Below are 140,996 nucleotides of genomic sequence, written 5' to 3' on the forward strand. Positions count from 1 at the left end.
TTTTTTTTTTTCCCCTTTTTTTTGTGAAATAATTAGGACGTTTTCATGAGTCCTGGGTAAATACTGCTTCTCCTTTGTTTGCTTCCTGGGTACTGTCCATCATGCGTGTTAGGTTTGAGCAAAGCTGTGCTCTTTAAAGAGATTTACTGCTGCCTCTGGCTTAGCTGAGTCTTGCTGATGCAATACTTGAGAAAGTTGGCTTATTCATGGCAGTCTACAAAACTTTAACTCAAAAGTACCCACAGTGAAGCTGTGTAATCGTAGCAGCTTAACTTGTTGAATTCTGTATTTGTTGTATTTTGTTCTTGAAATCGTGGTTTCTAGTGACTGTTTTAAAAAGGCTTAAACTTGAACTAAATTCTCACTGTTCGTTGTACTGGACTCTGCGCTGGGCTGTGGATATTTTCTTGAGCTCACTTTGGTGAATATCTTACCTCTACTCAAGTTACCTCACAGGCTGCTTCTGGTAGTCGTGGCTCTCAGTTGTCAGCTAAGACTTGGATTGCATCACACTTCTCTGAAACCCTTTGGAGTTTTCTAAGGGAGTGTTTAAAATGTTTAAATCGGTTGGGTCACTTGTGATTAATTGTTCCTCTTGTCCTGACAGCACATTTGAAGGAGGAAGATGCCAATTGTCAAAACCGTGAGCAGAGCTGTCAGCCAGCTGCTCCAGAGCTCTGGTTGTGGATGTGGGATTTCCATCGTGCCTGTTCGCTGCATCGGAGTCTCGCCCCGCCAGGTGGCCTCTGATGCCAGCTTCCACTCGGTTTCTTTTTCCGAGTCTGATCACCCTCGGGTGCTAATTACAGGTCAGCATTCCTCATAACTGTATTCCCAATCCAGCTTCTTGGTTGAGTCTCCCACTTCCTTCCTCTCTCCCTGGTGAGCAGAATACAGGAAACAAAAATACTCAAAATACTACGGAATTGTGATGATCTTTCCCATATGGTGATAAGATCAAAGTCCCATCTGAACTTCCCTACTATTTTTATTCTAGACAACTATTAAAACCAGTTCATTGGGTTTTCCTTGAGAAAAATAGACAGCTTTCTGACTGGCTGAGAAAAATAGTGGTCATTTCTGATGTGATGCATATGATAATGGAAGTCTGTATTTTGATATCGCTTTTTCTCTGATTTTTGTCTCTTGTGCGTTGCCTTTTAGGTGGTCTTGGCCAGCTTGGAGTGGGACTTGCTAAGCTTCTGAGGTATGTCATGATTCTCTGACTTGCTGTTAGTGAGGAATTCAAGCTTTAGCCATCATTTCTAGAAGCAATAAGTTTCTGGAAAGTTTTTTGTAGAAGGATCCTAGTGACGACTGCAAATTCTTTTTTGTCTCTTAGTTTTGGAAATATCTTTAAATTTTCACCATCTTTTTATTTTTTACTCCTGTGCTTGGTTTGGGTTCACTGACGTACTTTCTGTGTGTACATTGGTCACGATTCCCAAAATAGCATAATTTTATGTAAGAGACTAGCAGCTGAGTTCAGTTTGCTTCCAGTTAAATGAAAGTCTTCAGAATCTGAATCCACAGAGGGTGGGCAGTTTTCCTTTTATCTTTTTTTTCTAGCCAAGTAAGTCTGGATTTGAGTGCTGGATTAGAGAGACAAAGGCTGTGATTTTATGCAGGTACTACAGGAGAGAAAAAGTACAAACATCCACTTGAAAAAGTACATAGTCCTTTGCTAACTAGCCAGCTGTTGGGCTTTGCAACTGCTGACTTTTATCTCTCAGGATATAACTTCAGGAATAAGGTGCCCTATTTAGTAAAGTACGAACAAAAATGAAGATTAGGATACAAGATCTTAAAGTTTTTATGATTTGATGAAAGATGATCTGATGTGGCAGAAGGAGTAACTGAAAATAGACTTCTTCTGGCTCCTTCTGTTCCCCTGCCTCACATACGCAGTTACCTTATTTTTCCCATGGTATCTTTTCAAGAAATGTAAAATGCTCTGAGAGCTCTCCCTGGTCCATATCATTGTCCATTTCCACGCCTGCTCAGCTCCAGAGTATCGTTTGCCCATAGACAGTGTTTGTTGCAGAGGATTTGCACTATGACCAAAATTGAGCAAACTCACTGCATTCAACACTGTACTGCAGTTTGAATGTTTTCTACCATTTCTATGATGTATTTAAAAATCATCCAAATAATGGAAGGCTGAAATGTACTCCAATGCCGTCAGACTTGTTCTCTGCGATAGCTTTGTGCAGATTATAAAAGCACAAGGCAGAGATTACTCAGTTGTATTTACTTTGTTGATATAAAAGTAGCTGCAGTTACAGCATGCCCAGTGGCTTTTTGTTGTCTGCAGGGGAGTAGATTATCTCTGGGTAAAATTTTCAGAACAAAGAGGGTAGGAAGGTCTTTCTTCTCAACATAATTTCATTTTCTAAAAGATTTCTCTGTCGTTATGCAGTCTTTCACTGCTACTAGAAGTAGTTTACTAATTCTCTAAGATGCTATATTGACATTTAAAGGCTTGGTGGGGTTTTTTTAGTGCAATAACTGGTTTCATTGTGGAAATTATTGTCCTTCTAATATTGCTGCAGCAAAATAAAATAGCAGCATAGCAATTTATGAATTATCTCAAAGGCTGTTGACTCACTGTACCATGTGGGTATTTTTACACAGGAAACGCTTTGGAAAGAACAATGTGATCTTGTCTGACATTAGAAAGCCTGCGGATAATGTTTTTTATAGTGGTAAGTGACTGGGGAAGCATATGGAAAAAAAATCTTGACTTTACCTCTGATGTTGATAGACTAATTACCAAAGTCTAAATGATAAGTGGATTAAACTGAACAAACCACTGTTCAAAACTTCTGGATAATGCCTTCCTGCTTTGAAATCTTGCCAAGACATTGATTTCTTCTGCCTATTATTCCCTTTTTCTAAACATTTTTCTTTGCGTTTTTTCACTGTTGCTTTGCCACTTTGTTGACCAGAATAACTGCTTGAGTCAAGTTGAGCTTGGCTGTTGTTCCCTCCAAAAGAACAAATGCATCTATTTTTTACAGCAGGAGCACAAGTTGGAAATTAAATTTGTGCTTTGTTTTTCCATGCTCAGGCAATTTTTATGACGAGAGAGATGTAGAGTAGGATTTTTGGATTCTTTTGTTTTCATTGGAAACTTGCATAAGTTTTTCCTTGTCATCACTGTTTGGGGATGTATTTAGGTATTTGAGTAGTGTACACTAGATGTTCCTTGTTTTTATGCTGTTGACTGGATAAAACAGGAGTTCTTGCATCAGTCTGTTGAGGTAAAGGTAGAAGTTTCCCTTAATTTCTCCTGCTCATTTACTAACTTATTTAGCACTGCTGTTAGGTGTGCATTCTGTGGTGCAGTCAAATCCTGGATAGAGGTATGATCAAGAAGCAGCAACTGGAGTTTCATGTAGAACTTTTCTTTACATCCATTCTTCTTGGCATTCAATTTCCTGCTGGTTCCATTTCTTCCAGGTCCTTTTATCTACGCGGATATCTTGGACTACAAGAATTTACGTGAGATAGTGGTGAATAATCGGATAACTTGGCTGTTCCACTATAGTGCTTTGCTCAGTGCTGTTGGAGAAGCAAACGTGCCTTTGGCCAGAGCTGTAAATATTACCGGTATGTGACGAGGGTTTCAGGTTCATGACTCCTGCAGAAGCTTGAGAAAGTGCAGTGTATGTTCTGATAAATCCTGTTGTTTGTTCCAGGTTTACACAACGTTCTGGATATTGCAGCTGAGCATAATTTGAGACTCTTTGTTCCAAGCACTATCGGAGCCTTTGGACCCACCTCTCCTCGAGATCCAACTCCTGATCTCTGCATTCAGAGACCAAGGACGATCTATGGAGTCTCCAAGGTCCACGCTGAGCTCATGGGAGAAGTGAGAATTTTTTATTTTATTTATTTCATGAAAGTTCTGGGAGGACTTCATTGCTTTTGTAAGATCCTTCATTGCAGTGTTCTTTTCCCCATTCTTTCCTTCCTGCAGGCTTTAGTACTCGGTAGTAGTCTGAGGCCGCTCTTAAGGACAAATATCTTTTGACTTTTGTTGGAAAAAGTACAAAAAACTGGAAGCTGGCAAACATCTAACTTTCAGTATCGTTTCTTTCCCTGCTTCTTTTGACTTTGGCCTCTCTACCTCATCTGCCAATATAAGTGGCATTGCATAAATGACAGTGTACAAAGCCTTGCGAAGCATGCTAGACAAGGATGATTTTTGCCCCTTCCCCCCCGAAAAAGAGACTCTAAAGTCAAAGTCGTGGGAGTATGTACACGCACAACTTCTCTTTTGGCTTTGTACTTCTTTATAAACCTATCAGTTAAAACACATATTTTTACATACAGTTACTTCACACCTGAAATTTATGACAGACAGTGCCAGGTCTGAAGACTATTAACTTGAAACATCTCACAAACTTAGGAATCATAAGTTTCTGAACACAAGATCGAGACCCTACATTAGAAGCCAATCCATATCACATATCCGTATCTACTGATGTGGATGTAAACTAGAAAAGGACAAGCAGGGAGATCAGCTGCCTGGCAGGGAACAGAGACTGTTCAGTAGTTCCTTTGCTTTCATCCCTGTCATGGGATGGCTACAGAATGAAGGTTCATCCTGTGGCAGATTTTTCCTGTGAAATCAGGGAGTTGTGTGGCGTAGTCTTGATGTTTAAAGCTATGTTTCTCTCCTCCCTCTGTAGTACTACCATTACCGGTATGGCCTGGACTTCCGCTGCCTGAGGTATCCAGGAATTATATCTGCTGACTCTCAGCCTGGTGGGGGAACAACTGGTAAGTGATTTGTGCATAGTATTGCAGGCAAGAACAGCAAAAACATGAGCCAATACAGTCATTTTTAATGTTCTTGTAGAAATTTAATCTCTGGCAGTATAGACCATCAGTGTAGAGATGTTTCAACAGTGTTAGAACAATGGTTTTGTCCACTCCAGCCTAGGGCATAATTTCTTTGCCTTTGCCTTTAAACAGCATCTGAGAGATTGTGGATTAATTAAACTCATTGAGACCATTTCCTTTAAAAATGTTTTGTAATGTTTTTGTTATTTCTGTCTTGCTGCAATGTGCAAGTGCTAGAATAGCATCAGAATAGTTCAGAATGACTTACACTCCTGCCGTACAGCGTAAATAATACACAGTTCTGCTGCTAGATTTTAGATAGGAGACTTCAGGGGTGGTCTGAGGGTTGTTGACTGTCATGAAGGGAATGGATTGAAGCAGACGAGTACACACATCCGTTGTTCTTTTCTGCAGATTACGCTGTCCAGATTTTCCATGATGCCATAAAGACTGGCAAATTTCAGTGCAACCTAAAGCCAGACACTCGTCTCCCTATGATGTATATTGATGACTGTCTGAAAGCGACTCTGGAGGTGATGGAAGCCCCTGCAGAGTCACTGAGCATGAGGACATACAACATCAGTGCCATGAGCTTCACTCCCGAAGAGCTGGCGCAAGAGGTGCAGAAGCACGTTCCTGAGCTCCTGGTGACCTACAACGTGGATGAAGTCAGGCAGGCCATAGGTTAGTATTGGCTTCGTTGGCAGCGAGTAAGAAAAAAACGTTCGGTCGTTGTACGTTAAGGGCAAAACAAAGTTTCTTTTCTTTTCAGGCACTTGCAAATTGCTCCTGTGCAATTCTAGTCTTACAGTTTGAAACTCAGCTTTAGTAGTTCAAATGGCCAGTGATGATACGTCTTGAAGTTTAAAGAAGTTTTTCTTAAACCTCGTTCTCCTTGTTTCTTCTCTCTTTTCGCTGCAGCTGACAGCTGGCCGATGAACTTTGATGACAGGAACGCCCGGAGGGACTGGGGCTGGAAACATGATTATGATCTGCCTGAGTTGGTGACTACGATGTTTAGCTTCCTTGGGTCTGACTCCAGGATTGCTCAAGCTAACTGAAATACTTTATAAGATGTTTCCAGATTTCCACAGAGGACCAGGAAGAAATGGCTAAATTACTTTATAATTTTCTGAGTCTTAGAGCATGTCAATTATTAATTTTCATAAGTAGCAATAGAGTTGGGCAGAAACATACTGTAGCTGGAATGTACTATTAGATAAACAACATCATCTGGTACTGTCTCCAAGCACAGCACCGATGTCAAACACAGAATTCTTGAACTTTCACACTTAAACAGCTAGAAAAAAAAAGAAAGGAAAAAAAAAAAAAAAGGCACTTACTCCTGGCTGATGACTCTCCAATCATTCCTGCTGCCTGCCTCTTCTTTGGCAAACAACATGGGACAACATTGTCAAACCTGCTGTTTCGGGCATATCCTGCAAGGTTAACGATAGGTTTTTCATTTTCCTGGTGGAGGATGTTAGATAGTAGTAAGATATGATCCTTTCTACTCTTTGCTTACAAAAGAGAGATCAGAAGAGCTCCTTCATGTTTCCAAATTGCAGGGGTTGTTGCAATTCTAGTTTGAAATCAAACTTTGGTTGATAGTTCCTATTTATATATATATATATATATAGCTGTATAAACATACACTTTTCTATATGTATGGCATACAAAGTAGCATTATTCTTATAATGCTTATAAATGTGAAGGGGAATAGGACTTGAATTCTCATTATGCTTTAAAAAAACAGGGTTTACAAGCTAAGCTTTGTCCTGTTCTTTGAAAGTGCTGCTGCCTTCAGTTGAACCTCGGAGGCAGATCTGAAATCCGACGAGCTTGTTACGTGTATGTGAATCTGGGGCGTATTTCAAGAAGGCAATGCCCAGGTATGGGTTTATTGCTAATTAGCACTACTTTTGGTGTGATCCCAGTTGTTTGCCGTGCTAGCACGATGACATACTGCCTGGAGCAAGTGTTAAAGGTGGGCTGATGATGGAGCCTTACGGTAGAGTCGGGTCAGCCTTTGAAATCTGTTCATGTTCACTACATTTTCCACGTGCACTGTAAGTGCATTTGTAGATGCTATTTATGTGTAACTGTCATATGCTTTTAATCTTTAGAGAGGGATCCAGAAGCTGAAACCATCTTCTAGCTGCAGTTAAGGGCTGTTCTGCTCGTTGAGTTTCACGCACAGGAGATTCTGGGATTAACAAGGGAGTCTTAATAGATGCACACAAGGAATGTCTGTCTGTTCGGAAGCTACTTAGGAGGCTTTGAGAAATGACAAACTGGAGAGACAGGAAAGCAGTTTTAGGTAAAATATCAGTTTCCGTGGATGTGAATCTGAGCCATCAGCTACTATAGCCGTAGCCTGCCTTGAGAAACAGCATCTGGGAACTTTGGATTTTATTTTTTTTCAAAGAAAAAATATCTTTCATTTTCAAAATGACTGAAAATTCCCTATATGAAGCTCTTCCTCTTTCTAGTCTTGTATACTCCAATAGCGTGTGTAGGTAAACACGTTCAAGTATGATTTTTTTTTTTTTTATTTTATTTTTTTTTACCTACAACTTGTTTGCTATGTTTTCTGTGGCGATGCTTTGGTAGTTGTGAGTCTGTTACGCTCTTTGTAACCCTGCGGTGTTTCCTCAGTAAGTGGATAACTGACATGACCAGATTTCTGTCTCTTTGTGAAGGAGTCTACATGCTGCAGGGAATATGTTTTCTCATGAAAGTAACCTTCAAATGAAGATTCTGTGGTGAAACCCAGTTATTTTAAACATTTGTTAAACTTGTATCTCTTGGTTTTGTGTGTATCTTACTGTTTCATCTCTTGGCAAAACATGTGTTTCCCAAGTATTTAAGCTCAAAAACCTCTAAGGTTGTGGCCTCTTATGGAAACTTTTTTTTTTTTATATTGTTTCTGTTTCTGAAAAAACAAGTTTTTAAACTTGGGCCGCTGTTGTAACTATCACATTGTTCAAGTGTAATATTTGGCCCAATGGGCCAGCAAAGTTGGCCCTCCATTCATACTCGACAAGGAAAGACTGGCTCAGGTTTTGTCCTCTGCCCTGCCAGAACAGGATTATCTCCTAGTAAACTGTTACACTGAGTTGTCAGATGAAGGGCTTTGATATGAGCGGAAATGTCTTGTCCATTCCAGTCTTTCATAATCCAATTCCTGGGGACTCCTCATTGCCTCCGTTCCACGAGACATGTAAAATAGAGCTGGTGACGTGTCTCACTCCATTTCTTTACTTCACTCAAAGTCAAGGTGGGGTCTACTCCCCTCACCCTTCATGAGAGCTCCACTTAACACTAACAAGAGTGAAGAGCAAGAATGTTCTTTCTTCTGAAACACGCTGTCCTTGCTTGTGGCATTGCACAAGAGCTTTGGATAAGGTGTTACAGTGAAGGTGAAATTCAAACCTTTGGCATTGTGTTCAAAAGTTTTGTTTTTTTTTTTTTCTTCCCTGACAAAAGTTGCTGACTTCATTTAGGAGCAGCCATTTAAGAAACTTCTATTTTGCAAAATCTGAAATAAACCATATTGCAATAGAGAGTCGTTTGGAGGTAACAATGGGGTGATAATCAGGGACTGATTAGATGTGTCGACAAGGTCTGAGTCCTGTTTGAAATTCTGGTTTTCAACCTGTGACCAATGATGCATGTATTTTTTTTCCATATCTTCCCCATTAATTTCTGTTGTAACTGTGTTACAGTATTTTCTGTATTAAACCAATTTGATATGGTACAAAGTGTCTACCTTTTGCTACCAGTTTGAAGTTTGACTTCTGGGCAGAGACTTCTCTCATGACATTTGAGCATTTTCGCTGTTGCGTTACCTATTCAGGAAAAACAAAAGTTGTTAAGAATATTTTTTCAACTATTGTAAGTTGTGGATGATACCACCTCTAATAAAATCCTATGCAGATGTGTCCTTGTTTTGTCATCCTTATGTAGAGGTGTAAGAGCAGTGATGAAGGATGCTGGTTAGTGCTGAAGCCCTTTCTTCAGCCGCAGAAGTGAGGCATGACTTGAGGCACAGAGAAAGATACAGCCCCCGCAGTGACTCTCAAACACTCGTAGGTATGTTTAACTTTCTGCTGACTGTTCCAGAGCCGCTAGGCAGGTGTAGGGGCTGTGCTTCTAGATGGCAGCTGTCCAAAAAGTGCAGGGTTTCAAATATTCCTCTGTCCCTCCTAGCTTGCTTAGCCCTTTCTGATGTTGAGAAGCCGGTTGGTCTCTCTTCAGCTGTTTCTGTCTCTCTTTACACCTGTGCAGCTTTGAAAGGGCAAGAAAAGAGCAATGGTTTGCTGAGGGAGGAGCTTTAAAAAAACACATGCCAAGAATTTAAGATTATAGGGCCCTTGTCTCTGCTTCTGTACAGACACAGACCTTGACACCAGCTGTTGTTGGAATAATGTTGGTCCGCAGGAGAAGTTGGTGCAGACATGAGTGAGGATGAGTGTGCTCCTCACAACTTACCGTGGGCCCGCCCTGCCTCGTTAGTCAATGAATAAACACTCCCTTCAGGTTAAACGAGGCCTTGCCCTCCTCCTCCTACGCCCCAACTTTCTAATGATGAGAACTTCTTGTGGAGGAAGCATTCACCTTGACCACAATTTCATGACTAATGCAGGCATTCTGTTCCTTGCAGAACAGGTGAGGCTGGTACAGCACTGCGCTCTTTCCAGTTACTTCACTTTGATAATTAGTTACACACGCTCAGTCTGGTGTCTGTAAGTGCTGCAGGTGACAGTGCTTCATCCAAAGCTGCTGTAGCTGAGGAGAGGATTGCCATGACCCTTCAGAGCCTACAGGCCCTGCAGAAACAGCTATTACATTTTTCTTCTTTTCCCTCCACGCACTTCAAAGATTTTAGCCCTGTAACAGAATCACAGACTGGTTTGGGTTGGAAGGGACCTCAAAGATCATCCAGTTCCAACTCCCCTGCCACAGGCAGGGACACCTTCCACTAGCCCAGGTTGCCCAAAGCCCCGTCCAACCTGGCCTTGAACCCTTCCAGGGAGGGGGCAGCCACAGCTTCTCTGGGCAACCTGTGCCAGTGTCTCACCATCCTCACAGGGAAGAATTTCTTCCTTAGATCTAATCTAAATCTACCTTCTTTCAGTATAAAGCTGTTAACCCTTGTCCAATCCCTACCCCCCGATCAAGAGTCCCTCCCCCCTTTCCTGTAGCCCCTTTCAGTCCTGGGAGGCCACTAAGGTCTCCCCGGAGCCTTCTCTTCTCCAGCTGAACCCCCCCCCCCAACTCTCTCAGCCTGTCCTCACAGGGGAGGTGCTCCAGCCCCCCGAGCATCTTCGTGGCCTCCTCTGGACCCGCTTGAGCAGGTCCATGTCCTTCTGATGTTGGTGCCCCCAGAGCTGGACCCAGCACTGCAGGGGGGTCTCACCAGAGCAGAGTAGAGGGGGAGAATCCCCTCCCTCGACCTGCTGCCCACACTGCTCTTGATGCAGCCCAGGACACGGTTGGCTTTCTGGGCTGCGAGTGCACATTGCTGGCTCACAGTCAGTTTTTCATGCACTAACACCCCCAAGTCCTTCTCCTCAAGGCTGCTCTCAATCCACTCCTCACCCAGCCTGTATTTGTGCTTGGGATTGCCCCGACCCATGGGCAGGACCTTGCACTTGGCCTTGTTGAACTTCACGAGGTTCACATGGTTCCATCTCTCCAGCCTGTCCAGGTCCCTCTGGATGGCACATCCCTTCCCTCCAGTGTGTCAACCACACCACTCAGCTTGGGGTCACCCACAAACCTGCTGAGGGTGCCTCGATCCCACTGTCCATGTCGCTGACAAAGATGTTAAACATCGCCGGTCCCAACATCCACCCCTGAGGAATGCCACTCATGTAGCAAACCCAAAAGCCTCCTAATGTTTTTGCTTTTATTTCTCAGATTTACTACTTCTCCTTGCTGCTTCGCCTTGGAGTCAGCACTTGGCTTCCCTGTCCTCACTTCGCTGGTCCCATGTGAGAGGGAACGCACAGAGCTGAAGCGATGCTGACACCGTAGTTATCGGTAGGTGTATGCTAAAAAGCTTTAAAGGAAGGAGCTCTGCTCCTTCTCAAGGTGTGAGTGCTGATGGAGTGTGCTTGTTCAGCTTCGCCTAGGTTTTGAAGTCAGTCCTGAGCTATGTGCCTCTGTAGTAATGCTCTATTAATATCCAGGCTGATGAATTTGAAACAGGGCCAGGGAAAAGGGTCTTTCAGTCATGCTGAAAGTCACCGCCCAAGCCTGGGATAGAAATGTGAATCCTGTCTGCATCTGGGTCCTATTGCAGTGATTAATTCCTAAGATGTTAATTCCTTTGTTTAAGCCTGTACAGATGCAGCTGCTTTCTGCTCTTGGCTGCTTAAGACATCAGAGAGATGTGCAGAAGAGGAGGAACCTTCTTCCCTCAGTGAAACAGCAGGAGGGCTGTGGGGGATTAACCTTTGTGCTTTTGGAAAACCCCTCCTTTTGCTCCTCAGGAGGCAGACAGGCTCTAACACACCCTTTGTGGGGAGCTCTGTGTGCCTCCAGGGAAGAGAAGTCAAGCCAGGGGAGAGGAGAGCACCAGGGTTAGCCAGAGGGCAGGAGCTGGGGGCTCTGGGGGCTGAGATGCCCGCCTTGCAGCCCCCACTCACGACACCCCATGTTTCAGGCAGGGTTGAGGGCTTCCCTGACATCCTCGAGGCAGGTTGTTTCTATTTTAGGCGAACATTAGCTGGCATTGCAAAACCTTTGCCCTTCTCCCGGAGGCTCGGGCCAGGCGAGTGCTCTTCAGGCTATTTTCAGCTTCATACCATAATTGTACGTGATCCGAAATCTGCCGCAGGGCTGAGTGCCTGTGGCACGCTGGGGCTGAGGGGGTCTGCGGGGGGGTGGGCTCGCGTATACCTGCTGGGTAGAAATGTCACAAGAACTGTTGCTGTCCTTCCTGGGTGCTTCATTTATATCCCACAGGGATGGCTGTGATGATGCCTACCTCTTCAAGCCAGGGCCAGCTTTGGGAATGAAACTGGGTGTTTAAAGATGACCATAACTTCCATACAGCAGCTAAGAGAGTTGGCACACATGCTGGCTTTTGCCAGCAGAGACAGGATTCAAAAGACATTTGTGCCAGAGAAGGGCAATGGAGCTGGTGCAGGGTCTGGAGCACATGTCGTACAAGGAGCGGCTGAGGGAACTGGGGTTGTTTAGTCTGGAGAAGAGGAGGCTGAGGGGAGACCTCATGTCCCTCTACAACTACCTGACAGGAGGGTGCAGAGAGGGGATTGAGTCTCCTGAACCAAGGAAGCAGTGCCAGGACAGGAGGGAATGGCCTCAAGCTGCACCAGGGCAGGGTCAGACTGGCTCTTAGGAAGGATTTCTTTGCAGAAGGGGTTGTTGGGCGTTGGAATGGGCTGCCCAGGGCAGCGGGGGAGTCCCCATCCCTGGAGGGGCTGAAGAGTCGGGTTGACCCAGCGCTAAGGGATCTGGTGGAGTTGAGGACGGTCAGTGTGAGCTTCATGGTTGGACTGGAGGATCTTCAAGGGCTTTTCCAACCAAGGTGATTCTGGGATTCTGTGCTTCACCAGCAGCACTGTGGAACTCAAATTTGAAGTAGACATTGCTCAGCCAGAAAGGAAATTTGCTTCCTGCACCTGATACTGCAGTTGGGAGCAGTTTAGGATGTTTTCCTTCAAGCTGGCAGTGATTATCTGTGTATTTTTGAGGAATCAAGCCAACAGTTTGATAAAATTGAGATCCAGTTCAGTGCTGGAGTGGTTGTCCAGTACAACCATCATCCACCCTGACCCAGGGTTAGCTTCTATGCATTTAATATGTTCCAGTATATGTATTTCCTAAAGTCCTCTGAGGAGCAAACTGAAAGTCCTAAGAAGGTGCAGTGTAAGTCAGCATTCAGCTTTGAGGGGATTTAATCATCTTGTCAAAAAATCTGAATGGCTGAGTGCAATCTACAGACTGTACTGCCCTCTCCCCCTCTCTGATGGGTCCCCACAGCAGAAAAGATCTAAAGTGCAGGATATTTCCTCTTGACCCTGTGAAGCCAAGTCCTACAAACCATTCAATATTGCCAGTCTACTACCCTCTCCCTCTGGCCATCCTGTAAAACGTGGTCCCACCTCATTTATCGCTCATCCTTCTGATGGAGGTGTGAGATACTCCAGCCAGTCTGGGGCCCACAAAGATCTTCCTGGTTGCTGCTGCAGGCGCTCACTGCTAAGTGTTTTTCTAGCTGAAAGTGCCAACCTTACAAAAAAAAAGGAAAAGTGCTTGTTTCAATGACATTTCATGTGGAAAATATGTAGATCTCCTATAAATGGCATTTTTTTGAGTGAAGTCAGAAACTTCCTGTATAGAAGTAGAACAGGACATTTAGTTTTATTTTTGCAGCCCAGCCTTTTATCTTGACATGTGTTTCACCTCAGAGGATTTCAGACAGTGAGAAATTCCACTCTTTTCCTGATCCAGAAGGCATTTCCCCAGCACAGAAATGCTAATTCGTCTAGCTGCCACGTCTTCCCAGGCTGCTTGGGCAGACCTCGTCTGAGCACCAGGAAAAGCAGAAACCCCTCACGGATGTCAATGTTTGAAGGTCTTATTTCTTTGTATTATCGTAGTCACTTTGTTCTTTAAATACAGAGCAATCCCCACACCACTGTGCAGACACAGGCTGGAAAGATCTTTCTGGCCCTAGATTTTTAAATTCTTACTTTATGATGGGAGGTGGATATGGGCAGATGGAAGAGGAAAGGAAAACAGGCTTGGAGTCATGGTTGGAGGCAGATAGACCTGGATGGTTTGAAGACGTATGTGTATGTCTCCTCAGCTCTTCTGAAGGTTTATGTAAAGCTGAATGGAAAACCGCTGCGGGGGGGGGGTATTTCTTAGCACAGATGTAACCTCAGGTTTCTCAGCCAAACTTTCTCAGGGGAGCAAATGGGACCCTTCACATGAGTTGGCTCCCAGCCCGCGTGCTGGTTGTGGATGTCCTTGGATCCATGGCTTTGACTGACAAGATCTGCCACTGTCCTGAGGCAGAGAGCAGCTGAGGGTCCAAATCCCTGTCAGTCTGGGCATGAAGTTTGGGGTGGGAAGGGATTTGGGGCTGGGGGACACAGCACAGCTTTACCCAAATTACAGCTGATGCCTGCTCTCCTTATGTTACCTGCCCACCTTGTCCCTGGAAATAGGTCAGCGATTAGCCCAGAGCAAGAACCATACCCAGCAGGCAATTTTAATGCAGTGACCCTGTTTTGGAGGACAAACAAATCCAATATATGGCTGCAGCAAAACTGTGCCAACCAGAGAGGGCCCAGGCTCTGCTCAGGTTAGTCACGCAGTCCCTCGTATGGGTGTCTCAGTGACTGGTGTGGGGAACCAAGAAGCAGGAGAAAGGCGATGTGGCACAGCAGTGTGGATTAGGATGTGTCCCTCCTCAGGGCCCCACCCCAACAGGCTTGGCCAGCTTCAGCCTACCCTTTCCACCACGGTCCTGGGACTTTGCCATCCAGCCATGCTTGGGAAGAAGCATGAGGAGGCTCTTGAATATCTTCCCATAATTAAATCATACATCCCCTGGCCCTCTTAAGTTCAACAGATGCGTCCTCCACCTTGCTGCTGGTTGCTCAGCACATCCCTGTCTTTGTTCCCAGCCCTGTGGGCCTCCTCAGCACCCTCCTTGTCCAGGGGAAAAGACTGGGCCCATGCTCCTGGCAGCATAAATGCATCCCCAGGAATTTCCCTCCTCCAGTGAGGTCACAGCATGTTGCTGGATGGGAGGGATGACATTTAGACCAATTCTCAATAGAGGAGGTTCTTGGCAGGGGACATCAGAGTGCAACTCCAAGGACACCAGCGAGCCGATCATTTTTTGGCAAGAAAGGAACATTGTTGCAAGGATGATCTCTCCTTACCCGTCTGGTGCAATAGGTCCTTCATCTCTCCAGCCTTTCCGTAATGCCAGGATAAAGACCCGTCATCAGCAGAGCTGTTGTGAAAGCAGTGTGTCAGAGGAGGGAAAGCAAAGTCCAGAGTTCATCTACTGACCATCCGCTTCCCCTTCAACCAACGCTGCTGGTTCTTTGCATCTGAAGCCCAAGATTAATGAGATTTGGTGCATTTTTTAAAGCCCTACCTCCTGGAGTGTTGTGATTCTGAGAGACTCTCATATGAGGTTTAGAAATGATCCCTACCTTTCTAATCCTTACAATTTTAAGGAAAAAATAATCTGAAAATGAATATGAACTGCATGAGCTCAAAAATCTGCAATTAATTTTAAAAAGTGCAGGGTTTTAGTATTTTATTAGTATTTTATTTATGATCATTGTTTATATTTTTATTATCTTGCTTAATTTAGTGGACTCACAGTTTTTCACTATATGCAGCAATATTCATACATTCCTTTGGTAAATACAAGAATTACACTGTTACTGCTCAGATACGGCTTGTCAACATTTCCTAAATTGTGATAAACTGCTAAAATGACATTTTCTGTAGAGTGTCTTATAGGGAGCTCATCACAGAGTGTCTGAGTGTGTTTTGTTACACAGAAACACCACCCCAAGGATGCTGTTTCATGGTATAAGTGGTTTATTGAGCTCCAGCACTAGGGAAGCTTGGTTTGGTATGGATTTGTGTCTTGCAGCTGATTGATGTGGGTGTCTAATAATGAAATAAGAAATGTTCCTTTTGCAAATAGATGCCCCCTCCTTCTGCCTCAGTCCAGCCCCCTCATGGCGAGACACACGTGTCCCTCCATGCTCTTCCCCATTGCATTTGCCTTTGGGGAATGCAAAGGGAGGAAAGGTCAATAAATGAGTAATTTCCCTTTCTTCGTATTACTCCTTTTTTATGTCATCTTTCCTCCTTCCACAGCTGCTTGTTTTTTTCCATGGTTATGTGGGGGTTAAGGAGGTTTGAAGTTGCGCCAGGGTCCAATAGGTGTCACAGCTGGCCCTGTTGAAGCCAAATGTGCTTTGGAAACTGGGAATAACCCCAGTTCCTCCTACAATCTCTTCCTCACTTGAAGGCAATATGAAAGCTGACATATATAACAAAACAAAAAAAAATCCCCAATCATCCCCAATGGTAACAGCCACCTTTACCAGTACTGAGAGCAGCAGGAGGAGTCAACAAGGTGCAGATCCTGCTCATCCAAGCCCAGTACAGCTGATCTTCTGGTTTCCCCACCAGACCATGCAGCAGCCTCCCTGGAGGACCTGCTACTGCTTCAGTGTGCAGATGGGGACCGGAGGGGTTAGTATCCAGCATGGGGGTAGAAAGTGGACTCTGGCAAAATCTGAGCTCTTGCTGGGAGCAACTGGAGCCCAGTGCTCACTAGGGACTCAGCATGGCCCCATCACTCCACTGCACTGCATGCCCAAACTTCCCTGCAGACATCAGCTCTTTACGCCCAATGGCCAAGGTTCAGTTCTTGCTTTGCACTGTGGCACCACTTCTTTCAGCCCTTGTCCATGAATGTCTCCTCCTCTTTAATGGCAGAGGACTTGCAAAGCCTCGTGATGACACCAAGCAGAGGACAGGATCTACCCAGAGGTTTGCTCAGCTGCTTTTTCTGTGGGCTGGCTGATGAGCTGTCAAGAAAACTGCAACACCTTTATTTCTTCATCCGGCTGACCCCTCAGTCTTGTGGTCTTCTTGCTGGATGGAAAAACTTCCCCATCCATTGCACAAGAGCAGCAGGGTCTCACCCGAGACATGCCGTAGATGATAGAGCAGATGTTTGAGCTGCCGATGACCCATGGCTGCCCAGCGATATTTGCTCTGTTGGCAGCGTGTCCCGGGATCAGTGCCAGGAGCAGATTTTCCACCTCCAGTCTCCCCGCCTGGCAACAGCGCTCGGCTGTTTGCCCAGGGTAACGCTGAACCTTTGGGAGAGAGGGGGGACATGTTTCCCACCTGTCGCCAGGCACGTATGCCTGCCAGTGACCCCTGTGGGTCCTCACCTGGCAGGAGACTGGAGCCAGCAAGATCTGCATTACATGGGAATGTTTGTACCTCAGTCCCTGGTGACAAAGCATGGCCCCGTCCAGACAGTGTGTCTGTGCAAGGGCAGTTTGGAGGGGTTTTGACTCTCCAGAGACTGCAACAGAGCTACAGCTACCGTAGTGAAGGGGGTTGTGATGGGGAAGAACAGTTGCACTGTGCAAAGGAGGAAAAAGGTGTCACTGGGCTGGGAATCCAAGGAGGATGAGGGATCCCAGTCCACAATCTCTCCAATGGGGAGACTTTGGCAGAAACACAGGAGCCAAAGTCTCCCCATTGCTTGTCCCTAGAGGGTCTTCTTCCATCTCTCCTCTGTCTCTGTGAACCATTCAATACTCAGTGGACCACCTAAAAGAGGCCAAATGGAGAAGGTGTGAAGGCCCCATGTAGCCTGGACACTGGGAAGTCCTGGAGTTGGCCACAGCTGAGATGTTGTGCAATGGGGAGTCCAAAGGTGAAGGCAAAGAGGTGGGAGGAGGCATGAAACCTGGCTGTTGGCCCCTGCCCTGGCCTTTTGGATTTCCCTAGAAATGCTGTCTAGACAGAACACGAGGATTTGAGACCCTCTCAGGTGGTTTCTGGGACTTGGGGTGACCAGTGGGACAGTGTGATCAGAGCTCTCTGACAGATACCTTCCCCAAAAAACCCAACCACATGCAGTGTCCCAGCTCCACCACATGTACCTGTTGGGGCACTGGTGCTGCCCTCCACCATCTCTCCTTTGCAGGGAGTGCAAAGCAAAGTCACCATGGTTGGATTCAGCTTTAGCCGGGAAGAGTTTTCCAAATTTCTTCCCACTCCCAGCACTTTCCATCATCAAAAAAGGGGAAAAAAAAATGTTTGTGACATTGATGTTGGCTTGCTTCTTTTTTCTCTTCAATTTTCTGGTTTTATGTATTTATTTTAAAAAAATTAATTTAAATTTAAAAAAAAGTCCTTTTTTATTTACCAAAATGTAGGGGTTTAAAAAGTAAAAAAATTCAGGGATCATTTTCTTTCTTAAAAGAACTCCCTCTCAATTCAGCACCAGGCAGCATTTTTGAAAGAATGGCCCTATTTAAAAATTTTGAATGCAGTTATAGAAACATAGCAAGAGGAGAGCCAGTCACACTGGTGGTGATGCTGCCAACAGCTCCACTTGGGGAACTCAAAGCCCGGATGCTCTTCCAACACCTTGCAGTTATTGCCAAGAAGTTTCTGCTCATTGCTTTGGCTGACGTTTCTTCACAGCGGCTTTTTTTTCCCAGGGATGGTGATTAGATATTCGCTGAGCTCGAGGCATGAGCTGCTTGCATGCTAGTTTCCAAATCCCTTCCCATCACAGCCACCTGCCATACCACAAGAAGCAGCGGCTCCATCTCTTCCGAGACACGTGGAGCCTGTTGCAGATTTATTTGTCGTCTGGCCAGAGTAGGGGTCTCCATCCCTGCTGAGATGCCTGTTGAAGTGGAAAGTTTAATTTAAGGCTTGACTTGTCCTCTCCTAGGAAACCATTAATTAATTAGCACTGCTTTTGGCCAGGAGGCAGCAATGGAGGTGGTGAGTGATGCTGCTCCTCTGGGTGTAGAAAACACTTGGGTGTGCAGTGATTGTCCCAATTTGGGGTGTGTGTCGGGCAAGCAACACTGCTGGAGCAGAAGTCTTTGGAGAGGGCTTTTTCATGGCCAAGGTTGGTGTCAGAAGTACATCTGGCCCAGGTTTCTTCTGTGACTTCAGAGAAATTGCTCAAGGAGTGATTTCAGACAACTGGGGAGGTGGGGGATTCTCCATCCTCAGACAGCAAGATCGGGCCTAAAAAGCTGCTTTGCATTACCACACCCTCTCCCCTCACCACCCTGGATTTTAAAGGCCTTGTGCGTGATGCATTGCAGGGGCTGCTGATGCAAAACTTCCCAAATACTGGATTTTCTTTGCTTTTTTCTTTTGTTTTTTTTTAAGGGAAACTGATGGTTGTGCACAACTGGGATACACATGGTTATGTGAAATCAGCTCTCCCATTCTCATCAACTTTTTTAAGCAAACTTTATCACTATTTTCCCTTCATTTTTTTCCCCATCCAGCTGTGGATTGGCATTGCTGGGTGAATCCACCTTTACTCTATAACATGAGCAGTGCAGTTACTCTGCAACAGGATGCATTTTGCTTTAAACTTTCTTTTTCCCCTGTATCTCTTCCGCGTGTCGGAGAGGTTAAACCTGGGTGTCTGATAAGGTCCACGTGCATGGTGATAACTCGGGGAGCCCAGGTCACGCTGTGACTCTTGCAGCCCCCAAAGTGACTCCAAGCACTGTTAGGGGATAGCAAGTGCCACGCTGCTGCTGAGCCTGTGCCAGCAGCTGGGAATGGTTATCAGCATGGTCCCCAGCCCCAGGGAGAGATTTCCTGCCCTAAGCTGTGCACGACGCCTCGGAAACCCACGTGGCCCCATAAGCAGGAGGCCAGGATGGGAAGCTTATGGAGAGAGAGGAAAGTGGTTCCTGGGCTAAATCCCAAAGGTATTAAAAATGAGAACTGTGGGTGTGTGAACCAAATCTCTCCTGAGAAGGCCAGATTCAGGCAGGGAATGCAGCCAGGTGACCTGCAAGGGCATTTGCACAGGGCCAGCATTGCTTTTTTTGGTTATTTTCTAAAGGACTTAAAAGCTAGTTGTTCCCCCTTGCTCCTCACCAAGCTCCAGTGCCATAGGCATTTTTTAGTCGACTTCCTAAGGAAATGAAGCATTATATGCCTGACTCTGTCTGTCTGTCTGCTCGTCAGCGCTCCCCCAGCAACAACTGCATGCCATGAGTGATTTCAGCCAGGCTGCACCGCGAGTTACAGATACAAAAAATGCCAAGCCTGTAAAAATTTTGGGGCAGAGGCAGCTGGCAGGAGCAAGAGAGAGATGCCACCAGGTAAGCTGAACCCCATATTAGACATCAGAGAAGCGGCTCCCTGGCACAGGTCTCTCTCCCTGGGTCTCATAGCTGCTCTCACCCCAAAATGTGGGCTTGTCTTGCCATCTACTGGTGGAAGCCCGTCAGAGGAGTAGAAGCAGGGGCAGAGGACAGCCAGGAGAAGGAGACTGGGAAGCTGAGCCCCACACCAAGTCCCTGTGCTGCTGCTGGCACCCCCATGGGGGACCAGCCTGATCAGGAGGGAACCGAGCACAGCCCTGCAAGTTGATGTCTTCCTTTCCAGAAGGCTTTCCTTGCTCCTGTGGTCTACTAATATCTGCTTAAACATGTTCATCCTTGTCATCCCTCTCCTAAAACCTCCCTTAGGGGCACCACCCCGCTTGGTCCCCTGGGTTTGGCTCAGGGATGCTCCGTTCTCTGGTTTGTCTCTGCTGCTGCTCTCCTGGTTTCACCATCCTCAACGCAGAGGTCTCAAGGATGAGCTGCAGGTGGCTTGGCCCACAGGGCCCATGGTGTGGATTTTGATGGGGTTAGGGAGCTGTAAAACCCACCCTGGGAGAGACCTCTGGCCCATGGGGCTTAGAGAAGCAAGAGGGCCTCTCTCGTGCAAACCCCAATGCACTGGCAAGAGATGGACGTGGGGAAAGCTCACTGTAGGTCTGGGGGAAAGCTGTGCATCTGATACTCATGGCTGTGATTGGCATGGTGCTGGGGGTGCTCTGATTTATAGTTCACTATGCTTAATATGGTTTTCTGGAAGAAGCTTTGCTGAAGCACATTGCACCCGATTGTTCCTTCAAAGGTTTCTGTGGGTCAACCATCACCAAAACTGGATTTTGAGGGACATCTGAGCCACTCAGTGGTTTTGTTCATGCCTGTGGCCCAGACCTGATAGTCTATAAGCAACCCCAGTGCCTTCCCCATCAGTTTTTGGGAGGATGGTTGGACCAGTAAAAGAAGTCAGGAGAGGGAGCCAGAGCCTCAGCTGAGAGCTGCGAGAACTGCCAGGAAGGCCTGAGAGAGCTGCTATAGGGGCACCCCACACTACACCCACCCCCACCTCCCTCTTTGGAGCTGGTCCCAGCCACATTTGAAGATGCTCAGAGCAAGTCCAGCAAGTCAGGTCCTTCAGGGACCTAATTTTTGGGGACACATCCTGGTGTAGTCAGCACAACGGACCAGTGCTCTGCAGGACAGCAGTTTTAAGCCCTGTGGGAGTTTTGCCTTGAATTTTAATTGCATTGAGGGCGGCTAGTGCTATGTGCTTTGGGTGGGATTTCTCCTTGCCCTCTCTTCTGTGGTGTTAGGAACCTGAATTCAGCTGCCTCTAAATACTTTTTGCATATTTGAACACGTTGGCGTGCTCCTGTGTGTGTCAGCACATGGTGGTGTGTCCGTGAGGCCAGGCTGTGCGTGCACTGGTACACGTGTGTGGCCGTGGGGCTGGATGTAGGCATGCACTAACCTGGGCGTGTTTGAGAGCTTAGCCAGGTGTGTGTCTGCATGAGACAGGCAGGAGACACTTGGACTGTGTTTTCAGGGTGTGCTGACATCAAAATTGCTTGGATTTGTCTACCTTAGCAAATGCAATCCCTCTGTTTTGCTGAAGCTATGGGCACGTGTCCTGCCCGAAGCTCAGCTGATGAGAAATGCCTCCAAGGCTGAGTTGAATCCCCAGTTTAGCAAGAGATGCTCCCTGTGCTGTTGTGTTAACTTCAGCTTCAGCCTTTTACTGTCCAGTTTTCCTTCTCCCCGCTCTCTCTGAATTTAAGGAGTGCTCAGAAAGATGTGACAGCCTTACTCCATCGTCTGAAGGATGGTAAGAGTGGAGCATTTCTACAGTGCCAGAAAATGCACAGTGTTGTACGGCTACACTAACCCCAACCTTACAAATAAAATCCTGTTCCAGCAAGCTCAAAACCTTACTCAAAGTAGAGAAAAGCACAGAGCTGAGTGTGGAAAGAGATGATAAATAAGACTTGTGACTTTCTTGGGAAGGAGAGCCTAGTCGCAAGCTGAAGCCTGGTGGCTTGAAGCCTGGAGAGAAGCAGAATCCTACCACCTTCATTTGTCAGAGAAGCAGGAGAAAGGATGGGGAGCCCGAATTTGGTATCTGCCTCTTGAAATGCGTGAGTGATAGGACTGCATCCCATGTGTTCACCCACGGCTTGGCCACCCTGACCCCAGGGCCAGAGCAGCGTTGGGTGCTTCAGCAGCTGAGCAAGCACCATCCTGCATCTCATCGCCAGCTCAGTTTCAGAACTTCCTGAATTATTGATAGCTCTGATGCATTAGTCTATAATTAGCTCCCCAGACCTTTTCCCCATGGGCTGGAGCTGGGAATAAGTTTTCTTTCTCTTTCTGTGTGTTTGCTCTGACTTGACTGGATTGGGGAGGGAGGAGGGGAGCATGGGATGGCTGGAGACCTTGGAGAACAACAAGGGAGGACTAGGATGGCTTCAAATGCGTGGGGTGGTTTAATAGAGTGCCCACCCTCATTACAGTCCATCAGGGAAAGGGGCCTGAGGAGAGCCTGGGCTGCCTGAGGGGTCTTCACCCCAGCTTTGGAGCCCGTTCCAGGAGCCAGAAGGTGAAGGGTCTTCTTGATGTCACCTTTTGGGGCCTCCTCAGCCACAGTGCTGGTGGATCTGCAGGTCAGAGGGAGAAAAACACTGAGCACTGGCTGTTAAGAGAAAACCCAACTTCATCTCAAGGGGACAAAGGGCTGTGTTTGTACATGCGTGGATGTAGAAAATGATGGGTTAGCAGCACAGATTGGCAGCAAAGGGCCTCTCCTACTAACAGAAAGCAGTCTGGTGTCAGAGTGAGCTCTGCTTTAAGAGCTATTCATGGTCTAAAAATGGCTTCTGTGATTTCCAGGAGGTCTGGGTGCAATAAATGCTCATTCCTTGAAACTGCAAGTCCCAATCAAAATAGGAGCACAAAATACTCTATGGTTTTGAGGTCAGAGGCAGTAGCCCTGAAGTATAACTCCATGTACTGCTTTCTGAAAAACAGGCAGTTTGAGCTGCAGCAGACAGTGGTACCTGCAAACGGTCTTGGCTCCCTCAGCCCTAATTCAGGGGGTCCATAGTTATGTTGGAGATGTTTTGTTTAAAAGGAGAGGCAGGACAGGGGGGAGGACAGCCCTGCTGCTCTCCCCTGCTTTGCTCTCCCCTCATGTGAGTGCCATGGACCCAGTGCCCGGTGCCACCAGCTGGGTGGGCAGGAGATGTGAGTCTCTGCATGAAGGGCAAGTGGACCCCCACCATGGGATGTAAATCAGAAGTTAAGGTGCTGTTAAATAATCCATTTCACATGTTCAGGTCACGGCTGGGTTTATGGGAAGGGATTGCTGCAGTAGCTTGGCTAGGGACTGCTTGAGGCCAAAGGACCTTTCCAGCCTGAGGTCCCCCTTTTTTCAGCTGATGGAAAAACCACTCCATGGTGTCAATGGGAAGGACCGGCAGGTAATTGAGGGCAGGGTATTACTGGTTGCAAGATGAACTGTGAGATTGAGTCCAAAGACACTAACCCCCCCCCTTCCAGTGCCGGAGCCTGTGATCACTGCAGCTGAGCATGGCGCAGACCTTCCTGCAAAAACCTCCTGCAGGGGGCAGAGATTAAGGCCAAGTTCAGCAGCAGGAAGGACTCGCAGTAAGATTTGTGCCATTGCTGTCAGTGCTGTTTTGAGTCTGGGGATGATCACAGGGTCAAAGAGTTGGCCGGAGAGCTCCCATTCCTGTGCCTTTGTTCCAAGGTAGGATCATGCCATCTAAACTCATCCTTGGCAAGTATTTCCCTGGGCTACTTTAAAAGATGGATGGAGATTAAGGATCTTCCCTTCTTGAATGAGCCCTCTGGTGAGAAATCCTTTTCCAATCTCTAATCCTGTTTCAAGGGACTTGCCATTTCAACAGGACTCATCTCCCAGGGAGATGCAGCAGGTCAAAGGGAGGAATGTCAAGGAACTGGCTCATCAACAAGGAGGAGGTGAGTTGTCTTCAACCCCAGAAAGTCTTGGCATCCACTTCCCAGGCCACAGCACGGTGACAGGGGCTCTGCCTTGGAGAAAATCTGATTCTGGGGTCAGCCTGGGCGCTGGCATGGAGAGGACCACTCTTGTTTGCAACAGCAGATCCTCCACTTCCCTTGGCTTCATGGGGACTTCAGCACAAAGACGTGGCTCAGGCCCTTAAAACAGCAAAAAACACGCTCCAGCAGGAAACTGCATCTATTTATAGTGTACTTGCATAGATTATGGCAGGGCCCAACCCATGGCTGTCCCCTGTATGCCTTTCATGGGGCAAGCTGAGCAAGGGGCAGATCACCTTCCCCCCAGCACCACCAAAGACCCACCCTGCCCTGGTCCCATCCCTTCAGAAGTCCCTTTTTTTACGCTGGGAGGTCTTGTTGTCTCCACCAGGCAGCCTGCCTTACTGTAAGTGCTTGCTTCAGGATGTACATTAAACATATACTTAAGAGCATTCCCTAGAAAATTGTCCCTTTTTTGAGAAACATGACATAATTAAAGAGTTGACTTAGTTTCAGCTGCATGGGAAGGGCAGTATCAGGGCCAGTATGAAGCTGCAGACCAGCTCAGAGCTGTACTCCTGCTCTGCAACCACTTACCCGTTTGGCCGTGGGCATAGATTTGGCCAGGATGAGTCCCACTGACCCAAACATCCACTGTACATGTGCATGTGGGAGTGGTGGACTTTCTGGAGAAAGGAGGATTTTTCAGAAGACACCACCAGGACTGGGATGGAGATGATCCTCCCTACATCATGAGCATCATCCCGGGGCAAAAAGGCAAAGCTATGGGATGGAGCAGGGTCACTGGGGTATCCAGAGCCATGGAACCACGCAGGGGATCATTCAGTCTATAGTAGAGAAAACCCAGGACAGGTGGGACACAAGGAGATGTGTATGACCTAGGTGTGATACTTGATGAGACCATCAGATAGATGCCACCAGCACTGGTTTACATGTATTTTCTTCTCCCACAGGGCAGGGAAATGATCTGAACAGACTCTCAAGGCCCTTTCCATATCTATTCATCTGTATTTCCTAAGGGCCAAGCAAGCTTGCTAACCAACAGACTGACCTTCCCTTTCACCCAGCAGTGCAACAACCAAGAGATGGGTGGATAAAAGAGCAAAGGGGGAGGTTTAAGTTCAGGGCACAGGTCATGGGAGACTGTTATAAGTAAACAGGACTTGTTTAAAAGATGATATATGTTGCACTAATATTGTTCCCAGTCTCCCACTCATCACTGCTAGCTAATTACACTTCCTGCAGCCATCAGACTTCCCTTTGCATCTCATATGTGCTGCTCAAGGACATGGATAAAATCTAGTAGCTTGTGGCTGGGGCTGGCCCTCCTGTTTAGGTTTCTCTGAGCTTTTCTGATGTAATTGCTAGTGCAATTACACGCTAATGAATGTGCCCTGGTTTCTGAGGAACTCTGTGTCCCTTCCATGTTTCCTTGAAAGAACATGGGGTTAATATGAGGTGAAGTCCAGTATAAATCTTTTACAAGGCTTTGTGCAAATGGGTGCAGGCTGAAGTGGGTTTCATTAGCTGCATTTGTGCTGGCAAACAGAGTCCCTGCAGGCCAGGAGATGGACCCACTCGCTGGACTATGGCCATCTCCACTGGGTTGTCATACTCACTCACATGGTTTTGGCCCACTGCTTACAGAATGGAGGATTTCTACCTCAGATCTGTAAGGGAAAGGGTTAGTGGTAGGATGGTGGAGAGACTGGGAACAGTGACTTCTTCCCCACTGTTTGGCTGTATGATCTCTGAGAGACGGAGGCCCTTCTGCCAGGGGTCTGCATGCTTGCCAAGTCAGGACCTGATCTAGGACACATCTTCTCATGGTGGAGAACAAGAATCCTTGCTCTTTGTTTCTTTACCATTTAACTTCGTCCAAGTCTAAGGCTTCTTGGTACCACCTTTGCCCTGTGGCATTATGGGGTGTAAGATGGGTCCCTGAGCAGGTTAAGTATCTGATTCATGCCAGACTTACAGCAGACTGGGATCAATGGGCCAAACCCTCCCAAAATCAGTCCCATTGGAAGAGGTTCCCTCTTCTGACCTTAACGCCACCCCACAGCTCCTGAGACAGAACATTCAAACGCATCCTTGAAGACTGCAGGTCCTTGAGGCCAGTTCAGAAGTCCCTTGGCTTTGGATAGTGGGTGCTGTGAAGTGCCCCTTGGCCCTCACCCAGGGTTCAGGACAGCTGCTGGGCTGTGTGTAGTCTATAGGATGCTGCATGTATCACTCAGCTTCAGCTGCATCCTACAAAAAGCTGAGTAGATGCCCAGCAAAGCAGGGGATGGCTAAATTAGGGGCAACTCCTTCTCTGAGAGGAGTGGAAGATGCAGCCCACTAATTTACCAAAAGGACAAGCCCCAAGCCAGGGCTGGCCCCAAGGGTGCCGTGGCCTGAAGCAGGTTGCCTATGTGATGTTGGGGCTCAGCCCATACTGCTGCTCTCCACCTCCTTGTGAAATGCCTCAGTGGCTCATGCTGCAAACACCACAGGTCTTTTTTCCTCCTCCTTCCCCATCTTGCCTGCATAATTAATCAGCAATGCTAATTCTGTCACCCCAAAACTCTCCAGGCAAAGTAGGCTGGGGGGCAGGTAATAAATCTTCCATTGCTCCAATCCACAGCATCAATGATGTTTTGAAAACCAGTTTGCCATGTGGTAAGTAGGATGCAGGAGCTGGGCACAGATGGCTTAATTTCCATCCCCTGCACCCCTTCATGCTTCCAACGACAAACACTCCAGAAAGCCCACAAGAAACACTCAATGCAAGGATTTCTGGGTGTCTGCATCTGAAAGGGATGCCCAGGGTTGCTTTGCTGGGTGCTGGAGGCTGAGTAGCAGCCCTGACCCACATCACTGACTTTGCTGCAAGGTCTGACTGGAGGAGAGGCAGTCTGCACCCACCTGAGTGCAGAGAGCATCCTTAGTCACAAGGATTTAGTCAACAGTAGAGGATGTTTTGGGGGTGTAAATATAATCCCAATCTCAGTTTAGCTCCAGTGCAAACATCTACTTAGAGCAGAATATAGATATATGGAAATCAAGTGTATGGAGACAGGGATGGGGCTGGTTTCCTTTGTGCTGGGCAACCAGGAGCTGACCTGGGAGTCTCTGGAGTTGCACGCACTGACCCCACCACTCCCATCTATTCTCAGGAGAAAGTGGAGCCAAGCACATCTGAGGCTAATTCAGGTGTCTTGTTTGGGAGAAATTACCCCTCTAAACCCAAACCCCAAGCTTAGTAAGAACAGACCAGACAAGGCACAAAGATCTGGAGTCTGAACTGAATGAGTTCAGAGAACAAAGAGGCAAACATCTTTGTAGGGTTGGGGCATAGAAAACTAGGTAGGTCAAACGTATTTTCAAACATCAGCCCTCGTGGGTTAGGTGTAGCTTCCCACCATCTCTGCGACAGTGTCCAGAAGCTGATGCCTAGAGAATACCATAAGGATAAGACAAACCTAAAATAAACTTCCCCAAGGTACTCTTCCAAATTCAGCTGTGCCTCAGCTTATTCCTGAATTTGTCTGTGGTTTCTGTCTGCTTATTTACCAACACTGAATTTCACTGGCACAAAATAACCTGGTTTCTCATCAAATTCATGTCAACTTCTAGCAGCAACAATGTCTTGCAGCAAGGAGTTCCACAGTTCTGGTAACTGAAACCATTTTTAAGCACTTTTCAAATTGAACTGAGCCTGGGTGGAAAACAGGGTAACATTCAGTCTCTGAGAAACACAGACAGCTCCTCCGGTTTCTGGGCACAGGCATTGGCTTCTGTCCCTTGAAAATGCTGCTGCCTTTGAAGCAAAGGTGAAGTCAACAGACCCTTTCATACCTCAGAGGAGAAAGGAGTAGGGCCACAAAGAAAACACCCAAATTTTCCATGTTTCTGAGCCAGACAGGTGGAAAACATGACTGCCAGCAAAGAAAAGAGGGAAACCCAAACACCTTAGGTAGAGTGTTTCATGGTGCTCCAGCCAAATTTGAAATTCTTCTCCCTGAAGGTTTTAAAATTGCTCTTCCTGAGGCTAAAGATTGATGGGTTCATTCCTTCCTTTCCCAAGTGTCATTTCTCTTATTCTGACCTTATTCTAAGAGCTTGAAGTGTTTAATGTCTGGAATATTTTCCAGATAGTTTAAACACCAGCTTCAAGGGCTGACTTAGTGGTTTCCTGCTTTAGTATATGCTGCAGTTCGATGTAATACTGGATGCAGGTGATTTCTGGACGGCTTTCTCCGTAGACCAGCAGCTTTCCATGGGACAATGTCCTTTTGTCCCTCCTCAGAGTCTGGCTTACCCTTTTCACATGTAACACCTGCTTTGCTTTTTTGAAAATTGCTCCAATATGCTGAATCTGAACAGCCCTCAGGAGATCCCCATTCCCACCTTTGAAGAGCCTCCTGCAAGGCTCTGCCATGACATTTGTGGATGAGTGGTTCACTGCTATTTCGGGTATTGGTGTCACTGATGTTCAAAAACTGTCTGGAGAAGTTAATTTAAAAAAACCTCACCAGATATAGTCCCCAGGTTTGAAACTTATTCCTGGCCTGGTGACTGGTAGTAGTTATTTTATTAGTGCAGACCACAGCAGCAATTTAAAATCATGGAATAATTCAGGTTGGAAGGGACTTCTGGAGCTCATCTTCTCCTACATCCTGCTCAGTGCAGGTCTCACTAAATCAGGTCACTCAGGGCCATGTCCAGGTGAGTCTTGGATACCTCCAAGGATGGACATCCCACAGCCTCTCTGGGACACCACCAGAGAACTTGTTTCTACTGTTTTTCTAGAAGTTAGCGCCCCGTAGCAAAGCCAATACAGTTTCCTTTCACAGGCTGGCACAGCAGCACCAACCTCCCTACCTGCTAGCCTGGGGCAGGGCTTGGCAGAGGAAAAGGGGTTGGCACTTGTGTCCTCTGCCTTGGGAGGGATTTTGGTAGCGATGGCCACACTGGGGCAGTTTCAGCTTAGCAATTTATCCTGAGTGGGTGGGCATGATGTGAGATGATTTCCCTAGAGCTGTGAGTGTTATTTACACCATGCTCAGCCCCTTAGCGTGTCTGCAAAGGCCTGGAGAGACCTTCAAGGATCCACCCTGTGTCACTTCCCAGTCTTGCCGAACATAGAAACAACAGCCTGTTGTAACATCTGCCTTCCCTTTTTGGTCTAGGAACAGTGTTTTTTGTCTTTAGCTGTAATCTTTGCATGAGGTACTAAGCAGGTAGCAATGTGGTGGTTAGGAGTAGTCAAAGCCCATGTGAGGTGGCCATGTTTTGGTGCTTGGAGGCCAAGAAGGACCTGGCCGTGCCATGTAAATCTTTGAGGCAGGATGAGAGCCTTTTTCCCTTGTTTGACATAGTATAGTCTCCCTGGTCTAATATAGCTCTGTGGAGACAGGTGGTGTGGTGTGTGATGAATGCATGCAGCTCTGTAGCCAGGGTACACCCAGATTTGTGTGGGGAAATGACCTTTTCCATGGCCTTCACAGGCCTGGGCTTTGGAGGCTTGTGCCTTCCTTAGTCCAAGCCACATGGAAGGCTCGTCTGGCACTGAGACAGACTTCTGCAACCACTTCATCTCCGAGAGATGACCCCGAGCTACATCAGGCACCATGACCTGGTGTGAGTCTGCCTCCAGGAGCCACCATGACCATGGCTGGATCCATAGGTGTTGAGAGTGCCTTGAAGCTTAACTGGATTTGGAGATGAGTTAAATGAATCATGAGTCTGCACAGGGACACTGGAAGGATAAAACAGAGCCTTGCACTCACACCCATCCTGGTTTTGCAGTAGTCACCCAAGGTGGTCCTGCACTGGCTGGAAGCCTGGCAGCAGAGCAGGACAGAGCCCTTTCAGTCTCTGGGACATCTCACCTTGGAGTCAGATCCCAAGGTCCTTATATTCTCCATGGGATATATCCCCTCGTGTTTAGCCAGCCAGGAACCCTGGGGCTGGACAACCTGGCCCAGAGCTCTCTCCCAACAAGAGAGATTTCTGAGGGCTATGGGAGAGGAAGGGGTGTGAGCTGCATATGTTGGATGGGAGCCACCAACCTCCAGCCAAAGGACACTTTCTGCTCTACCGATCTGTTCCCTTTTTTTCCTCATTAATGCTACTTCCATGCTCGACAGTTGTGATTTGAATAATTTGGACTGATTAGTGTTTACATAGCAACATTTGGAGGAAATGAAACCACACCACAGCCAACAGCCAACTCAAGGCTCTGAAATACTCTTTTGTTGGGTTTCCTAAAGAAAGGGGCTTACATGACCATGCAGACCTATGACACTTGCTTGTCTGCAAGGTTAGTCACCTTGAAACATGTGACAAACCTCAGCCACGTCTGATCTAGGGGTGCAGGTCTCAAAGATATTTGGTTCTTGCAGGTTTTTAGTAAAACTGGTTGCTGGCTGGAGGACAGGAGATGCATTACTGTCAGCACCGAAGGAAGGGCAGGGGTGCAATGCCTCAAACTGTTTCATATCCACTAAAGCACAGACACAGCAGCTGGGTAGTGCCTCTGCCCTCTTGCTCAGCACCTGTAGAGCTCCAAAGAAGGCCAAGACATGGTGTATCCACAGCCAGAGAGCCAAGGATGGGTAGGAGACAGGAGGACAGGGGAGAGAAGAGAGTGGAAGTACTGCACCTGAGAGATCAAGGGGTTTTAGGAAGGAGAAGTGAGGGTTGTGGGATTATCTGGGAGTCTTGTGTGAGTGGGTGAAAGAAGCCTAGGAGTTGTGGGTCACAAACCTGAATGCTGTAAAGATTCACCCATTGCATGGAGCTTCTTTTCCTTTTTTCCTCATCAAAAGCCATTTTTCGAAGGTTGCTGTGGATGCAGAAACCTTTTTAGTGAATCCTCTGCCTTCATCTCTGCAGGCAGAGAGGCCTTATCTGATCTTGGGAATGGATGTCCCACCCCCTTCTGCAAAGGTTGTAGTGGAAATTGTGATCCTTGAAAACATTATGTGCAAAGCCAGGAAGGTTCCTCCTCCCCAGTCTACTTTTGGCACTCTCCATCTCTGCTTTTTCTTTGTGTCCTTGGGGCTCAGCAGTTTGCTTGAGCTGGCTCAGATGACCCCAGGATTTCCTGGTACCTCCAGATTCCCTGGACAAACAGTTGCAAGGGGGATATCTGAATGACATCAGTGGAGCTTTTGAGCTTGCCCAGTTAACAGTGGAGCTCTGAGTGCAGCAACACTGGTGACACATGGAATTCCCCACTACAGAGGGATGGGGATGGGACTAGCATGAAGCTTTAGGGATCCTTTTGTGCTTTCATCGCTGTAGTATTTGCCCCTCTTCCAAATCCAGCCTTCCCCACTGGCATTCACCTGATGGGGGCATTTCCCACCACCCTCCATCTCCCATAAGCCACAAGCAACCAGGAAAAGAAGGATGGGATTTAACAGAAACTGAAATAATCAAATCCCAAAGCCCTCCTCCAAAGCTGATCTTTTATGTGAGGAAGGGAGCAGCTTCCAAGCCCCCTCGATGCTTGCTGGGAATTTGAGCCGAGTACTGATATTATTCAGGAGATGCTCTGATCTCCAGCAGCGAGCTGAGGTAAAACCCTAGGAGAACTAAAGCAACCTTCCCCTATTTACTTACTTATTTGACACTGTGTGCGTGGGCATGTTTGTATGTATAGGGATTTCTAAATAAACACAGGCTTGGATTTAATTGCCTTTTGTTTTTTGTTTGTTTGTTTTGTTTTTTTTTTTTTTTTCCCCTGAAAAGGCTAGAATTCACTCCTGTAATTTAGGTAGATCTGAGTGTTGGCAGTGACCACACACACCCCAGGTGCTTTCTCAGTGTCTCTGTGAATGGTTGAGAAGAGCCTGGCTCTGGCTGCATGTCCGTGAGCTCTCTAAATGTGGGGAGAGCTGACATTTCTGCCTTTTTGTTTCCTGCCAGCACATAATACTGCCAAGGAAATGTGAATGCATCCCCTCCTGGCTGCAAGAATTAATAACCAGTTTACTGAGACAAATGACCACCAGCCTCTCTGTGTTCACAGCTCAGCAAACACCGGCAATCAGCTCTGCTCTGCACGTGATGCAGAGATGGAGAGCTGCTCCCAGGGGAAAATCACCTCCTCTTGAGACCCAAGTTTCTTCTGTTTTCCAAGATCTCTATCCTTGCAGGTCTTCTGGGCACTATGACACATCTCTGCCTTCCCCCATCTGCCACTTTGCCCTTTGGGCAGAGGGGCATCAGTCCCAAGAGGAACTGCGAGGATGTGGGTGGTACAAGCAGGAGTGGACATAGGAAATATCTCCAGGTGGTCACAGCACGGTCCCTTGAGCCCATGCTGGCCAAAGAGATGCTTTTGAGGGAGAGATCATGAACCCAGCACCTCTCTGTGGGCCAGTCCTTGAGTGCTTCCTCAGCATCCTCACTCCTGGGGTCAGGGACACTAGGGAGGACAATCCAGCCTAATCTTTAATATCCATTTATGGCCCTGCTGCCCATGATTATTTCTTGCTCTTTTCCCAGCATCTTGATACTTTCTGATGCCCACTGTGCCAAGAGCTAATTTGTGTTATCATCTGTTTTAAATGGAATCCCTGCTGGTTGCATCACTTGCTCCCTAGGGCTTGGTGAAAGGCAGGTCTGCAGTGAAAGGGGGGTCTCCATCTCCTTCATGGCCACTTGATACAGCCAGAGATTCCTTGGGACAGAAGACAAGTCCAGGCACTGGTTATGGTATGGACATAGTTAGTCTCAAACATGTCCTCTGCTGGATAAATACACTGATGGAAAAGCACTTGAGAAACATTTGTGGGAATGTGACATCTCTGAGGTTCACTGCCCTGTCAAATCTGGCAGGGATCAGGAAGTTCCAAAGTTGTTTGGAGGGAAGATGGTGTGGATGACAGAGGGATACACAATCAGTGTCATTCATAAGAGTTGTAGGAAAAAGAAACACTCCAAAACCAGCTTGTGCATCAACAGTCAGAACTGATACCAAGAGAATGAAGATCGGGACAAATCGGGACAATTTATGAGGCATAATGAATCAGATCCACTAAATAAATCACAGCTCTGCCTCTGAGGAATCCGGAGAAGCAGAGAGGCAGAAAACAAGGCTGAGCCTCTCTGTCTCCCCACACCCAACATGCAAATCCATCCTGAGCAATTTCTGGAGCAGCAGAAGGTCAGTAATTGATTCAGAGACCCGAGTTTCTGACTACATCACAATGCAGATGTGCTTCCCAGCCCCGCTGGTGGCCGCGCAGCTCCCACTGCAGCAAATGAGCTTGGAATATGAATAGAGAAGGGAAGGATCACACTCTTCCCTTGACAAGTGAGCAACAGGGAGACAAAAAACACTTCCACGCCAAATTAACCCAGTTTTGTCTCAAGTTGCAAGCCCCTCCCTGCCTCCCTTTACTTCCCAGAGCAAAATGCCTGGTCGAGGTTGCCTTGCTGGGGTGAAAGGATGCTGGAGGAGGAGGAGGGGATTTGCCCGGAGTTGTTTTTGCTTGAGTTGGAAGCTGCTTGCTTTGGAAATGATGTTGCAGTTTCAATAGCCGGAGGAGCTCTGATCCTCCCCACATCTCATCCCCCCTAGGTCAGTCATCTTTTGGGAAGGACTGAAGGTGAGATGAATCTCATCCCAGGGCTGAAACCATGAAGGTGTGGTGGGGAATGGCTGCTCCTGGATGTGGTAGCTGAGCACTGGCCCAAGCATGTGCAACAGAGACATCTCCCAGCCTGGACTTGAGCATAAGCCTTTGGGAGCCCCCAAAAACCTCCTGACTCCTGGGCTACTGCATCCTCCCCTGCAGAGCCCAGAGGGTATGGAGGTTCAAGGAAGGGATAAGAGAAATTCATGGAGGGTTGGTCTACCTGTAGCAATTGAACACAGTCTCACTAAGGAAAGCCTTACACTGATGGCAGAAGCTTAAAAGTGGGGCCCATGATGAAGATGTGCCCTCAAAATGAGAGCCTGAGGAGGGGAGGGTGCCTTCATCCTTTCCCATCGAAACCCTGTGCCCACTTGGCCCTTGCCATGATAAGGATAACCACTGCTGTTGCCCAGACTGATGGGCCAGTAAAGGCTCTTCGGGTGATGACACCCATCCTCCAGGACCTGGAAGGAGAACCACGGCTTTGTGTAGGGAATCTTGCAGATCCAAACCAGCTGCACCTCTGGTTTATGGGCTTTGGTATCTGAACACCACAGCCTCGGAGTATAAAGCAGCTGCCCACAGAATCGACTGAGTTGGGAGCTTTTGCTGTAGTTTTAAAAAGTTCAGAGGTCCTTTAAGTTAGGTCTGTAGGTTTTGGACCTGGGGGTGTTGACTGACAGCCAGCTCAACATGAGCCAGCAGTGTGCCCAGGTGGCCAAGAAGGCCAATGGCATCCTGGCTTGTATCAGCAAGTGTGGCCAACAGGGACAGGGAAGGGATCTTACCCCTGTGCTCAGCACTGGTGAGGCCACCCCTCGATTCCTGGGTTCAGTTTTGGGCCCTTCACTCCAAAAAGGCCATTGAATGACTCGAGCATGTCCAGAGAAGGGCAACAGAGCTGGTGCAGGGTCTGGAGCACAGGTCTGATGGGGAGCGGCTGAGGGAACTGGGGGGGGTTAGTCTGGAGAAGAGGAGGCTGAGGGGAGACCTCATGGCCCTCTACAACTGCCTGAAAGGAGGGTGCAGAGAGGGGGGATGAGTCTCTTTAATGAAGTAACAAGCAATAGGACAAGAGGGAATGGCCTCAAGCTGCGCCAGGGCAGGGTCAGACTGGCTCTTAGGAAGTATTTCTTTCCAGAAGAGGTTGTTGGGCATTGGAATGGGCTGCCCAGGGCAGGGGGGGAGTCCCCATCCCTGGAGGGGTTGAAGAGTTGGGTTGACCCAGCGCTGAGGGATCTGGTGGAGTTGGGAACGGTCAGTGTGAGGTTAATGATTGGACTAGGTGATCTTCAAGGTCTTTTCCAACCTAGATGATTCTGTGGTTCTGTTTTAAGCCCAGCCCACATGCTTATCAGCTCTGGATTTTGCAGCACTGGAGTTGGATGAATATCTCAAGAGTCACTATCTAAAATCCAGGGAAAAAGGAAGGTGGTACCCAGAACGGCTCTGAAAGTGGTGTGTGCATGGGTGCAGCCCCAGCCTGCCAGACCTCCTGAGGCAGGTGGATGTGGTGAACCAGCTCCCTCCAGAAAGGGACATATACCACCAAAAGGGCAGCTGTTGCTCTGTCTCTCATCATCCTTGAGGAGCAGCACAAAGATCAGCTCCTGCCTGCTGCAGACTTGAAGTTTGCTTGTATATAGTGCTCCAAACCCCACAGCAGTCAAGAGGAAGGATCGCCTTGGATACAGCCAGTGCAGGATGAGCACTAACAACTGAGCAGAGAAATATCTGGGAACATGACTAAACAGTAATGCAGGAACAGCATAGTTTTTATTTATTTCTTCTATAATTATGTCCTCTCTTTTAATGAGATCTGCACTGATACAGAGGACAATAGGCTGGGTGAGCCGAGAACATTTCCCTCCCCCCCCCCCCCCCCCCGGCATTATTTCTACAAAGGGATGCTGCAAGGAAAGGCAAATAATTGACTGTTTGGGATGTGGAGGAAGGAGAAACAAAACGTGAGCCAGTGAGTAGCTCCTCACTCAAGCAGGGCTTTCTGCAGCAGCAGCACTACCCTCCATCTATCAGAGGGGCTGGAGTAGGAGTTTCTGGAAGCTGGCTGGAAGGCAAGACTGAATGAAGAACATCTGCATCCTTTTCAAGTGTGTGCCCTTATCTCAGTGCCACAGTTGAGGGCATTTCAGAGAAAAAGGTGTTGGAGGAGATGCTGGGGAGGGGAGAGGAGCTGCAGCGATGGAAGGAGCAGGCTTGGGGTACTGGTGTGGAGGAGAGGGGGATTTGGGAATGAAAGGTGCCATGAGGATCCATCTTCTGACAATGACTCTTGAGGTGTTACGTCAGTACCACAGAGATGCACTTCACCTCCTGACCCCAACAACAGCCAGCACAGCTCGTCACCCTCCATCCTGCCTGAGCTGGCAAGGGCTACCGGGAGCAGCGGGGTGGTCCCCTGTGACTGTGCATCTGCTGTGGCCACAGGAGCACCACGCAGCTGGAGGTCACAGACATGCTTGGCTCATCTGACAGCCCCCAGGGTGACGCATCCCCACGGCTGGTTTGCCACCCCACCCCAGAGCATTGGTGTGTTCCGCTCCGGAGCCCGGCTCTGCCCCTTATTGCTTTTCAAGGCAACATCCTGAAAATGAAGATGAAAATGGGTGTTGCAGTGAGCCACATGCACTGTACCAGCCCTACGGACCACACGTTGTGATCACACACACATGTGTGCACGCTGATGCGCACACATACCCAAGTGCATGCACAAATACAAATGTGCACACGCTTTGTGGTCTACACTTATCACATGGAAACAGTTTTCACACGTACACAGCTGTGTTCAACACACAGAGTGATACACGTGTGCAGAAGCATTGTGGTACACACACACACTGTTTATTATCACTTTATTGTGTTCTGAACATGGTACCTGTATCCGCACACACATACAAAGTCTGTGTTACACATGTGAGAGTGTTCAGTGTCATCTACGGGCACACACGTCTGTGGCACACAGGTGTGTGCAGGACACACACACAGCAGCACACACGCACCCGTCCACACACCATGACACACGCAGACACACACACCGTGGTTCACATCGGGGCACACACACACACTCATGCCCAGCAGACACATCACGCTCCTGGAAGCTGATCCCCAGCCAGAGATCTCTTTACACGTCTAAGGCCAATTAATGAGTTTTGGCAGCCATGTTAATAAATTATAATCCCTTTATAACAGTGCATGGAGCCCTCAAAACCCCAGGCTCTTTGACGTGCGATTGCCTTTCTGAATGCCTGATGCCAGCTCCAACTCCTCGTACTTCACTGTGAGCATCCTTGCCTGAGTTGGCAAAACAGCCGTGCTCTCGGGGAAGCCAGCATCGCATTTGGCTTTACCATGGTGGCTTTCCTGATGCTCTCAAAACCAGGTCTTAATAAAAAGCCATCACTCAGAGGAAGGGAGGTTTAGTGCAGACGTGACTCCGTCCTCCCTTTTCCAGTTAGACAACAGCATCCTGCACACGTCAAGGTGAGAAATGTGCTTATGAACACACACCCTGGGACTTGTAGACAGATGAAACCTGAGGAGGGACATTTTCATGTAGGGAAGAGTTAATATGTACATTGCAGGGGAACAAGAGGGCTTTGGAGGTTTATCTGCGGTCTGGAGACGTCCTGCAGCCCACATGGGCACCCTAAAATCCTGGTGCTGCTGTCTACTCCTGCAAATCTCCCCTTCCCATCATCCACACCGCAAACGTGGCATGATGCAGAGCACATGGGCAGCCCCGCAGGAGAGCACGGCCAGGGCCGAACTGCAGCCAGGAGCACAGCAGCATGCCGTGGAGCAGGTGGCCCTGGCGCAGGGACATCGCCTCCGTATTTCCCAAAATATCCCATAACAGCGAATTTTGGCCCTTCAGTCTGGCACAGCCACTGGACTGGCTGCAGGAGATAGCTCAGGTATGAAGGCAGCTCCTCCATGCTCAAAATCCTCCCTTTTCCCTCTGCTTCCAGGCAAGGAAGGGGCCGATTAGCACAAAATCCATGGCAACCCGGCCGGCAGCCTCAGAGCCAGCTCCTCACTCCCTCCCCTCCTCAGTGAGCCTTTGTCTGCCTCAGGCACATCTCTCAAGCCCTCACTTTTTGCTCTCCTCCTGGATTTCGGAGGGAGTAGCTTTGGTCTTCTCCTTCCCTCCAGGCAGTGCTGGCTGGGGACAGAAGATGCAGGTTTCTCCCTCCTGCAAAAGACTTACCTGTAAGAGACACCTTTGCTCCTTTTCCTACACCACCAGCATTACAAAACCCACTGGCAACATGCACAGACACTCGCTGGGAGTGAACAGTAAGCTGGCATGGGCAAGCAAGAGCTGGTGTGCATGTGAGCTTGCAAAAATAAGCCAGAAAAACTCCTAAGGAACCTCTTTGTAAGAAGCCAGGCAAGGGCTTATACTATCAGGATTCAAGGCTTGTTCTGGAGGTGGGTAAATAACCTGGACTGCCACCCCCAAGCTGATGATTTCTATCTGCAAACAGCCCAGTGGGAAAAAAATTCAGGCTGTGACTGCAAAAATCTTCTCAGCAGCAACCTGGCAATTACAAATCAGAGTGTTCCCCTTAGAAAAGACCCTACAATAACACACAGGTGTGGTCTCCTTTGAGGTTAAGGGCACTCCTGAAGCAGTGTGTTTTCCCCTCGGGGACCTGCAGAGGGGAGAAGGAAGAGCCCACGCTGAGCTTGCTGCTTGTGAGCAACCGTGTTAAAGCAAGGCTGGAGCCTGTGGCAAGGCTAGAGGTCTGCAAGTGCAGCCTGCTGAGGACAAACCAGTAGGAACTGGGGAATTTGCCACCTTTCCAAGCAAAAACAGGCCAGAGGGAATCTCCAAAAACCCGTCTCTGAAATCCCTCTTACTGAGCCCACTCCAGATATGAAAACCGTTTTGCCTCTTTTAAGAGCAGCCCTTGAATCCACCCATCTTCTCCACTCAGACAGCTTCCCCCCATGGGAAACAGCCTCCTCTACAATGTATGAAAACCCTCCAGGTGCCTGGACATGATGAATTGAATATTTGCATCCCAGGAGGAGTGTTGGCACTGTGATGTTGCCAGAGACTCTTGCCGTTACCCCTGCCCCTTAGCAATCACCCTGGGAGACTGGGGTGAGCCTGAGGAATCCTGTGTTGGCAAGAGCCCCCCAGATCCTGGCCAAGCAGCCCAATGTCCCTCTGGCTGGTGCCAGTAAGTGATGACAGACAACCACAGCAGCAGGAGGACCATCCCCTCTGCATCGCCTCACCCAGAGGCTTCATGTTCACAACTCTGAGTGCAGCCCTGGGGGAAGGCATGGAAAAGGGGCGACTTTGCAGTGTGGGTTGGGTCAGGACATTTCTTGAGCACCCGCAGGAGGAGCTCAGCTGCCTGGCATGATGCACAACTCGTCTCAGTATGCAAGCAGTCTTGCTGAAGCCAGTATTGCTGCTTCCGCTTAAAGATAAGCATGTGCTTGCAGCCTGGGCTGGCTGGAGCCCAGCACCAGCACAAAGAGGGCTTTGTACAAGCGGGATGCACAAGGGGATGGGGCAGAGCTGCTCTCTGAGGATATTGGAGGCTTGTAGACAAAATGGGTCCCCAGGGAGAAGCTAAAAGAGGACCTTTCTTTCTTTGCTTTTTTGCGGAGATGGAGGAGAGCTTCACATCGTAATTAATAAGCTGCAGGTGATCAAACCCCTGCAGCCGCTGAGCAGTGAAAGGAAAACAAAGAGGCACAGGGGGGAGCGGGGAGGCAGGAGTAAACACTCTCCGCAGGGCACTGCTAGGAAAGAAAGGCGAGCTAAGCTCAGAGGAGTGGGAGGCTGGGCCACGATGGCATGCCTCAGATCTGCCAGGCTTGAACTCATCAAAAGCCTTATTTCCTACGGGCCGTGATACTGATGGTCAGGGTTGAGATGATAGACTCTCCCACCGGTTAGAGCAACGGGAGAGGAAAGCGGCATGATATCAGGGGAAAAGCACACCTCCATGCTCTTTACAGAATGTAGGTTCTTGGGCAGTCTGGGCTGGATGTCTGGCCAAGCCGAGGAAACACAGGCTGGTCTGGTGCTTGGGGAGGGGGCATCTGCAAATCCCACTTGCCACAAGCATTGACAGAAGCATTGCAGATGAACCTTTGGCTAATGAAAGACCTTGGATTCAGGGTCTGTAACTATGTCTATGCTAGTAAATAAAACAGATCAGGAACTACCCTCTGGTCCCAAGAACCAAGTGGCGTGATATAGGTGATGTCATCCATATGATGACATCCATACCTGTAACTAAACATCCTTCCTCCCCTGGCAGGGCAGCTGTATCAGACTGCTGCTGGAGATCAGCCCATCAGTTCCCAGGTGTGGTTTGGGAAAGCGCTGCTGGTACGTGCCAGGGAGCACAGGGCTGGTTGTGGGGCTCACCCTTGGCTGTGTTTCCTTTACTAGAGAGACTTGTAGCTCCATTAGCAGCACAAAGAGCGGTTGAGGGCTCCTGTCCCCATCCCCTTCTTCCTACTCCTCTCCTGTGTGTTAGCACACACGTTTGTGCAGCCATGTGTGGAGCTGGAGTGATGAACCCATCTAGGTTTTAAGTAATGTGGCTAAACCATGCAAAAAACCTGAGGCATAAAGTCAATCCAGGGTATCTCACCACGCTTGGGTCATCTTATGGGAGAGAAGGAAATCAGGGTGGAGAGTGGTTAGCAAGCAGGTAGATTGGCACCTGGAAGAGATCCAGGCCAGTTCCAGCGAGAGCAGGACTGGCCCTGTTTCTAACCCAATTTTCTTAGCAAAGAAAAACTTGCACCATCGGGGTCTGTCATCTGTCTTTAACTACCACCCTTGCCTTCCTCTCGCTAACTTTTAAGCTCATCAGCTGTCCTTGATCAATGCCTGTCCACGTTCATCAGTGTGCTTGACCTGCTGCTCATAAATGTGGAGGAGCGGAGGGCAATTGTGGTCAGGGGTGGCAGCTTGGTCTCTCATAGCTCTGAGATGACTGGGCTTGCATCTGGAGAGAGGGTTGAGAAGGCAAGCAGTAGACTGGGGACTCTGGGCATTGGGAGAGCTGACTTCATCTTATCTGGGGAACTGGGGGTTGTTATGAGGGGAGAAGGTGTCCAAGACAGCTGGCTGATTTTTTTTTAAAGAAAACTTATTCAGAGCTTGGGAACAAACCCTGCCTTTGCACATGAAAATCAGGAATTTCAGCACAAAGCCTGCTTGGCTAATTAAGACACTTCTTAGTGAACTGAGCTGCTAAAAGGGAGCATAGAAGAAATGGAAATAAGGAGAGAAAATGAAAGAAGAGTGCAAATGCATTGCTGGGGTACTTCAGGATAAAAACAGAAGGGCTAAAGACCTGCTGGAGCAAAGACCGGCCAGGGATGCTAAGAGTAACAAAAAGGGTGTTTACAAGTATTTTAACAGCATACTTCAGGGAAAATGTGGGTTGATTGTTGGATGGGGGGATAGCCTAACAGTGGTTGATTATGGAAAAGGTTGAATGCCTTTTTTGCCTCAGTTTATATAGGTCAGACTTGCTCCAAGCTTCTGCACGTAACAACAGCATTTGGGAAGGAGAACAGCCAGCAGTGGGGAAAGAAAAAGGTTAGGGACTATTTAGTGAAATGAAATGTATTTGCATCCATGAGACTGGATGAAGTTAATCCTAGTGCTCTGATAGAGCTCTCTGATGTGATTGTGAGTTTGCTGCCTGTCATCCACAAAAAAACCATGGTGTCTGGCCTCTGTTCACCCATCAGGTGTCTCCAAGTGTTATACACATCTTAAGAAAGGGAAAAAGGAGGATGTGAAGATCTACAGAGGTCAGCCTCACCTTGGGCCCTAGAAAGATCATGGAGCATGTCCTCGGGGAGTTAATTTCTGGATATATGAAGAGCAAGAAGACGGGGACCCAGGGACTCCAAGCTACAGGCCATGGTTCTATGGAGGCTGGTGTACAAGCTGCTCTGCAGAAAGAGATGTGGGACTTCAGCGTGATAGAAAGCATGCAAAAGAATCTGCTTTTCTTGTTCATTGGCAATGACTTTAAATTGGGGACAGTAAGAAGGCTTGCATTTCAGGGGTATAAAGAAACCTCGTAGTACTGAAGCCCTGGTACTAAATCTTCTCTGCCTGAACCCCGAAACAGGGAAGAAACCACAAACGATGGGGCAAATTTCACCTTGCACTGTAATACCTGACAAATCTTGAGGTTTGCATGCACCAAGATCAGTCCATGCCCTTGCTCATCCCAAAGCAACAGCTGGACAACCACGAGGAAGACAGAGACCCTGCAGGAACCTGGGCTTGCTGTGACTGGTTCAAGCTGAGAAAACCCAGCTAGCTGGCTCCCAGTCTCTCTGTATATTTAGCCTTGAAGAGTCACTGGTGAAGGCACAGAAATGGAGAGAGAAATCCAGAGTTTTCACTCTTCTGGGGACTGCTCTGACCGCTGAACCATCACACGCCCCTTCTGGCCTGGCTACTCTCAAACAATGCTCAACCTGGGGGAGCCTTCCTCTCTCTGGATAAGAAAATGGGGAAAAAAAATGGATAAGAAAACAGCCAAAAAAGCAAAGAAGGGCTTTTCCCAGGCAGTGTGGCTGCCTACATATAGCAAGTCCCTTGCTTGAGGCTTTCCCTTTTGTCCAGGGCAGAAGTTCAGCTTGGCTGTTGTGTCATCATGGCTTATCCCACCCAGGGTACACTGTGGGAGATTTTTTGGTGGTTGGTTTTTGCTTGCAGGAGGGATTTCCAGGAACTCCGCAATGCAGCATCCTTCAGAGGGGTGATGGAGGCCGCCACTCCTCCCTGTAGGGCCCCTGGAGCACCCTTCCTCTGCTGTCCTTTCCTGTTACATGACAAGAAACTGTCTGATAAGTAATTCCCTTTTTTTTTTTTTTTTTTTTTTTTGATTACATCTGTTACCAAGATGTCTAGGGAGCATCCTGGCATCCCTGTGGCCACTGTTCAGAGCAGACTGGCAGCTAACGAAGATAATTAAGATTTTCTAGTCACCTTTCTTAATGAGCTGACCAACCCTTCCCATGGGGATCTGAGAGGACTGGGGTCCTCTGTCTATGCTGGGTGGGCTTAGAAAAGACCCAAGCAGGGAAGAACAGCTTCCTCAGGACTTCGCTAGTTTTTGTGCTGTGGCTATATTTGTGCTAGCAAACCAAAGGGTTGAGGAGTGTTTCCAGGAGTTGGAGTTCAACTGTTCAGTGACCATCATAGTCCCTGGCATGGTTTAGGCATGGGAAAACAATCCCCAGGCAAGTTTTGGCAGCTTGCATGGGTCAGGGACCATTCCTAAGATTTAGTTTGGCTGTGGTTGCCCTATTTTGTTGTTAATAATATGGATGTGGCCAGATGGTCACTTGACCTTAGGTCAGAGAAGGGGTCCTGGTTGCTGGTGAAGATGTAGCTCTTGGTGTTCCTCTCCAAATGAGTGATCCTACCTTTGGGTGGGAGGTTTGTACATCATGAATCAAGAAGACTTTGTCTCTACAGCCTTGGCTTAAAAGTGCACTGGGGAACTGTCCCTTCGCAAGACTTACGAGTCATTAGTGATTGCTGTTTTATGAGACATGCTAGTTGCACACTGTGCTGACTGCATTTCTTCATGCAGTTGTTGCAACTCTACCGGTGAACCGAACAGCACCAGCATCCCTCATCTGTCCCTGAGACCAACTGGTACAGCCCAGACAGGTTCATATGGCTTGTCCCTGGATGGATCCTGGGATGGTCCCTGGTTTACACTAACTCCTGAGCCATACCTGCTGGTTGGTTGAATCAGTACTAGCTGGACTGGACCAGCACCATGCCAGGAACCACACTGACAGTGGAGCGGGAAGAGCTAACCCTTGGCAAGCCAGGTGCCAAAGCCACCGAAGTTTTGACTGGAATTGGCAGCATGGGAAGGGGGACAGGGCAGTCTAACAAGCTGCTTGTTTCACAGGATGAGTTTAATAGCATTAAGAACTTGATCCCTCTGATTCGGTTAGAAGCCTTGCAACAGGCTTCCAATTTTAATTCACCTGCAGGACAGGCTTTTCTCTAAAAGCTCAGTCCCAGGAACTCCCAGGGTGGCAAAGCACATGCTGAGCATGCCAAGGTGTTTACATCTGAAAGTCCAGAAGGTCCTTGGCTGTGTCTCAGACTGAGCAGCCACAACATGGGCCATCCCACATCTCATTTCCACCTTATAATCAGAGGATAATTGTTCTAACTACCTTTCTGGGGTGATAGGGAGGAGCTGACCCTTGCAGATCTCCACAGAGCACTGTTAGCAATGTCCCTGCTTCCCGTTGAGTTGCCTTCTTAGCTACCCAGGCTGCAAGATAAAGCTGTTGGGGGGAAACTTCCTCTGCCTCCCCAAACAATCCCCATCCTAAAGAAATCCCCTTGTAGCACGTGGCATTTTTGGAGCAGCTTCTTCCTACCCTCATTGTTCCCAGGGAGGAGAGACAATGATCTAAGAATGCAAAGTTCCTGAAACCCCTCCAGAAAGCTGCAATTTATGAGCAGCCTGTTCCAACTGGCAGAGGGTGATCGTCAGTGGAACAAACACATTGTGTAATAACCCCCCTCCTTCTCCTCCCCCTCCAAGAGGCAGGAGGGGGAGGGAGGGGGTGAGACAGATACCAGAGAGAGGGAGTGTTGGGGAAGGGGCAGTGGTGAAGCTCTGGGCATCTTCCACCAACCTCTCAGGTCTTGGGCATTGCAGACCTCTCGTGGTGGCTGACACAGAGTGTTTTGAAGCACACTGAGATGCTGAAGGCAGCAAAAACCAGGCTGGTTTGGCTGCCCCAAGGATCGGACCACAGGGGCTCTGCACCATCTGCCTTTTGCAAGGACGGGGCAAGTCCAGATCTTGGCTGCTCTGAATAATGGGTGCATGGAGCTGGTCTCTTGGTCCTTTTTCATAAAATATAATGAATTGATGAGAGATATAAGAAGGGCATGGACCTGTTGGAGTAACTCCAGAGGAGGACACAAAGATGATCAAGGGGCTGGAGCACCTCCCTTATGAGGACAGGCTGAGAGAGTTGGGGGTGTTCAGCCTGGAGAAGAGAAGGCTCCGGGGAGACCTTAGAGCGGCCTCCCAGGACTGAAAGGGGCTACAGGAAAGGGGGGAGGGACTCTTGATCAGGGGGGTAGGGATAGAACAAGGAGTAATAGTTTTAAACTAAAAGAGGGTAGATTTAGATTAGATCTAAGGAAGAAATTCTTCCCTGTGAGGGTGGTGAGGCCCTGGCACAGGTTGCCCAGAGAAGCTGTGGCTGCCCCCTCCCTGGCAGTGTCCAAGGCCAGGTTGGACGGGGCTTTGGGCAACCTGGGATAGTGGAAGGTGTCCCTGCCTGTGACAGAGGGGCTGGACTAGATGGCCTTTAAAGGTCCCTTCAAACCCAAACCATTCTATGATTCTGTGATTCTATGAGATAAAATCCTGAATTCAAGAGTTTGCCCCAAATCTTATCATCACTTACCTTAAAATCCACATCCAACCACTGCAGCTTGGGGCTCAGCTTCACACAAGTGAGTGCGGTCATCTGAGGCTCAGGGTGTTCCCTGGTCAGAGAGGGGAGGGAGGTGCTGGTGTTATTCAGCTTTCCAGTTTTCCCAGGTAGCATGGAGACCAGTGAGGATTTCAGGAGTGGTTTGCACATCTTTCAGTGCTGCTCCTCCTCTGGGCCCCTGCATGGCTCCTCTGGATGCCAGCTGGGTTATAAGCAATGCCCGAGGGGTGATTTCTCCCTGAGCTTTTGGGATGCCTCTCCCCGCTGTGTATATCTCCTCAGACACAGCACTTGGTTGTAAAACATGCAGCGAGGGAAGTGAGTCTGATTCTGGTTTTGGTGTGTAGCCTGCCACCTCCTCATTGCAATCCTTTTTTTTTCTTTTCCCCCCCTTCTGTCTTCCTTGATCTAAAATAAACCCCACTTAGCAGATAGTGTCAGTCTGTGAAAAAAAACCACAAGGTGCTGGGAATACTCCAGCTGGGTTTTCATCCCATATATATGTAAAAGAGGTTAGACTGTGGTAGTTGAAATACTGTGTAGCAGAGGCAATCTGAAAATTCAGTCTTTAAGTCCTTAAACATGTAATTCCCTGGCTTTCCCCATGTAAGTGGGACCTACTGGGCCATATCTATATCTCTATTGAATTTCATTAAGGGTTATATGGAGGGTTACATTGTGGGAGACATCAAAATACAAATCACTCACTGATTATACGAGAGTACTTCTCTGTGCCAAAAGAGTGAAGAATGAGGCACTCTCCTAGGAACAATGACCCTTTTTATTGTTGCTGCATCAGGGCTGTGACAGACGAGCAAGGTCTTGTCCATTAGTATGTCGTGGCAGACCATGCCAGGGAGAGCGGCCTGTTGACCGTAAGTTAAAATGTGTTAAAATTGCTTTGCTTCCTTTTAAGTGACCCAAAGGAAGTCAGAAATCAATCTGGGCCAATTCATTTTTAACCAACTTCTTCACGCTGAAAAATATACAGAGCTTTGAGTTGACTGAAACTTCAGGTACTGGGTCTAGCTGGATGAACAGCTGCTACCCACGGAAAAAGAGAAAGTGGAAAAATTTCATTAAGGCTATTTCAGGGAAAATATTTTGACCGTTCATTGCAGAACAACGTTTGAATGAAAATGAGGTGTTAATGATTTCAGTTTTAATTTAAGATTTTTAAAACTGTTTTAAGTAAAAGCAAAAGGTAACCAATTAAAATGCTAGACTGACTCCCCCCATCCAAAACTTGCATTGAGCTTTTTGGGGCAAGAAAAAATAATCTGAAATTTGGTCTTTCTAGTTAGCCGGGAGAAATCCATGGTCTTCCAGTCCATCCATCTAAATTAAAAGTGCAGTTAATTATTCACATAGACTAGTCTCAAACTTGCTCTTTAATTTCACAAGGAAGATGTCTCACTGCTGGGTGCTTGTGGACAACCCTTGAATCAACATCCAGTAGATCCCTGCCTCAAATAGATGGAGCAGCAGCCACTGGTGCTCCAGATGGAGAAACCACAGCCTTGATTTGGTGGTCCACACATGTGGTCACATTAAAGGGTATTTTCAGGATGGACCCCAGAAGCATCAACCTTGATTGCCATCAGCCTTTCTCTGCAGACATCTAGGAAAAGGAACATGGCTCTAAGCCACTTGTACGAGGACAGGAACCGGCACTCAAAGGTGTGAATCATCTCACTGCAGACAGCTGAGACCTGGAGGCTCCTTTGTGGGAATTTTGTGGTGGGAGCAGTGACCTGTACTCATGTTTCTCAAGGCTCACCCAACCTTTGGATGACTTGTTTTCTTTAAACAAAGTTCAGCAAAAATCAGACATACTTCTATCTATTTTTCTTCCCCAGCCTGATATATTTTTGAGTGCCTGGACCCACTTTTGACTCCATGGCTCACTAACAAAACAACACCTAACATAAAAGAGTGATTTTTTTTTTTTTTTGGCTTTCTTTCCCGTAGTTTTGTCCAAATACACAATAAATGCACTCACCTTAATTTCTTCCTATTTCCTCCATGCTGCAAAGCAGAGCAATTGCTGATGGAGCCATAGGGGTGTCCCAGTGATGTGCGTGGTTAGAAAAACCTGACTGGAAACCTTGCACACCTGTAAACCTTGAACACACCAGACTGGTACTTTCCCAACCATGTGCTTCCAGGCAGAGCTGGAGCCACTGAACACAATGAGACACCAGAGGCAGAAATCAATACAGACATTATTTTATAATTAAAAAATTGTGCATTTCGATGAACAGCTGGCAGTTATTACCATCCCCCATTCCACTTAATGCAGAAAATACATGTCTGGAACCCAGACATCTGATATTTCTAATGCCATATATAATGGCCTACTCAGACTGTGCTTGTACTAACCTCCTGCATTTGGGTACCAGACAAGAGCCCAAAGGCAGGTCCACCCTATAAGCTGACTCTAGCTGATCCTAGAGAGAGCCAGTCCCCCTCTTTCAAGGCATTATTTTCACTGAAAATTTATCACTGCTATCTTTTGATCGAAAATGCCTCTGAAAATCAACATGTGGGACATGAATTGATTTCTTTTTTATTAAAAAAGTAAACAAAGAAGAATTTTAATGAGATTTTTTTTTTTTCTTTTTCAAGATGTCCATGGGGAGATAAGGCTATTTCTCTACTAGTAAACTAAACGGCATCGTGGCTCATTGTCTTGTCCAGAGGCCAGCTGACAGTCTGGACAAAATTAAACCTCACCACCTGGGCAGCACAAGATTCAGCACCCAGGCATGGTACTGGTTAACTTACAGGTATAGATAGAGTTCCAGTGCCCCAAATACCTCCTTTTTTAGCAGAAAGAAATGATACTCAGTGAACTTTGGAGTGGGAGGCATCACTGAGGGATTACGTACTATGGGAGACAGAGGACTGAACTCAGCTCCAGAGTGCCCTACCAGTCCCCAGCTCCATGTGGCTATGAACCCCTTCGTGACGTTAATTTGTTCCTCCCACAGAGACATGTTCAGGCAGATGAACTATTTGTATTCTCTGCATCGACCTAAGCTCTCTGTGGAAACCCCAAGTCTTGAAGCCTTATTGGATCTTCCCAGGCATGGCAGAGTCTCACCAGATTCTGCTTCATGTCATGTTTAGGAACAAAGACATGGGTCCACCACTCAACCTCCTGAGAGAGGGATCCTGCGGGCTCACATAGAATCATAGAATGGTTTGGGCTGGAAGGGACCTGAGAGATCATCCAGTTCCAACCCCCTGCCATGGGTAGGGACACCTTACACTAGCCCATGTTGCCCAAAGCCCCGTCCAACCTGGCCTTGAACACTGCCAGGGAGGGGCCAGCCACAGCTTCTCTGGGCAACTTGTGCCAGGGCCTCACCACCCTCATGAGGAAGAATTTCTTCCTCATGTCTAAGCTAAATCTACCCTCTTTCAGTTTTAAACTGTTACCCCTCGTCCTATCCCTACATTCCTGATCAAGAGTCCCTCCCCACCTTTCCTGTAGCCCCTTTAAGTACTGGAAGGCTGCTCTAAGGTCTCCCTGGAGCCTTCTTTTCTCCAGCTGAACACCCCCAACTCTCTCAGCCTGTCCTCACAGGGGAGGTGCTCCAGCCCCCCGAGCATCTTCGTGGCCTCCTCTGGCCCCGCTCGAGCAGGTCTGTGTCCTTCTGATGTTGGTGCCCCCAGGGCTGGACACAGCACTGCAGGGGGGGTGTCACCAGAGCAGAGTAGAGGGGAGAATCCCCTCCCTCGACCTGCTGGCCACACTTCTCTTGATGCAGCCCAGGACACAGCTGGCTTTCGCGGCTGCAAGTGCACATTGCTGGCTCATAGTCAGTTTTCCATCCAATAGTCCCAAATCCTTCTCTGCAGGGCTGCTCTCAGTCCACTCATTGCCCAGCCTGTATTTGTGCTTGGGATTGCTCCAACCCATGTGCACACACACACACCACTTTATGCACACACAGAGTTTACAGACACAGTCAGGCACAGGCACATCAACACAGACACACAGCTTTCAGCTCAGTGCTGGCAGCTGGTGCTGTGTGGACACAGTCACGTTCACTCAGCCACAGAGCTCTCTGCTCGGGCACGTGCTGGGGCTATCCGTTGAGAGATTGTACCACACTGACAGGGTCAGGAGTGGTGTTGGCACAGGAGCGAGAGCCTAAAGGCACCCACACTCCCTCTAGACAGACTGCCTGGTGTCCCAAGATTGCCATGGCTAGATCTTTTGAGTCCCTGCCCTTGCTGGGCTACACCACGGGTGTCTCTGGCCTCTGTGCCATGCACAGGCAGGTGTGCAGCTGTGTGCACTGAAAGGCAGGAAAATATAGCATCCATCTTACATACTGCCAAGCAGGGAGGGAATCCTGTGTTTTTACTGCAAGTTCAAAGCTCATCGCAGCAATATTTCTCTCTTTAATATTATAGTCGCACTTAATGTTTGTTACACAAAAGTCCCTTTTCTCCTCCTGAAGTTCCTTTCTCTGATGGATGTCTGTTGCTACAGAGAATCCAGGATTTGCTGGTGCTGCTGTTGTGGGGAATGTCAGACTGGGGTGATTTCTCTGATATGAGACATCTTGGGCGTAATTTACCTCCTTTTACTGCTTGCGGGGGTAACCACATGGTGTCTTGTGACCACTGCTGACAGCAAAATCAGAAGCACGTATTGCTCTGGGTATAATTCCTAGGGCACACAGGTGACTTCTGGCTGGAGTCTCTATATAAATGTGTCCATGATCTGTCCATAATTTATACCACAAGCAAAATTAAACTAGAGTACACCGGACTCAATGGAGCAAGTGAATAAACACGTCTTCTCATCACTTCTTGGGGCTGCATACCGTTTAATGCACAGTACCTCACCTCCTGGAAGGGCTCCTTTCTAATGAAAATCAGCTTCCCACCTGAAACAGTCCCCTGGATCCTGCGCTTGGGTCAGCAGAGGCTGAGGACTGATGCCCAAGGAGACAACCATGGAGGAGAGTGACTTATTTTCTGAAGAGACAGCTCTAGCCTGGGAGGAGGTAAAGGGGAAGGGAGAAGGGATTTTGCTGTGCTTTGTGGCTGATCTTTGATCTCCTCCTTTGATTTTTGAGTACAACCAGCCACAGTGGAGCTGTGTCTTCTTAGTTACTGTGGGGGGAAGAGAAGGAGAAGGGACTTCACAAAGGAGCAGGCTAAGTGCACATGTTAGGTTCAGATGCTCTCCACGCTTCCTCCATGCAGGTCCCATCTTCTCAACAAGCATCTCTGGACCATCTCAGTGCCCAGCTCTGCTGCTCTACCCTGCCACCAAGACCAGCTGTGGGTTCCCTGTTTGCTCCTGTTCCCTCTGCTCCTCTTTGGCCTCTTTTCACCCAGCGTCAGGCAGAGAGAACCCTGGTGCTGCCCAGTCCTCTCTCTCTTTCTCCCCCATCCTTCCCTCTTCTTCCCCACTTCAACACAGCGAGAACCGGCGGGAGTTGATGTTCATCTTGGTGACCCCAATGAGCTTGAGCGGTGTGGAGAGGCTGAAGGAGCTCATGAGGGGGAAGTCACAGAAGAGGTCGGAGAGCTCGTCCCTCTCTTCCAGCTCGTACGTGGCGTCGTTGAGCATGCGCTGGTGCAGGTGGCAGGTCTGCTCGATCTTCAGCTTGTTGATGTCGCTACGAAGGCGCATGAGCTGCCTTGCAAGCTGCTGGTCCTGCAGGCGCATTTCTGCCTGAAACACAAGATGGAGGACGGGGAGAGAAAAGGGTATTGGCAAGGACACAACAAATTTGCTTATCATGCTGCTCCCTGCTAATGGGAAACGTAACTCAGCTAGATCTGATACACCATTGCAAAGGAAGGGAGATAGGAATCTTCCAAGCCAACAATGCATCCCAGTCAAATACCAGCTCAGGATGGTTAATTTTCAGCATTCAGGAAGTCTGTGCCAGCTCAGGTTTTCAAGAGCACGGGGAAACTGGATTTAAAGCCAGCCATGCGAAGGATGTTGTCTTAGGTATCCATCAGCAAGGTTTCCAAGCCTCCATATCAACCTTAAGCAAAGCCCAAATTAATTTTGCTCATAAGGGAGCAGCCACAGTGAGAAGTAGCAATTAGAGGTGGAAAGGAGCAATTAGAAGAACCCCAGAGAACCGATCCCCAATTACTCGGCCCGAGTTTCCAGTCTGCATAAATCAGAGCTGGTTCATGACAGCCAGGAATGCGGCCCTCCACATCCCCCATGGCTTATCTTGCTGGTTTGAAGTGGCTCTTGGGATGGGACCTCCATGGTTTCCCACAGGAGAGAGAACAACTATCCTGCAGGCTAATGAGCTAAGTGTTTAGGAGTAGTTTTTTTCTCCCCTGGCACCTAACTTCAGAAGGTGGAAGATTCAGAAGTGATGAAAGAAAAGGGCTTTTTTTTTTTTTTTTTTTTAATTTCAACTTATAATTAAGCATAAAATTTATTGCCACAGGATATTGGAGGTCATGAAGGAAGGAGGTGAACACTTGGTGCAAGAATCAGCTTTTGTCTGGGGAACAGAAGCAGGCAGAGCTAGAACAACAGATGCTGAGAAAACAATCCCCATGTCTCACCCCACTTCCCTCCTCACAGAAAAGCAACAAACCACAAAAGCCACAAAGAAAAGAGAGTGGTGGGAGAGAAGCTGAACAGCTCTTAGTAAACTTTGTGGCTTAAATCTCTCCGTAAGTGCTGGAGACAAGAAGGGAGAAAACTGGCTGGAAAACAGTCCTGGATGAGATGTCTTACATCTTTCCCTGGTGTTGCCTCCATCACATGACATGAACTGACACTAGAAAGAGACCCCTGGCACCAAGCCTCCTGATTTTGTTTTGTTTGGTTTTGGCTTTTTTTTCCTCCCAGTGTCCCCCTGGGTATGTACTGTCCTCACTGACTTCTCAGTGCATGAGACAATGACCTGAGCTCATCTCCAGCTGCACTGTGGAGCTGCCCTGACCCCAAATCCATCCTTTACCTCACTCCTTTGATTTGCATCCCTGGTTTCCTGGCTCCCTGTGGTTTGAATGAGCTCAGAAACAGACCCAGACTACATCTACAGCAATACATTAAATAGTGCATTGCAACACAGCGTCTCCACTTGATCATGAGCAAGGTCCTGGCATCCTCTGAGCTGAGGCCAGCTCTCATAGTTCTAAGCAATTCCCCACAGGCATTCTTCAGGAGTTAACATAGATGGATTTATCCTCAGTAGGCATTTGGGATACAGTCATCTTGTCTGGATTTTAACAGCATGGATGTGGTCAGACCATACTGGTTTGCCTCCAGGCCTGAAAATGAGCTGTTTAGTTTACAAGTACAGATGTAGCTTTGGGGGGCAGAGGATAAATTTATTCCTGGTCTGGTGGCTCATGCATCAAACTGCAGAAGGGAAGGGAGGAGGGAAAATTACCCTTGGGAGGCTCTGCAGGTGGCCACAGTATTTCTGCAAGACCTTTATGATGCCTAATGCATGGGCTGCTGCAACAAGGCTGTCAACCAGAGCATCCTCAGGGTTGCTCCAGCTTGTGGCATAATCCCTCCTCCTCCAGGCAATGCCTCCAAAGATGTCAGGATTGCCCCTTGCAGCATTGCTGGTCTCACAGCAAGGTGAAGCAGCCACTGTAGGAGTTTGAAGGGCTTGGAGGGAAGCCTGGCTCCGCTCCAGCTGTTTTCTGCTGCTTTTGGGAAGCCCTTTGCAATGCTGTGATCAGAGCCTAAGCCGAGAGCTGACAGGAGTATAATGAAAGTTAATCTAAGCCAAGCAAGGCTTTTATCACTCTTGCACCATGAAGGCATCCTGAAGGACCTTGCCTGGTGCTCTCAGCCAGCAATGGGACTCCAGCTTGGTTGTCTGGAGAGGATTAAGCCACCTTTGTACAAATCTCAGAGTCTCTCTCTCTCTCTCATGAAATCTCTCTTGAATTGTTGGCAGGGTTGTGGCCATTTAACTTCTTCAAAAAAATCACTATTTCCTTGCAGACCTTGTAGCCTGTGCCTCCAGCAGAGTAATGCCACTCGGCAGGTTTTTCTTCCCCCACGTGAGTTGCAATGAAAAAAAAAAAACAAAAAACTGTTGATATTTTTTCCTGTTTCACAGTGAATACTGCATCTTGACATTTTATCAGGAAGGCGATCGTGGGTGTTATTGAACTGACCCTTGGTTGTCGTTTCTTGTCAGTTTATCAAGCTACATAAGAAATGTCAACAAATGCTTTCATTAAAGGCTTTGAGGAATGTGAGATAAAACTCCCAAAACTCAACATCAAAAAGTGTTTAAAAATGAATTACGAGGCCATTGTGGAGAGGGATGTGAGTTGGAGATTGCTATTTTTCCCTTGCAAGCCAGCTTTTCGCTTGCATTTGACCAGTTCTTGCTGTCCCTATCTTTTGAGGAAACCTTCCTGCTTTTGTGCAAACTGGAAGACAAAGGCCTCCAGGTCATGTCCTTCAGGTGCTCAATCTCCAGTCACCCTTCCTTACCCCCATTGGACCTGCTGGCCCTGGCATTTGCTGAACCAGCTTCTTCTGCAGCCACATGGCCTGTAGGGTGGGGGCAACGTGGCATGAGGCAAAACCACCACCCATCTACATTGATCATCGAGGCTGTGACACCATCTTAGACACAGCCCTGCCTGACAGCAAGGGTGACCTGTTGGATGTGCACCATCAGCCAAGGCTTTCCCAGGGGGATAAAGTCCTCTTCTGACCTCCAGGAAAGAAAGGTATATGGGTGAGGAACAAAGCCTGGCAGTGGTTGACTAAAGGATGACATGCACAATGAGGAGATGGCACAGGGGATGAGGGTTGTCACTGCCTGTGCCCCTCAGCAGGCCCCCTCAGCTTCTCGAGGGCTCAGGAGTGCCTTACACGGTGATGGGTCCCATGGAGGTCCAGGAGGCGATGGCTAGGTAGGGAGCAGAGCACTAAAGGCCCCACTGTGGGCAGGAAGGGTGGGCTGCTCTGCAGGTTATGGCCTCTCTTGCTCTTCCTGCTCATCACCAAGGCTTGTCCTGAGATGCAAACACCCTGTCTTCCCTCCATGGACTTGTCCTGTCAAATCTTGCTTTGTTCAAAACCACTCAGAATAGTAGCAGAATTTGGGTCTGAACCCAGAAATTCTCATTCTCCTTCTCTTTCCCAGAGGTTCCTCATGAATACTAGAAACATTCAATCAGTCCCATGCTGAGGGCCAAACCATCTCTAGAAGTGATTAATGATGTCTTTTTAAAAGGAGCACAGCAAAACTCCACAAAGCTTCCTGGAAAGAAATAATGGGATTAGAGGTGTCACATCATGGGAAGACGTGGGATTCTGGTTTGCACAGCTCATCCACAGGGCCAGTGACCACAGCATAACTCCATGCACCAGTTCATCTGTGTGAGATGACAGCATGATCCCACACACTCTGTGCAATGTCCTGGAGAAACCCACGGGGACCACCCAGCAGAAGCTGTGCATTTTGCTTCCTTCAAGTCTCACACACCAAATGCAGGAACAGCCTCAGGTATGTCTTGCTCACACGAACCACTTTTTAACACAGTCTGCCTCTTTCTGCACACCCAGCTCCAGCAGGCAAAGAGCTGCTTTTCATCTGCATGGTTGGAGCACGCTGCTGGGATGCACAAGCTGCTGGTTTCAACTTCTCCAGGTGGAGGGGGAACTAAACCCAGGTCCTTCCTGGCAGAGGAGCTACTGCAACTCCTAGGCTGAATCACAAAGTTGGACCACAGAGGCCCAAAGGAAGGCCAGGAAAGATTTTCTGTTTGGATTGAGCCTTAAAGTCTCCCAGGGATATTTAATATGGGGAGCGAGAGAAAGTTTTGGATGCATCCTTGCCTGCCGGCCAGTCTAGGTCGCTTAGCCCAAATAAGTAGTTCAGGGTGTAGCCTAGACTTGTCTTCAAGTTTGCCTTAACTGTATGGTCATGGAGAGGAAGAGCAATAATGTTCTCATTGCCAAAGGTCCATCTCCCTGTGTTGTTATGGGGGGATGTATCAGCAGAGACCACCTCATGGCATGGAGGTGTGGAACTCCTTGGGACCTCTTTCCAAAAGTGAAGTGCCCCGTGGACATCATCCCAGTCTGTGGTCCATGAAGCTCAGGGTGATAGTCCATGGAGAAGAGACTGCTCCCATGAGGCTAGTCCTTTTTATTTCCAGAAGATCAAAAGAAACTTAAATCTAAACCGTTTCTTTCCTAACTGAGTGCAGCCACTTGGATTCAAACACGGAGAAGCACAGTCAGTTATTAGACCCTTGCCAAACACTTCAGAGAAGTCAGTTAAGTCTGTGTTTTGGTTTGAGGCTTCATCTTCAAAGGTGCTCAGATGCCACCCTACCATGTCTAATTTTAGATGCTCACACCCTTGTGGTGCAGCCCACAGCCCCAGACGAGGTATCTAATCTCCTTCTGCAGAGCCTGGGAGTTACACACCACCAAAGTCCAGGATACCTTTGTCAGCTGACACATGCAGAGCCTGATGTGGGTCCCAAATCTCATGCTTCTTCAGTGTTGAGTTTAGTCTGTGTTGACTCCCTCAGAATAGATCATATGACCATTCCTGAGGGAGGTAATTACCTTTGTTTTTTGTTAAATTATGGGGTGCTAAAATGCTTCCAGGACTGGGAATTCTGTACCCTGGAGAAAGCCCACTGACAGAGGAAAAGCCTGGCAGCTTAACATCTCAGTGAGGTGAACAGAGGGACATCTCAGTGGGCTTGCACATGGGATTACACAGGAGAGAGCACATAATTTCTCAGAGCTGCCCTTACATCTCTTCTACGTGCCTAAATCCACATCCACCCCAAGAAACTTCCTCTCTCTCCAAAACAGGGTGAATGTCGCTTGGGGACAGTCCTGTTGTGTGATAATTCCTAAACTGTGCCCCTGTTCTAGCATTTTAACACTAGAGATGACCCTGCTCTGGTGCCTGTGCCCACGTCCTTTCACTGCTTTAAATAAAAACACAGAAAAATCCTTCCTGGACCTGCTGTGTAGCAGAGGACTTCCAACGCAGGCCAGTCTCCATCATCATATCCATGCTTTAGAGTCCTTCTCCTCCTCTCCACCTCTGAACAATCACAGAGCAATCTGCAATGAGGCTCATGTCAACACTGTTTTGGTGCCACATCATTGTTTAAATTCACTGAAGTACTTCTTCAGCCGGTATCAGTATCCCAGAGATAATAGCAGTTAATATTTAATAATAAATGTCTGACCAACAGGACATAGGTGTTTTACAGTTTCCCAGGGAAGAGCATCAGACATTTGTGTTCCTTTTCAAGAGTCTTTCCTGCATTCTGGCTCACACACCTCAGATTTCAGTGCCTAACACTGATGAATTTGAGACAAAAAGCATATTTTCCTACTGGAACAAAGTCATAACTGTTCTAAGATGTCCCAGCTCATAGCGGAGTTTTGTTCTTTAACCACATTTAGGAGGAAAAGGACTCTGAGGGCTTAATTTTTGAATGTGTAAACATTTGTTCTGACAACTTTCATAAACAAAGAAGAAAATACAGTCTGACCACTCTGATCCTTGGGTCTGTCACCATAGCCTGGCTGGTGGTGGCTTCACTTTCAGTGTTGATGAAGAGCAGCCACACTTGACAGCGCAAAGGCAAACACGAGGGCAAAGGAGAGGCAGAAGGAGTTGGGGAGGAAAGTGCTGCAGCCCCGGGGCAGTTCAGCACATGCTGAGTGCTGCAATTTGCTCGTACACCTACACAGAGCCTCAGTGCAAAAACAAGAGCAGGAGTTTGCATGTCTGAATAAATCACCTTCTCGGGGCCAGATTCTCAGCAGGTCCCAGCTGACGTGGCTGGCTGGAGCTCAGTGGGCATATGTCAGTCCTGTAAACCAGGGCCAGGACTTGATGTGCAGAATCAGGTCCTGGGACAGGTCATGTGGGGTGAAAGACCAAAAACAGCAGATGCACAGTAAGACCTTGGGTTTGTCCTTCACTACTGAACAGGAGGAGACTGAACCCGCCTGAACCTGGACCAGAGCAGACTGGAGACACGGATGCAAATTCCTTGCAGCATCGGATGACCCCTTTTGTGAGAACTGGGAGTAATCCTTCAGATTTTACAGGTAACTTTAATTTTAAAGCTGGGCACTCCTGGACTATCACATGACAAAGCAACTAATCCATGCCATGGCCTGTTCTGTAGCACCATGGCCAAGGGGAAGTTTGGGCATACACATACTACTAAATTCACTTTGCTGCCACTACTGATTTTGGCTGGGATAGAGTTAATTCCAAAATTGGGTGGTCCCATACAAATTGCTTGTTGGGAACAGTCCCCAGCATGTACAAACTGCTGAAGCTCTAACTGTTTGGCAGGGTGCTATCTGGTACGAGCCAAGACCATGCTGGGGCCATGCTGTTGAAATAACCCAGCCTAAACACACTGGTAGCTGTGATGAGGGTTGAACAGTGTGGGTGATGGAGCTGCACGCACTGCATCACTGCATTTCATTCAGTAAGGACACGGGCTGGTGTACTTCTTCCCTGCATAGAGATCTCCACATACACCATCTTTTGCCCTTTCGTTGGATAGATGAATCCTACATACTCTAAACTGACTTCTCATGAAAGACTGTGTAGAGTGAAGGGAGAATTCACCCTGCAGCAGAGGACAGCATGGCAGAGGCAGATTTCATCCCAATTATGACTACTGGATCATTTTTGGATGTTCTTGAGAATGTTGCCCAGGATACTCAACACTTGCTTGGGGTAAGGCTGGGTTGCGTGGTGCTCCCTGGTCTGTGGTCTCCTACGTTAAATCAGACCAGAAGGATTGATTGCCTGCTTAGGGTGACCCTACACAAGGTGTGGGGTGTTGGTGTGCTGCCTGGTTGCCCCAAGCAGGGTGCTGCTGAGGGATGCTGCCCTTTCTGGCCTTGGCTCCTGCCTTAAGTAAATATATAAACTTAGACATAACCATATCCCGCTATGAGGCATTCCTGATTGCTTTACTGTGACAACATGAGGATAAACGAGGAAAAATCCTGGTTGTGTTGGGATGTGTGGAAGCTTGTTCATTTATTTGAAAAGAAACTGGGTTTCACCCTTGAAATGTAATGTGAAATGCATCTTTTTGTTCCAGCATCCTGTGATGGGATGGCCTTGCTGTGTTCTCGCTGTTTGCTGGCAGCTCTTACCCAACAATAGTGCCTCCAACATAGCTATTTAGCTGTGTGGTCAGTCAAATATATGCTCTCTCTTTTGGGGAAATTGTTCTAAATTACATGAGGCATGTCCAGATCCAGCAAAGACTGGTATAATTAAGAGGCAAGAAAATGGAAAGTGAGCAAGAATTAGGGTTTGCTTTGCCCTTTTTCTTCTTTAATTTAAACTTTTAGTTTTTGTCAGATGGTGGTTTATATACCACACCCCACTCTAAAGGGTACAACTGGGCTCTGAGACTTTTTATACTTCTACACGGGCAGAAACTGAAAGCACAAACCTAACGTTTTAAAATCTGGGGCTCTGAGAAGGTAAATCTGCTTCTTACTGTCTTTGGGCATCTTGAGATTCGGGGCTTACATCAAGCGCACTGTGAATTTAAGATTGCATCACAGATACAAGCACGGACCCAGATTCAGGTCTCAGATTTGGAGCTGAGATTCTCCAGAGCGCTGAGTGATTTTTGGAGATCAGCTCAAAACTCTTCCTAAGAGTCCTGGATTCCTGAAAGCACTGCACCCACCTTCTGAAAGCCTGAGGAACAACTCAATTGCGAAAACTGTGACATCCAGAACCACCTCTACAACTAACTTCTCTAGAGATCAATCTAGATGGGTGAATACAGCAAGGGCAATAAAAAGTTGACAAATAAATATTATATAAAGCAAAAGTTGCAGAGAATTTTTAAGAACTATTATTCATTGTTGCACAATGTTTTTCTCTAAGACTTTCAGTGCTTATCAAAAGGAAGGCATTTGCACTGGAACATTTTCACAAGTGCGCCTGAACCGCAAGTGATGTCCCAGTCCCCTGGGACCCTGTTGAAAATATTGCTGCTGTCAATAGAGTTGCAAATGCTGGTGGGACTCACAGGCAAACTTCCAATTAGGCAACAGAAACAAAGTCACGTGACATGAGTTGTTTCCAGTCATGTGGGCCAAAAAATAAAGATTTTTTATTCCAGTGAGGAGAAGGGAAGGATCACGGGTCTTGGTGTCTGCTTGCTCCTACACTTGTGAAGAGCACTGGGACTCATTCTCCAGGCCTAAAAACAGCTGCCCTGATCTGGTCATGTCCATCCTGTTGACATGCTGTGGCCTCCAGAAAAGATGTGCTGCATCCACGCTTCCTCCTGGGAATTATCCCCAGGCTGTGCTGACTCCTGAGCTGGGTTGGGATCTGCTTGCATCAGCACTAGCTGGCCCAGGCCAAATTTGTGCGAAAGACCATGATGGCAACATAACATATAAGCTTCCAGAGCCCATGCCCTGGCTTTGTGTGCTTTCCTAGCATAGGTATAGCATTTTTGTCTTGTCTTTCTCTCTGCAAATCTGCCAGTTCATAAATACCAGAAATAAACATGTGTAAGATAGGGCCCAAGGTTGGGATGGGAGGATGATGGAAATGTGGACCAGCTTCTAGTGAAGCAGGAACCAACACATGATGAACCTGTAAGAACTGGATGAGGAGGGGTCTGAGATAAGGTTCCGGCGTCATGCATACAACAGAAAAAGGAATATTATTCATTAGATGGTTTGAAGCAAAAGGAAACACTTGGTCTCACTGTGCAGAAATGACTTGGGGGAAGCAAGTTACCACAAGACCTTATAGAGAGTTATGAGTTTAAAAAAAAAAAAAAAAAAGGAGGGGAATTAGGCAAACACTTGGAGGTTAGATCGACTAATGACTGTTAAATGCAGTGGTCAGCACACAGTCTCCCGCTGAGGGAGTTCCTAAACCACCAACAGCCACAAGCTGCAAGAGGAGATCCAGGGGATGTATCTAGTCACGCCTCCTTCCTACAGCCCTGACGAAGCATCCCTTCCCGATCCCCACCAGAGGTGGGCTATTGCACCAGCAGTGCCCATGTATACGTGGTGTATTCATACCTGCTGTATTCATCTCAGCACTGAGATACAATTAGAGAAGCAGGGGAGGGGGCAAACTGCTAAAAAGTCCTAACTAGTGCAACCATATTTCCCCAGCCTGCTGGATGACAGCAGGGATGCTCACATGGACCCAGCTCCTTCTCTGAGGTTATGGTGCTCTGACATTTGCCTTTTCCCTTCCTTGGGCTGCTCCTGCTCCCACCAGCCACCAAAACTGCAATGATTGATTGTTGTCTTTTCACCTGGGATTGAAGGCAGGTAGGAACAAGGAGTCACTTGTTTCCTCATTTATTTTTTTTTCCCCTCTTGAAAATTGTGCTATCTAACAGGGACAGGAAACCACTTACCAGTTCCTTTCTGAGCCATGTCAAAGCTTCGTCAATGCTCTCAAAGCCACCTATTCTCCCTGAGGTAAGAGTCACCTTGTCCTGGGCAGGGCTTCCATTGAGGTGCAGCTGTACCTTCCTCAAGGGGACAGGCTCCCCCATGGCCTTTTTGGCCTCGGTTGCCTCCTCCTCTCCCGCTGGCTGAGGGCTCTTCCATGCCTGCTCCTCCAGCTTTGCCTTCCACTCCAAGTAGGATGGGCGCCTGGTCTCCAGTCTCAACTTCTCTGTCAATGCCTTGAGGCTTCTCAGATGGTCATCAGGAGGAGCAGCACCTCCAGAGCCAGTATCTGTGTTGTCCAGAGCCTCTTCTATTTGGATTTTGGGTAGAGACATCCTCTCTGGAACTCAAAGAGCATAGGTGTGTGTTGCAAAGGGCCAGGGATGAAGGTGGGAAACCCTCAGGGCTGGACCAGCTCCTGCAGTGTGACAAACGCAGCCCCTTGGAGGAAAGCTGCAGTGGCAGTGGCTGTTGCTCAAGCACCGCGCTGTCCCTGGAAGAACACCTAGAATAAGAAGCAGAGGGTTGGTTTCCAGTTTGAGAAGGAAAAGGGAGTAAAAAGGGAGAGACAGCTCTTGCTGCAACAGAGGGAGCAAGGGCTTTAGGAGAGGCACAGTGCCAAGGTGCTCCTAGGGAGTGTTACCTCACCTCAGCTATCTGACTGCTTTTGGGGCAGGAACAGACAGGCTCTAGCTTTTAGGGAAGCTCTGGTTACCTACATCTCCAGTCTTAACTCAAGGGGCCATAAAAGGGTTGCCAAGGAGTCCAGGACACATTCACAGACCCATCTGGAATTGTTTCACACAACTCGACGTCCTCCGGACACAGCAATGGCTGTTGCTGGGGGTTGGGGTGTCTATTCATGCTGTTTTGCTGCTTTTCTGGCTGGCAAACCTGTATCTTTCCACTTGGACAAAACAGGACCAGGTGAAGTAAGACCACTCAAACTTCTCCCTAGAGTTTGAGGCAAAAGGAGAGCTGGGAAAAGTGGCTTCCCCCCCCGCCCCCGTTTTACATATTTGTGTTTAGGTCGAAGTTTGCTAAAGATGCCAATCTGCAGCCATAAGATCTGTCCAGGGGGCTCAGGGCAGGAGCCTGGTCCCCAGGCAAGTGTGGGCAGTAGCTGGGGTGCTGGCATGGTTTGGGTTCAGATACCTGCACTCAGGGAGACTTGGACTTGCAGTTTTCATCCTTGGCCATGTCCTGTCTGCCCATTGGGAACGGTCCCCTTGAAAACACGCTGGTGGAGGAGAAGCCAGAAGCTTCCTCCCGGCTTCTCCTTCTGCCACCGCATGTGGACTCAGAGAAGCTCTGCCCAAAGCTGGTATAGCAAACCGTGGGACCTAAAGCAACAGAGGACTCAAACAACTCCGCAAGAGTTAAGCTCAGGCAGCTTCTGCATTCATTTGCTGGTAGGATCAGATAAGAGACTTTCTCAAGGTCGTATGCTCATCTATGGCTGAGCTAGGAATAGATCCAGAGCTCTCATCTACACATTGAACACAAAACAAAATACTTTTTTGCCTGCCTGGTAACATGCCCAGAAAGACCAGCCAGGACGTATGCAGCTTTCTAGCAGGATGCACTAAACCACAGCAATATGAGTTACTCAGCCATTCTTTTCCCTGCTATTTGCACCCACAAAGACGTGTGTAACTCTGAAATCCAGACCATAATTATGCCTCTTGAACCTTTTCAGTAAGAAGATTCAGTTTAAAATAAACACCAACTGAGAGTAAGATTTATCCCACAATTGTGTGCAGGCACATGAGCTGAACGAGGAGTTGATAATATACACACAGACAGTCTGGGGGTGGAGAATTAGTCATGTTACGGTCTTGTTCCTGCTCCCATTTATGTTAATGAGAGTTTTACGGTGAGCAGGAGCAAACACAGATACTATATCAGGTTGAAGCCAACAGCTCTCATTCCTGGAGCAGCAACAATTTTCCTTCTTCTGTTGAAAAACAGATTGTATGGAGGGGAAAGCAGAGGGCTGCCCTGTCAGACAGTCAGGTCCTGCACCAGCTCTTGCACAGATGCTCTACAGAGCTGAGGGCATGTCGATGAAAATTTCACTTGCCTCCAGCTCCAGCCTACTGAAATCAATAAAGGAAAACACCTAATGACTTAAAAACCCTCACCTCCGAGCTCTTTTTCTGTCCTTTGAGGTGGAGATTGGTAGGGGTGGTCAAAACCAGAAGCCCAGCAGAGTCTGCTGCAACTCCACACTGGGCTACTGGATTTGGTAACCCCTAACAAAGATAATATTTTTATTGTAAAGCTGATTTTTCTGAATGCCACAGCTACAAATCAGAGCCCCCACAAACCCTTGTCTCTTCAGCATATATAAAATCCTCAGGGTGGAAAAAGGCCCTGGCTATTTGGGCCCTGAGTACAGCTCAGTTAGCATTTACAGCATCAGACTATGAAAGCACAACAGCATTTTGTTTGCCACCACCCCGCTGCCATCTCCCCTTCCCCCTCACCGCCTCCCAGCAGCTGTGGAGGGATTTGATTTTTCTGCCCCGAAAGCCGCGCAGATCCAACCCATCCTTCACCTCCTCCCAGGTGCAACATGAAACCTCTCATTCACTCTGTAGGGACACCCCCTAAATAGACACGTCTGTTCCCCAGCCTGTCCGAACTTAGAAATGACAGAAAGCAGCTGCCTCTAATTTCCTATCAATATCTTGGACTTGGATCAAAGACCTGTTGTAGAAAAAGAGATGTGAAACTGTTAAGCGTGTGAAAAATGTCTGTGTGCGAGGCTGTAATACAAACCTCTTCGATGCCTGAGAGCTACCTAATTCCCAGAAACAAACCTGGCCTCTGGTTCAAGTCAACAGAAGTCTCCCAGTCTCCCAGCCCCAGGCTCAATTTTCCCCTAGGCTGGCAAGGGAGTTTAAGTGATTAACCCCTGACTTGTCTTCATTATCACATTTGCCAGGCTCAGGGCATTCATTCTATGCCTAAATAGGGGTAACAGGAGTTTGACACCAAAATGGGGTGAGGGTCTGCTCCCACCTCACTAAGACCCTTTGCACAGGGGCTTCCCCCTTCCCTTTTGTGAATCCTACCAATCCTGAAGGCAGATCAGGTCACTGAGGCAACAAAAAAACCTTTCGCTTCTTTGTTGAGTTAGGTTTCCATCAGGGAAAACAGCTTAACTGACCTACCCTGCCAGCTGTAACGCAAAGGGATTAGCAGAAACATATGTCCAGGATGGAGAATAACAGGACTGTCAAACTGGATTGTGTGTGAAGTCCTACCATGCCAAGACTCACGGAGCTGGCATGCCCTGAGGCTTGGCTTTTGCCTGGTTACAGGTCAGCAATGCAACTCCTGCTCTCTCCCACGCCAGACACACCTTGTGAAGCTCATGGGTTGTCCTGTGCTCTAAGAAACCAGGTCCAGGAGCACAATCTGCCACCACAACTTCCCTCTGCAGCCATTCCTCCAACCCTGAAGCAGATGCAGAAGACCTGTCCCCATCACACACTTCATGCATTACAGCAGGGGATGAGGAGAACAGTGTGAACATCCCCTGAAAAAAACAGGTGTGATGGGGTAAGGAGGCAAGGGGAGGTGTACAGGGGTGTGAGAAAAAGCTTCACTTCATTGTCACTGATGATGGATACAATTCAGATGTGGTTCATGGTCTAAAGGGAAGTTGCACAAAATGATACTAGACACAGCCTTTTAGCCTGTGGGAAATTTATGTGCCTGAGAAGTTTTATACATCTGTACTTTCCCCATCAGCTTTGAACATGAGGCATTCATGAAGCAGCATTGGTTGGTGTGTGCCAGGCCAGGCCAGCACAGGTACAGCCTGCTAAATTCAGGGATGTAAATAAGGGCACGTGGTGCTTTGGAGGGTCACAGACTGAGGAGCAAGAAGTCTAGGAGAAGAAAGGAAATAAAGAAGGGAGAAACGCTCAGGATGGAAATGGATGGGAAAAAGCAGGATAAATAAAACAATCAGCCAAAGCAGAGGTGTGGGGTGGAAATTATTTTTCTCCCTTCACTATTCCTAGTGGACTTCAGCTTACTGTAATATCATTTTTTATTACAGAGGAGCAGCAGTGATTGTAAGAGTCTGTATTACTCTGCTTGTCTATTCTCTGAGAAGAAAAAAACCTCAGTATGAGACAAAGCCCAGCTGAGGGAAGCCGTTTTGCAGGATGAAGGGGTGCCTGCATAGCCCACGGATGACATTTCTGGAATGGGTTAAACAGGGCTGAGGTAACGGCTCAGCCTGTTAACAGCATTTAAAAAGCACTTCAGCCTCCTTTATGCCTCAGTTTCTCCCTCACTGAGTAGGCAGTTCATGCCACTGAAAAAAAGAAAAAATAAAATAGGAAAAAGAAAAAAGCTCTGAGGATCTGCCTCAGATCTGTACAGAATTCACCTCCGGTATCTTCAGGTCTCTCGACCTCATCTGGGTGCCCACGCTCTCACTGTAATCAGTGCAGGGGCACTCTCCTACAAAAGAAAACTCTAGAGTAAATCGCATCTGCTAACATCGTCACTGAGCTCCACAGGTCGCAGTGGGTGAGGAGGACCCTGAGCCTGGAACTGTGGGCTGAAGAAACACCGAGGTGGATGGAGAGGTGGGGGGGGATTGCGCCCAGTGTGCATATCCCATGCAGGGAGAGCGGTGTTTGTTTTCCTTCTCAGCACAGCACAAAGACAGGGATGGGGGGAGGACGGCTGACCCCCCCCCGAGGTCTGCAGCAGGTTGGCAGCGGGGCAGCGAGGAGGAGATGCCTGTGCAAGGGGGTTGCCATAGCAATGGAGTAAGGGAGGACTCCAGCTGCTGCACGGTGGTGGATGGAGGCTCCTGAGCATCCTCCAGGCAGTGGAGATGCTGAGGTCCAGGGCAGCAGGTGAGGGAAGGAGAGACCCATCTGGGTCAACTCTGCAGGTCCCTGGAATTCCCTTCCAGGAAGGCTGCACATGAATCACTCATTTCCCCATGCCAAAATGACCTCAGGAAGGGAGCTGATGTGCTTGTGGGTTTTGGTGAGCTTGGGCTCTTCCTCACCCTGGGGTCCCCTGCCACAGCCCCCCCAAGCAGCACGGCTGCAGCGTGCTGCTCTGCACAAGGCTCCTACAGAGATGGAGAGTAAATCGCTCCCCCCGGCCATCCCCCTGACTCAGAGGAGAGCCGATCTCCCTGGGTTATATTACCCAGCATTGGGCCACCCAATCCTTTTCTGTGGCACCTGAAATCTGCTCCTGCAGAAAACTGATCTGGTTCCCAAAAGCCTTTCTCGCCTGTCCCAAAGTGACCTTCAGCCTCTCTCCCCCCAAAAGGAGAAGACTCCAGCAGCCTGAAGATCCACCTGATCCTGAGGTCAGGACTCCCCCCAGGGCAGAGGCCCCTGCGGAAACTGGTGCTGTCAGGATCAGATGCTCTCTGCCTGCTCATCATGGTTGGGGCAGGATGGAAGGGGGTCTGCCCATGCAAGGCTGGGGGGGTCATGGCAGAAGCCCCAGCCCTCAGTTAGTGCCCACTGGACATAGCACCCACGGAGAACTCCTGGCTATGCTCATGTGGGCTGTAAGCTTGTCCCTTCTTCCAGGGACGAGGTGATGACACTGAAACAACCAAGCTGGGTATCACAAGCATGGAGACGCGTTCATGTCTGGTAACTTTACCTTCAGGCCTCCTTGCAGGGCTGCCCACATTGACTGTGTCCCTTCACTCCCTCACAGACCTGACTTCCAGCCTAATACATGAGAAAAGCCCAAGGAGGAGACCAAGTTTCTGTCCATGGGTTGATCCAGAATGCAATGTTCTTGCAGGCATTTGAGGAGGTGGTCACAGAGCTGCCCCACTCAGTGGGATCAGATATGGGGTACAGCACCCAGCTTAATGGGATCCTGAGTGCACCTGGACACTCCTGTCCATTTACTGTCATGAACAAACCCCCAGAAGACCTTCCAGACAGCTTGGATGCTAAGGTCAGCAGCGGGGAAGCAGCCCTTCCTGCTTCAGCCCTTCGGATGTGGACACGACATTCACAGATACATGGGGGGAAAGAGGGAAGAAGTGGGGCTTCCCACTCATGTATGACCTGGAGCAGGGTGAAGGTTCCCCCTGGCATGTCCTTCTGCCCAAATAACCTCCAGAAAAAACCCCTAAACACTGCAATGAAGGGAGGAGGGGAGAGCAGTGGGGGACTGCAGAAAACCCGCCAGCCTGACAAGAGTGGAGCAGAAGTGCAGAGATAAGAGGGGACCAGTTTGCACTCCCTGCCCTAAGGTACTTCTCCCTGGCTGATCTCCAGCATCACTAGTAGAGTCAGAACCTGTTTCAATAAATACATCTGTACCTTCCTGGCATCTTATCCCTCCTGCGTCCCCTGCACAAAATCCTTGCGAGGAAGCAAGGCTGAGATTGCTGCCTGCTTCAGATGGACCCTAGCAGCTCCATTTTCAGAGCAGCTCAGCTTCCCTTGATCAGCAGATTTCCAGCGGTTGTGTGGAAATCCTGCATGAAGATAGGCATTGCCAGATATTTGACATTCCCGCAAACCAGTCTTCCAGTGAGTGGGAAGTATTAGCAAACTGGCAAGCTGGACGGGGTCAATGCTTTCAGCCCATCAGTCAAAATCAGGTGTAATTACTCTTCAAGAGAAAGGGATTAAGCAGCAGTAGCAGCAAAGGCAAGTTTACATCCTCTTGGTGAAGACACCCTGTCCACCCTAGTCATGTTCTGGTAAGGTCTGTTGAGGTGAAGGGACCCATGGATTATGGGCAAGGGTTGCTTCTCCATGCACTGCCCCAGGGTCCTAGCAGGTTTTGGGACCTAATCTTGGAGGTGGCACACCTAACCTGTCCCCAGAGATGACCCCAAAGGACCTGTGGCTTGACAGAGCCAGTTCGTTCCCTTCTTTTCCCTGCTGCCATCCCAAGCACAGCTGTGTTTCAGCAAGGAAAGAGCAGACAGAGCAGACGGAGACCTCTGTGCCTGTGCACCCAGGGTAATGTGAAGGGCTGGGACTCGTTGGGAATGGGCCAGGTCAGGCTGAGAAATGCTCTCTTCTCAGGAGACAAGCACAGGAGTTATTTTTCCCTAAATGCAGCATGGAAGGCAGAAGGGTGTGTTTTCAGAAAAAAAACCCCTGTTTCTGTCTTTGCTGGGCTTCATTCTGCCCAGCACTGAGCTTACCCTCTGCAGAGACAAGTGCCAGGGCCAGCTCCCATTCAAGACCCCGAAGCTCCCAGTTAAAGTGATCGGGGGGAGCGGGGTCAGCCCCCCGTCGATCCCTTAATCCTCTTTACATGCTCCCTGTCCCATCCAATTACCCGCCTTGGTGGCTGCCCCAGCAATGATCGTAAAACCTCTGCCTTCTCCCACTGCTGAGCTGCACTTGGTTATTTAATATTATTTAAGGCGAGCTGGTTACAAACAGACCCCCCCCCCTCCCTTCTCCCAGAAAGGCTACATTACTCTGAGGCTGAGTATTTATTTTTTTTTCCTGCAGTGTCTCTGCTACATTTTGCAAACACCTAATGGCTGCGGAGCTATTGCAAAGCTCAGAGCCTGGGAGAAGCCGGATCCCTCCCATTCTGCTTTATTTTTGTGTTGTACAAATGGCCCTGTGAAGAGGTACCACTGCAATGGGCATTTGAAAGCGGAGGAGACCTGAGATGCAAATAACAGCAACAGCCCCAGTATGCTAAAATGATGGCTGGCAGAGAGAAAACCCACAGCAGCCAAAACAGGCTTGTTCCCGCTGGAAAGTGGGGAGTCTGTAGGATACAGGGGATGAGCAGACAAAGCCAAAGGACTCAGCTGGACACAGCTCCTCACTGGAAACAAGGCACTTGGTTTTCATCCATTTTGTCCCCCTCTCCACTAAGGTCCCTGATGTAGAAAAGCTCCAAAAAGCAGAGCAGTACCGAATAATACAGGGAGCATCACAGGAAAACAGGGAGGGGTCTCCTCAGCCCTGCGTGGGTGCCCGCTGTGGGAGAGGTGTCAGTCTGCATGGACTGGAGAGGGTGCAGGCTGTAGGATTTGGGTGGTGTGGGTGCAAGGGTGTGCATCGCACCAGGGCACACTGGCTGGGGTTGCACAAACACTTGTGCTGGGAGGGGTGTGGGCCGATGGTGTTATTTTAGCAATTAGCCCCAAGCTGTTATAAAGGGCTCTGAAGAAGTTCTGGGTGATTTTTTTATTTCCCCCTCCCTTCAGTGTTAACGTGAGCTGCAAGGGCCAGACCTGAGCAGGTGGAAACCTGCTCTGCTCAGCACACAGTGCCTGCTTCAAAAATCAAAGGTAGCTACGCCCTGCGAGGCCACCACGCTTCATCCCATTATGTCTGCGCTGCAAAAACCGACAAACCTTTCCAGGGCTCTTGGAAATCTCGGGGAGGGGGCAGAGGGAGCAACAGGTGATCGTCCCAAAACCTGGCCAGATTCTTCCCTGTTACACCTCATCCAGTGCAGAAAAACCCCCTTGAAGGTGGTGAGTACCCCCACCCCACTCCCAGCTGAGAGCAAAATCCACAAGCCTCATCGTAAAGCAGGACTCAAACCCTGCCCTGATTTCACACAGAATCACAGAATCATTCAGGTTGGAAAAGACCCCTGGGATCATCAAATCCAACCATCAGCCCGACTCTACAAAGTTCTCCCCTACACCACATCCCCCAACAGCTCATCCAAACGACCCTTAAACACACCCAGGGATGGGGACTCCACCCCATCCCAATCAACTGGGAGCTACCCTGCCGGCCATCTCCAGAGGATTTCGGCAAGGCAGGAGGTTGGGGTGGGGGGGACAGGGTGCAAGCCCCCCAGCCCCACCACGTCATAGCCAGCACACCAGTGCTGAACTTCACAATGGATGGGGGTCCCCATCGCCCCCACCCCGATGATCCCTAGGGATCTGGTCCTTGCTGCTACCCCATTCCGCGGGGGCTAGAAAAGCCGGGGGGGCCCCTCTAGCATGGGGCATCTCTCAGACAGCTCCTGCCCTGGGTGCAGCTGGGTGTCCCCAGGGTGGCTGTGCTCCCCCTTCACCCCAGCCCCATCATGGCCAAGCCAACGCGAGCAACAAACTTACCGGGGACCGAGTCAGAGGGAAGATTGCACGGACATCTTGGTTCCCTCCTTCTGCCTCGGGTCTCCAACTTGGTATTTGCAGAGCGGTGTCACCAGTGCCTCCAGGAGACTGTCTCATCCTCCTCTCTGTCTCGCTTCAGAAATCTCTGTGTGTGTGTGATTTTTTTTTTTATTTAAGGGACTTTTTTTTTTTTTCCAGCGGTTGCGTCAGGCCTGTTGCCTGGAGACAGGCGAGCTATTCCAGTTTGAGCTTTTCAGTCCAGATTTCCTCTCTCTCTTTCATTCATACCACCAAGCCCTGAACCTACCTCCCACCAAGCAATAACCCTGGAGAGACCTGAAAGGGAGGAGCTGCACAGCCTGGGTCCTAAACATCCTCCGGCTCTGGCACCCAAACGAGGGAGGAGGGGTAGCGATGCCCTCGGCGTGGGTAACAGGGATGAAGGGGTGTTGTTGAGGGCAGGGACCCAAAAGACTTTCAGGAGATGCCCGGAGAGCTGGTGCATTCCCAAAGGAGCCTGTGGCTCTTCCCGACACGAATTGGGCTGGTGTCCCCGCGGCTGTTCCCGTTGCACGCAGTGGAGAGCTATGAGCCCTTCTCCAAAGGAGCCTGGGGTCCTCTGGCGCTCGGGAGAGATTTGGGATAACGTTTTCCAGATGCCACGGCTCGCCCAGGGGTCAGCGTGTGTGTGGAGGGGGAGTTTTGCAAGGCTGCATCAGCATCCCCGGGATGCCCTGGGGTGGGTATCTCGGGGCACCGTGGTTAGTACCCGCTTGCTGGCACCATCCATCTCCGGACAGAAACCAGCTCAGAAACCAGCCTTTGCCTGTCTTTTGTCCTGGGAAAGCGCCTGTTGCTCCCACGTCTCCCCCAGTGGGACTGGAAACGATTTTAACTGCTTCCAAGGAGGGACTGATAGAGGCACGTGCCCCAGCTGCTGGCTGACTCGGGGCCAGAAGCAAAGGCAGGGGACAGAGGGGGTTTCTTTCCTTCACCAGAAGCTGACGGTTAACCCCTTGAAGCCTGGGGACAGCTCTCAAAAGAATCTCACACACCCGTCCCTGCGTGCAGCTTATTGCACATCGGGTGTCTCAGTACCACTGGCCGTGTGTGCGAACCTGGTCCTGTGAAGGGTTAAGGTTGGCCATCAACACCTAATCATCCAGGCCCCTTCCCACATTCAGCTTTTGTGAGAGAAACCTCCTCACAGCCCTTTTTTTTTTTTTTTTTTCCCCTTCTCCTGCCTAAACCATCCCTCCTCTCCCCCACGGGCATCGGGGAGAGATTTACAGCCCTTTCCTGAGTCTGGCATCCCAACAAAGGCCTTACAAAATGCATGGCAGGGCTGGGATTTCCCACCTCCTTTCAAATGACAGCCAGACCAGGGGTGCTACAAACCCCCCCAGTAATTTAGAGTCTGTGCCTGTACAGCACCAAGTGTAGGGGGAGCGAGAGCCCTGTGAGATGCAGCAGTGCAGAGTCGAAGAGTGAAGAACAGCATTTTCACATTTCTGATGCAAATGCAATTTTAAAAATTATTTTTTCTTTGCCAGCACCCCTTTTTGTCAGATTTCAGATATGCATATGCAAACTCAGTCTGGTGATCAGCTCTTGCTGTGCTGCAGGCGGGCACCCCACGGCTTGCACTCGCCCTTCCTGGGGCTGCTGACGATGGAGAGGGAGTGGGGAGATGGAAGAGCTGTTCCCTTCATGCTAAAACCATCTGACACATCTACAGCTGCATTTAAGCTCTTAGCAGTAAACGGGAGGCTCAACATTTCCTGCAACATCTCATCAAAACAAAAACTGGGCCTATCCCCATGAACCGAACGGCGTCAGGAAACGGGCACGGGCACAGAAGCCTGGTGAAACACAGTCCTCAGTCTGGTTTTGACGTGGGATGAGCAATCCCGGGACATGGCTCAGGAATGAGCAAGACCAGGGCCCCTTCCCGACAGACAAGTTGGATGCAGCCACCCAAATTTGATAGCCAAGAGTATTTAATCTCATGGTCATGGCCAGACAGGGTCAGCTGGCCTCAGGGGCAGAGACCAGGTCTAGCATGGGTTAGTTTACTAGCAGAGGTGTCACTACCGAGGCTGGACATCGATCTCATCACAGTAACAGACCACACACTGTCACCCGCTCCCTCTTCAGTAAATGTTTATTTTTAATTTAGTTGTGTAATGGATTTCAAATGAGCTGCCGTAAGACACCAGTGAAAGGCTGGAACCAGGTCCCTCTGAAGTCTCGTCATGGGTTTTGAATGTTTTTTGGCCTGAATTTATCTTGTTTAAGTTGTCTTCACCCAAAAAACTGTGGTGGGGAGCTGCTGAAGAGTAGTGATGCTCCCAGCGATGAGGCTCTAACCCCAATCACCTGCAGCAGACACGTGAGATTTTAGATGTGATGAATCAAAATAAACCTGTGCAACACTAACACTGTCCGTACCTATGGCTTAGATGTTTTTCTTTCACTCAGATGAAGCAAGGCCTTTCTGTTGCACCCAGAGATGCAGAAGCTGCCAGTTCCCAGAGCTACATCCCACAGCATCCCTGGGCACAGCATCTTTTCCAGAGGACACTTGAATCCTTGGGAACATTTGGATCCAAGCCTAGGTTCTTGCTGGGATGTGGTTTTGCAAAGCCCCAGCTGAGAATTGCCTGCTGTAGTGATAATTCCCTCCAGACTTTCTTGGGAACCCAGATCTCCTGTGTCAATCTGAGCACCACAAATGCTGTAAGGTAGATGTGCCCTATAGCCAGCTAAATCTCATCTGGACCTGCTGAGCTGCCTCTGTATCACCAGAAACAGGCAGAAATGGCCATTCCTCTACCATAATGGCAGTGACTCAACACAGCTCAGATTTGAACCATCTGCTTCTTGCTCCCCCCTGGCTTTGGGGAACTTCTCCCTGTAGGCATCCTGCCAACAGAGCATGGAGGAGCTGGACCTCCCCGCAAGGGAGTGTGGCTGTTCTGTGGAACCATGTGCTGGGAGCGTCTTGCAGGAGCATCGATGGTTGCTTCTCAGTTGGTCACCAAATAAATGCATTTCTCCCAAAGCAAAGTGCCCAGGCTGGGATGGGAAGAGAGGGTGTGCTGCTCTCAACCACCACCATCCTATGCTAACCAGGTGCAGCCTCCACTCCCTGCAGAGGGACTTGTACCAGGAAAGTCCTCTGACATCATTAGAAGGCCACCTGAGAGACAGACAACCTAGAAATATGGCAGAGGCACCTACAGAGGGCAGCAGGTCTCCAGCTAATGCTGTCCCTTGGTCACCCCAAGGGAACCGATGCAAGCACAGACCTGCAGAGGGTTGTGGTCACCTGGCTGCTCATCTCCATGGATCACGGGCAGACCTGGGACTGGCCTTTTTCAGTACTGCTCTGTTGTTTAGTCTGGGTCAGTTTGTTTTAAGTTTGTCTTTTCCCAGTTGGGCTGGCACAAGGTTTCTGAGCAACACTGGGGAAATAGCCCACTGCAAGGACAAGCCCCTGCACCCATGCGTTTGGCCCTGCTCTGCTTCTGGGTGCTGCTGAGCATCCACTCCCACTCTGCCGAAATGGTGTGCATGCTGGGGCTGAGGAATTGCCTTTCCCATGGAAAGGGTTGTCCACCCCTGCCTTCAGGCCTACCCTGGAGTGTGATGCAGATTAATTGTCAATTACTGGAATGTGGCACGGGGAGGAATTGGGCTGTTGGAAATCTGGAATAACATGACAGAGAGTGCTGGGGCTGTTTCAACATAAAACAGGTTCAAGCTAGAGGGAAACTAGTTTTTGGACCATGTAGGTGGAGGCAGGGTAGTGATGTAGGGATGCAGGGGAAAGACGGAGATATGTGAAGTGCTTCAAGAATAAGGCAAGGGGCTGTAAATACTTTACTGCTATTTGGAATAGTTCTTAACCTTGACCCTCCTCATTCAAATACCATCTCTGTGAGCCAATAAGTTCCTTTCTCAATATTTTCAGAAGTTGGTGCTTTTGTTTCCTACGAATTTCCAAACCAATTGTATTGTTGGTCCTTCCATCAACCCCTCCCACCAAATAGCTTGCAAACTTTCTGGTGAATTCTAGCTGAGTTTGGTAAAGGAAGGAGATGTTTCAAAGATGCAAAGAGGTGGCTGAGCAGAGGAGTGAGGAGACTTAAGTCCACTAGGGGAAAAGCTGCATGGTGAGCACCACCATGGTGTTAAATACCAAAGCATCAGCAGGAAATCAGATTTCAGAAGTTTCACCATCATGGAACATTGTGATGGGTTTTGCATTCTGTGTTGCCTTGGGGTATCAGGGATATTTTCTCTATGAGTTTCTCCCAGGTGAGTCAGAATGAAAGATGAAAGCAAAAGACAATTGTGCCTGAAGTCCTACCGAAATCATGGTGGGAATTTTCAGCCCACCTGTTTTTTCATAGGTAAAAAGAAATCAATTCTGTGACTCCAGAACTAACTTTGCAAGTGTGTATATTAAGTTAGAGAATTGTTCCTCCCTCCAACTCCAGAAAAGTTCCCAAGCCCTGAAGAACTAGAAATCATTTCCAAAGAAAATCAAAACCTTTTCCAAAGATTTGTAGTGGCTCATTTGTAATTACTTTCTTTTGATAACCCCCCTAATCCAATACATCGCAGCAACCCACAGAAGCAGAAAGCATTTAAAATCTCAGGACTGAGATGTAGTTTTTTCCACCTCTCTACTTCGCTGTAAGAAGGACTTGAGTTACACTTTCATCCAAAATATTTGTTGTAAATTATTTTTGAGAACTGCTAGTGAACCAAAAATTCCTCTTCCAGTCTTACCTGGCTACCCGGTAAGGAATCTTTACTGAAAAACACAAGAGTAGAGGGATCTTGGGTGGACACCATCTCCTCAAACTTCGGTTTAAAACTTCTGTGATTACCCTCAACTTATTTCCTTGGCTTCCTGAGCCAAGGAAGGGAAAAGTAAGGAAAGCCCAACTCAGATACCTGCTTTAAGTTGGGATGAATGAACAATGAAGAGACAAGCTGCAGCATCCCTGTCCTTGTCACCCCTCTCATTGCCACAGCGAGTTTCTGCTCACTCCCATGACAAGACCTGCATGAAATTTCCTGGATTTGTAACTGACCATCAGAAAACACGGCTTCACTTCAACGCTTGGTGGCTTGACAAACTGAATTTGGACAACAGCTTCATCTCAGGGCAAAATATGAAAGATGAGTAATTGGTTTTGACTTTTTTTTAAGCCCAGCAATTTGATTTTTCATGTTCCTGGATCAAACTGACCCCTCTTTGGGGCATTAAAATGAAAACAAGTGAAATGTTGTTGCTTGTTAGATTCTTCTGCTTTGCTGTTTTTTCAGCCTAGTGAATGAACCATAAAATCAAACATTTGCAACACTCCCCATGACCAGTATTTGAGAGAGATCTGTACTTTGGAGGTTGTGTCCATCCCCCAGACAGCCATTGTCAGGAGGCTGTTCTCTCAGCCAGCGATGCTACCTGAAACTGCAGGACCAAGACCCAAGATCCAGTCTTCTCTTACGTAAAGTTGTCATCCTTCATCTCAAAAAAGAGTTGATAAACAGCCCATCACTCAGGAGCCTCGGGCAGGATCCCTCTTGTCCTGTTTGACGAGGCTTTGGCTGTCTTGCCTTTCTGCTTGTCTTGACATGGCAGAGGCTCTATCCAAAGTCCAGCAGCATCAGTAGGTGACACACATCAGCTTCCTGGCCTTCAGGTGGGTTGGTGGGTCTGAAACCCTGCTGATGAGAGTGGAAATGGGAACAATGGAGCTTCACAGTAGTGCATGGTGCCCAAAGACCCTTGGGGATAGCAGGCACCGAAAGACCCTAGTGCAGTGAGATCTGAGCTGGTCCCTGCCCATAACAGCTCCAGGTGGTCACCGGATGCTCAGCCCAGGTAAAGCTTTCTGCAATACAGCAAGTAGCTAATTGCACAAAATAGAGGGAAGGCAGATCTTACAAGATCTCACATACAAGAGATAAAGAGATACCAAGATGTGCTGTCAGCTGTCTCCCGTACCTCTCTTCCCCCCGTGCCCTAAATAGCATCAGCTGTCTTATACTCGTTGCCAAAAGGCAGCCAGCTCTGAGGAGGAACATGACCACTCTCTTTAGATGAGATTTTAAGCAGAAGCAGAACCTCAAATGGAAAGTAAGATTACAGCAGCGTAACCTAGATGACTACAAAAGGGGAAACTGCTCAGACTAGAACCTGACTGGAGATAACTCTCCCAAAGGTTAAGCACATGCAATAAATATCTCCACCCCTGTTATTGGCCCAGACTGCTCTTAGCTGTGAATGGGCCAATCCAGAAAACTCAAGGACCCATATTTCTCCTCCCATTTGCAGGACTGTTTTACACCCTGTGGCTCCAGGGGATGACTTTCAACTCACACGAGCTTGAATAAGAGCGGTTTGGGACATCATTTGTAGTGGGACGGTACTTTTTACAGCCCACCGAGCCTCTGCGAGTAACGGTTTTTCTAAGGTAGACACTGTGCTAACATTAGAGCTAGATGAACAGTGTGGTTATACTACCAGTCTTTAATTGCTATAAGTGTAACAACTAGTTCGATTTATCATTCAGCTGTTGTCGACAGGAAACCACTAACAGCAGTCAACTGACAACCCCAAGAAGAATTAGTGTTTCTCTTTCTACGTGCTCTAAGGATTAAAACTTATCAAGACGAGCTTATGTTCTTAAGTATGCACCCTGCAAGGGATTTTTAACTCTCGTGGACAACTAGGATCGAGTGGGATATGATTTAATCCAAACAAAGGAATCACCAGGTAAGTACAAATGATTTTCCAGCAATTTTGCTTCATTCCTGTTGCCTGTTTATTGTCTGGAGCTCCAGTCCCTTAGAGCATGTAAAGATTTGGCCCATCTCTGGTTATTGTCTATGGACTGGTGGTAATTAAGCCCTTAAAGATCTGGAGTGGGATGTTCAAGGGAATGGGCCATACTGCTGCCGCAGATCAGCGCAAGGTGCACCCCTTTTTCCCTCCTGGCAGTGTCTCAGTGCTGAAATCGGGGCATTCTCTGAGGTGGGACTGATGCTCTAAGTCAGAAGCTGACCCAGCAGGTTCTCTTGGGCACAAATCAACCTCTTTCTCTTAAAAAAACCAAAAGTAGATGAAAGTCCTTTAAATAGAAAGGGGTGAATGAGTTTCTTCCAGCTGAATTCCTTGGAGAGGAGAGGAAGGGAGAGAATTAAATCAGGGACCTGATTCAGAATTTAAGGGTAGGTGGAAGTTTGAATGCTCAGGCTCCAACTCACCAACCTTTGCTGATTTGAACCTGTGGGTGCTGCGTACAGTGCAGAGAAGGGTTGAGGTTTTAATTCACCTTCTGCCAAGAGGCACATTTGAGGTTGAGGATCTTTGCTTTCTTTTGCCCCACAGACAGGTTGGATGGTCTTCTTGGAGGTAATATTTTGTTTTCACCAGCTCTTCCATTCAATCTTGTAAAACCAGTGGCAGGCTTTAAACTCCAACAGGGGATGTTCAGACTGGACATTAGGAAAAAATTTTTCCCAGAAAGAGTGGTCAGAGAGTGGAATAGGCTGCCCAGGGAGGGGGTGGAGTCCCCATCCCTGGATGTGTTTAAGGGTCGTTTGTATGAGCTGTTGGGGGATGTGGTGTAGGGGAGAACTTTGTAGAGTCAGGTGATGGTTGGACTTGATGATCCCAAGGGTCTTTTCCAACCTGAATGATTCTGTGATTCTGTTAACAGTGGTTGTGGACAAAACTTCTGGCAAGTTGGAGATCTCCAGCGGAGTTATAGGAAGGATAGACTTACTGCTTCTTCCCCCAGTCACTTCCCATCCCCACACATGCAGAGTCTACACTAAGCCCATAACTTTCATTCTTGGTTAAAATTTAGACCAGACTCAATTTTCTGCAGCACTCTAACTTGGAGCATGGATATCTCAGAAGCCGCCTTGTTTGCTGTGCCACTTCTGGGAGGGAAGAGCAGTTGCAGTGTCTTGGGTATTTGCATCTCAGGCCTCCTCAGATGTTTACTTGGGGCTTTGTGGCCAGTGATGCCTGGCAAGGCAATGCTCTTCAAGGTGCTTCACTTACACCACTTGTGAAACAGGGACATTTTGTGCCTTTCTTGAAGGGCTACTATGATATTTAATTGATTATGGATCTTTAAAAGTGCAAAATCAGGACAAGGTGCATACACTGTCAGCAGGGAGGATTTCTGCTGCACACAGAGCATGCACACGTGGTCCCTGCTCTGGTACTTGCTGGAGAAGAGAAGGCAGATGGAAATTAAGAATAAAAAAGGACAGCTGCAGGGCAGCAAAGGCACCCTCATTAATATGCTCCATTAGTCATTCTGTCAAGGTTTAAGTAATTTTTATCAGAAGATTTGAGGGCTGCAGAGCTTGTGATTTCTTGCCCACATTTTATTTTTTCTCCCAGCCCTCCTACAGCATTATCATTATACTGATGCACAAAAATCTGTGAAAAAAACTTCTGGCCCATTCTTGTTTTGTTCTGCCAAAATAGGGCTATTGCTGAACTGTGAGGGTTATGAAGCTGAAGGCTGAATTTTATGGTGGAGGAGGAAAGACCTAAGACAAATTGAAGGGAAAATTTTGCAAAGGTGCTACTGATTTTTCTTTATCTCCTTTTCTAATGGCTTTCTGTGTTCTGCGTAATCAGCGTGGGGTGTTCTGGCATCCATTTATACCCTGGGCTTTCAGCTGAGATGGTGGGCTTCCCAGTTCCTCTTAAATAAGCCCACAATATCTCAGGCTGAGCATGCCACTTCTGCACAATTTGGACTGTGCATCCATTTCAGACAAGGATATCAGCTCTTTTATTTGTGCTTTGTGACTTTCCTCTTGACAGACCTTTCAGCCTTTAATTCTCAGTGGCACCTTTGTAGACACATCAGAAACCAAAAAGGTCCTGAGGCCGTATTTAGGTGCAGACACGGATTTTTGTCATCTCAGTCAGGTGTGGAAGCAGGTCACCATGGATTTCACGGGCTTCACGGCACTGTGTTGAGCAGAGTAGGAGCACTTGAGCACACTATTACTTCATCATTGTTTATCTTCCTTCCTTCCCCTTATTCTTTCCATTCTCTCTATGTTAAAAAGGGAGTTTTTGCTGCTCTTCTACATTTGGCAAGACTCTGAAGGCAACCAAGTGTTAACTCCATGTTGGTGAGCTCCCCTGTAGTCAATGATTTCCTGCAGGTCCACCAGGTTCAATCATGGGCAAGAATTTAGCAACACACCTGAGGCTAAATCCTGCTGGAGCCCTCAGCAGCCCCAAAGTTTCCATTCACAGCTTCGTTTTATGTGGTGCAAGCCAGCTTTCTCATTAGGTCAGCACCACATTGCAAGATTAGAAGTAGCTGAGGGGATTAAAAAAGGATGCAATTCCCCCTTGGCAGAGGTCTTGGCAACAGATTACAGCCTCAGGGTCCTGCTGCTTGTTGTGGAAGAAGTGGCTGCACCGCTGGACATCACTGTGAAACTCAAAAAAAAGTACATCCCCGTACAAAACAGGATATACAGGGTCATGGTTATTGATTAAAAATAAATACTAAGGCGCAACATATACAATACAAACATAAACCAGACCGTCAGTATTTAATGCTGGACAAGCCGTGTGCTTCTCATAGGTAGGCCTCTTTTCCATATCAGGGTTAAATGCGTGTGAATTCATTTCACTGGCCAGCCAAAAATATCCCCCCAAAAAACAGAACTCAAAACACAGCAGCTCCTTGTGTTGAAATAAAAAATAGGTTTCTAATTATAATTTTTTCCAAGAAAATGTTGCAACTGAGTGGGAGAACAATGTTTCTGTGGTTTTACGGAGCAATTTTGCCTTTGTCAATGTTGTTCAGTTTTAATTTGGAAAACATTGTGGGCTGGCCTATTCAAACTTCCAAACCCAATTATAAATGCCTGAAGGAGAGAGACGCAGTTGAGCAAAGGTGTGGAAAGTGTGATCAGTGAGGAATTTTTGCAAGAAGGAATGTTGCTTCATTTGCTGGAGCCACTGCAAAGAAGGAAGGAATAAGCTTCGTGTCCACCATGGGCAGGACAAGCGTTTGTAGGTCTTAGGAAGTCACTTTAAGGCTATGGGATTTGGAGGGCTGGTGTAGATTGATGGGGAGCAGTGGGACTTCCCATCAGTGAAAACTTTGAGGTACAAGTTAGGTAGCCTTTCGGATGGAATGTAAATCCACCGGATTAACGACCTTCTATGGGCCAGTCCTACGTTTCTGCCATCCTGAGAAATATATGTGACTTCTGAAGTGAAATGTGCTTTTCAAAATCTCTCTCCCACATTTCCCCCTCTTTATTTATGTATTTACGAAATTATTCTCCAAATTTGACCAAATCTCACTGATCGTTTCTGCTCCTCTAGAAACCGTGAAATGTGTTACTGATCAAAAAGCAGCATGCAGGACACCTCAGGTACTGTGTCTCATGTAGGAGACAGAGCAGAAATAGAAAGCACATGGTTTCCAAATGAACGCTGTGCTACCTAATGAGGGGAGAAGAGTGAAAAATTATTCAGTTGTCTGGGATATCTGGTCTGCCTTACTGATGGTTGAATATGCAACACTTTTGGTGGATGAAGGCTGGTTGAAAACACTCTTTGTGCCATCTGCTTAAGGGTCTTCATGGCCAAAAGGCAAAAGAGGCGATTGGCCCTGTGCCCAGGTCCCTGAGGTCCCAATTTACTATATTATGGTGTATCCTCATATGCAGAAGGTCGCAGCCTCCCCTTTTCTCAGATCTCTGTGCTTCCCCAGGTTATGGTGGCTACTGGCGAAGGACCATCAGGTCACAGGAGGTAGCCTCATAAGAAGGTACTCCTCTTCTCCATGAAACCCTAGGGTGGGAAAGAAAAACCTTGACAAAATGCCACAAGCAGAGGAGCTGCAGGACTTCTTTCAGCCTAGCCAGTTGCCTGCCCAGTGCCCGAGCCACAATGGCATCCACATTTATGTGAATAGCTGCTAATGGTGGATGGCTTGGAACCATGAAACTTTGGGGCAGAACATCTCAAAATATGTGTATGGATGGATGATGCTTGAGAAGTGGGCTTTGAATAGAGGTTAAATTTGATCTCAGGAAAAATCAAGGCATCACCCGCAATACGTGATGGAAGGAGGGAGAACTGAGGTCATACTAAGCAAATGGAGAAATTGATATAAAAGATTTAACTTGACTTTTATCTCAAGAGCTTTTCCTGGCTGGCTCTTACGTATTTGGCCTTCACTATTTTAGAAGCACAGGAAGAAGACCGCAGCTGCTTGAGACATTAATATAGCAAACTTGCATGGGGAATTATTCTTTTTCCAGTGAAAGATGCCAATATGCATGGTGGTTATGTGACAGAACCCTTTCAAGGGTGGTGATTTCCAATGGAATGTTTTTTTTCCTGGAAATTTTGGTGGAAAAGTGGGAAAAAATGTTCTGTGTAGAAGTCACTGGTGTGCTGCCAATGAATAACAACTGTGCATAGAAGGGAATTGTGAATGTGGGACTCTGTACAGGAGAGGTTTTAGCCAGGTGGGAAGAAATCCTGGTTGCTTAAATGCAGCATTGCATGGACATCAACATGTCCTGCTGATGCTAGTGAGAGCATGGACACTGGCAAAGCAGGAACCTTGAGGAAATAAAATTTCTTCTGGCTCTGATGGATAGAATGAGACCAGATCAAAGATGAGGTAACCTGAGAGTGGACCAGCCCCATCACTTCTGTTCTGTAAATAATGACTTCTGCAAGGTTTGGCCTTGTTCTGCCACATGTCTATCTCCTTTGAGCACCGTAGAGAAGTTTGAGTATTCTTTTAATACTGAAAGTTAAGCTCATCTTCGAATTTTGAATAAGGGATTAAAAAATGGTGGTATTTTTTTCTTTACTAGCATCAAAAGGAAAATAAAATTGAGGCAGGGTCTTGGCTGCTGCAAATGGCCAAGAATAGGCACAGTGTGAGCAGTGTAGAGGAAGCCTGGCAGGATGGACCGGTGTGGGTAGAAGGGAAAAACCAGCACCATCATGTCCAGCATGGGCAGGCTTTTGGAAGCAAGGATCACACGCTCCTCCAGCAAGGTTTTGTGAGGGCTGATCCTGCCTCAGGGCAGAGGGCTGTGCTAGATGTTTCTCCAGTGGTTGTTTTCTGCAAATGGTTGTACTGGTTCTGGACAGTGGAAATTCACACTTTCATGAGATCACCAGGAAGGTGTCTGGTTTGAAATGTTTGCTTTTCTCTTCATTAGTTCTCTCATTTATATGTGAGAAGAAAACCAAAAAAAGTCACTTAGTCCCTCCAAAAAGGCTTTTCCTAACTGAGGCCAGACAAAAGCTCTTTGTGGACCCTACTAGCACAATATCCCCCAGTTACCATCAGCCAAAGCAACTGCTGCATTTTCATCCCAGTCCCTTGCAATACCCACAGGATTCAACCATAAATAACAATAGTGAAACGAGGGAGCTCATCACCACCCTGTGCTCTGGGTGGTCTGGTACCTGGGACTACACAAGAAACCTGTGTCTGTGTCATCCCGAACACGGTGACGTGTTCAGGACAGTAAATTGGGGGAAAAGGGACAGCCTGTCTCTTGGAAAGCAGAAACCCGACAGGTGGGCAGTGAAACCTGAGCAATTAGGGTAAACTTTCCTAAACACAGTCCAGTAGCTAGCATGGGATGGGGACTACAAGGGGTTTGGATGCAGACACTTAATTGTGAAGGGTGGGAGAACAAGCCCATACATTGCCTATTTCACTAGTCGAGATGCTTCCTCAGAGAGCTCAGAAAGTCTGAGTCTCAAAATGGAGGCTGGTGGGTTGGTTATAATACATCAGCATCTTCAGGAGCAACAGTACATTACATTAAATAAGCTTTTAATCTGCAAGAGGAATGGAAACAGAGAGGTTCAGATGGCAAATCAGGCTATTCATTCCTAACAGGGAAGAGAAAAACATGGCCAGACCACGAAAACAGCATCTGGAGGGAATGAGCTGCCCAGCTTTCACAGCAGCAGTACAGGGAAGCAGCCCTGGGGGCCAGTGGGAAGAGGAGAGGTGCCTTCATCCCTCTTGGTGGTTTCAGATCAAAGCCGGCATCACTCTGCAACAGATACCTTAACAGGAACATTTTTTTGTTCAGTGTGAACTGGATAAAATGCACTGGGAGTGGTCGCTGTTGCAGCAGGAGGCTATGCAGTGGGCCACTGGTGTAGATGTCTGGCTGTGGGGTCATCCTGGTGGGCTGTGAGTCATCTGGAGTGAGACTGCCACATTTTCTGGTCCCTCTCCACATCCTGTGGAGTGGTGGGTCCTAGAGGTCTTTCTTATGGGCAAGCCTAAGAGCCCATGGGCATTTACTGCATGGGCTGGACCTTTGGTCTCCACGCATGTCTTACAGGGGACTGTAAAAGGTAGCAGAGACAAACCAGCCCGGGGATTGCACACTTGTGTGGAGGCCTGCGAAGATACTGCAGAACACCTGGGGACTGATGTGTGAAAACAGGGTGGAAACCACTGCCAGACAGACTCTACTCAGCCGCATGAGATTACAGCTTGTGCTTTCAGGTCGAGAAAGCGGAGGCAGATGGAGCCCTTCTGGAGTGATCTGGGATCTGCATATGAGAGGACTTTCTCTCTTTTTAGTGCCCTTTTTCACATGCTTTCTCAGTGGTGTCCCTCTAGCTGCTTTCAAAGGACATCCCTGGGCAGTCTCTTCATGAGTTCTCAGTAAGCAAATTGCAGAAGGACACTCTCTGCCTGGGCTTCTTGACTTTGGGTCTCATCTCATGGCCAGGAGGTGCCCAATCTGGAGGAAATAGAGGAGGCATGAGGATGAAGGGATGTGCCTCAGATGACATGCAGGGGCACAACCAGGATATCTTAGATACCAGACAACCTCCCTGGGATGCAATAGGCAGAACACACTGTATCTAATCCTTTTTATTTTCACTTCTTGCTTCTGAGCTGCTTGAACCATGGCCATTGCTGGAAGAATCTCTACAGCAGCCCAGCTGCAGCTGCTGGGTTTCCCCACTGTCAGCATCAGGAACGTGTCTCAAATCAGAAGGAGCTGCCACGCTATCACCCTCTTTCCCAAGATGACTTGGCAGCCACTAGCTTATTTCTAAGCCTTTGCTGCACCTCGTGGTAGCTCCTCCTTCCTACCTCAGTGGTGGATGACAAGCAGGTTTCTAAAAAAGCAACTTCCCTTTTCATAGGAATAGGAAGTGAAGCTCGCTTAGCAAAGAGAGGTCAGGTACCTCAGATACACTCTCCACCAAAGGACAAGCCCCTGCCCTAAAGCTCAAAGCACTCCAGCTAACCCTGAAGCTGTCCTCTCCTTCCCCAGCCCCAACCCAACCGCTTCCGTCTCTCTCCCCTGCCTTTAGCTGGAGGAGAATTGAGCAGGAAAAATGCAAACTAGCAAGGGAGAAGTTTGACGAATCTGCAAGGGCTTCCTCATTTCTGTACCTCCTTGGTATGAAAACAGCAGGCCCGACTCTGCAGCACACCTGGCTGAGGGTGATGGGGTGGATGTCTGTCCTGGCTGCCTTCAGAGTCACCCTGTGCTGACCCTCTTGGCGTGATCCCCGAGTACTTACAAACCCCAGACAGCCTTGCAGCCCTCCATGAGGTTTTCTTCATTTGTCAGGAGCACAGAGCAGTTGCAGAGCCAAGGCTGATTTCCATGCCATGTGTCTGGTGGGGGTTTGCCATGGAGAGCACTTCACAGCCCCTTGAGTAGTGCCGGGGCATCAAGCATGTGCATCTTGGAGCAGCTGCTCCCATTTTACACAGCATCATGTCCTCAGCCAGCCTTGTCTTGTCCTTGGGTCTTATGACTCTTAAAGGTCCTCTGCCTTGACCTCAGCTTAGATCTGCTCCGCAAAGCCTTTCCTCCTGTAAACAACATCACCAGCGTGTGGGTGACCTTTAGGTTGTGTATCACACTCGGCGGATGTCGGCTGATGTTTGTCCTTCTCAGTGAGAGCAGCTGAAGCGCAAACTATGTGAGGTCATTCCAACCTCAAGTTGGCTGAGACCAAGAGCCCCTTCCCTCCTGCTGCCCCATATAACATAAAAATGACATCACTCAATTACACACAGAGTTTTGCACAGTGGTTCTTGGGAGCCTCATCTCTCCAACAGCTTAAGAAAATACATTGAAAACACCCCAGAGAAGCGAGCTCTTTATGCACCCTATGGGAAGCCTCAGGAGTCTGTAGAAACAAGTCTGCTTCTTATACAACATTTATCTCCTAAAACAGAGGCGTTTCAGTCTCCCTATTGAACATGCTGAGGCAGAATGAGAGTGTCACTTCCCCAGAGTTACCCACAAGTCCCTGTCCAGGTCTTCTTTCATTAGACCACGCTGCTATGGTTGAGTAGGTTCATAGAGGGTTGGGGCTCACTGGAACAAGATGCATTTCATCTGAAAAAGGTCTTTTTTTAATCACAGAAAGGAAAGATCATTGCAAAAGCAGTTTGTTCAGCTGTTTCCTAAAATTTGGTGGTTTGCATAGTGGAAACACAATCCATTCACAGTCATTGTAGCTGTTTTTAATGACAGCTGTTAATAGCCTGTGGGTTTTGCTGGGTTTTGTGTCTGGATTCTCTTTGGGTTTCTCGCCTTCCTCACTGCTATTTTTATTGGCCAGGTTGTCTGGGAAGTGCAACTCCCACCCCCTCTCAGATGATCATTTTTATATTCAAAATAGAGCAAGGAATCCTCGGGGGGGAGAAAAGAGTCAGTTCTGACACAAAGACCTGATTAAAAAAAGAAAGCCCATTAAAAGCATTTGCAAAATCAGGCTGCTCCTCCAATCTAGGGGTGTAACATTCAAAGCGGTCGGTCCCATGGATGGTGTGGACGTGGTGGGAGCCAGAGGTCTCTAACAGAGAAATTCTGCAAGGGCCCTCAGCCCCATGGAGCATCTGTCATGGGTCGGACCAGTGGTTCGTCCGTCCTCGGATCGTGTCTCCAGGAGCAGCTGCATAGGAAGCAGGCAAGTAGGGAACATCCCACCCCCATCCATGTTCCCCTGAGGGTGGGGAGAAAACCAGCAGGTTTTTCTCTGTCCTCTTCCTCTCTCCCATCCCTCCTTCACATGATGGCCCCCCTGTCCTGTTTCCCTTCCCCAAGATCTGCGGGGTAGAGAGATGATGGAGGCGCTACCCAGCGGCTGCTAAGATGCAGCCCTGAGGGATGGTTTGCAGGGACGCTGTTCCCTTGGTTTACTGCAAAAGGAGAGGAGGACAAATAAGTGCCAGGCATGCAAACCCTGGTACTCCCATTCCCCCATCTCCCCCCAGGGCCTTGAGGGGGAAGAGGGTGAATATATGTGGGGAAGGCTGGTCAGAGCTGGACACAACTGTGATGAGTAGGGGAAGTGCTCTGGCACCCAGAAGCTATTTCTGACACGCGGTTGGAGGTGCTCAGGTGGGGAATTGGAGATGTACCTCTTTCCCTACGGACCCTTGCCTCATCTGAGGATGGTGGGAGGGAGCATCATTCCCTCTGAGACCTGACCCAAGGAGGGGGTCTCTGACAGCACTGAATGTCTGAGCACCAGCCTGCCACCAGCTTCATTGCTCCTCTTGGGACATGGCTAATGGATCCTACAAAATGCTGTCCTTTTGCTAGGAAAAGGCAGCCTCTGGGATGTAGGGCCTTCAGGAAGGGCCTTTCCCAGGGCAGAAATGTGGGTGGCCACACATAGAGGTGTGGAGTAACACCCCATCTATGTCCTCATGTTCCCAGGGCTGTGAGGGCCAGGACCTCCCCATATCCCTACAGACCCCCATGATGTGCCCTCAAAGCGCTGTGAAACAGAGCACCAGGCATTCTGGCCAAGCCAGAACAACCTGTGCCCACTTCCACAGGACTTAGATGCCAGGTAGGGGTGGCCTGCAGAGAGGATTTCTGTCTGCTGTGGTCCAACTCACCCATAGCTCATCCACAAGCTGGGCCCACACCCACACTGGGCAGCAGATAGATTTGGGGTGAAACTTAGTTTGAAATTCCAGCCACTGCAGAAATTGCCATCAAGCAATGCAGTTTTGTGATAAAACCCCTCACACCTGAAGAACTCCAGAGATGCTCCAGGTACCCAAAGAGATGTGCCTGCTCCTCTTGGCCCCTTCCTTCTCCTTCCCACCTCCAGGGCATCCCATGTCCCTCTGCTGCAGGACCTCAGGTCCTGCAGAGCCATCCCCAGCAGACATCCCACCTGGTTGCTGCAATACCTGAGGTGAGCTCATGAGGAAAACATGTTTAAGGGAGGTGGGACAAGCAGTCTGCCCTCCTTCTCTTCCCCCCCTGGGACCCTGAGCCCTGGCTCTGCTTCCTGGCCCACAGCCTCTTGCAGCTCAGCTGAGCATCTGCCAGGTTCCAGCAGGGCACAATGCTCAATGTAAGCAGACATTTTTCCTCCAGACAGATGTTTTGATTAGCGAATGACCACTCTGGCAGCAGGCAGCTGTTTTCTAATTCTGGAGAGAGCAAGAAGCTTTTATTATATAATATATATATAATTTTTTTTTTCCGCTGTCAAGAAACTTTTTGCGTCTGCTTAAACTCAGGGTCCTGGAAACCTGTGTGCTCCCACCCCCAACCTCACACACAGCCTTCTCCCATGGGGTGTCCCAGCTCTTCAGAAAGTCTGAAATAGCCAGATTCTCTGCTTGGGCCAGGCTCACCTGCAAAGCATGACCTAAGAAAGATGGTAGATTCAGACCAGACTTAACTTGCCACGGAAATGGCAAGCTGGCTAGGATTGCAGCAAGAGATCCCAAAATAAGTTAATTGACTTCATTTCTGCAATGTGTAGCCCTCACCAACCGGTTAATCACAGGAGCATATATCTCCTGGATGTGTTCTCCAGCTGCCCTGAGCTGGAAAGGAACAGACATTACTAAGACCAGTTTGGCCACACTGGCTGTGTTCGATACTGGGACCTGCAGCAGCACAGCACCAATATTAGCACCCCACCAGCAGTAGCTGGAGAGCCTGGCTGCTCCTGGGCAAGCTCTTCATGCTTCCTCAAAGACCTTTTACACAGGCCAGAGTGTTTGAAAGGGGCCTCAGTGTAAACACAAATACAACTTGTTATATTTATCCAACAAGGACCAGGGCTGGATGGGATCTGAAAATTCCCCGTAGGATATTCCCAGTTCTCCAGCAAGGTTCCAACATACAAGCCAGACATTTTCTTAAACCCCCAGCAAAAAACATGAAGCTTCTTGCTCTTGGCTCTCCAGCTCTTCACAAGGACTTTCTGCCACAATTCCTCCTCATACACCCTGCTCCTAATGAGCAGCAGCTTTTGGCTATGAAAATCCCCCTGATGTTAGCTGGAGACCCAGAGCTGTGCATATCTCACTTGCAGGGAGGGGTCTTCAACAAGACTTTGGCCACTGTGTCCTAGAGGATGATGGCCATAGCCTCCACCTTCTGCCTCTGAAAAAGACCTTCTGCATAGTCAGTGATGTTTACAGTACAGCACACTTTTTTGTAGCTGTCTTCTAACTCTTAGCAACAAAGCTGCTAATCATTAAAAAAAAAAAAAAAAAAAAAAGCTAAAAAGAACTTGACCAAAACCCAGCACAAGTAGAAAATAGTCACAGTAGAAAACGCTTCAGTAGCAAATCTTCATTCCTGTTTAAGTAGCTGATCTCACCAAGATCTTCAGTAATTCTCTGGTTTTGTGTCTTGCAAAGCAATCCAAGGGTGCCAGGTCAGGAAATGTATTGAAGAGCTATTTTATTGAGGAAAAAGAGAATTTAATGCATCTGGGATATGCCTAGAAGTGGGAGAAATTTTTTTTCTACTGAACTTCTTTGCTCCTCACTGGTGCAAAAATGCAAAACTGGAATACTTGAATTATTGTATACAAAGTGAGTTGATTTCAGCAATTCTTTCTTGAAGGGTGAGAACTTGCAAAGAGAAATTCAGCATTTAAAACCCTTCATAACTGGCTATATCTGCATTTTCAAAGTAATTTTTTTTAGGGCTTTTACAATAATTTTCTTTTAAAAAGTGTTTTCTTAAAAGAGACATTCTGAAGTTTTAAAAAGAAGTGAAATATCTAATTGTGGTGAACGCTGAAAACACTTTGTTGGACCCACCCTAGAATCTGAATGGAAAGGGGGCTCATTTTGTGATTTCACTGGGCTTTGGGGGTTTTTTGGAGCTGCCCTCACAGTGAAACACTATTGGCTTGCTTGGGTCTTAACCTATTTTTCCATGGCACAGTTTCATGGGGGTGAGGCAGATGATGAGCCAACACTTCTGCTTTTCTGCTAGATTCTGTCTTGTTTTTCCCCCACACCCACCCATACAATCCCAAGGCTGTTCATCTGTGTCATCCACATCCCTGTTGCAGAAGACGTTGCTGCATTCACATCAGAAACAACTTTTTTGTTTTCTTGCTCTGGTAGCGGAAACCAGCCAACCGCAGTAGATGGTGTGCCCATGGTGCAGAGCTGCTTACCGTAAAGATGAGATGGGCAAATGCTTGCAGTGCTTGGCTTAGCCCAGGTTCTTCCATCCTACCCTCTGATCTCCTGCAACAAAAGGAGTAAGTGCATCCAGCAGGTCCAATTCGACACCGCCCTGTTTGCTTTAGCCCACTCTGGGCACTCAAAACAGGCCAAACACAGGTGTAAGGCAGGTCTCCAAACCCTGTGGTTAGCAAAGACTTGTGTCCATCTCTACTGGGCCTTGGTCCCCCTGGAGCTCCAAGTTCAGTTTAATCGTTGCTCCTGTAGGGTACGTTCTCCAACCCTCTTTGAAGATGGGGGAGTGATAGGACATTTAGGCAAATCCTCTCCTCTCCACCACGAAGATGTTGTCCAAGTGCCAGCAGAAGCATTGCTGGAGCAGGGCCTTGTGGTGGGATCTTCAGAAGACCCCTCCCCTTGGCCCACTGATGCAGGAACAACCATACCTGCATCCAGCTGTCACTAGCCAAAATGTCAGCTCACCTGCGCCTCTGAAGGTTACTAAATCACCTTCTGTTGTCCTACAACTGAAGACACACAGCACGTTTTAGAGGTCCTATACAAGCATCCGGTGTGCTTGTGACCTGCATGTCTGTCCCACACGTGTTCAGAGCTGGGTGCTACACGGAGCTCACCATCCTCGTGTCTATTGACTTTTTCAGCAAAGGCTTGCTTGACTCTCCCAAGAAGATTTCTGCATCAAATATTTTTGGTCAAAACTTATCAGCAGCTAAGCTGAACTATTTTTTGCTAAAACTTTTCAAGCATATGGAAAAAATTTGCGTTGCCTTAAAAGTTTTTTTGTTCAGTTTTGATTTCTAGTTGCTTTAAAAAGGACTTGTTTTATAAATTTTCTTTTTTTTGAACTTGAGGGAACAAGTTTCCCCACTCTCAGTTATTAAATATAAACAAACATTTTTAGATGTGAAAACCTGAAAATTCACAAAAGGAAATTTTCATGCTTTTCTGAGTTACTGTTGTCTCCCCAGTGCTCTTTTCCACTGGAGGGAAAAAAAAAAAAAATGGGAGAACTACTATCTGTTACTTTGCTCAAATGTATTTTGTTTGTGAAGCTAACTTTAAAAAACATTAATCAGAAGCAGAAACACTGTGGAACAACGTACATTCAACTCAGCCACCTATTTTTTTGAAAAAAAATTACTTTTTAAAAAATGAAGACTCCACCAGCTGTGTGCTGAGAGCTCACCAGCAGCTCTCTGCATCTGACAACACTTGTCTGCAGCACTCTCTTAGGATTTTGTATAACACCTGTCAGCATGAAAGATGGTCGCATTGGCTGCCGAAGGCTGCAGAGGCAACCTGGAGAGCATGACCGGTGGATGCCGTAGGGACTGTGAATACCCAGAGCTGTGTTAATGTCTTTTGTGCGTGGGTGGGAGCGAGTGACCTTTGTGGGAGACTTCACTGGTTCCATTTCCCAGCCATGCTGGGACATGCTATTTGCTTCTTTGTGCTGTTTTGCATGGATGTGTCTTCGACACACGTGTGTAGGGAGAAATCTCAGTTTGTCCAAGCATGAAGAGAGGTGTTTCCAGTCTCAACATGGTGCAGAAAGGGTTGTAACATGCCCCTGGATGCAGGAGCACTGTGGGGAGATGCACAGGTTTGGGCATGATCCCCATTCCTCTCAAACCCTGTCAGAGGAGCTGGGATGGACACAAGCTCCTGATGGGACTGGCTGAGGTTGACATTCTTCTATGATATCCTTTCCCACTCTGCCTCACCAGTGCTGTCATCGAGAGCAACTCAAAACCCCAAAATGTGCATCCACCATCCTGTAGATTGTCTGTCCATCCTCTCATAAGATCATCCTGGTGACATACTGGTGGTCAAAGCATATTGCTGACTCGTGCTATACCTCACATCCCCTAACTCTGCCAAAAAGACAGCAATTGCCATGTCTGTATCTCCCATTTGGGAACTGAGTATCTCAAAGACCCCGAGATGCCCTGAGTGAGATAGTAACAAGGACTGTAGATAGATGTCCAACACATAGGCAGACTTTGTGTCTTTTATGGTTGGTAATGAGTGGTATCTAAAACTTGTCTATCAGCCAGCCTTGACTTAAAATGATACCTCACAGTTCCCTGGCTGAAAAGGGAACTTCAGCTACTCTCAGTTACTGTCCTGGCAAATAACACCATTCAGAATCAGAAATCCTGTCACAAAGTTATCTTCCCCCAATTTGCAAGTGGAAGAGCGCAAAAAGCTCACTTAATAAATTATGTGCCATTGCATGACAACCAGTTCTAAGCAAATCAAACCCTGGTTGCAACCTGGAAGGGAGGCTGCCAAATTAAAATGAAGTTGCTGCAGGAAATGCTGTGGCTGATTCAGTGGGCGAAACTTCCCCTCCAACTGTGTTGTCAGTGTCCAGAGTGGTGCTGAGAACTGGGTGCAGATGGATGGGCCATCTCTAAACTCAAGTCAAAGAAAAGCTCAGAGAAGTTTGGATGCTGAAAAACTTTTGACTGGGGGGAAAAAATATGTGTTGGGCTATCCTGAAATATTTCAACAGTTCCTTCCATTTTGTTTATGTTATCAGTAAAAATAAAAATGAGGCAGAAGGGAGAAGATATTTCAAAAAAATAACATCTTAAAATATTGGGATATTCTGTTGGAAACCTCATTTCAGAGTCTCAGTTTTTGAAATATTAGTTACATTCTAGAAAGCAAAAAAAGTTGCTCTTACTTGAATATTTTTTTCCCACTAGTCTGGTTTGTTGGAAGCTATTTTGAACACATCTGTTGGAGTCTGACTGTCACAACACAGTGCCAGACTGACATTTGGGGGAAGTGACTAACTACATTGTTCCCTGGGCCTCCAGTCCCCAGTCCTCTATGTTCATTGCAGACCTTGAGGTATTTTGGCAAGAATAGGAGCCAACATGTCTTTGTTCAGCTACAGGTATTCAGGGTTTGGGTTGTCTGGCTTTTTTTGGGCATGTAGCCCACACCTTTCAAGGCCTTTGGTTCAAAGCAGGAACTGGGGCAGACTCAGACTTTGGTTCTGGATGATGCAGATACCTTATATGTTCATGGCAACAGCACTTCAGTAATGCTGGCTTCAACTGCTCCCTACCTTTTTGGGGGGCTGAGAGGCTGAGTTTGTCATGATTTGACTATCTTGGCTACCCAGACTATGTATTACGCTAGAATTATTGACCAGAGCTGAAATTACATTTCTGAGCTGCAAGTTAAACGAGCCCTCAAGAATAAGCATGGAGACCTTAGTGTGGATGAGGGGATAGTCCATGGAAAAGGTTTGATTCATTTCTGTCTAGTGATCCTTGTGGTGTCCAGGAGGTCTGAGACATGCAAATAGTGTTGGGAAATATAATCCACGATGTATGGGAGACCCACACCTTGTAAGAACCGAGAGCACACCAAAAGGTACTAGGGCATTACACGTGGACAACTGAGTCAAGCCCTAGGCCCACACTTTCCAGGCAGAATGGATGCAAGTTACACCATATTTGACTCCCTAAGCTTCTTGCAGTCCTCCAAAATGTCACATGAGGTCCCATGTCTTTGTGGACAAGCTGAGCATGTGTTTGTGTTGCTTAAGCATGAGGCGTGGTGAGACTGGTACCACGCAGATAGCTACTACATCTATGTGCTGCTCTTGCTGCATGGGAGGGACATGACCTACAGAAAGCACTGAGCAACATGGGTACGGCTTGTTCTTGCTCTGGGGACTATATGACCCTCTTGAATACCTGGTACACCCGAACAGCTCAGCACAGAGATGTTCCCCAGGATCTCCAGCAACCTCTCTTCAACTCTCCAGCAGCGATTGCATGCAGTATCACCCGGCTCTGGAGCAAGTCTGCTTGATGTCATCTGGGGATCTCTGCATTGGAGAGGGGACATATCCAAAACAGTCATTTATGTCCATTTTTTTTCTGGTCGCTTGTAGTGTCTGTCTGAGCCTCATCTACAAAGTGTGAAACACCAGAGTTGTGTGAGAACAAAAACTATGGCCCTCACAAGGTCCAAAGTAATAGGAGGACTGTAGATGGGATGATTTTAGACTCTTCTCTCCACTGTCCCATTGCCCTGCATTCTCATCTTCTCCAACTTGTTCTTCATGAATGAGAAGATTGTTTTGTCCCTCAGTGCCTGCCCCTTTCCCAAAGAGCAGTCTCTAATAAAAAGTAATTTTTGGTCTTCCTTCCAGGATGGGGTTGCTCGGTAGCAAAAATCAGCTGACATCCAATGAGAAACATACTTCTGGAAGCGACCCAAAAACCAAGAGTAAATCTTCTTCTGCCCCACCCAAGGTAAGCCTTGTGTCTGTCTGGGGTCCTCTACAGCTCAGTTAGTGTCTGGAGTGATGCAGGCAATACTTGTGCATACCAGCAGGAACTTGAGTATTTTTATTTCCTACAATTTGTCACCAGTTGGGAAACGTTCAAAGGGCAGAAAACAAATGTTTGTGCCTGGCTTCTCCCCACAAGCTTCTTAATATGGGGTGAACTGTTCAATCAACTGTTTCTTGCTCTGGGATTTTTCTCTGTCAGAAAAGATGCCATTTTCTCTTTTGGGGATATGTTATGGCTGTGAATTGCCTGAGCTGGAGCTCTGAAAGACTATGTTGTGTTGAGCCTCCTCAATTATTTGCGTGGGCTGGACTGAAGAGCGGGGCAGGGGACAGGGAGAGAAGGTGCAGAGGCCACTGCCCTGTGTGCTCTGCATCGCTTGGACACAAGTCCTCCGAGCTGATCCCTGTATCTTTTAGACAGGGCTGCTGCCCTCAGCAATTTGCAACCTAAGCTGATGTTGCTGACTTGCAAACTGCACAAAGATGGGTCAGATTTAGGCTTAGATTCAAAGTTGCAAACCGCAGTGGAAACTCTACCATCAGGGAGTACAACGGGTTCACTAAAGAGGGTCTACAGCTAATCTGTGCTGGGGTGAGCTGAGAATCAGGAATGCTGAGCATCTGCTGCTCCAGTTGAATTCATACGGCCTCTGCTTGCATGGACACAGATGAGTAAGACACTGTGTCAGGATTTAGGATACCTCAAATAACAAACTCCTCATTTAAACTTTGGAAAACACTTTACCTATCTGTCTGTTGCTGTACAGAGGACACGAAGTTGTTTTCCCTTTTCTTGTCAGCACTGCATCCAGCAGCCAGCAGAAGAGAAACTCTAGGTTCAACTGTCATGTGAAAACCATCTCGGGTCTGGAGCTCTGAGAGGGGGGAGGAATTGACTATCATTGCTTTTGATGACAGGTGGAGATGTTTTTCGCTCCTTTAGTTTCATTTCTGAGTTCTCCCATGGTTATGTAGTGCAGTTTTCATGACAGCTGATGTCAGATTGACCAAGAAGATGTTATTTTCCTAAATTTCCTTCTCTCCAGCTCACTGGAGAGGAGCTGCTATCTGTGTAAATATAGTATCATCAATCACCTTCTGACACTCATTTTTTTTCTTTTGCCATGGGCACTAAGCTCTCACATGTCACAAGAAGTCCATATTTCTTTCAGTTAAATTAGAAAGAGCAGTGGGTGAGCAGCTCTCCCACTTCACACTGCTGCTAAGTAGGAGTCAAAGGATGGCGTGGACAGAAAACACTAGATGTTTTTAATTCAGCATCTGTAGTTCACTCCTTTTGCATGTGTATAAAAATACCTGGCAGTGGTCAAACACCCAGTATAGTCACTAGGCACTGTACCTTGGACTGATCACAGGACTGGTGTTTGAAGATGGGTAGAGCCCAACAGAGCGCACCAGGCCATTTCTATAATATTAAACTCTTAACCTAGAAAACAAGGTGGTTGCATCCCAGCTGCTGATTAGGAGTGATCTGTGGCCAACTGACCTCTCTCAGGGTCTGTGCCAAACCAAACTAGGGACAGTGTCAACATTTTAAAAGGGTGCCTAGATGAGTTTCAGTACCTCGCTGCTGTTTAATTTGCTAATATAGTACTGCCTTCGATTTTAGAACTTATCCCTGAGCAAAGGATATTCCGCGAGCCTTGGGGCAATTGTAGCAAAGAGTATTCCTTGTTTTCTGATTCAAATAATATTGCAATTGTCATTTCTCAATGGGGCCATTCATGCTTCATCCCCCATTGATCTGAAATTTGACATCAGTGAACAAGAGTTAGATAGACCAGGGTCTAAATGAGTGGGTAGCAGATTTATGCTTTTATTCAGAGGGGAGGCAAGCGTTAGTAAAGCTGACAGTTGAGACAGCTATGAACACATCACGGCAAAATATGCTAAAGCAATCACAACACACATGGAACCAGATGCAGGGGCTGTTGACTGACTACAGTGGGCTTAGATCAGACTCCCACTCATCTGTGAAGCTGAGAGCAGGTCTTCCTGCAAATACAGCAAAGTAATAAATGTTTTAATTTTTCTTTCTATCAAAGGGCAGGCAATTTATCAACATCCCTCATCTAAACCAAGCTTCTGTACAAGGTAAGATTCTTAGCTCAATTTTCTTCACCTTCCCGTGGGGTTTTGCAAGGTGGTGGTCCCCCAACAGCAGGTCTTGTGAACAAGCTGTCATGTTGCAAGCGTGCGGTTTCTGTATCTTTAGCATTGCTAGGCAGGGAGTTTATCAGTGTGTTTCAGAAGATTCAGTTTATATCACTAACTGTTTGTAGCTGCCAGTTTCCCTTGCTCATCAAAGAAATTAAGAGGGAAAAGCAGTCCTTCTTCACTAGTTGAGCAAAGTGAGATCTGAGACATCAACTGCATGAGATTTCTCTGTCTGCTGCTCTGTCTGCAGCGTGGCAACTTGTGGATGCTGTATCCAGTTAGCTGAAAATTTCAGAGGAACTAGCAGGCATCAGAGAGGCCAGAGAGACTACAAAGCGAACGAGAAGAAAGGAAAGAGTATAAAATAAGGATGCGCAGAGCCCCTGCTTGGAGACTGTTTGTTGGCTTCATCCACCTCTGCAATTATCTGTGGGTCACAGATGGCATTTTGTAGATGATTGCCTTTTAGCAGGAAGCTCTCCGCTACCTCTTCCCAGCCTCTGACAGCAACTTGTATATATTTCTGTCAAAGAAGTCTTGCAGGTTAAGGACAGGGAGAGAAAGAGAGAATTAGAAGGGGGCCAAAAATAGAGGAAGTTGGAAGAAAGCAGTTAGCAACACACAAAAGTTCCTCATGTTGGCAAAAGTGTAGGATTAGGGGAGACAAGGTTTGAGTAAAGGAAAATTTGGGGTGACAAATAAATAGGATGGGTGGAATGACAGTGCTAGATCTATTTAGGTCTTATGGATGATGATGGAGGGTCTCTGCTGTGGGGCAGACAGAGGAACTCCTGAAACATCAAAATGTTCTTCAAAATTGACATTTGTTATAGAGATCAAATTTGTGGGAGGTGTAGCTCTTCAACCATGTGAATTGGGGTGTGTTTTTGTGGAAGTACCATTTTTCCAAAAACCATGGTTTCTTTCACAAAATTGTTTTCATGGCACATTTCCAAGCAGCCGTGCTCTCCTACCTCCACAACCAAGCAGACATTGCCAGTTTTTCATGGGTTTTTTTATCAACCTTCTCACTCCGGCCAGAAGCACAACAGAAGCTATCTTCAGGGTGGCGGCTTTTACTTCTGCTTCATGCCAGAAGGCAGAAGTGGAAAGACGCTAAAAAATGCATTAAGTACCATGTTAGCCATTTTCAGCTCTCAAAAATATTTTGGTTTGTTAGGTTCAGTTCCAGTTTTGAAGGAATATTCACACTGACAGCCTGGGGAACTTCTTATTTTTCTCTACCCATACCTGAGTTTCCAGAAATGATGATATGTCTGACTCTGTCCGGTGTGTCAAAACGGGCTCATAGGAACCATTTAAGATGTTTGAGATAACTGAGATAATCTCGTGAAGGAAGGCAATTCAAGTGAATTGATAAAGAAAGCACAAAATCCAGGCAATACAACCACATTAAAAAATCGAAGAGCTGAATTGTATCCTGTGGGAGCACTTCAAATTCAGTCAGGCAAAATTATTGACTATGGAAGTGTGACATGTAATATAAAATCAAACCCTTTTTTTCCTTTTTTTTTTTTTTTTTAAATTATTATTTTTTCTTTTTTTGCTTTCCTTGCTTTTTTTTTTTTTTTTTTTATGATCTCGGTGTTGTGCAACATGTTTCACAGTTTCAAGCTTTTACACCACTATCTCAGAAATGATTTATTTATTTATTGTTAAGAAAAGCCTAATTCCTCCTGACACTATTTATCTTAAAGGAAGTAACATAAAGGCAGGCAAGGAGTGCATAACTCTAGATTTAACTGCAGTGTTGGCAGCACCACCAATCCACTTTTTACTTGGGGTGAGTTCTTCCACCATGTGGGTCTCTCATTCATTTTAACATGGTTCCCTAAGTACTCACGATGTCTTTGATTCTAGATCGCTATGGAGACAACATTTACCTTTAATTCCTCACCTCTAAAGGCCCCAGTACAGTAAAGTCCTGGCCCAAGATGGTGGGTCCCAAACACAACTACACCATTGTTACATCTGCTGCTATTTGCTTGCATTGAATAAATAAGACATAGCAGATAGGTAGAATAAGCCTTGCCCTTGCCCTGCCAGCTGTTCACAGCTGGCCTTAAAAATACTGCTGGTGGAGAGAGCTGGTTGTTTTGGGTGCTTGTCCTCAGGCATTATAATAACCTGTGGCTGCACAAAGAATTGGTCTCTCTAGTGAGGTCATTTCTTCTGATTGAGGAACTGCAACTTCTTCCACCTATTCGCCTGTTTTTGGCTAACCGTGATATGAATAGGACTGATTTTCAGGGGGTGGGAGCTTATTGTGCTCTGGAAATTGAGATCTTTTGAGACATCTCAAGATGAGCATTGAAGCTTCTAGTCGTTTTTATTGTTGTTCCTTGAATATGGATTTGAGTTTGAAAGGAATGCTGTCAGAAATGTGGTTTTGAGCTTAACTGGGAAAAGGAGGGGTTGTTTCTACTGAAAAGGCTGACTTTTCAATGAGAAATTAAAACTTCTCATAAAAAATGGGCATGCATTGCCATTCAATAGCAAGAAGGGGAAGGAAGGTGAGAGGAAATGCTCAGATTTCCTAATAAAAAAGTTATTAATTTAGGCCTGAGATGATTTTATGAGAAAAGCAGAAATTATCTGCAAAAACACTCACTGTGTCAAAACACAAGGCAGAAAGGTATTTGGCAGAAAGCACTCTCGCAGTGCAAGCCTGGATGACTCAGGTGACATCTCCCACGCTGTCACACCTGGGCTTGCTGACCAGCTGGGAGACGCAATAGTCCCAGCCCGTAGTCTTCTTCATCTCCACCAAGGGGATCTAATGGTGTTCTCCTTGGTGGCAGCAGCAGCGAGGCTGGTGTGCCACCAGCAGCTCTGTGTTTTGAAGGCATCCTTTTCTAACACACGTTTACCTTGATGAACCAGCCCACGCCATGCCGAAATGGGAAGCTGGGACCCATTTTCCACAGCAGTAACTCATTGCTCAGTGCACCCAGCTGGCCAACACATGTGCTGTGAGTTGTCATTTACCCCATGACCATCCTAGAATGGCTCTAAACCAATTCAGGGCCCTCTGGGGGACCCTGGCACAGTCTCAGCATGGCTCCATAGCTGTGGGAGGGTTGCAAAGACCTTCTATTCATGACGGGGCAGCAGTGGGAAGACTGGTTGAATCATTTCTATTAAGCCATCAAACTGGCACTCAGCCTACGCAAACCGAGCTGGTATCTAACTTTCCTGACAGCAACTCTGAGCCAAGATGTATTTGGCTCACAATCAAAGTCTCTGGGCTGCTAGCATTATCTGTAAAGTAGTCACTCCTAGCAGCCCCGACAGCTTCGCTGCTGTAGAGTCACTCATGACCTAACTTGATCAAATAGGCCAAGAAAGTATTATCAACGCTGTTTCTCAGCGGGGTGACGGACTCAGAGACAGGAAGAGTCACTTTCATCATGAGACGGCAAGTCTTGCTGGCTTGAGCAGAGAGAACCTTTCTTCTGACTCGCTTGAGTGTGTAGTGTTCTCAACATGTATTTTGAGAAGGGGGAAAGAAGTGATCATAATATTTTTTCAACATATAAAACCTTTCTGTCCTTGCTATATTTGCTCTTTTTCTTTCTTCCTCCCTCCTTGCTTTTTGTTTGATTTATTTGTACTTATGTTAGTTGCTTCGACATCAAAACTACATTTTTCATTTTCTGGAATGCACAGCCACTCTGTGCTTAAAGATGTTTACACATTTGCTTCTATTTTTCAAAGCAAAAGTGTGACCACTTCATTATTTTACTTTCAAGAGGAGCAGGACGATGCATGTGGATGAACATGTTTGTTGTGGACACCTTGCCGTAGGCACATGCCCCAAAACCTTTCAGGTCAGAGAAACTGTGTGATAACAACTTTCTCAAGGAGGCAGCAAGAGTTTGGGTGGATCGCTAACGCCAAACACTTTAAGATTCCTCAAGGGGAAGCCCCCAACTGTGCAAGCTATTTTAAGACTTCAAAGCATTCTCCCTTGTGACTGATCACCCTTTTCCCCATACGTAGGAGAGTGTGAGGCTCTGCTGAAACCTCTTATGGATGTCCAAGTTCCTCCCCACAAGCCTGAAGGGAACTGCTCAGGGCTTTGGTTTACAAAGCTACATTTCCTCCCACGCTGACCCTTTCTCCTCCCTCCTCTACAATAAATCGCCAGTAGAGCAGCAGCCAGGCCTCGCACAGACACAAAACCCAGGTTGCCCCAAGAGACACGTTATCTTGCAGTGACAAAGGGCCAGTCTGGCTCTCTTGCTGGTGGCATTATTTGAAAAGGTCACATTGAGACTGTGGCTTGACAGTCTGTTTTGAAAAATGCTAATAATAGACCATCCATTGGTCTCGGTGCATTTATTAGGCTGTGTACAAGCTAAAACCTTTCAGCAGCAAATGGTGTCCTTTTCTTTTCTTTTCTTTTCTTTTCTTTTCTTTTCTTTTCTTTTCTTTTCTTTTCTTTTCTTTTCTTTTCTTTTCTTTTCTTTTCTTTTCTTTTCTTTTCTTTCCTTTCCTTTCCTTTCCTTTCCTTTCCTTTCCTTTCCTTTCCTTTCCTTTCCTTTCCTTTCCTTTCCTTTCCTTTCCTTTCCTTTCCTTTCCTTTCCTTTCCTTTCCTTTCCTTTCCTTTCCTTTCCTTTCCTTTCCTTTCCTTTCCTTTCCTTTCCTTTCCTTTCCTTTCCTTTCCTTTCCTTTCCTTTCCTTTTCCTTTTCCTTTTCCTTTTCTCTTTTTCTCTTTTTATTTATATTTTTATTTTTCTTATTTTTATTTTTTCTTATTTTTCTTCTGCTTTTTTCTTTTTCCTTTTTTTCTTTTTCACCATTGTGTTTCAGTTTGATTTTTGTGTTTGTGTGCAAGTACTGATCCTCTTTATAAAGTTTGAGCTGCCCCAAAATAGCTGCTCATTTCTGCTTCAGTAGCTGTGAGCCTGCAGAGCACATGTGAATGGTCGAACAACCTCTCTGAGAGCAGCATTGGCACAGCCCGGGCATGCAAAAGTAGCGGTTCAGCTCCAGCCCACAGAGATCTGCCCCGGGGTGGGTTAGCAGTCTCGCAGCACACATACAGGGCAGCAGCTTTGCCACACACAACATGGGTTGCATGCACCAGAAAGTGAAAGTTCATTTTGCTGAGCCAAAATTTAGGCTTGACCAACATGGCTGGAGCAAAAGCAACATGGTAGGGTAGGGGATGGGGATGCAGACTTGCTCGCAGCCTCAGTGCTGTTGGGTTGCAAGCAAAATGGGAGACGCAGAGCACTGGTTTTGTGGTCTGGAGCATCCAAAGTACATCAGGACTGGGGAGGGGAAAGGGGATCCTGGAGCCTCCACTGCTCCCCTGGGAATTTCATCTGAACAGAGCAGCCAGGTGCTATAGAGGTGCTGGGTCAAAAGTGGCAGCGTGACTTAAATGTGGTGGTACATCTGCAAGGAACAGTGCATAAAGGGGATGGCAAGATACGGGCTGAGTCAAGAGCATCTGGATGGAGAGTTAAATCCTAGCAATGGGCTCAAATAACAGAAGCTGAGACAACTTTATACCTTTTTCAATGAAGAAAGCCTCATCTTTTTGAGTCAAATCCCAGAGCCACCCTGGGAAATGTTGCTACAGCGGTTTTCATTTACTGCCATGTAAAACTGAGGCCAAACACTGACAGGTTATTTATGAGTCTTCTTATTCCACATAAACCCTTTTTTCTTGTTGACACACTGTGTTTTGTGGATAAGGGGGTCTGGAGTGCTTTAAAAACACATACACTGGAAACACTTTAGTGAATCAGTTTTAGTCCCCGAGCAGAGGTTGTGGTTGGCAGGAAAGCTGTGTTGGTGGAAAGCTTGGCTTTTGGGGGACAGGGCGGGTGACAGCCCCTGTGTGCGTGGGGGTGAAATGTTCCACCATACACCCAGGTGTGTGTCACCCCCCTGGAAGGGAACCAGCTGGATTCAATGGTGCTGCTGCTTCTTTCAGATAACTTGGTTGTGATTGCACTGTACGATTTTCCTGCCTCAAGTGACCGCGACCTGCAGCTGGTCAAGGGGGAGAAACTCCAAGTCCTCGCCAAGTAAGTGACCTGCTGCCAGAGTGAAGTTTAAAGATGAACATGATGAGGCTGGGAAAGGGAGGGCCTTGGGGTCAGACACCAATTTGCAGCTCACTAGAGCTGAGCCTGTGCCTTAGCTTTGCTCCAGAGCGTGACTCTGGGTATCCTCTTCTCTCTACAAGGTGGAGAAGGTGACACTTGCATTCTTTCCTTGGGTTACAGACACTTTGGGGTTAGGTAGTGTCCCTGCCTAGATACTACTGGCACCTTCTTCACTACCAGCGTGCGTGGGCACAGAAGTTGCATAAATAACAATAACTTAGCTCCTGTTTCATATTTTGTGCTGATCGTGCTTTTGCAAAGGATGTGGGTTGGGCGTAGTCAGAGGAAGGGACAGAATCGAGCCAGAGGTGTGCATGGTTTCATTTCACCTTCTTCTCAAACTCACAAGAGAAGAGGCTGACAGTCCATCTGCCCAGTCCGTAACAGGGCAGAGGGGGGCGTGGGTCTCCCAGTTAACAGACTTTGTAGGGCTTCTCCATCCTTTGCCTCTCTGTGAGGTGGGCTCCAGAGGTGATATTTCTCACCCAGATGCCATAGGCATCCAGGGGAGACTGGGTGGGGATGGCTTTTGGCCACCGCTGGTGACTGAGTCAGTAGTGGGAGACCAAAGCAGTGGCGTGCCTGGTGAAGGAAGGGGAAGAAAAGAGGAGCCCCGATGTCCGTATGCAAGAGGCAAAATAAACCCATGGTGACACAGATATCCTCCTCTCATGTGTGGCGTGTAGCAAAGGTTTAGGTCTCTGATCACTCTGTGCTTCCTCTGCATTCATGGAAAGAGACTGTCACGTCCAGAAGTCCCTGAGAGACCAACAGCCTTCAACCTGGTGGGGTTCCTTGGAAATCAAGAGGGACCTGTAGAGTGGATTAAGGAGTTCTGGCCTATTTGTAGTGCTCAAAACCCCAGAAACCATGCTGTCCCCGCAGCTTAACTTGTCATGAAACAGCCTGTGGGTACTCACGCTTTCTATTCTGCTTGCTTTGCAGCGAGGGGGACTGGTGGCTGGCAAAATCCCTCAGCAGCGGGAGGAAAGGCTACATCCCCAGTAACTTCGTTGCACAAGTAGACAGTTTGGAAGAAGAAAAGTAAGTGTGTAAGCTTATGAATGGTGAACACTGATGCAGTGGCCTGTCTCTCAACAAGCTATGGGAACAGCTTTACTTGCCAGCAGGAAGATGTCACTGCTGGGCTGGATAGCAAAAGGTCTTTCATCATCCCCAGCAATGGTGCAAAAGTTCAGAAGCTTTAAGCACCATATGGGTGTGGAGCAGGAAGGATGGTGCTGTTACAGGGAAAGTGGGCAAAGACTCCTGTCCTATTGGTTGCACCCACCACGAAAACAAGGATTTGGGGGAAAGAACAAAAAGGTTATGTTTGCACTGGTAAATTAGCAGTGCCAGGGACCATCCTCTGGTCCCACTGGGCCAGTCCACCCACATGCATAGTGTTAAACTTCCTCAGCATCCAAGACGGTGTCTGTATGAAAATTGGGACTGGGAATCGCTCCGGAAGGGTGCATTATCAGGTCTCGGGTGTGTCAGAGAGCACACCAGCAATTTAACGAGGCAGACAACTGTGTACCAGCGCCCAGACCCACAGCCTGGTGGTGTTTGTTTCATTAGCCTGGATGCAACCTTCATGTCTGGCTCCTTGCAAAGAGGATGGTAAGAAAGGCTTGAGCCAAAAGGGTTTATTATAGCTATAATACAAGCAGCAGAAGAAATTGTTTCCATGACTTATTCTCGTCTATGTCATTCAGCTATAAATGATCAGCCTTACTTGCAATCTCCTCTTGGAGGGGCAAAACCGTCATTGAATCCAGCATACATTTAACAGCACACAGAAATGTGGTTGAGACATAAATGCTCTTTGTATCCAAAGGGTACATTTAAATGGCTATGGGCACCCTATGCTCAGCCTCCAGCCCACGTACCAGCTTTATTTGCAGCCTGCCTGAGCACTGCTCAGGGCTTACTCACTTGCCAGGTGAGCCGTGGGTCCCTGCATGCCTCAGAGGCTGTGCTCTGGATGAGATTGCACTTCTCTCATGTACAGGGTACTGCACATACCATCTACTCTCTGCTCTGGCTGAATTGCTAGGCTGTGAAACAAGCCCAAAGTGACTGAAATCTGGTGTTAATCTACTGAAAACAGTCTATTACTGCCACTTTCCAGCAGATAAAAGACTATTTGCTGATAAAAATAACCCTCAGTTTCGGAGTGTAATGGTAAAAGAAATGAACTAACTGGAAAGAATTTGGGTTTTTTTAGAGCTTTTCCTTTTCAAGCAACGGTTTTGCCTTTTCTGTCTCCCAGGTGGTATTTTAAAACTCTGAGCAGAAAAGATGCTGAACGGCTGCTGTTGTCTTCTGGTAACAAAGTCGGTTCTTTCCTTGTCCGAGAGAGTGAAACCAGCAAAGGTGAGATCCACAGAGCAAGGGTAACTCCTTGTTATGGCCACAGCTTGGAAAACCTTTCAGACCTGAGCTACAAAGTTCAGCTGTAACAGTGTTTCTTTGATCTGTCTGGGCAAAATAGCTCTTGCTAGGCTCAGTGGGGCTGTAGGAGTGAGCTGGGGATTTAGAGGGCAAAGATTTACTCATGATGCTACTCATATGTGTAGTTCAGACTGTGGTAAGAGTGGCTCTTGTCACCATAGTTCGTGGCAAAGATGCAGTAACACAGATAAGCAGAAAAGACTTTTCAAAACAAAAAGTAGGGGGTTTGTTTTCCTTTTCTCCCTGAGGAAATGTTACTTTTTTTGCAAATGGAGATTCCTCTGCACACTCTTGAAGAAGCATTTCTCCTGCTTGCAGGAGAAACTTGCAGAATTTTGGAAAAACCTTCTGGTGAAACATTTTCCAAGAGGAAACAAGTTTTTCCTGATATTCTGTAGTAGGGGAATTGATGCAAAACCAGGACTTTTGGAAGGATACTGACAAGCAGAAAAGGTGGGATTCATACATTTTCCTTCCCTATGAACAGATCTGGCTTTTGAAGACATGACCCAATGAAGATGGAAAGGGCAGAGCATTGTGGTCAATTCTCTCAGGCAGTGGATATAATAATTAATCATGACACTTAACTGTGTGATTGCAATGTCTTTGTTTTGTGCTGCTAATTTGATGGTCTGGAAGCTAGCTTAGGTTGTTCCATGGGAATTTCATGTTTTTTCTTTCTTACTTTTCTCTCCTTGCATCCTCTGGGTCAGGAGGTCTATTTACAACATGGAGGAAATTATGTTTATGGTGGTCCCATGGTTCCTCTCTGAATCAGCTTCTTACAGTAAATCACGAAAATACTTTAGTCTTGCTGTGCTTTGGTTTCTTTCCTGTGAAATGGATATAGCAGCTTGTGTCTTTCTAATAGATCACTAGAGACTTGGACCATCCCATCTGAAGTAATGTGGGACCTTCTTTCCCTTGACTTGCTTCCCAAATGCTTCTACAAGGACCTGGCCGAACAGATAGAGTGGGAACAGATAAACTGGATCCTCCATTTTACAAGTAGCTCTTGCCTACAGTAGCTTCCCCTTCTTCCTTTCTTATGTCTGTTTTGCTCCATTCACACAGGGGGTCTCCAAGGCAGTCAGCATCTGTTCCTTCCTCCATGACTACATCATTACCAGTAAATTAAATAGTGCCAGAGCCTGGATGCAACTGGTCATCCACACAGTCTCTGTGCAGGTTTTGTCCTGGTGCCAGCCAGGCACCTTTCCCAATGGTTAATTTGAGTGCAGTCACCCTGTTTCGGAGGTTGAGAGAGTTTCGTGGTGTGGATGTGACCCCAGGGCTGGAAAGCAGGCTCTGGCATGGTGTAGTTTACTCACAGATGTAGTCTGAGCCCTGGCTATGTTGCAGACCTGACCATTTCAGCCACCTCCAACAGCAGGATTTGACAAATAGAGTCAAACTGGAGTGCCAGTCTTGAACTGGTGTGATATCTAGTGCACTAAGTGGGGCAACAAGATGCTCATCTTCCTGTAGCTCTACCCCTCAGCCATCAGGCAGGTGTGCTGTGTTAGCATTATAGCAGCCTCCTTTGACTTCCCCCCTGCCCCACCCCATGCCTGGGCTCACCTCCACATGTCCCTGCTGAGCTGATGCCAAGTAGGAGGGCTGACTTCCAAGTGGATTTGCAGTTTTCAGAATTTTTAGCAAACATTCAGATTGGGAAGCATTGAAGAAACTTGTTTCGAAGCACTTCCCTTTACAAGTAACTTGTTCTGCTTGTATATTGGTTTCCCCACTGCCTTTGTGGCGCCCTTGAAATGATCAGCCTTGGACTAGTCACCACATGCCACTCTTCCTTTTATGCCCTTCCCACTCGCTCCGTTGTTTGCTGGGATATTTGGGTAGCTGGCATGAGTGTGCGTTGCACCCAGGAAGGGTAGGGAGAAACACACGTGCCATGCACAAACCCAGCAGACACTTGTGCATTGCATCTGAAGGTCAGGGAAGGAGTGAGGCCTTCTGTCCACACATGTCTTTGTGGCATCTCTAGATGCCACACATGGATGGGATCAGACCTCTCCCTACACTTGCTCAGGACAATTGCCCCCTACTTCTTCTAGCCAGGAGCTGCAAACACAGGGTGAAATAATTCTTTGAAATTCTCTGGAGTGTGATTGGCTCTAGGTCGCATGGGGCTTGGACAGAGCTGATGGAGTCCTGAGATTCAAGGAGAAATATCCAGGCTAGACCTGGTCTTTAATGTTCTGTCTCTGCTGGCTAGAAGCATACTTAGCTGGAGGTGTGTGTTATTCTGCATTAGCGGATGGGGCATATCCCACTCTATCCCACTCCGTGGAAGTCCCATGTTAATCCCAAATGGTCAGAGATCAGCTTCTGCTCTGAAATGTGAGTCCCAGCTATGCCTTTTCTGATATTTAGTATTCTGTCTTAAAACATGGCTGTTAATCCTTCAGACACCTCATCCTCTGAATCATCTTCTGTGGTCAGCTTCTACTTGAATACCCTGAGACTTAGACTGCCTGAATGTCCATGGGGACACCATTTGATCTGTCTTAACCATGACATCCTCCTCTCTAAAGAGAAGGGGGAAAGAGAAAGCCCCACATCTCCAGATGTGCTGTGAAGCTGTGTTCACTAATGTAAAGCCACCACGCTAATGTGACCCACCACGAGATGTCCAGAGCAATGTCATGAAATTAACCCTGCCCTTGGAACCCCACAGGTTCTTCCTGTTTTCCTCCTCCACGACATATATTTTAATTCACTTTGCAGATCCTCAGCAACATTTGACCTTCATAACTTCAAGGACTGAGTAAAGCTAAGAGCAGTAGCCACCTTAGCTGCATTCACTGGAGTGTGGTTGCCCCGTACTGGGTTCTCAGCCACAGTGGGACACATTCTATGCCCTTGCCATCCTAAAGAGAGTCTCATTTCACTCGTGGTTAAAGACATAGCAACTCTGCAAACCTGGGGGCTTCGCTTTCAGTCAACAATTTGCAGAGATCATAAAAGACACATTCAACATCCCGGGAAGATGAGTCCTTGTCAAGACAATGTGGGAAGCAGACCAGCAGTGCAATCGTTGGTGGAGAGCTAGCCCTGTGGAAGCTGCTGGAAATAAATAAATCTTTCCCTGAAGTAATAATCATTCTGAAACCTGAAGGGACACAGTTGCACAGCTGTGCCGAGTCACAAACTCCTGGCTAGCAGCAAGACTGCTGCGTCTGTGCTCCTGGCAGGAGGGTCCTCGCAGAGCTCAGCCCCGGCATCCAGCTGAGCTCCTGCATTTCCCATTGGGAAGGAGTTAAGAGCCTGATGAGAACGGTAGGAACAGGACATGCCACATGTGGTGGGACTCAGTCTGAGAGGCAGGCATCAAAACGTAGATATCACACGTGGCAGTTGCCTGAGCTCCCACTGTAGCCAACAGGCCTTGATTTGGTTGCCAAAACCTGGATGTCCTGTAGTCATCTCCAGGTGCTCCCCCAGAAGGTATGGTTTTGCATCATATCTGCCAAGCCATTGTAGATGTCCCAGAGCATCTCAAGGGGTAACAGACACCCATGTTTAGGTGCCTGAATCATCCCTGAGCATGATCTGAAGTTGAATCCCACCCTTTATGTCTTCTGTTGCTCTTTCCCATACAAAATGCACCACCCTTTGAACAGAAAGGACCTGAGAGCCCTTGTAGGATGGTTTGGGGGTCCCAGACCCAGAACAGGAGGGTCTGACACCCAGAGCTGCCCAGGGCAAGATTTGGTTGTGCTCATACTGCTCTGAGCTGGTGTCTAGTGCCAGAGTGGACCTCTGTGTGTCAGCCCAGGTCTGTGCTGCGATGCGATGCAGGTCTGTGCCAGAGGCGAATGTCCCTTGTGGCTGAGGAGCAAGAACTCCTTTCAGCCATCCTGACTATCATCGGGGGAGATTAAGAGTCCTGCCATTTGTCCGGCTACACTTAACATTTTTCATTTGCTGCTGTTATTGACAGAAGAGAGAATTGAAGCTTTTCAGCCCTAGTGCTTTGCCTTTACACTGCAGCTCCCAGGGGAACAGTAACCGGCCATGGTGGATGACAGGAAAAGCTCTATAACACTCACTCCAGCAAACTGAACTCCGACTTGGGGTGAAATATCATCATTAGCTCTAATGGCAGGATTAGTATTAAAGCTGGTAGTAGGCAGATGATAGATTGGCCTGGAGGGTGCCTGGAGCCCCTGTCACCGCTGCATCCTGTGCATCACTGGTGTGAAAGATGCAGGTGGGTTTAAAGGGTCAGTGGGGTCTGGAGAGGAGGTCCTGCAGGAGAGCAAGAAGGTGTTTTGGGTGCAACCACACTAACAGATCAGGTCTCCTCTTCTCTGCTTACTCTCAGTCCCCAGGCACCCACTTGCACATACATTAGTCGTTAATTCCTGTGCTCCCTTCTGCAACGCTGTCTGTCGTCAGTACAGCTGGGTTCACACCATGTTTGGCTCCTTCATCTAGCAGGAAAAATCCTGCACATACCCTAAGCCATGTCCCAGGCATGCAAAGCACCCTCTTGGGCTTGCTCTAATAGGCTGCAGCCTGGCCTGCCCATTATGTCAACCACTTTGAAATTAAAATAACATAATCATCCTCAACAACAGTAATAGAAATTAATAGTAGAAGTATATAATAATAAAAATTAGAAAATAATATTATTGTTTTATTAATAATAATAATAGTAATAATGCTGCAACTTAGGGCCACATAGGTACCACAGAGGAGCCAGAGGAGGTCTGGAGCCAAGTGCTAGGGAGTGTGAATGTGGCTGATCAACTCTAGCAGGACTTGTGCTGACCACTGTAGACACAAGCCCTAACAACACCTCTCTGCACCCACCAGGGACCAAAGATCACTCCTTGGGAAAGACATCCTTAGCTGTGTAGTGATCTTTGGTCACCAAGACATAAACTGCAAAAATGAGCCATTCCTCTGCCTTTCCCTTGCGTGGTTGTTTTTTTTTTTTGGTTTTTTTTTTTTTTTCCCCATTGAAGAGGTTTCAGGGCTGTTTCTCGGATGTTCAGCTGCAGGACTAAGAGAGCCAAAAGTGCTTCTCAGTCTGTCTTCTGCCTGACACTCACGGTGAAGGAAAGAGTTTCAGAAGAGCATCCTCTGTTGGGAAAGAGACCACCATGCCGAGGCTGTACGCTTCCAATCTCAAGGTTCCCTGGCTCTGCTTTTAAATCAGCAGGTCTTCCATGAACATTATGCCACTATAACTCATAGTCTGGTCTCTGCAGAAAGGGAGTCCCCCCGAAACAACTGCTAACACTTGGAAAAATTTTAGACACTCCCAAATTCCGCTTGTAAAGGCTTATAATCACTGCAACAGCACAAATATCCACAGAGGTAGTTTTTTTGCTACTTTTTAAAAATGCAAATGGTTTCCAGCCGCAGCGTAGGGAACTGCTGATGTAGAAACACCAGCCGGTGAGCATTATATGTTACTAAACTTTCCCCTCGCGTGCAGAGTGGCCGTGGAAGGTCCCACTTCTGCTTATGATCCTACATGACAGAGACATACTTTTAAACATATATAGCCTTGACTTTTCAAACATTAAAAAAGGCAGCCTATCAACCCGGGTGACGTATTAGAATTTTCACAGCCCAGCAGGCTTGTAACAACTTACTCCGGAAACATGATCCAGACAAAGGGAAAAAAAACGTTGCTAAGCTGTATTGAAATTTACACTGACATAGGCTGGAAGTTGCTGCTCTGTAGCAACATCTAGTGATGTTTTTGTGAGCAAAAAAAACCTCCGTGCTTTAGGTTATAAACCCATTATAAGGAGACAATAGCAGGTTGGAATAGCAGATCGTTGAGTAGCTCCCTTGAGGTCAAAAGGCACCTGAATCTAGATGTGAATCTAGATGTGGTTTATCCACAGTCACAAGTTTATGGCTGAACAAAGCAATTCTCCTGCACGCCTATTCTGTACCTCCTTCTGCACCTTCCAGCTGAATCACTGACCTTGGCACAAGGTTTATAGGGGATAACATGGACATGGGGATGTTGACAAGAAGGGACATCTCTTGACCATATCTCTCCCATTTACCAAAATTCTGGTTGTGCTGGCCAGGTGGCTCAGCTTCTTGTCAGTCCTGAGTTTGTACAAACTGGTGAGACTGGAGTCATTAGTTTCTTCCACATGAGATAGGGGGGTTGACCGAGTTCAGACAGGACATGTGGAGCTGTGGCAAGACCATTGTGACCCAAGGAGTGTCTGATTGCTCTGGCTGGAGATGTGCTATGGATTGCCATATTGCTTCCTTGGTCATGTTGACCATGGCATAGGCAGGTCTTACTCAACTAAGCCTCGACATGCCCACTTAAGCTCTCCGCTTGCCTTGAAGAGAGGGAAGTTTGAAGCTTTGCAGTCTGGCAGGACTTGCCCTGAGAAGGCATCAGCAAGGGCTGGGAGAGGTGTCTGCAGCTGCAGGCAGACAAGGAAAGAGGATGTAGCTGGTCCCTGGGTCAGGCCCTACTTGTCCTCACAGTTCTGCTCATTCTCCAGGTGCCTATTCCTTGTCCGTGAGAGACAGTGACTCTGCTCACGGGGACATCATCAAACACTACAGGATACGCTCCTTAGATGGCGGCGGGTATTACATCTCCCCCAGGATGACTTTCTCCAGCCTGTCGGAGCTAATCAATCATTACAGCCGTAAGTTGTTTGCCTCCCCTAATGGGTTTGTCTCCTAGCAGCAAGTGGGCATGTGGACAGAGGGAGAACAGGCTTACTAGCCACCACCATTACTCCATCCAGTCTCATGGGCAAAGTGTGCTTCTCCAAACAAAACTTCATCACCCATGTCCTATCTTTCATCCTAAGGCACTGTGAGGGTGAGCTCTGCCCATAGCCCTATAAGCAGGGAGTATCTCCCATCAAGAAAAGAAAGAGATGAATGCTGAAGGGATATAGAGGAGAGATGCTTGGGAAGCTTTGGACTTGCTGGGCAAGAGAATTTGTTCCTCTATGGCTACCTTTGAGCTTTTTCCTTTCAGTCAGTCCATTCTGGGTGCCTTGATCCCTGTGGCTGAAACATTTGTGTGGTTGTGGAGGTTTCCCATGGGTTGACTTTTTCCTGGAATGTGTAGATAGAGGAGGAAGTTAGCTCTACCATCCCATTGAACTGTCTTGTGCTTTGTCCTCACACAGAGAAAGGGGATGGCCTGTGCCAGAGGCTCATGGCTCCCTGCGTATCCCTGGTTCCCCAAAGACCCTGGGCACAGGACGAATGGGAGATCCCACGGGAATCTCTGAAGCTTGTGAAGAAACTTGGCAGTGGGCAGTTTGGGGAAGTGTGGATGGGTAAGTATAATTCCCCCCATTCCAGGAAAAAAATATATAAACAGAAGAGATAGAAAGCCCTCTCTCCCTAAGACAGGACTAGTCTGGGCAGGGGGATCCTAAAGTACAAACACATATTTATGGGTACAGACACAGCAGTAGATGCCATACTCCTGGGAAGGACCAGACAGGTTGTGTTTGCACAGATCAGTGGTTGAGCAGGGGTTTCATGGGCTAGATGCATGTGAGAGGTGTTGATGTAACTGCATACTCATCTCCTGAGACATGTTCTCGTTCTTCCTGGGAATCCTGGGCATGGTTGCAGCATCCTATGGGTGACACTATTCCACTTTTTCTGCTTCCCCGTTCCACTTTATAACCCAGATTTGAATCCCTTACGCCTTCCTGCCCAGTGCTAATCAGTGGAAGAGGAAATGGGGTGAGCTCAGCTTCCTTTGCTGTCCTCTTTGTGGTTGCTTGTTGCCTTGGAAATTGAGATTGTGGACAGGACCAGACTGAGTCAGTGTCCTCGCTGCAAAGTCTTGGCTTTTTAGTTTGGTGTTTGGATTATTTGAGAACCTAGCTGGTGGAAAGCCCCAGGGGTTTCACCAGGAAAGAGTCTTGCAGGGCTTGGGAGGAATGCATGAGGATGGGCTCATCGCATGGGTGTCCATCACCCAGAGCAGGGATGATCCCTGATGAAACCACATGAATTGACAGTTGTGTCATATCTCTCCTTTCTCCTCTCATACCTACTGGTGGCTCAGAACCCACTGGCACTGAGATTTTCCATTTGTTTCTTGTTGGGAAATTGAAAGCTGTTGCTGTGGTTTTCTGCTCCCTGATCCACAAGCTTTTCTGCTCCTTATTGCACAGCATGATAGAGCCTGTAGAGAGGCCAAAATTCCTCAATGCATCATTATCTCTGTGCAGGCTACTACAAGAACAACATCAAGGTGGCTGTGAAGACCATGAAGGAAGGCAGCATGGATCCTGATGCCTTCTTGGCAGAGGCAAACTTGATGAAGAGGCTCCAGCATAACAAACTTGTCCGGCTATATGCAGTAGTCACAAAACAGCCAATCTACATTGTGACAGAGTACATGGCCAATGGTAAAGAGCCTCACTGAGTTTTTGGTGGGGTTTCTGCAAAATCAGGTCAATGAGACATCTGGTACTTCCATGATAATGGGGGTGGGGAGGAGGGCATTGTACCAAATCTGTAAGCAGAAGGACTAAGTGATCCACAAGTTTGTTTCTAGTACTGGAAGGGACTTTCTGGGAAATTAAATGCTGCCTCTTGTGGTCTCATATTTCAAAAACTACTTCACAAGACAGTGATGCTCCGTTTGAAGAGTATTTAAAGTTCTCATGTCCACTGTTCCTACTGGAAGTTTTTTTCAGATTTTTACTCCCCTCATGATGAAATAGTCCCTTCTTTTGCCTTTCTTGTCTATAAGGGTTTGAGTCATGAATGCCCAGCAGTTTGCAAAAGGTCTGCGCAAAGCACAGGGGGAAAATGGGCTGCAACTGGGGACTGTCCTAATGGAAGATGATCTAGAAAACACTAACCATGGTACCTCAGATTTTCTCTAGGATGCAGACAGATTTATTGCATTTATTCAGAGAAGCACCAGGGAAAGCAAATGCACAGGCTTATTCAGAAGAGTCACAGCAGTCTCTCCTCTTCTGCAGGGTGTTTGCTGGATTACTTGAAGACGGAAGAAGGAAGCCAGCTGAATCTCCCCAAACTCATTGATATGTCTGCTCAGGTTAGTGATCAGCCTCTGGGAAGCAGACTCAAGACCATGATTTCTTATTGCCTCACTGAAATTCTTTCAAGTCTGCAGTCTGTCAGGACATCGATTTCATGGAGAAAAACAGCTCCTCCTGGTGTGCTCTCTTAGGCTTTCTCTCTCAGTCCTCTTGTGTTGATGTGCATGTCAGTTCAGCAATGCTCTGCTGTCCTTAGGGAAGCCTCTGGGGGACTCAGTGTAGTGCTAGAGAACTGGGGTCTGGTTTTTTGTTTTCGGGTTCAGTTTGTTTTGGTTTGGTTTTTGTTTTTGTTTTTGTTTTGTTTTGTTTTGTTTTTTTCTGGCTTGCTGAGCAGGAAATAAGTCTGTTTCTCTTTTTATCAAAAAGAAGAAAAATCTCAACAAAAAACTTTCAATGTAGAGACACTCTGGTTTTCAGCAGTTCTTCCCTTCTGATGATTAAGCCTAAAGGATGCTCTGACCCTCAAATCTGGGAATATTGCTCCTTATGAGAAGAAACTTTTACCTTAGTAGGGTTGTTTCCCTCTAAGCATCCCCAGGCTGTAAATGTTAATAGTTGCAGTTGCACCGTATCTAAAGTGTATCTAAACTCAAACAGGTCAAAGTAAGGAAAACCACAACCAGAATGACAGCATCTGGGCAACAAGTTGTGCATGAAGGATGAGACTGGCAAAGTCACGCCACGTAGGTCCTAACCAGCTGCTGACAAAGTTTGGCTCACCCCGACCAGAGTTAGGCTAATTTTGGAAATATTGAGAAAAATCATGAAACATCAGTGTCATGGCTGGATACAGCTGTTTTGATGTGCATGTCTGGGATTTACCCATAAGATCACTCAGCCTCTCTGGGTCAAAGTCAGTCTGAGCAAGCAGCATGTAAAGGCTGGCCACTTGGTTCCAGCCATCATACAGAGTTATTTTATAATGTAATAAAAACTGGAGAATCTTAATATATGATAGAGAAAGATTTTCCTTGTTGCTTTAATCAGAATGAAAATATTTAAATACTTTAAAGCAGTGTCCACCATCTATAATTTTTTGTATTTTTATATAACATGCTTCAGTGCCTTCCCTCTTCACTACTGATAAATCTTCCGTATTGCAGCTTTATCTTTGTTGCCTGTGAAAGGTTATGGGGCCAACTGCAGCCTCCATGTTTAGTACCTTTCCCTTAATTTCTTCCTCCCTTCCTTCACTCCTTCTCTCTTTACCTCCCCACTTCCCTCCCTCCCTTTTTCATTCTTTCATTCCTTCTCTTGAAAGTTATAGCCTGTGGTTTGTTTTAAATTCCTGGTGACAAGCAGAATGGTCCAAATTAATCCGTATTACAGAGCTCTTGGGATTGGTGGCAGCATTACCCCAGAAACTGGCTTGGTGCATGTCTACGCAAAAGGAAAGTGCCGTAGCCAGAACAATCTGCACTCAGCTATAGATAGCCACAGGGGTGACCCAGAGCGAAGCTGTTGGCCAACATTATACCCAACTTTAAGGTAGGGACAGCAGAAGCTATGAGTACTCATACATTTATTTAACACAAAGTTATAACTTTAAATGGCTTTAAACTCCAACAGGGGAGGTTTAGACTGGATGTTAGGAACAAATTTTTCCCAGAAAGAGTGGTCAGACAGTGGAATAGGCTGCCCAGGGAGGGGGTGGAGTCCCCATCCCTGGATGTGTTTAAGGGTCGTTTGGATGAGCTGTCGGGGGATGTGGTGTAGGGGAGAACTTTCTAGAGTCGGGCTGAGGGTTGGACTCGATGATCCCAAGGGTCTTTTCCAACCTGAATGATTCTGTGATTCTGTGAACTTGCATTGAGCAAATGGGATAACAAAGAATTTCCAGGCAGGTGTGTGGAAGCATCTGGGGAGAGGTCAGTGATCTTGTCAGTCCCAGGCATGAGGGTGTTATAGCTCTGACAACACACTGGCTGCAGGAACCCCTGAGAGGAATCCATCCCAGGGCAACCTCATGCACCCAAACCTCCTCTCTGAGTTCAAGATTGAAGCCTGGAATGCGATCACGTGGCGTGGCCTAAGCTGGCCAGAAACCCATCCACTACAATGGTCGAATGGTCCCCATAGTGGGCATCATCACTAGGACTGAGCAATTGCATGTGGACGTCACTTCTCCATGGACACCTGGAAACACTCACCCACCCTGCACACCCCTCTAGCATCCCTCCACGCTCTTTGCAGCATCCTGCACCACACATGGCTTCCAAGACCAGGATAGTTGAACACAGACCAAACCCACACACCCCAACAATGTAATAACCCACAGAAACCACCCACAGTGTGTGGGGTAGGAAGGATTTTGCCCATCCCTCAAGGCATGGGTGTCAGTTGGAAGGACAGCTTTCATCATTCCCCCTCCCACCCCAGCACCACCTCCCCAGGGCCCGGATTCAAACACTCACTGGGTAGCTCCAGGAGGAGGAGGAGGAGGAAAAGGGCAGTCTCTTGAGCTATTTTGCAATCTGTTCATCTGCAGTGTTGGGATGACATCACAGCCCAACAGGAACCCAACCCTCTTGAGCACAATTTTGGATCCAATAACATCTGTCGGAGTTAAAATTAGAAACCTCTGGGCCGATGCACTTGATCCTGTGGTCAGTCTTGAGGGTACATGATTGAAAGCACACTGGGCTGGAACAGGCTCATCGTTGGGTACTATCTCATTAACATCAGGACAGGAAATTACATCAATTCTTCCATTTTCCACTGCAGCAAACAGCACTTGCGCTGAAGGGGTGTTGACACAGGTTAGAAATGCAGCATTGGAAAGTATGTGTTAGTATCCTGTTTAAAACCACATGTAAGTCGAGACACTGATGTGAATCTGTATGGAGTGGAAAATTGCTCTGCCCTCACCCACAGGCGTATAAAAGCTTTAATAGGTACTAACCATTATTAGCAGGGGTTGCATGCATCCAGTCACCCTCCTGAGAAATCCCTAACCCAAATCTGAGACTCAACTGATAAAGCAACTTTGCAATCGATTTTTTTTCTATATCTCCCAGCACCCAGCAATAGAAGTTTGATGCTGTCATTTATAGGGTCTCGTCACACACCAGGCACCTCCCCGGGGCTGCTCCTTTCTCCAAGGAGCTAAACATTGCAAGATGATCTTGGGAGCAAGAACCTCCCAAAGTTTGGAGATGGTTGAAGAAAGCAGCGCATGCCCAGGACAAGGGGTTTGTCCAGGGACATACTCTCTATCCCAGTCATATTTCTGTGGATATCTGGGTCTTGTGCTCTCATGCATTCTGTAGGTATCAGAGGGGAGAACTGTATTGTGTCCTGGATCCAGCATAGCGAAATAAAACATCAGATTTATTGTGGACAGATCTCCCCAGGTGTCCTCCCCATCCCAAAGCAGATCAGTGAGGGAGAACAGAGGAGCTTGCTGAAAAACATCCAGTTGTCCTCCTAGATCTGACTTTGCTACTGTGACTGAGGGACAGACAAGCTCTCTGAGTTTTTTTTTTTAATTTTTTAATTCACATATTTAATCTGGAGTGTTTGTGATTAAAATCCCAACTAGAGAGGACAGTCTTGTGGAAGAAACTGGGAATCCAGTGATGTGCTTTCAGGTTTGCTTCAACTTTCTGCATCTTGCTGCAGACACGACTCACAGCTGTAACTTCTGAGCAAAACAGAGTGATACTTCTGTTCTGCTTGACTTGTCTGCTTGAAGTTTTTGGTGGCCGGGTGTATGCTGGCAGAGCTGAATGTATGCACACCTACACGGGCAATATCTATTCATGTATGTACGTATGTATGTATGTATGTGTCTACCTGTTTTTCTGTCTGTCTGTTGATCTATCTGTCCGTCCGTCCATCCATGGATCATGTATGCATGTCTGTGCACATAGAGGCATGTGAGCACCCTATATGCATGCCGTGCTTTTGAAAAAGTGGGTAAGATGCAGCTAAGTTAACTTGTTGTCATGGGGAGGTGACTGTTGAAGATGGACTATCTTCCTCTCCTAGGTGGCAGAGGGAATGGCATACATCGAGCGCATGAACTCCATCCACCGTGACTTGAGAGCCGCCAACATCCTCGTCTCAGAGACACTCTGCTGCAAAATTGCTGATTTTGGCCTGGCCAGGATCATCGAGAACGAATACTTGGCACAAGAAGGTGGGTGTCATTCCAACATTGCCTCACCAACACATTTCCCTTATCTCTAATCCCCCTGCCATGCAGACGTGCCAAGATACAGGGTGTCCAGGGGCTGGGCTGGGACTGGGCACAGGGCACCACTGATGATGGTGTGAGACCAGAGCCCCCACTACTGCCATTGTCAGCACCCAGGCAGCAGGCAGAGCAAACACGAGAGCCAAATATTGGGTACTAGGAGAGGCAGCAGCTCTTGGGGACAATAAAGAGGTTTGCAGAGGGAAATGGGAAAAAAGGCTTTTTGCACTGTTTGGGGGAGTCCTGCTGAATCTCAGGTTGTGTTCCTGCAGAAATTTGAACTTTACTAAGGAAACCAGCTGCCTGTGGCTACGTGTTCAGAGTGAGTCAGTCCGAAGGGAAGGAAATAGCAGTGTAACTCAGTCATCGCACTGCAGAGGGGAACTGAAGCCACGAATCTGGACCTAACGACAGTTTCCAGATGTCCCAGGCAAACTGAGCCCAGACCAGATCAGGTCCCTTCCATAACAGAGGCACAACTTACAAAACATGGGGAGCGTTTGCACCTTGGCATGTTTCTCATGAGAACAGAGTACCTTGAGTATCTAAAGCAAAGCCAACAGACAAAAATGGCATACAAACCCCAGTAGTTCCCATGTTAATGTGAAATCTCATTATGACTCCACCTGCAAAGCCAAGCACCTTGCTGGGATAGAGTATCTGAACTGCTGGTGGACAGGAGAGTGTGGCCATGAGAGGTGACAACTGGTTTAGCTGGTGCAGAGGTCCACCTACAGCCATTTGACAACAGGGTCAAGTCAAATTCCTCTGGTGGCAGCTTTTTCTCTCTACTTTCTCTGTATTGACCTCTGACTTTGAGCTCAATTATGAGATCATCATTCAGATTGCAAAGAAACTTTATAGAGCAGCAGGGAAAAAAGCAGAAATGATTGACATAAAACATTTAAGTCTGACACAAGTGGCACTTACCAGAAAATTTTCAAATTTTGGAAATCTGTCCTCCTCTAGAGTTGGGATGAAGCTAAAATTCCCCATAAAAAATACTCTGGGGAAAGGAAATGGAATAGATTTTTTTTTTTTTTCTTATAAGATAGGAAACTTTTCTTTCAATTTGCTGTCCCAAAATACTTTATGATACAAATTATACCCATTCCAACAGGTAAAGCATTTCAAAGTAGTAAAAGCTTGCAAATGTCATTTGTGAAATGTCATGAAGGGGTACTGTGAGATTGCTCCGATTTTTTAAGGCAGTTTTTATCCTTAAGAAACGTTTTGTTGAAATCAGTATAATTCTGTTAACATACCCAAAGGAGCTACATTTCCAGTGGAAAATAGTTCCTATCAGCATTTTTCCAGCTAGATTTAATCTGAAATAACAACTGCCCCTCTATCTACTTTGAACATTTTCACTTCATAGATCACATTTCCGAGCCTTGTCAGTCTAGTTGTCAGAGTATGATGTGCAAGAACAAAAAGGCACTCATTTCACACTATGCATTTGAGCTTTCAGTCCTGAAAGGATATACACAAATAAAAATGTGGTTTCCACTGCAGTGTTTAACACATTTTTTTTTCTTACTCATCAAGGTGTTTGGGGTTTTTTTTTGACCATGGCTAAACTGAAATTGCAATCTTATGGTCATTGCTGTCCACAGCGTGAAAAACAAGAATGTGGTAGACAAAATAGAATGGGGTTTCTTTTATTTTAAATATACATATACAGCTTTTAGAACTGAAGAATTTATATTTGCTGTATTGTTTATGCACTTTTGCTAAAAACAGCCCCTTTCCAGTGAGTGATTTTCTATGGAATAGAATCCTACTGTTGTTGTCCTCTAATAAAGCTACTCGAGGCATTAGCTTTAGATAGCACAGACACATAGTCTGAGCTACAGAAACTCACTGATTCCCCACAGCAGGCTGCTGCCTGAAGAGTCTCTCATGAGAACAACTCTCACAAGAGCTGTTTGATGCCCAGGGGCTACAACGGGCCCTGCTCGCTCCCAGCATCGCGCCCTCGGTGTACATGGTACTGGTTGGCCATCCATGCCACCATTCCTGGCTCCAGTCCTGAGATCCTACTGCTAAACACACAAGAGATGCAAAGGTGTTATAAGACTGCAAAGTCCTCTGATTTAATCAGTAAAATAGTTTACCTAGAATTTTTTAATATGCATATTATCAGTTACCTAGGGCATTAAGTTTTTCACTATTTGGCCTCTCTGTATCAGTATCTATGGATGTTTATAAGCGTATACATGTGAAAAAATCTTTTAAGGTGGAATATCCTTGATGGCACTGGGAAAAGAACCAAGAAAGGCAAGGAAATGCCAGGTGGAAATGACCTTTTAATAAAAGCAGGAGATAGGCAGCAATTACCTTCCTCTGGCCTTATCTCCATAACTCCACAGTTCCTTCAGTAAGTCCCATCGCAGCTCCCTGAAGCAGTCAGCAGCCAGCAGGACCCAGGACTCGGTTTTGGGAACTGCTTGCCCATGCCTGCAGGAGCAGAGGCAGATGTTGTACCCCCATGTGCTATTTCCCTTTGCTTTGTCTGGACAGGTGCCAAATTCCCGATCAAATGGACGGCGCCAGAGGCCATTAACTTTGGAGTTTTCACCATCAAATCTGACGTGTGGTCTTTCGGGATCCTCCTGACAGAAATCATAACCTACGGCAGGATCCCTTACCCAGGTACAGTGTGCTGCGAATACGGGATGAGTGTTCATCGACTTCAAAGCATCTAGTGCTGCTTTATGCTTGAAGGCACATACTCAAGCGTGCTCAGACACACACGCCTGTCTTTTTGTGCTGGGTTTCCTTTCCCAGGCTCCCAGGAGCCTCAGTTATACCTGTACTAGGCGATTATCTAGAGCGGAGCCAGGGAGGGGAAGGAGGGATGGAGTGGGGCGTGCAACCCTGAAGAAGGGATGGTTCCCAAATAGGACCCAGCATTGCAGTCCCTTACACCCTTCCAGCTCTGCCTGGATGTGAGCTACTGGGAGCACTGAGCGTTACCCCCAGGGTGCTGAATAACTCCTGTTGGGCTGTGTTTGCCTCCAGGGATGACCAACCCCGAGGTGATTCGCAACCTGGAGCGGGGCTACCGCATGCCCTGTCCGGACATGTGCCCTGCTGAACTCTACAATATCATCCTGAAATGTTGGCGAAACAAGCCTGAGGAGCGCCCGACATTCGAGTACCTGCAGTCGGTCCTTGAGGACTTTTACACCTCCACGGAGAAGCAATACGAGTCAGAGCCTCTGCAGTAAGCCACTGTCCCACAAACACCTGGGGACAGATCTGGAGGAAAACCGTCACCTGGTGATGGCTCATTTCAGGCCTTTCCCTTTCTCCTGTGTCCCTCTGCAATGCATTTGGAGATGGGGAATAAGGAAGGACATGAGGGAGGTGGATGCTGCCAGCTCTGTGGTTATCATGGAGACTAAAGAGGTGACTAAGAGCTGGTACAGCTCCTTCCTCATCCATCTTGGAGGTCTGTACCCATTTCACAGACATCACCTCTGCCACTAAGGACAGCAAGCTCCTTCGTGACCCACCTGGACACAGAAAATCCCCCCAGCCCTGCAACTGCATCCCTGGGAAGAGGAGGCCACGGCGGGGGTGATGGTAGGGGGCGTGCACAGTCTCTCCCCATCTTCTGATGCCACTGCCGGCAATACTACAACCTCCTTCATGCCATGGGCAGGGGAATGTGTCCTATCTGCACCTCCCTGGGCCACACCAGGCCCCCAAGCTCTGGAGCAAACTCTCCAGGCAGTGTCACCCTTCTGCCCCAAGCCAATAATAAAGAATTGGATACAACTTTTTAACATTTCTTTATTCGGGCATCGGAGCGAGAACGAGCCTCTTTGTTTCCCCTGCCCACCCCCAGCCCAGGGAGGAGAAGGGGAGAGGCCATGGGGCTCCCCGGGGCAGCGCGGGGAGATGCTGGGGTGGTACCCCGGGGCGGGAAGGGGGGATGCCCGGGGTACACCCCACCGACCGCCGACACAGGCAGCCCTGGAACCCAGAGGCAGGAGATGTTCGTGGTGTGGCCACGAGATGTCCCCCCTTCCCCGCAGATCTGTGTGGCTCCTGCCATCCAGCTGGTGGGGAAGAATTAAAAATATATGTATTAAACCACCTCAGAAAGAAAAAAATACCCTCTGTGCTTTGCTGAGCACAAGCTCCTGATGCAGCACCGGTGCATCAAGCCAGCCCCATGGCAGGTCCTGCTCCACCGGGAGGGTTCAAATGTCATTTCACTGGTTTCTGGTGCATCTCTGACCCACAGCTCCAGTGGGAATGCCCACAAGAAGCTGCAGGGTGGTCTCCAATCAGCAGTAGCACTGGGTTGGGAAGTGGAGGATGGAGAAATTAGGCACAGATGGCACACTGAAGGGGTATTAGGACTACAGGAGTGAGCACCAGACTGGGACCCAGGTGGTCTCTCCTTCAGGTTATGGCGCTGAGCAGCATCTCCCCAGGGTGCTTGGTCTGCTCTTTTCTACCCCATGAACCAGATTTTGAGTCCTTCTGTAGAGGGTGCTTTTCCTAGTGTAACAAGCATGCTATGAGAAAGAAACAGCTGAGATGACCCATGCGCCAGAAAAAATACCCGACCATCACCAACACATGACACGGAGTTACCTGTGCACGGCACTGCTGCAAGACAGCCTAGGAAGAAAGAGGAGTGGGAAGATTCATAACAAATCTTTAGAGACAACAGGGCTATCAGCAGCTATGTTCAGTCCAAGGCCTTGATCTTCAGTGCCATTAACGCCCCTGTCCATCGCTTGTGATGAAACAAAATCCCCCACCATGATGCCAGCATCACTTCCCAAGTGTTCCTAATGGGATAATGCGCTTGTGTCAGCATGAACAGCACTTTGCCTGGTTTCAAGCGCTGTTTATCACTCATTTGCAGACCCACAACTGAGAGAAAGAGCATGTAGGGGCTGGTCTAGCATTCACAGAAGGCCAAAGTCTCTGGAGATGAATGCACAGCTTGGAAATGTCATTCCCGGAATCTTCAGGAGGGAAAGGGGTTTTAATAGTAGAAAATGGGTGTCCCAGACCAGGAGGAAGAGAACTGGATGAGATGATATAACCTCAGTAATCCTAAATCTAGTGGAGAGACCCTAGGGTGTCCAGGATGTTTTCACAGGGCTGGTGGATAGGGGTCTATGGGAGACCTGCACCCCTCTAGGACTGCAGCTGGAGCTGGGTGGGAAACCTTGGTGTGTGGAAAAGAGCATTAGACACCTGTGTTTAACAGGTGGGATTCACCCACCCCCAAAGTGTCCAAACCTGGAGGTCAATCAACCCCTGGTGTCTCAGAGCTCTTTTCTTATCCCACCCATAACACATCTGATCTACAACTGCTTTCCACAGCAGACCCATGGGCAGCTTCACTCCTCCTGGAAGGAGGTGAAGTTTCTTCCCAAGCCTTTCTGTGAGCCGTCAGAAGCCATCTTCTAATTCAGCAGGAACAGCTGGGGAGCCTGGACATGGTTACACAGACCTCTTCCCCAAACCATCAGCAAACTTTGTGCACCCATCACCATCTTCACAATCTTGTTCCTTGGCCCCCCTGAGCCCAGTGCTAGTAGGTCCTAGTACTAATTTAACATGGATCAAGCTTGGTCCACTTGTTTCAAGGCTCCAAGGGACAAGTTGTATGTGCTGTAACTATACAAATCCTGATTTAAACAAGAAGCAATTATTAGTCATTTATTCAATAATTTCACTGGAGTTGAAGAAACAGTCTTTCTCCCTGCTTGAAGTCCAGCTTGGGCTTTCACGTTTATCAGGAACTCCATGCAGGACTAGCAGATTTCTATTAATGAGATCACAGAATCACAGCATCGTCTAGTTTGGAAAAGACCTCGAAGGTCATCTAGTCCAACCATTAACCTAACACTGACCATAAATGACACACTGCAAATAAATATGAATGAAAGATATATGATGCCTTGGCTGCAAATACTGCGTTGAATTGAAAACTGTGGATCATTTGTGCTGGAGTAAACTAGGAGGAAGAGTTACAGGGTGTCTGCTAAGCACTTGTGCATTTCATTATCACCCAAGGCCAAAGAGTCAAGTATTGTAGCTCAATTTAGAAAGGAAATGGATATTTTTATGGCCAATAGCAACACGTGGCTGAGCCCCGTCTGAACACAACAAAGGGACTAAGCTGTGCTTCCTCTGAACTGGACACCATAGCCTTTTTTGTTCATGCTGCACAAACAACTGTTGAATTTTGTTCCCTGTCATGCCTGTGACAAATGGATGGGGCAGACACGCACCTGACTGCATAGTCACATGGGCTTCCACCACGAAGCTATTGCAGAAGCCACTGCCAACTCTTCCTTTGCTTAGGGGAGTGGGACTGGGGACTGTGCCACCAGCTTGAGTCTCTCCAGGAGGTGGAAGGAGACCATGAGACCCATGAGCAGCCATGGTTTTATGCAACAGCCACCAAAACCACTGGGAAATGGACCCCACAGCTCCAGCACAGCAGAGGTCATTCAGCTGGAGAGAAAAGTACCTGCACTCCAGTCTCCATCCTGGACATGTACACCAGGGACTTCAGTCAAAAACCCAGGTGACAAGTGCGATGCTGTCTCCTGTGACCTCCAGCCCAGGAGGCAACTGTACTCCAGGGGACCAGAATGTCTCCAATGGCCCCAGCAAGCTCTGCAAGAGCCCTTTCATCCCCATCCCTACCTGGCAGCCTAAGAGGTGTCTCTTCATCGTGGATGAGCTCCATCCAGAAGCTCACAGGCCTGAGAGTCTCAGAGGAGGAGAAAGGGGGTAAAAGTGACCCAGTTTGAGATTCTTGAGTGATCTGCAGCAGGGACTCTATCACTCATGCAAACAGCTCAGTTACAAGGATCCTGTGAAGCTGCCCAAGAAGAGCTTGTCCATTTTGTGCAAGTTGTTTTGCAAGCTAAGAGGTAATTCCTGCCAGAGTATGAACTATGAATGGCCGAGACCAGGATTAAAAGGGATACCTAATGATACATATCTTGCATAACAACCAAAATAGCCCTTTCATTTCTTCCCCAGGTGCCAGGTGGTCTTTCCAAAGACCACTGGAATGGTCTTTCCAATTTTCATATGGAAAGACCCCGACATCTGTTATCGGTCTTTGCCACTGCTTTCCCTTGCAGCCTTGGTCCTGTTACTTCACCATCATCTTCTGAAATTTCATCTGTGCGGGTGATATCTGGTCTTCTTAATGTTGAGTTCATCTGCATTAACACCCTGTTTTCAAGTGGTTTGAGGCTCTTGAAGGAAGGTTTCTGTGGTATTTCTCAGTTCTTCACCTTGCAGATGTAGAAACATCCCCGAGGCTGCAGTGTCAAACCTTCTTCAGGCAATAGCTGTGCACTGTGACATTTTAGCAAAGCAGAACGTGCATCTGGAAACCTGGAGCCAGGGCCAGGTGGCGAGACGAGGTGGGAGCAAGAGGGAGAGCAAAGGAAAACTGGTGAGAGGACAGGGCTGCAGGGAGCAGCAGCACTCAGGAAATCAGGTGGGTTCTCTGATGTCTAGTAAGGTGTGAGCTCCAGCTGAGGCTATTTCCATGCCCCAGGCATTCATAAAAATGTGGATTTTCTCATGTCTAATAAAACATTAAGCATAGAACACACTATAGGCTTTCCTGAATGTCTTTAGGAAACTGGGTTAAAATCAGAGCAGGACAAGATTAGCTGAGATGGAAGAGCAGAGCAGGGAGAATGAGGGAACACATGGGCCAAGCCATGGGATAAAGACTTAGGGCTCCTCAGGTAAGCCTCCTCCACCCTCTTCTTTCTCCCCACGCTATATTAGCACCCCGATCTGCCTGACTGGCTCACACTGCAACCCTGTGTGTGCAGGACTCAGTCAGAACAGGGGTAAAGAAGAAAAGTCCATTACATTTCCAGATCTCTGGCAAATGGGGGAGCTGGTACCCTTTTTGGGAAGGAGGTTGCCCAGCAGCGAGAGGTCTGAATCTACTTTAACAGGCTGCAGCTGGACCCTGGAACTGTGAGGTGGACTTGGTTGGTTGGTGTAAAGCAAAAACAAAGCAACGATGTAGCAAAGCCATGTTCTGGGAAATGAGCTTTGTTCAATGCCATCCCACACTAGGCTCTTGTTGGTCCTACGCAGAACAACATTGGCAGGCACAACCTCACCAGCAGTGCCCAGAGCTCAGGCCCTCTCCCAGGGTGATAAAGAGCCTGGCACCCTGAGGGTCTGAGTGTCCCCACCTGCTCTGTGCAGCACAGGAAGCCTGGAGCTTGCCACGCTGCCACCAAAAAGCGAGGCAGGCCCACCAGGGAAGGGAGGTGGTGAGGAGCCCTCACCTTGCTCTATTTTACCTCCACCCACACAGGGCAGAGCAAATATCCCCTGGCAAATACTGCAGAGCAAACAAGGGCATCAATGCCCTGCCAAGCTGAGCTCTGGTCTCCAAGCTGCTCCACCAAAGGGAACAATAACCACTTTTCTGCCAGGAGGGCCCCCTCCCTGACCAGGCAGCTGGCTAACCTAGTGCTTACAGCCAAGGGAGTCTTCATCTGGCTTGCTTCTCCAAGAAGAATTCTTGGCTCAGAGCACCCCCAAGGGCTGGTGAAGCTCCAGGCTGGGTCTGAAAGTTGTGGGTGGCCATTCCTGAGCACCCCCTTACCAAAGGAGAGGTTGGGGCCATGTGTCCCAGCCAGGCTGTGTGGGTGGCAGACAGCAGAGATGCGTTACTGACGTGAAGCAGAGACAAAGTCCCCAGTATATCTGACCAAGGAAAGGCCTCTCCATCCCCACCAGCCACTCCACGCAACATCCCATCTCTGCCAGCAGCCAGAAAAGTCCTCCATGGATAACGAAGCTCAAGGGGAACATTTGCTTTATACGCTCAGGGCCCATGGCTGCTCCAGAGAGGTTTGTGAGATGTGTCAAAAACACCCCCTTCAGTCCTGCTGGGTTGCAGGCAGGAGGGCTGGAGCTGTTTCTGGATGATTGCCCATCCCTCAGTGATTTGAGTCAGGTGTTGCAACACCATCCCTGGCTCAGAAAATCTCTAAATTGCTGATTTCTGCTGTCCCAGGGCTCTTGCTGCACCTTTCGCCTGTTCTGCCCATGGCATCTGCAATTGCCCACCACTGGAGGCAGGCTGTGACCCACCACAGGTACTCCTTTTCAAGGCTGCTTCCAGATCTCCTTTCCCCAGAGTTTCCTTCCCCACCAATCTATTCAAGGTCACTCCCAGTTAAAATTAGCAGCTTATTCAGCATTGGAGAGGAGAGATAGCCAACTCCTCCGGCCTACTTGTGATCCTGGGACCTGGCGTCAGGGGATGCAGTTCCGACTCCCCTTGGAGGTGAGGGAGCCTATGCTTGCCATCCTCACAGTCATAAGCAAAGGACTTGCAGCCAGCTCGCCCTATCTGCCTTAAATCTGACCTCCACATCTGTGCCAGCAAAGCAGGAGGAAGGAGCATCTCCTTGGAGCCTCCAGTTCCCACCACCATCCTCTGAATTTCAGACTTCACCCTCATTATACCCAAGCCAGATGTTTTACTGGTCATAACTGTCTCTGTGATAGCAAGAGAGTTCCCCCAGACTTTCAAATCTATATTTAACTCGTCCTCACCTGATCCCTCTTCCTGGCCGCCTTGTCTTTCTTTCCTTTTTTTCTAGGGCAGGGTGAAGCCACAGGGTGGAGATAGCAGAAAAGCAGCTGTGGGAGGGTGATGTGATTTTTGCTGTGGTCAGTCCCCTGCCTTGGGTTAGGGGTGCTCAGGGGTGTGATGTCCGGTCCACCAGGAAAGGGCACAGATGGTAAAGGGATCAGGGCCTTAATCCCGGCTTGGTGCATAGCCCAGGAAAGCATCCCCTGCCCCATGCAGTGGTAACACTCACATAGCTTGTCCCTTTGTAACATATGCACCAAAATTTGGTCCCAAGGAGCAAGAGCATCTTTGTTTCCCTGAGGTACCAGCCTGGGCATCTCCTCTAGGCTGAACTCAACCCTGAACTCAAATGTTGGTGCATGAACCACTGGTAGCCGATGTGGGCAACACAGTGATGGCAGAAAAAGGGGAAATCTCGTGCAGCTTGCTAGGAGGAACAAATGAGCATGGTGGCCTTACCTTTGCACTGGGCAGCTGCACATGAAAATCCCTGTGGTGGCACTGGTTGAGAGAGAATATTCTTCAAAAACAGAGGCACTTCCAATATTAGAAAGAAGCCAAGAGAAACTGCTGTACCACCCAAGACTTTCCTTATCACTAAATGCCACCTGAAATATCTGGACAAAACCAAGTTTTTCCCGGAGAAAATATGCTTACATGAGTTGAAGCTGTCAGGCAGACTCTTGGGATCGACAAACAGCCACAAAAGAGGGGGAGGAGAGATTCATACCACAGAAGCTAGGAGTTTGGTGGACTTCCTGGGGCAAAACCTGGATATTTGGGATGCTAAATGCCCAGGCTAGTGGTTAGTGCCTTGGAGAACAGCTATTGGGGTGAAACTCCTGTTCTACAAATCTACACAAAGGGGAAGGGCTGGAGAGGATGAAGTTAAGAGAAGCTGTCCTGGACTAGCAGAGCATCATCATCTGGGTCTAGAGAGCAGGGCCTTGGGGACATGGTTCCTCTGAACCCTTGTCCTTCTGGCAACACTGATGAACCCTGTATCACCTGGCTTCTGGCCACCCAGTGAGGGAGGAAAGGGTCTCTTGTTGTGGCCCTGATTCCCTGGCCAAAAGGGTGAACATTGCAGAGGTATTTTATTCCTGTGAGCTTCAAGGAAATGGGCAGCTGAGGAGAAGAGAGAGCCCATGGATGTCCTTTCTGAGGGAAAGTCTATAGCATGAACACAGTCCTTATTACAGGAGCTGAAAGAGATGTTATGAATGCCCCAGATGCTGAAAAAGCTTCAGATTGGAGGATGTATCTTATTAGACAGGTAGTTCAACTGCAAGGACCTCCCTCATTGAGAATACAGTTCATTCATCCACATTTCCCAAAACACCTCATTTGGATGGAAAACTTATTGGATCTCAGGTGGACCATGAAAATATTTCCAAAATCTCAAAAATACTTAAACAGTGGGAAAAAAACACTTCTCCAAATCTTCTCTCTATATCTTGAACGATCATGTGCCCCTGTGGCCTACCTACAATATCCCTTACTAAATTTTGGAGAGAACAATTTTATTTCAGTCTCTGGTCCTGTTTTGCAGCTTTCATTATGGATTTTCCTTCCCAAAGATGCCACTCTCTTGAGGAAATTCTTCATAGTGAAGTGCAAAATGGAGTTCCCTGGAAGCCCATCAAGGTGCTAAGTCCTATTGGCAGCCAAGCCTGGACAATATGGGCCTCAGAACGGGGTATCTTGCTTAGCTCTCATGTTGATACTCAACTCAGGTATTAACAATACACCTTTTTTTTGGCCTCATGAGGGCCTGAAACATTATTGCTTCTGGATTTAGACATTGTGGTGGTCATCACTTCTCCATCAAGGGTCAGCAGGCAGTAACAGGAAGGTGGGATGCAATTACCAGCTCATAGTGAAGTCTTTGAAGGATAAAACCAATAAATGTAATAAGGAGGGCCACACTCTGAGGAAGGTTCAGTGCATGTAGTTGTGGGGCTGTTCATGTGCATCCACTTGACTAGAAATGGGAGCCGTAACCGTGTCGGTGTCTGGGAATGAGGACACCTAGTTTGGACCTATTTGCTTCCACTGGCATTTGATGCTCGTATCTACATCCCTCTGTGTGTGACATTAACAGAGACTGCAGTCAGTTTTCTGAATTTTCCTGGAATTTGAGTGCCTGCCAGGGAGCTCTAAGTAAATAGCAGAGGAACAACTCCAGAGCAGAAATTTCAGTGTATTTCTAAGTGGAGAGCGGCATGTAGGAACCTGACCCGAAGCTGAGCTCATATGTTTTATTTGGGAAGAAACCCCTGTAAAAAAGATCTGGTCTGGCCTCCAGGTTCCCCTCTGCTAAAGACTGGCAATGTGATGTGCACAACAACAGACCTTCTTCCCAGTGAGCTCTCCCCTGCCCTACAAGTCCAACCAGGTCCCCAGCTCACCCAGAGGGATATATTTGGAAGGGCAAAGACTGGAGCTATACGGGGCAGTGCCCATTGCTAAGAGGATACCCCCTTGCAAAGAAGCTAGGCAGAACACAGAGAACCTCCAAGCCACAGGGAAAAGACTTGCCTGGGGCATGTGCTCTTTCAAGCGGAGGGGCGTCCAGCTGCTCTGAACAGGAAAATGTGAGAGCCTTTGCCCACGTTTTCTTATCCAGATCAAACCTTCAGAACAACTGGCCTGTCCCATCCAGGAGATCAGAAATTAATATCACAACAAATCCTTCTGCACTTGAAATTGGACCCTGCCCTACAGCAAGGGTGTGCTCTGGCCATCCTTCTCTACCAGAACCTCGCCTTTGCCATCTTCATCTAATGACCTTTGCCTTTGCCACCTTCAGCCAAGGACCTCAAGAGCCTTGCTTCTGCAGGACAAACACTGCTAGGGCTGTTCTGGATGGTGTTGACTCTCCAGTACCTTAAACTTTTGAACCTACTCATTACAGCTCTGCTGGTAAACAAAAAAAATACCTAGTCTGTCCTCTGATGCTGAGGCCAGCTGGCCTGCTCTGGCCACATCCACACTGTTAAACTCACTCAACCTCCAGAGCAAAGTGGACAGATCCAAAATATGTTTTGGGAATGGTCCCTGGTGTGTGCTGTCTCCAGTCTAATGCCCAGGCATTGTTTGGGTCTGTGTTATTTGAGCTGGGCCAAGCTGATGCTGGGAGCATGTTAACAGTTTAGCAGTATAGATCACCAAATTCATGGCTGTGTCAAATTTACTGGTACAGATATATCCACTAAGCCAAATTTTGTCTGAAGTCACCAGCATTGGTTTTCACCTGGTGGACAGAGCCACGTCGCTTCATGGGCCAACACCACAGAGGAAGTTAATCAGCTCAACTGGATAGACTGGGAAGAAACCACTTCTGCCATCTATGCACTGGCAGTTATTTATCCCGGGTGTTTAGATGCTCATATAGGTTCCCAGCCCTGAATCCATATGGGCCAGGAGCCCCCTGTGTAGACTGTATCTCTAGATCTCCGCTCCTTGAGCTGTGCAAGATCGCCACACAGCTCACGTCGCACCGTAGGTGGTCCTCCAGCCCCACCGCATGGTCGCTTCCCTCTGATAACTCTGAGGTCTGAAAGGTCAACCCAAGGGCAGTGGGTGGACATGTATCAACCAGCTTCGACATGCTGCACTCCAGGAGTAGCTGTGTTTAGACCCAGCAAGTCTCTGATCTTCAATAACCTGGCAGCAGCTTGTAAACAGTGGGCTTGATGTGATAGCATCCTCAGTGAGCAATTTACACCCTTCCCCCCAATCCCCCTACCCTCTTCTCACTCCCACAACATTGGGAGCCTGAGGGAGAGGCATGTTAGGAGCCAAAATTGCTAAGAAAGGCTCAGCTTGTGGCCTAGTGTCAGCTACGGTTGGTTGGGGAGTTGGGGAATGCTGAAGGGGCGGGAGCACTGTGTGTGTGTGTGTGTGTGTGCTCTCCATGCACCCACTTATATGTGCTTCTAAACCATTGCCTTGGTTTGGTCTAAAAAGAGTAGGAAAATGGAAGACTGTAAAGCTTTCAGCATGTACCTATAACATCCTAGCCCCAAGGTGTGACCTGCAAATCTAAAACTATTTGCTGGGATAAAAGCAACACCCACTGGGCTGGTGGTCTGAACATGCCTTCTGTTTCCCAGCCTCAGTTCCTTGTACATAAGTACAGAAGGTCTGAGCCCTAGGGACAGGCTGTATTTCACTCAGAGGGTTTCTCACAGCCTTGTCCCCCTTGAATGCAAAAGGACGGGATATCAGGATGGTTCACTGCAGGGAAAATGCCCAACCAATGTTCCCTCTGAAGCAGGAGGAGCTCACAAAGATGGGCAGAGGGAAAGGGGACCCCCACATTGCTCTGTCTCACACTGAAACATGGAAAAATCCTTTTGAACCTCCATCTCCAAATTGTCCATCCTGCTCGGTCTGGCACAGGTCTGGCTTGGCCTGGCTAGCACTGACCCAGATTAGTCCCAGGCTCGGTTTGGGGGTTATCACAGGCCAGGCACCATTCCCAATAGTCATTTTGAATGTGGCCATCCTTTTCTAAAGGTGGAGAGAGCTTAATAGTATGGATCCAATCCATGCTAGTGTGCTTGCCTGTGGGACGAGAGAGTCCTTCCACCTGGGAAGAAACCAGAGTATGAAGGCAGGAGAAATCAAAGGACTCCCCAGCCAAGTCCCCCTCTTTCCTTTTCCCCTAGCAAAGCAGCAAGGTGAAGGCCACAGGACAGAGCGCAGCTGTGCCAGCTATTTCCAACGCAGTCTCCCATGTAATCCCTGCCAGTGGCCCCGCTCCTCCTCCTCCTCCTCCTCTTACTTGGAGTAAGACTGCAAAACAAGCCGACCGCATCCCCGCTCACTTCAGAGCCATTCCCTGGCGCTCAAGGTAACAGGCAGCGTGCATCTGTGCCCCGGCCCTGGTGTCCACCCCTCACCTCCCCATGGGAATGTTCTGTACCCAGGCGCAGGAGCGTCATGGGGGGGAGCTGCCTGCGTCAGGCTCTCCTGCCGTGGAGACCTTGACTTCTGCCTGGGAACAGGAAGGACAGGCAAGGGCTGTGCTTGCAGACAAATGTTCAATAACAGGGCTTGGGTACAGGATGCTCTGGTCCAGAGTCCCCTCTCCGAGCTACTGGCTCCAGGGTGATATTTCACTGGGGAGTGATTGCATTGAAAGAAGGTGCCAGATACCTTCAGCAGCAGGATGAGCAGCTCCCATAAGATATTTTTTCTAGACTCCATTTACCTCCTCCCCTCAGTCATAAAGGTTTGTATCCCTTACGAAACCCTGGTGTATTGCTGTTATAAAATTGGATTTTCTTTCTATACATATAAACATCCACTCTGTTTTCATGTGGATTGTATTGTAAACCCACAGTGACCTGGAGCCCTGTGATGTCTTGTGGAAAGGATTTTCCCTAGTCCACAGGCCCAGTCACCTGTTAGTGCCAATGGCCTGGATCTGAATGAGGACAAGGAAACATTAAGACCCTGCAACGCCCAGAGATCAGACGCAGAAGTGCAGTTGAACCTGCACACACATTGCACAGGACAATGTCTCAACCTTTGCTGCAGTCCAACCAGACCACCCTTCGCCAGTATTGATGGGGGGTGGGGAAAAAGAGGCTTTTACATCCTAAAGAGAAAGCTGGTTCTTAGTCAGAAGGGCCTCTCTTTCCCTGGTCCTCTACTGGCCACAGCCAGCCTAGAGGAAGCCAGGTCACCTGCTTATTCCTCTTCTCCTTCAGACTTTTCTCTGGGATGCAACATCTGCAAGGTTCTGAGTGCTCAGCAAGTCAGAATCACCTCCTTCCTTCTCCCTACATGAATTGGAACCTCAGAGCTGCTGGGAGCTCAGCCATGCATGAGCAGGGCAGCCACTTGACCCACGTCCTTGAGAAGAAAACTCGAGGCACCAGGAAGCACCATGATGTCTCAGAGATAAGGCAGGACCTTGGTGGCCACCAAAACACATCTGAGCCCCTAAAAACACCTCGTTGCCCTGTGGCTTTCCAGACAGCATTGTTTCCACATGATCCCTATGCCCTGTGCTCCTTACCACCAGTCTTCAGGTAACTCCCACCTTATCAAGTCCCCCTCAGCCTTTCCTCAGAGGCACCATAGAGAAGGCTAGATTTTAGGCTCCCCTATATCCATCTACAATGGCCCCGACACAGCGAAGCTCCAAACTCACCTACAGCCTCCAGATACACTGCAACTAAGCAATCAGTCCTCTAAGGCTCTTAGCACAATGCTTGGTCCACACGCAGCAAGGAAACAGAAGTTTTTTGGTGAAATGCAATGTCTGATCTGCCCAGCAGTGCTTCTTTCTGTTCACTTGCACCTCCTCCCGTTGTTTCAGGGGATGTCTACATATCTGTCTGGCTTGTGAGCTGCCTTTTCTCAGCACAAGTCAAGAGCAAGAGAGGTTGGCTGCCACGCTGCTGAACGGATATGGGTAGGCAAGAAACTGTTTGGCAGGGAGAGTTGACATTAACTGCTCAGGCTATTTAAAAAGGGTGATTTAATCAGCTGAGGTATTTCTGCCCATCTCTGTGCACGGTACATTTGGCACTTTGCTGGAATTGGACCAGGGTCTTTTATCAAGAGAGGTGAGGAAGGGAAGGAAAAGGCAAAGCAGATGTGGGTGCAGATGAAAAAAAAAAAAAGAGAGCTTCCAAGGTTCTTCCATAAAGAAAAGCAAGGAAGAGAAAACAGAGTTAAAAATAATATCATGGCATGTTCTGGGCAGAGATACCAGCATCTTAGGAAAAATATACGCATTTATTTTTTGCCAAGAGGGAAATAAAAGGGAGGATGAGGGAGGATGCTGAGGCTGTTCTTTGATTTGAAAATGAAGCAAGGCCAAAGAGCAGAGCTGGTCACTGGGATTTTTCAGCAGAATCTGCATTATATAGCTAAAGCAAGCTGGGCTTGAAACCTGCCAAGTGCAGAAGTTTGCTTCTAGGGAGAAGGGCCAGATCCATTAACGTCGGGTGGTACGCTACCAAACGCAGCTCAAATAGTCGTGTAAAGAAGTCTGCGCAAATCCTTGGATGGGGGTGAAGGGAGTTAGTGCGAACTCTGCTTTTTGCTTTCAGTGGTCATTGGTTCGGTCGAAAACAGTCGTCACCATATAAGCATGAAGGGCCAATGTCATCCAAGAATTAAGTACTAACTCTCCGTCATTTGAGAGGGAGTTAGGTACATGCATTCCTTTAAGAAGTTAACCATAAAGGCTTGTCTGCGAAGACTTTTGCACCATTTTAACTTTATCTCTTCAAAACAGCTCTGGGTTTTGTCTCAGCTGGCTGAAATTTTTCATGACAATCATTAATTCACTGAAAAATGCAGGTTCTGGCAGATCAAGTCTCTTTGCAAGTTCAGGCCAAATTTGGCAAGCTGTTTCAGCCAAAAAAAAAAAAAAAATAAATGGAGAAAACATTGAAGCATTTTGCCCTGACTTTCAAAATGAAATTTCTTGCCTTTTCTTTCTTGGGCAATGGTTTTGCCTTGAAATGAAGCTATACACCCCTTATTCAACTTCTTGTGAGATTAATAAAACAAGAGAAAATGAAATATTTGGTATTGTTTCATTCACCTGAAAAGAATGATCTGAATTCTTTGTGGGAGGAGGAAGGGATTTGTCCCCCAAACCAGAAGCCCATTCCCTCCTCACCATTACACCATCTAGTTTACCTGGATGGGGATGCCAGGATACAACACCGGGAAACAGGCACTGCAAAACAGCAAATATCAGCTAAACCACAGCTTAAAGCTCTGAACAAAACAGACTGAGTGAGAGAGAGTCCAGTTGTGCCATTATAAATTGCAGCTAGTCTGGGAGTCCTGCCAACACAGTTTTTTTCTAGGCAGGGACCACAGCTCTTCACCTTCAGCTTCAGGAGCTGTTGTGTGGGCACAGTCAGCATTACAGCCACCATGACACCATTACAGTCCACCAGGAGATATAGTTAAGTTGAAGTGAAGGAGCTCATACCACCATAACTTGTTTCTTTGTGTGCTCCTGTTATCTTCTTCCTTGGTCTCCTGCTTGACTGATGCTCTGACGTCAGGTCCCCTCTGCCTCCGAGAGCTGCATGAGTAATATCTGACATTCCTGAAGCCCAGTTTTCTGGTCTTTTCAACTCAAAGAAGAGTTGTTTTCATAAAAATGTTGGCCCTGAGGTGCGGGACTGTGGTGTAATCACATAATATGTGGCCCACCAGGTCCTTGAGGGCACCAGGGATACTTTGGAGTCCCATACATTTGCTTCACAGAAGACCATGATGTGGCTGTGAATAGAGGAAGGGACTGATCACAGCCCTCAGGGTAACCTGGTCTTTGTCAGCCAGAAAGTCCCCACATCATTTTTGCCTCCAGCTGGAGACATGAGCTCCATGGCACTGCTGGCAGGTGAGACCAGAGACAAGACACCGAGTTTGGCAGGGTCCACAACACAGTATTTTGAGAAACTCACCCATGCCATTCTAACCTGGCTCCATCTCTTCTCCCCACTGCCTCCATGCAGAGCCTATTTCCACTCCTGATGGTGAAAACACTTATTTCCACTTCTTTCCTGCTGTAAACGTAAGAAGAATCATTGCAATCAGGACAGGTAAAGCTACAGTCCCATATCCCACTGCTATATAGACAACAGTGAACTCCTGTGCATTCCTCTCTCCGGTGGTTATGTTGACTTCTTTTTCAGAGGTAGCTCTTTGGAATCACAAAATCATAGAATGGTTTGGGTTGGAAGGGACCTTTAAAGGCCATCTAGTCCAGCCCCTCTGTCACAGGCAGGGACACCTTCCACTATCCCAGGTTGCCCAAAGCCCCGTCCAACCTGGCCTTGAACCCTTCCAGGGAGGGGGCAGCCACAGCTTCTCTGGGCAACCTGTGCCAGGGCCTCACCACCCTCACAGGGAAGAATTTCTTCCTTAGATCTAATCTAAATCTACCCTCTTTCAGTTTAAAACCATTACCCCTTGTTCTATCATTACACTCCCTGATCAAGAGTCCCTCCCCATCTTTCCTGTAGACCCCCTTTAGGTACTGGAAGGCCACTATGGGGTCTCCCTAGAGCCTTCTCTTCTCCAGGCTGAACAACTCCAACTCTCTCAGCCTGTCCTCACAGGGGAGGTGCTCCAGCCACCTGATCATCTTTGTGGCCTCCTCTGGACCCACTTGAGCAGGTCCATGTCCTTCTGATGCTGGGGGCCCCAGAGCTGGATGCAGTGCTGCAGGTGGCATCTCAAGACAGCAAAATAGAGGAGGAGAATCCCCTCCCTCGACCTGCTGGCCACACTTCTCTTGATGCAGCCCAGGATACAGTTAGAAGAGGGACCCCTCTTTCTGGTGCCTTTCCTAGACTGAATTTTTTCATCATGGCTTTGTAAACAAGGAGTAAGTGCATGCACAGGCTGAATAACAGAGCTTGCAGAAGCTGAAGGTCTCCAAAAATTTATGAGAAATGAGCAGAACAGGTCTGCAAAGTCCTTTCTGATTTGGCGCAAAATAGGAAGTAAAGAATGTGGTTGCATCACAATTAAAGACAACCTTCTAACATCCCTTGCGTAGAAGCAGTAACTATTATTTCTTTCCCTAGTAAATTTGATTATTCAGCTCAGTTCAGTGATGAAGCATCAGCTTCCACTGTAAAATCTCAAGGTGGAAAGTGCTGAGCCACTGATGTCTGCAGAAACTATTGATTTTCTTTCAAGAAAACTTGTACACCCTGAGGTCCTAAATAGTTCCAGGGATTAGCAAAAGGACAGTAGAGGGAGTCCCATAGGGGCTTCTGGTTTGTTTTCAGCCTACAATAGCTGTACTGGAAACCCTTGCATCAGCTCTTTAGCACGTAAGTGTTGATTCTGGTCCATTTTCAATGGTGTTTGATGCTAAGACACAAAAGCTGCCATGCCGACTCACGGTGCTATAGGCATTTTCAGAGTGCTCCTCCAAAAGATGGCCAGACAGGCTGGGCCACGTGCACAGGCTTGTGGGACCACACTTCATCAAATATCACTGCACATCTCCTCCCTTTCCCTGATAAATGACACCACCAGGATGTGACTCTCAGGATTGGATCCAAAGGATCCCACAAAGTGCTAAACCTCTGTGTTTAGGCATCCGAATTCATCATAGTCACTACAGTCAGTGAAGCCCGGAGAGCAATTCAGCTGGATGCAGAGGTCTGCTTTAGCATGACCTGAATCCCTCCAGGCTCTGCTGACTGCCTGGATGACATGTCCAGTGCCTGTCATAGGACATATTAAACAGCCATTGTTGGCAAAGGGGAGCTGAAAAACTGCTTTGCTGTGATGTTTTTCAATGCAAAGGCAATAAATGATTTAATCTTATCCTTGGTCTGGAGTCTGATCTGGAGGAGGTGTTGAAATGTGTAGGAGGAGGCCCAGTGTCTTAAGATTTGGGAGGCTCCTTGTAGCACTGGGTTTTGCTTGGAGGAAGTAGAAAATCCCCGTGGCTGCTGAAAACTGCCATGTTCATTACACTGTTGTGGCACAGAGCAGCTCAGAAACTCATGACAATGCAGGGACTAAAACCCAAGCTTCCCACGGTGGACATTAACTCCTGAAACACATCGTTCTGCTCCCTTTTCTCCTGTTCTGAGCAAAGGTAGGAATCACAACACCACGTTATCTCCCAGCTCAGTCCCCCAAGCACTGCCATGAGCCTCACAACACCTGACTTGTATCAGCAGTTCCTAAACCCTGTAGTGTGAGGAGAAACCAGAACTATCTCATCACTTCTCCTGTTACAGCTTCAGCTAAGTCATAATGATCATATTTTTTGTAATTGGCCCACACAGTTTCTGGGGCATTTTAAGGAAGCCAGCAGCTCCTAGGGGATGCTGAAAGCACCATTTCTCCAACACAGTCTCCAGCATGACCTGCCAGATCCTTCATGTGTTTATGAGGAGAAGGACTTGTCCCATAACTCAAGATGCAGTTCAGTGACCTTTCTCTGATGAGAAAGCTGGTTTAGGAGAGTCAAGGAACAGTGTACAGAAAGCAGAGGGGAACTGAAGACTCGCATCCTATTGTTTTGAGTGCAGGCCTTTCCTCCTTTTTTTAATTTTCATTTTTCTTTCTTTTTCTTTTTCTTTTTCTTTTTCTTTTTCTTTTTCTTTTTCTTTTTCTTTTTCTTTTTCTTTTTCTTTTTCTTTTTCTTTTTCTTTTTCTTTTTCTTTTTCTTTTTCTTTTTCTTTTTCTTTTTCTTTTTCTTTTTCTTTTTCTTTCTCTTCTCCTTCTCCTTCTCCTTTGCCTTCTCCTTTTTCTTTTTTCTTTTTTCTTTTTATCCTTTTTTCTTTTTTTCTTTTTTTCCTTCTCTTTTTTCCTTTCTTTCTCATTAATCCTAATCATTGCAATGACCTGGTACAGCACCAGAAATTTCGTCATCAGAGTAACTGCAGGTTTGTCAGCCTGGGCCACAGACCTGGGGGACATCACTAGGGCCAGACACCCTTAAACTGGCTTCACATCCACAGAGAGTAAAACTTGGATCTGGACCCTTAGTGTCTGGATGGGTTTGCTCACAAGCATCTGTAAAATGCTGCTGGCATTGATCAGAAGAACACCTCAAAGAACATCTCCACTTCCATTTCTTTCTCTTCTCCAAACGTGGTTGCTGAGGCGAATCCACCCCTTTGGACTGACAGCTCCAGGTAGTCACGGAGTAGTTTTGTTCGGGTTGCCCGTGTGATCCAGGTGGCACATCTTCAGTTCTTTCACAAATGAAATGCAAGGTAAGCTTGTCTCAGATGTCCTGAGATATCCTAGGCTGGATCAGGGGTAGGCTGGGAGCACACAGGCAAAGCCAGGCTTTGTGGCACCTTCCCATGTGCCATACCTCAAGTCCCGGAAGAAACTATCAGATTAGCATGAAAACCATGAGGTTTTAAAAACATTGCTGAGTTTCAATCATCTTTTCCCCTCCTAGAGAATTCTACTTTTTCTCCACAAAGGTGAGGGAGAACTAACAACTTTTGAAGCTGAAAGTGTGGGCTCATCAGCTTGTCCTGCAATCGGGGGCTTCCCAGAAAGACTGAACCAACAGCGGTTTTGCAGCAAATCTGTGATGGCAACATCACTTCAGGGCAGCTCCTGAGGCTGCTGGGGAGGAAGACCCCAAGCAATCGGGTCTGTGACCATGTGTCTATCCCTTTTGTGGTGTCTTTACCTCTTGCTCCTTCCACCCAGTGAGCTCTGTTTCTGATTGTCACAGGTGCTTTTGGAGTATTTCTTGGTTTGGATGGGTTTGTTTCCAGGAGGGTTAAAGGGACAATCAGCTCCTGTTTTGTTCTTGGAGAATAACATTCACTGCAATCAACCCTCGGTCACAAGACACAGGAAGAGCAGTGAACGCCGGGGTAAATGAACAAAATTATGATGTTAAAAATGCAGAGGGATTGCCAGGAAACACTCAGAGGATATCTGAAACGTAGCAAGGGAAATGAGATGGAAGCAAGGTCTAATTTAGGGATGAACTATTTAATTTGCATTTATTATCCTCCCCCCCTCCTTGTCTTCCCTTTGGACATTTTTAGGTCCAGAACCCTTTTTTTAGGTTCTCAGATATTCAGGATTTTTTTCATATTTACTCCAGCCACCCACAGGAAAATGATTCTGCATGATTTACTGACTGGACAGAAACCATAGGCGAATGAAATCTGCACAACAGCAACGTACATAGCTTCACCCAGCAGCCCCCACCATCTGGCTTGCTCAGAAAGGTGGTAGCAGCCCCATTGCTTCCAAATCCATGTCTAGGGGCTCCCTCCAGATGAGGTAAAGCAGACTTTCTCTTGGAATTTCAGATCTTCTCTAAAGACCAAATTTCCAAAGACAGGGGTGCTGCAAAGCACAGTTGGGCACCAAAAATATTTTCCAAGATGTTCTTGGAGGTTAGGTTTTGCTAGTCTGTATTTTATCACCTTGCACAAAAAGTGCAAATCACAGAAGACCATAGGGAGAGGGAGTCTCTGTCTATAAAGCAGAGACTCCAGCCTCCATCCCCACCATCTTACTTCATCAATGCAAATGCACAGACAACAACAGAGTCTACCTGTACAGGGGAGCAGCCTAAAGATGAAGCACACAGCCAGCCTTCCCTCCCCTCAGTTACCTTCATGGTCTACAAGTCACATATTTTTTGATACAGAGTTGGCCAGCCTCAGCAAGAAGGCTGGACAGGAGGTCATGGCTCCTTGCTGGGAAACAGATGATTTCAGTCTCAGTTTCCTGAGCCTGAAAGGGGCTATGAACTGAAATCTCTTCTTCTCTCCCAAACATCCAAGCCACAGGGCTCTCCTGAACCTTTCCTGCAGTGTCACAGAGAGGGTATCCACTCTGGGACAGTATTTGGGAAAATGGTGGGGATGGGGACCCAAAACCCTTTCAGTAGGAAATCCCTCAGTAGCCTTTCAAGAGGGAATTTGTCCATTTTCAGCCAAAACGTGAAAGCTTTACAATTTTCATCCATTCCTCATGGTGATAACAAAAAAATTTCTACCACAAAAGATGACAAAAGAAGACTCAAAAAAAGCATTAAGAAGGAAATTGAATTCTCGGTCCTGTGTCCCCTTTTCCCTTCTAAAAACATAAGTGAGTAATTTCTGACTGCCTCCACTGCAGTGCCACCAGCAGAGTGAATAGAAGCAGCTGAGACCAGACAACTCAGTGCACACAGGCCAGGACTTGCAGCTGGGAAGCACTGAGCACCAGGTCCCCTTCACATTGCTCTCAGATCCCCAATCACTCATCAACAGCCTGAAAAGAGATGCAAGTCATTGCAAAGAGTCTCACTGATTTGGGGGCAGGGGATGGGGCGAAATCAGTGTTTTCTCATAAATCTGGACAACGTGTATATCACTTTAATTGATGTCAAACTTTCAGCCTGACATGCTTTA

The 140,996-nt window shown here is 47.6% G+C and overlaps 3 protein-coding genes across 5 annotated transcripts in view; 2 read left to right on the forward strand and 1 right to left on the reverse strand.

Moving 5' to 3' along the window:
* Nucleotides 1-8,793, forward strand: part of LOC141940447 (L-threonine 3-dehydrogenase, mitochondrial) — a 13,851-nt gene extending 5,058 nt beyond the window's left edge. For all 3 annotated transcript variants that reach the window (XM_074861332.1, XM_074861334.1, XM_074861333.1), the window contains 8 exons: nucleotides 608-809; nucleotides 1,165-1,207; nucleotides 2,635-2,705; nucleotides 3,463-3,612; nucleotides 3,702-3,874; nucleotides 4,698-4,788; nucleotides 5,266-5,535; nucleotides 5,773-8,793. In XM_074861332.1, the coding sequence (XP_074717433.1) occupies nucleotides 626-809; nucleotides 1,165-1,207; nucleotides 2,635-2,705; nucleotides 3,463-3,612; nucleotides 3,702-3,874; nucleotides 4,698-4,788; nucleotides 5,266-5,535; nucleotides 5,773-5,912 (1,122 nt within the window). In that variant the 5' untranslated portion in view covers nucleotides 608-625 and the 3' untranslated portion in view covers nucleotides 5,913-8,793. The remainder of the gene's footprint in view (nucleotides 1-607; nucleotides 810-1,164; nucleotides 1,208-2,634; nucleotides 2,706-3,462; nucleotides 3,613-3,701; nucleotides 3,875-4,697; nucleotides 4,789-5,265; nucleotides 5,536-5,772) is intronic.
* Nucleotides 8,794-47,202: 38,409 nt separating this feature from the next.
* On the reverse strand, nucleotides 47,203-69,878 carry FAM167A (family with sequence similarity 167 member A). Its single transcript, XM_074864669.1, has 3 exons — nucleotides 69,532-69,878; nucleotides 60,413-60,954; nucleotides 47,203-50,693 (listed from the first exon to the last, which is right to left on the reverse strand). The coding sequence occupies exons 2-3, from the start codon at nucleotides 60,782-60,784 to the stop codon at nucleotides 50,430-50,432; spliced, it is 636 nt and encodes a 211-aa protein (XP_074720770.1). The 5' UTR covers nucleotides 60,785-60,954; nucleotides 69,532-69,878; the 3' UTR covers nucleotides 47,203-50,429.
* A 6,034-nt stretch (nucleotides 69,879-75,912) lies between these two features.
* On the forward strand, nucleotides 75,913-121,204 carry BLK (BLK proto-oncogene, Src family tyrosine kinase). The gene is made up of 13 exons (XM_074861335.1): nucleotides 75,913-76,327; nucleotides 93,256-93,358; nucleotides 95,466-95,514; nucleotides 101,549-101,642; nucleotides 102,669-102,767; nucleotides 103,999-104,102; nucleotides 110,696-110,845; nucleotides 111,341-111,493; nucleotides 112,406-112,585; nucleotides 113,168-113,244; nucleotides 117,239-117,389; nucleotides 119,970-120,101; nucleotides 120,471-121,204. Exons 2-13 carry the CDS (start codon nucleotides 93,257-93,259, stop codon nucleotides 120,677-120,679), a joined length of 1,500 nt encoding a protein of 499 aa, XP_074717436.1. The 5' UTR covers nucleotides 75,913-76,327; nucleotide 93,256; the 3' UTR covers nucleotides 120,680-121,204.
* Nucleotides 121,205-140,996: the final 19,792 nt, after the last annotated feature.

Source organism: Strix uralensis, chromosome 3 (assembly GCF_047716275.1).
Source record: "Strix uralensis isolate ZFMK-TIS-50842 chromosome 3, bStrUra1, whole genome shotgun sequence".
Classification (NCBI taxonomy): Eukaryota; Metazoa; Chordata; class Aves; order Strigiformes; family Strigidae; genus Strix; species Strix uralensis.

Bases quoted from the DNA above. Each gene is read 5' to 3' on its own strand.
- FAM167A (XM_074864669.1), bottom strand. From the start codon at position 60,784: ATGTCTCTACCCAAAATCCAAATAGAAGAGGCTCTGGACAACACAGAT. The intron at 50,694-60,412 runs GTAAGTGGTTTC...CTTGTGTTTCAG, and splicing joins CATGGCTCAGAAAGGAACTG to GCAGAAATGCGCCTGCAGGA.
- BLK (XM_074861335.1), top strand. From the start codon at position 93,257: ATGGGGTTGCTCGGTAGCAAAAATCAGCTGACATCCAATGAGAAACAT. The intron at 95,515-101,548 runs GTAAGATTCTTA...TGCTTCTTTCAG, and splicing joins AAACCAAGCTTCTGTACAAG to ATAACTTGGTTGTGATTGCA. The intron at 117,390-119,969 runs GTGGGTGTCATT...TTGTCTGGACAG, and splicing joins CGAATACTTGGCACAAGAAG to GTGCCAAATTCCCGATCAAA.